We start from the raw sequence: 102,685 nt of genomic DNA on the forward strand, positions 1-102,685 counted from the left end.
AAACGCCCCGAATGGAATCAACTCCTGATGATGATTATGATGGTAATCTTCGCGCGGTGCGTTTGGGCTGCGCTGTGAACTTCAGGAAGCATTCTAATGTGTCCAAAAGAGGAGAGGAGTACCGCAACAACGTTTAGAACATTTCTATTCTTTACTTTACCATTCGTGACAAAGTGTACGTTTGGGACGACCCTCTGGACGTCGTGGGAACGTCCAACGATTTGAACGAACGTTCGGGTCTCGTCTCGTCGAGTTCCCAACTCTTGAGCGGAGTTGAAAAATAAAGCGCTTGTCACGGCTGTCTCGCGGCTATCGTGCGGTGATGCTGCGGGCAAAGCAATCAGTCCCCGGGGGGGTAGCAAAAGCAAACCTCGGTCCCGTAACGTTTATTTGTAATTCAAAACTGTCAAATTTTGGCAAAAAACTTCATCTTCCCGTTGCCGTTTCTTCTGGCGTTGCGGATGCTTCGGCAGCTTTTCCATCGCTTCATCGCGGACGGGCCGAAGCCATGCAAACGCTCCCGTGTGATGTGATGGAAAAGGTTACCCTTTGCCAGACCTGTTGGCTCCAGACCGAAAGATCCGCGCCACTGGGTGTGGCGCGGATGACGCTCATGGTCCCCCCACCACACAACACAAGCCTCAAAATTAAAACCCCCTCCGAGTTGGCCGTTCAGCTCAGACGTATCATCAACGCCGGTCACCTTACGGAGAGGAATGGTGTCGGATAACAGAAGTTTGCATTTCGCCCATTCCGCGTATTATTCGCAACCTTCAGAAAGTATCTTCCCCTGTTTGCGGGCAGGGTTGAGGGATATTAAATCTCCCGGTTTCGCTGGGTCGAGTGATTGGCACGAACCTCGGCAATATTATAGCCCCGCGAGCGCACGGTTTTGTTGATGGTTTTGAGATGCAAATTTTGTAAATCGAAAACACCGAAACTCCTGGCCGATGGCCTACATCGGAGCGGTGGCGGTTCATTTCGGTGAAGATACCGAGACGTACAGAGTAAAACCCCATCTTCTGCAGGGTCTTTCATGCGCAGCGTCGTAGCGGTTTTATTACGGTACAACCTCTGACCCCGATGGCCATCCATTCGGACAGCAGGACCGTCGCAACGCGTAATGGCGTCAATATTCCGCATGGAGACGACGCTTTAATCGGCACATGGTTCACCTCGCGTGGCGTTAATTATTGGATATTAATATGACGTTCTTGTGCTACATGCTGCACGCACATCGGTTAAAAGTGTTACGTTTATGGAAGTGTGTACAGTTATGTAACTTAAAATGAAATGGAACTCTCTTTTAAGAACTCCACGAGGAAGACAATCATGCTGGTGCATTTAGTCATTAATTTGTGAACCTTACTACCAAATCGCATTTATTAAAACCTTGATCGGAGAGCATCTTCAACAACGAAGGACTTGGGCACGTAAAAGCGACGAACGCACCTTTCATGAACTCACTATCGATAAAAGATATTTCATAATCTCGAAAACCTTCGTTTCCATCCAGCCAATAGTAATCGCTAACGATTCATTAGTTTCATGCTTCATTGACCGTTTCCTGGTCGGTGGAATCCGTCCGTCCAGCGTGAAATAATAAAACAACCATCAATGACCATTAATTAACCTCGGCTCTCTACCATCGCTACTGCTCCGTTCTGATGCGATATTGTTATTGTTTTCATTTTCGTTGCCACTGCTACCAGGGAAACTGTCGTTCATGTTTTACTAATAAGTATTTACTTAACCTGCTCTGGCTACCGTTCCACTGGTTCGTAACGCAGGCCGACAATTCCATCGAAAAATGCTAGGTAAATTCCGAACATAACGATTTGCCACATTTTTACTGCGTGAGGTAATATCGGATTGACTCACGGTCTGTCCAAGAATCGCTGTCACCGCTGCGGGTGAATGAGTAACAAATGAGAAGCTATTTGCTATGCCAAACCAGCAGCTCGAAGCCTGCTGTGTGGAATTTGCTTGTAAAAACCAAATGTAACACGTGCATCTCGCAACAGAGAAGATGTAATTAAAGTTCCGTGTTTTCTTCGGCACCAACAACCGATCGCGGCCCCCGGGTTGCATTCCTTGCCTTTGATACATCGGCCCCCCGGTTTCCGTACCGGTGATTTAAGCGCGTGGTTAAGCGGGAAACGCGCACATACAACAACCATGGCAAAAACAAATGCAGAGCAACCGGTAAATTAGGTACGCGACCCAACCGAGCGAATCAGTCACTTTCGGTTTTTAATTCCAAATTATATATTACACATCATAACACACAAACACATACACGTGTAGCAAACACAACCACAGACACACGGTAAAAATCCCCCTGTGTACGGTGTGCTGCTCCCCGATCGGAAGGGTGGAGGCTTCGGTCGCGTTTCGCTTCGCTGATGGTTTGTCCCTTCTGCGTTACATTACGTAATGATGCCATGGGTTTTGACCAGCAGGCGCCATTTACGGACAGTCGCCGAACACAGCCGCCAACCGATCGCATGTTTGTTTCCCCGCACGCACGCGAAGTCGGAAACGCGGCAACAGATTCCGCCGCAACACGTCGCTGGAATGGAACGTTTAGATCATGCAGACGCACAACCACAATTTCAACCTGTAGCTGCTACCATTACCACTGCAGCGCCGTGTTCGAACGACACCGAAGATGTTGGCCGAGAAACGCGCGCCACTTCAACCGATCGTACACTTTTCGAATGCTCGCGTCAGAACTGTCAAATGTTGCTACTTCAGTAAAAGAAAAAAAAAACGGTTGACCTTCTACCGCGTGCAAGCAGAATGATTTTATTGCCGTCGATTTTGGTTCAGTTTTCTTTTTCGCGACCTCCAAGCGTTTATGCACTCGAACCCATCTTTGAAACCCCCCTTGGTATTCCCTCTCTCTCGCTTCATTCGGAACACACTCCCGGAACACAGCACACCAACTCCGTCCGTAAAGCCATCTCGCGTAGAAAACGGAACAACAACTCCGCTTCCAGCATCACCGTCGCTCTGTTCACCGTGGCTCTCGAAGCAAACGGCACGATTCGCTCGCGGGAAAAAGTTGTTCACTCACTGACACTGTTTTGCTTTTCACTTGAACACGATGACGGGCACTGGTATTTCCACCCCAGCTACGATGATACGCGGAAATCAGCGAGAAAGGCTTAGATTTCTTCTGTTTAAATGTAGTTTTCCATTCTAATTTTACATTTTTCACGTTTAATTTATTGATGGTAAAACATCACAACACTTGGAACACTACCAGGCACGATCGCTTTTAGACGAAACTTACCGAGTGCTACGTAGCACGTACGATGTCTCAAATGCCCACAAAAGTCGGTCGTAAGCGCGTTTTCGACGATCGCGACCTATTCACGCGACTTGTTCACAACAAATGAAAAAAATCCCATCGTTGGGCTCCAACGTTAACGATGGGGAAGGGCTGTTCGCTTGCACAGTGTGCTCGTTCGTTGGAGTTTATTGGTCATTATTGTTTAGTGCCTGTCTCTTGCCAAAGCGAAGATATATTAGTGCTCCTCACATACAAGTTTTCATTAAAAATAAGTCTTATTTATTGGTTTTATGGTTTAACTCTGTACTATACAATTATTTCAAACAGTTATGTAAATAACATTTTAATGAATTTTGTTTAGTTTTGCTTATGTAAAAATTTAAACTTTAAATTATTAAAATTATGAATAAATGTACTAAAACATGTGTAAAAAAAACAATAATAAAATGTAAATGTTGTTTAAATGTCCTATAGTGCGTAGCGCTTGACGTTGTATTGGTATGAATTCGTATGTTGATCGCGCACGCATACACACTAAAGCTGTACTGGAGAACGCATACATTCACCATCAGACTGGTATTTTCTGATGTTTTACGTGCACAATAGCATACAAGACAACAGCTTATTTAAAAAAAACTTTAAAAAATAGCTTATTAAAAAAAAATAAAAAAAACCTTGAATAAATAACATAAAAAAGAGGCTGATACAAATAAATAGTAAAACGGCAAAGAAGAATGGCACATAATATGCAGCATGGAGCACGATATAATTGTTTTGTCTTGTTGACTCACAATGATTTGACTGATAAAATACTTTCAAACTAAATTATCTCCTTTTTCGACCATCTGATATCATTTACTATTGCACCTCGACTAAATGTTAATGGCAAAAACAAATATTGTGTTTAAACAGACTTTTTCTGTGAAGTTAAAATGAACTATCCATTGCTCACTTTCAAACAAGTTGCCGAGCCCTGCACGCGGGAATCATTTATAGCAAAATTTTGTTTTCATCGACTGGCGCTCAATTTTATAGTTTAGATTCAAAAATTAATAACCGTGTTCAGTTGTGTTTAATTTTTCAATACAATGTTTCTTGTTAAATAATTTCATAATTATGTACAATGCATAAAAATGTATATAATATTAGTTATCTAATAATTATTATATTGTTTTTGGTTTTTGGTATAGTTTATTAGTGTTGTTTTTCACAAACTTCAATTTCATTCGACAAAAAGACATTCTTGTGGTTTAAATAATTATTTCCTTGTTAGTTCTACTATTGAACATCGAAGGCCGCTGACTACAAAAACAGCTAAATCATTTGTTTCATGTTTTCTAAAATTCAATTTCTAATCGCATTCTTCAAACTATCGTCGACATTCGACGAGAAACGCTTACATTGGGGTGTGTTAATTTCCTATCAACCTGTGTGTATTGGACGCCCCTTCCAACAATCGATAAAATTCCCTTCCAGTTGTTGGAGCGCACAGGCGCACTAGCACGGTCGGCGATATTCTGGACGTCAAATCGGTACCGCAACCTGTAGGGAAGAAGCTTCCACAACTTCGGCCGATTCACTGGTGCATGTCGATCAGAACCTCTTTGCGTCTCGTAGAAACAAGTTGTGCGTGAAGGTCCGTCTACTAGCGTTACTACTGCCCGTGAGTAATAGTTCCATACTAAGGTGGTGCTCCATAGCGAAGGTAGCAAAAAGCAGATATAGTAACAGTCCCGATACGGTCAGTGTCCCAGTGTGCACGGAATGCAAGAAGCTTCCACTAGAAAAAGCTATCAGCTCATTCTGCATCACATCCCATAAAGCGTACGCGTGAAGGGCTGGCAGCTTTCTCTCCCATTTTGTTTTTCGCTCGTGCGATTTCGTACTCCCCTTGCGAGCGCCGCCATAGTAGGTGTCGAGAGCACGTGTGTATATGTGTGCGTGGTAGTATTTCTCGTGCCGTACTGTGTTTGCGGGTGTGTATGTAGTAAAAACCGACGACGGCTACTACGACGAACGTACGACGTGTGCCCCGCCACCTCCGGTTCCGGAAAGGATAGCTGACAGGAGCGCGCTGTACAGAAGATTTTCATTCTCGTACCGTACAGTGTCGGAGAAAAACGTCCACCCCGTGTGTTCGGTCGGTGTGTGCGCGCACTACAATCCTAATCAGTGAAAATCTTTCCCATCTTTGCTTGTGCGCTTTCGTTGCAGGTGTGAAAAAGTTTTTGGTCGTGAAAAGTGGTGAAAAGTGAAAAGTTGTTCCCAACTCGCGTTGGTTTGTGGCACGGTGGAAAACAGAGAAATAAAGGGGTTGTTTTATTTTTTGGTTGGAAATCGATCCCTCCGTAAACCCTAGGCCCTAGGCACTACCAGCACCAAACCGTTCGTCGTTTTTGAACTGGCGGGTTGAAAAGCAACTGGGAAAGAAAAATAACTTCAATTCCAACCACAAACGCAGGTAGGTGCATCTGTATGTGTATTAGTGTGTGTGTGATTGTGTGAGTGTGTGTACTTCTTCGACCAACAACCCCGATTGATAGAACCATGTGACCCATGTGAAAAGTTCGTTAATACTCCAATTCAATGAACGAAGGCTCTCCCATAAAGGAAACCCTTGGCCATTTTTCCGCTAGCCGTGGACAAATTATGTTACCCTGCACCTTTTCGCACGAGATATTCAACAACGGAAAAAGAAAACACGCGTGCTACTGGCGTAACAGGAAGTGGAGTGAATTTTCATTCAAATTTCCATTGAAAAGCTCCCCCATTCAGTAGCAACTCCAGACCATCGCGAGGCTTTACACGCACGCACGCTTGGCTGTTCCCGCATGTATGGTTCCCCATGTTTTGGTCCCTTTTTCGCAGCCCCCGTTAGTCGCGGTGGGTCGCCCCGTTCGGCTGTTAGTTCCACGCTGTGTGTGGGAGAAAAGTTTGTACTCGCGTGCCGGAAATGCTGACCCGTTGATGACCTGATTTTTTTTTCTTCTGTGCTGTTTGTCTCATCATTGAAACGGACAAGTTCCTTTATTTAATTTCTAATGGGTGTCCTGAAGCGGGAATGCCTTCAGGAGGTGACCCATGCGTTTAGTTATAATGGGACAAGGCTACTTACTGCTGGCTTCTTTCTTTTACGCCGTGTAAATGCTACTAAAAGACAAATTTCTTTCTTCTCCTTCCAACAATTTTCCATGTTTCATTTATTTGGATTTATTGATTTTCCTTGATTTACAGGACAAAAAAACTTACCTTGCCATAACGAGATAATTCCCACAGGTTGAGCCTGGATTATGAAGAACGAAAAAAAAAGAACAAGTCTTCCAAAGTTCTAAGTACCAAATTATCCCGACCCACCCACAAACCCCTTGAACTGTCTCTTTCTCTCTTCGTTCTTTTCTTTTTCTCTCTTTCTCACCCACTGTTCGAATTCTCTCCAGCGCCCGAGATGGAACCGCATCTCAGTTTCTCTCGATGTTTGCATTGGGGAAAATGGGATTATAGCTTATGAGCCGCTGCTTCTTGCTATCCGTTGGGAAGCACACGATGGCTAGAGCATCTCTCTTCTATCCGATTCGATCCGGTTTGATTTGAATACTTCCAAAGCGCAATCCCAAGTTTGCCGGGAAGTCCGGATGGGAGATGTGCAATCCAAACACACATACCACCGAAAATAAAGAATAGAACAATCTGGAGCGCACCGGTGGGTGTAAAACGGCGGCGACAAGTGAGCTAACTGGATCAAGTATATCCTGCCCCGAAGCGAACCACCTGCACTGTCTCTGACTTCACTCCAACATCCACACGCTCACACTCTCTTACAGTCTAACGCAATGGGGAAAAGCCTCACGTGTACCGGAAAATGCCGACACTTACGTAACACCTTACGACCTGCGTTGGCAGGGAAGCTTCTGGCAAAAGGACGAGCCCGTTCGATTCATTCTTGTTCTTTTGGAGGGTGGTGTGAGAGACGAGACTCCGTGTGTCTGGAGGAATGGAATGTTGCAGTGTGGGGGGGGGGGGGGGGGGGATCTTGGGGTAAACGACGTGGTTAGCCATTTTCTTCTCGATAGAAAGTTGTTGAAATTGGAGTTGAAGAACACTCGGATGGAGTAGTTGGTTGAAGTTGCAAAAGCGATGCGTTATATTTCAGTGTGCAATGATTTGCTTGAATCTGGCTCTGGATGATAGATAAGGCAAGTGCAAACAATAAATCAAGCTTAATTTCGTGGATTTCTCTCATATTTCATCAATCAGCTATAAACCTTTGTTAGTTTTTTATATGGTTTACGTAAAGCAATCGAATTCACGAAAAACTGGCAATTTTTATTAGCTTGGGATATGAGTATTACTCCGGGGATTTGGTGTATTACATCTAGGATTTTGACATTTACAAGAAATATAGCTCAGACACATGAGGTTCCATTCAACCTGCATCGGTTGTGAGACATTTCCTTCTCCAAAACTGTAAAAGGGCTTTCTCGGCCGCCACAAACAGAATTTCATAACCTCAAATATTTGATTATACAACTTTATTTTCCTAAACATTATCATTGTGCTTCAATTTCGCAGCATTTGTAACAAACGGAATTTCCAAGGAAGACAAACAAAAAGGGTATGGAAAGATGGATCAAACGGGGCATATCTGAGAAAAGCGCCGGAAAGTATGCAAGCACTTAACGGGGAGCAATTATTCATGAGCCCGTTGTACCTTTTAATTGCCGAACAAATATTTTCCTTGGCAAGCGATAATACACGGGGAGAGAAAAATGTGTTCCACGTGACGCCAATTACACGAATACATTGCTCTATTGTGTAAAGGGCCTTTGTGCAAGAAAGGTTGAAAAACGACCCCAGCAAGCACAAGAAAAAATGTGAAATGATCGTCTATTTACACCAAACTCTCCTGCTACATTCAATCAACCAGGCTTTTCTATCAATCAGTACTTTTTGCCACATTTCATATCACTTTTATTCATTAATCATCGTGACGGGATAAATATTGTGGGTGAGCAAACAAGCGAAAACAAATTTACCGATGACAAAGTGAAGATCGTATTGGAATGATTCGATTTTGACGCGCTGTCACAAAGTCAACAGTCGGTGTCGGCTATTGTTCTGAGAAATAATCATAAATACACTGTAAGAAATCAATTCCAACACCCTTAATGCATCATCCAAGTTTTTCCTGAACAAACATTTCCCAATAAAATTCAACTCTTTAAAAAAAACCCTTTTTGCATAAAACACTTACCAGGGAGGAAGAAAAAAACACCACTCACACGCATCAACCGCAATAAAATGGCAATTTATGGTTCGCATTTTGAAACAGAAACCAAAACCCGCAAACCATAAACCAATCTTGCCTTGAAAGTTGGACAAAAGCGCAAACAAAACAACGGCGAAACACAACGGCATGCTCGGGCTCTATCCTTTAGCGGAAACTTTGCGTTCTACAGACAACAGAACGAGTTGAATAAACACACAAACACACCGAGAGAGAGAGAGAGAGAGAGGGATAGCAAACGAATACATTCAATGGCGCGAGTTGTTGTTTTGTGCAGAAAAGGAATTCTACTTTCCCCAGGTGGACCGAAGGAACCGAAAGAACAAGCGTTGCAGTTGGAGGTGCCGGTGGCGGTGAGCACTCACATCGGTTTCAGAAACAAAAGCATCTTAAGCCGTCGCTCACATACACATACGCTGCGGGCTGCACGAAGAAATGTAACGTATCCTTTCATACGTGTCTGCCAAACGATTTCGGCCCTTCGTTTGCGCTCCACGCTTTAAAACGTTGATCTCTTTGAGCGTGTATGAATGTGTTCTTTATCGCGCATTTAATGCTGTTAAATTTGTGCACTGATTGCCAATACAAGACCGATCGGGTGGGGGGGAAATTGGCTTTTGTGGAGGTAATAAAATATAATCACATGTTCGGCAAACAAACAACCATCAGTAAGATAAATGATGACCCGTTCTGTCTGGCCGCAATGGCTACAATGGCCGCCTTTATTGATTCATCTGGCCATTATATCACATTGCAAAGAGGAGCCATTACAGCGAGCTATTCGCCTCTCGACGTACTCGACGCAGGCTCGCGGTAGAACGAACGGATCGATTTGTGAAACATCCATTATGGGACACTAGAACCCATCGATGCTCGTTGGCTTATGGGAACAGCACACGGCAGGAGACAGATTCTTCTTGTTTGTCAATCAAACACGATGAAAGATTATCGGAAATTTATCAAACTTGTGCCATCTGACACCAAATGGCACTAAATCGGGTCCTTTCGCATCGAATATCCTCCTTCGTGTGTCAGTGACAAACCCAGAAACGCAAAAAAAGTTTAGCAAAACTTTAAGAAATCGTTCACAGCACATTGTGGGGAATCGTTTCAAACCTCCCCCTAGAAGGAGTTTGATTGTGTCAAGTGCGCCTTAACACGGTGTGTTGTCCTGCCTTTTGTACTTTACCCCCAAGCTACCTTCACACCACGCAAACAGTTGGGAGTTACAATTGCTCTGTTCCTTTTCCCAACCGTACCGTGGGGGTGGGTCGTGTAAATGGTGTCACTTATGTCGTGCTTGGTTTGTTGCTGTGGCTCGCAGCGATAGCCCATTTTGTGTCGATGCGAACCAGTGCCCTCGAAACATCGAAGACGTTTTCGGTTCGTGGTGCCAACGGCATAGACTTTGAGGCGCCCGCTGATGGTGTGGGCGCCACTCGGGTTGTGTGGCCACCCGGATGGAACGGAAATGGAGAGCAAATGTGATTATGGTGCAAGAAAAATCGATAAAGAAAATTCCTGTTGGATGTGCTATTTTGATATGACATTAGACGGAATTTATTTGGAACTTGCAATATGCCTGTATGCAAGCATTTTGCTTTCAAAGTTCAAAAACAAAATGTTCAAAGAAATGGAAGGCCTCTAGACCTCTTGAGGTTGTTGTGCCGATAAAGAAGGAGAAAAAGACTCGTTGGTATTTAATTGTGTTAATATTCCAAATACTTCAACGTTACAACTTCCAAAGTACTTTAAAGTCTTGAAGTGACTTCAATGGAATCGGTCCTCTTTTGAATTCGCAAAGCAGACCACCTATCGTGCCAAAGCGTTAAGCCATATTTTCCCGTTGCCGCGTTACAGATAACGAAACAAAACGCCTTTTTCCACCAACGCAATTCGTTGGCGCACAGCGAAACTTTGCCCAAATCCGTGCACGGGAAAGGCTTCCAGCTGTGTGCGTTCAAATCGTCCACTGGGAAATAAGTGAGCGAAATTGAATGGTTTGCTACTACCGCTGTACCGCTCGGTAGCATTAACCTACGCCACCACACCACAAATCATGTACGGCTCTGAGGTTTATCTGCCTCAAGAGTCAACGCTTCTGGAATCCTAATTGAAAGTGACGATCGTTCACCGGGAATGAATGTCACGGCGTTCAGTCGTATCACGTGACAGCTTGCTTGGGAAAAGCTTCGGCAAAACAAACTCTCTTCCCTGCGGATGGGTGGGGGGTGGGCAATAATGAAGATACCTGTAGGATCTGTTTCATCTTCAATCCTAGCTCACTCGCTTTGAATAGCGCGAAGGAGAGCTTAACAAGAAATGAAATGTTGAGCTCATTTACTGATGAGCTTCCACGGCGCCATTTTTTCGCCATTCCGTCTAATATGGCAGCATGTTTTTAGATAAACCTTAGTTTTACAGAGTGTAATAAAACGTAAGCGCCAAGAAAGATAGATTGCGCTTTACGAGACCTTAAGCGAGCCCAGCCCAATAAGGGTATTATCGACGTCTATCTTTCACGACGCTGGGCTTTGTTGGACTGTTCCGTTTGGTGTCCGTTCCTCGATTGATTGGATGTTTTATTGGTACTTTATCGATTTTATACTGCAGCAAATGTGTGCGAAGACGTGTGAGACTGCCCTCAGTTCGCCCGGTTAAACAAATAGTAATAAAATATTGAGCTTCATCGGAACTTCATCTTCATGTATAAAATGCAATTTAAAGGATTACTTTTCCTTACACATTCTCTTGATTATTTAGTGCCATCAAAGCTTGGGATTGATATTTCGCTTACGATAAACGCCAATTAAAAGGGCGTGGGGGTTTATCACTTTTATTTCACCCTTGTACTATTTAAGCTATTTCACAACGTATTTAATTAGAAATGCATAAACCCATTCGTACATGCACCAATTCCTGCACATCTCCACCCAACAGCGGAGCCTTTCACTCGCCCACAAACTGCAGGCCGAATGCGTGGCAATAAATAGAATCACTCACCATCCCGCTGTGTCCTAGATTGAGTCACCAGGGCTTCCATCATCCTTTGCCGCACGAATACGGTTAGCTCACCGTGGGTGACCTTACTGGCCCGTGTCCGGTAAGGGAATCCGAAGCGAAGGGTGCTAGCGGCATGGGGGAGGGTTTTTGTGTTGCCTTTTTTCCGTACCACACTACTGTCTGGCTAGAGCAACGATGTTTTCGTTCCGAATGAATCCAATCGCAGTTGAAATTGAATTATCGTCACGTGTTATGGGACACGGGCGGAAATGTTTGAGAATGGATGAAAGATTACCTGCTGAAATGAAGATGGCGTTAATTGGAAGTCCATGTGTATGGGATTGATTTCTTCCTTTAAAGCTGTAAGCCGATCGTAAATTACTAATCAGACCACGACACAGAAATGGATGAAAAGTCGTGTGACTACGCTTTAAAGCCCTTCCCCTTGCAACGTTTGCCATCGTGCCATTTGACTGCTTTAAAGCATACGCGACGAGGGCACTTCAGGAAACATTCTTCTTTCTCAGGTGTCGACACTCATGTGCGGCATCTGAAGAAGCCCTGTTGTGAAGGGGATTCACCTGAAGCACGTCTAAGGATGGCTTTTATGATGCTGCGCGTATACTGATCGTGTACTTGGTCGTGCTTCTCAGGCGCTTTTATACATGTTTACGGAAATATAGACGCTAGAGTTCTCAATACAATAGCGGTTACAGTTTAGATTTCGTAGAAGGGTTTTTTGTGATACTTTTTAATAAAAACCCGGTTTCTTCTTTCAGCTGAATAACTTTATCGATCAAACAATCCCTTCGTTCGGCCAATGATTACCGGATAATTATCCCTATTTCGATCAACCTTCATGTCACATGCCACACGCTTTTGTTTTCGCACAGCCAACCAAAGGTCAGTTCCGCCATTGTAAATGTGCAACAACAAAAAAAAAACGAGGAAAACCCGACAGGATTTCTGTGCCCTAATGGCTCCCCCCCGTAGCGTTGGCTAGCGCACACTTCCGATGACAACCGGGCACAACATCCGGACGGCGGCTCATCGTAAACCCGGGACAGTGGGCTAACATCGGAAAAGCCATGCCTTCGGGACATTAGATGCTGAAGCTAATGAATTTTTCATTACCTTCTCGCACGCCGGTTGCCGCCGGTTATTGCCATTCGCTTGTCAGATTTCAAACAACATTAGACCCGGTTTGACGGTTGACGGTGGCCCGGTGGAAGTGGAGGGGCAAAGCGAGCGAAATTGTGGTGAAATGTGACAACGGCGAAGAACGGTGGCGGTAGCGCCGGTGGGTGTTGGTTTACCCGGAAATGAAGAATCTCGTAACGGCACAGGAAAACAAAGCACAAACATGGAGCGGAGTTTCGCCATAGAATTCGGTCTCCGTTCTTTCGGCAGAGTAGAGTCATTCGCGTTCGCAATTGTTTGGAATAGTTCGCGTTTCCATTCTAGCAAGGCGAAGGAAAAGCAAACGATTAATCGTGCATAAAGTACGCCAACATTTCACTGTTTAGGAAGAGATCGTTTGAAGTTCCGCATTCTAAAGTTGACTCTTTTGTTTTAGTTTCAGATTGGAGGAAGTATACGAGCGGCATCTTAAACATCTGCTTCAATTCTAAAAGGTAGCTAATCCGACGGAAAGGTAAGACCCGATTGTCACTGATGCATAAAGCTGCCCCAATTCGTTGTACATCTTCCAGCATCTCTACAGCATCATAACCGTAATGCGCTATGTAGTAATGTGACATTTTCTCTCTCTCTTTCCCTCACTGACTTTTCCACCATCCAACTCATCGGTTGACACTTATTCGGTCCCCTCGCACACTCCGGTGCTCCGATTGTGCACCCGGGAATAGTGCTTCCGGGGCCACCAATCGTACCATCTTGGCTGTAGTGACCATCATACTCCCGCGCAAAGCGACTCAGTAGACCATTCATCAGCTCCCGGCACACAAAGTACCATAAAGTGCTCGGTGCTTAGCTAATCATCAACCGTACGGCAAAGTGTCAACGAGCCATCCCCCATCCAGGCCATCAGCATCCATTCGGCGCGCCAATAACTCAGACACACACAAACCAAGACACCAAGAAATACTCATCACCGCATCACCGTCACACACGTCCAACACCCACACGCGCCCCAGCAGTCAACTAAGCCGCCACTCGGGTGCGTAGCGTAGTTGTCTTCACTTTCGTTCCGTTCCGTTCAATATTAGCGCCATATCTGACGCTGGGTGCGGGCGAATCTGCGCCCCGCCAAAGGTAATAATTGTTTGCATCGAAAACTATCAACGCTTCTCTCTCGCTCTTTCTGTCCTCTTCAATCCTGGTGTTCCTTTTTTTTCGCTTGCTCTGATTGCAATTTCCCCCAAATCGTGTCTGTTGAGTTTGGTGAGTTTGAGTCTCACAAATGACGTTTCTGGGAGCTATTATTTCGCTTCTGGCATCGTAATATACTATCCTCTTTTACGCTTGAAAAAGCATGCTCGTATGGTTTATCGTCCCACATGACACGATTTGATCAGATGCCTGAAGCGTCTAACTTTGTCGAAAAACATCATCAACACCGAGAAGCACCGGGCGTCTCCATTGAGGGAATTTTTTTGGAAATTAGGGTTTTTTTTTTGTACTGCTTTTATATGATGCTCTTCTTTCTTACTTCTTTCGGCATTAGTAGGTAACTAACAATTAGGATTTTTTTGTTGATGATGATAATAGCTTTCTGCTAGAGCGCAATTATTTCGTGTCCACAACCGCACCATGATTATCCTACAAAACATGGCGTCGTTTCAATCTTTATTATTTACTCTTTCACTGATAGTTGAACGAAAGAGATAAACTTTTGCGTGCTAGAAAAAACGACAACTCCTTTTCTTGTCTTTCGTACATCCTTCCGGACAAACCGGATCGGTTTCCGTACGTACAAAATCGTAACATCAACTGTTTCCTTTTGCTTATTTATCTCCTTCCTTGCTCGGTTTTCTCTCTCTCTCCCATTGTTGTTGCCAACTTTGACAGAACCGGCAAACTGCCAGCCAACAGACAGCCATACAAACACACACACGCGCGCGTTTGCAAATACTTGTGATGATTCAATCATGAAACTTCCCACCGGTACGGCAACACGATACGGCAAAGTTTTGGCCGTATTTTTCTTCACCCCGGTCGGTGCTTCGGATGAAATCAACCACGGCACGGCTACAACCATGAACGCCAATGGCACGAAACCAGAGTGCGGAATGAATCTGTGCGCAAAAGCTGCCATTCGTTATGCATTTCACATGCGTGGGGGAGTTATGTTTGGTGTGGTGGTTTGGGAAAAGTTTGCTGTGCTCACTGTAAATATGCCTTTTACTCGCTATTTATGCTGTTTTCTATGGTCGGGTTTCGGTTTCTGATATCAGCAGTTGCGATGTGATTAAATATAGATGAGTGAAAATTATGTGAAACGAAGTTCTGCCGTTGTGGCACTTGGGAAGCACCATGAATGGCACTTGGCAGAAGCTGTTACAGAGCTTCTCCACATCCTTTTTTTAGGAAATATTGATTTAATATCAGTTGCTAGATACGAGACCGAAAACTCCCCTTCGACCAAATACTTTCATACATCTGTGTCACTCATTGTGCGCTTAATTGTGTTCATTGTTGTGTCCTTCAAGCTTCATGCATCAATCGTAATGATGGCAGCTTACACGCAGTTGAGAATATCTTAAATGGAGACATTATTCATTTGGCTTCAACTCACAAATCACATGACGCCCAAGACATTGAGGCTTTGTCTAAAGTTGATAAAACCGCTGACGAAAGTTGGTAACTTCGTGCTACTTAAGCTTGGCGTGTGTGATGTGTGAAAGTGCAATGACCCGAAGTTTGTGTCGCGAATTAGACACGCCCGACAGCGATGGGGTAGTAACGTCGCAAGTCAGCGCGTGATGTGCTGTGCAGAAGACGTTGTTGCGGTCAAATTAAGACGGAGTGATGGTGTTTTAATTCAGCCAACAGCAAGCCCGGTATCAGCAGATATCTCATGACGGCTCTTGATGGATAGAATGAACTGATTTGAACGATTTTTCATACGAATTCCAAGTAACCTATTGACGAATCCAGCCGTGTGTTGTCTTCTGTTATTGTACACTGATAAAATTTGACAGCGTTATCCGCTGATTTGTAAAAGATTCTACGAAAAAAGAGTGTGTTCACCTGCAATCGATGACCTGTTCGAACAAAGACGCAAAGACGATTTATTTTGCATCAGAGCAAAGACGATTTATTTTGCGAGGCACTTATTATATCCGCTGGTTAGATCCAACATGGCATTAACAATATTTTCCACCTTCTGGAGCATAGGGCCAGAACAGCGAACAGACAGCTTATTTGTGGTCATACCACGGCACACCTGACACAAAAATGCCGGCGAGATTAAGCAGGAAGATTGAGTGCAAAGTGACTTCGTCGCTCCTCCGCGTGGTCGGAGCAAACGCTCAAACGATGATGAAATACTCGGACAAGGTGGTTCTTAGTCGAGGCCATTCGATCAGTAGGCAATCACTAAGAAAAAGCCGCTCAAGAAAAAACAGTTTGACATCAGAATCTTGATGGATTATGGGTCCGACTTGGACCTGATTGACAACAACTTGCGTGGGGGCCGTGTACTTTACAGCCTTCATCAAGCATTGACCACTCCAACATCATGTAGTTAAGTATTAGCGAAAAACGAGATTGTTTCTGAACTTTGTGGTGATTTGGTCTCAATGATGTTGTTTTCATCAGAAGGTTCTGTCGTCCTGCACGCTGGAAACAATGGACTGTTCAGGAAAAATAAAACATTTCACTAAACAACTCCAATGTTGCGAATGGTCTTAAGATGCCAAAGCTTAAACAGAAGATCTCATCTAATAAATTAGAAGGAACCAAAATGAAGGAACTGTTGGCCGTCAAAGCCTCGAAAAAGCTCAACTGAAAGCTACCAAATTGAATTTGGAATTAAATTCCAATCAGCTGGTGAATGACAGTCCTGTAAGATGTCAAGACATTGACAACACTTGAAGTATATTAGTTAGTGAAAAACAAAAATTAATTTCTTATTATTGATAGAACACTTCAACCATTTTATACCTCTACTGTACAGTAGAATGAAGGATGAAACTTTCATTTTCAATTAATTTTATGAACTTTATAATTTTTTCACAATGAACTTTACACAATCTGGTAACGACTTTTGCAATCCATCAAAGCTTGTAGCTCTTTGCTTTCGGTCCGGGCTTCCTTTTCAATAGAAAGTTTTCTCCTGTACCTCGCCTTCTCGTGTTTTAATACTTTCCCGTCATGCGCTTACATTTGAAACTTCCCCCATAATGTGACCCATCCGTCATTGGAAGAAAAGCGGGCAAAACTTTCTTTCGAGCTAAAACACCGATACAACGTGTTTAAAGTTTAGTTGGCCCTATTTAGCATAGCCATCCCTTGGCGTTGTCCCCGGTGCGTCCCCGGTGGCTTGTTTTTTCCGTTCGTTTCCCTTCAGTCGTCTAGGTGTAGCTGCGAGTCTGCACCGCCAACAGCTTCCCACTCACAGAACACTCGCTTTACCTCTTCGCCATTCGTCGTCGGTTGCATCGGTCGGTTTTAATCCAACTTCTATCTCTTCTAACCCCCATTTCTTACCGTTTCATTCACGCTCGACGCGCGGCCGTGGTGCGGTGGGGGTGGGATTTTAGCAGGATCCACAAGCCGGCACACTGTCTTTCGCAAGTTTCAAGAGTAGCTTTACCAGCAATGTTAATTTCCTGAAGCGCCGGTAAGTACCCGTTCGCCAGAGCGATTCCATTACGATTTGCTTTCCCTTCACGCTGTTGCAACTCGACGACTTGCATTTACATATCCCTTCCGCCATTTTAGTTTCCACGCAAAGGTTCAGTTCCTCCTTACTGCATCGTTTTCCTTATTTAAATGCGTCTTAGTGCGTCCCTTACCATCATTTATTCAACTCGCATCGAAATTGTATTCGTTCCCATTCGGATCATTCACACACACACACCTCCCGATGGCATTGCTTTACGATTTATGTTCGCTACTCTTAATACAATCATTCTACCCGAATATCGACGTTTGTCCAGATTCCGGACATTAGTAATCGAAAGATCGACAAAATTTGTTACAAAATTATCTCGCTCTCTCTCGCTCTGCCTCTCTGGACAAGCTTACGGTTCGGTTTTTCATCCCAAGAAACATTTCTCGAATCATGCTTCTAGGATATCCTCCCTTTGATCATACATCCCCCCGCCCTTTTTTCCTTCCTTTTTACACATTTCGTTCCCACATGCGTTCTGTGTAACATGTGCAAATATATAACTGGGAAAACGAACAAACACTTACAAACACACAGAATTAATGTTCACTTTAGCCACGCTTCAACCACAGGCCCACTACTTTACAACTCTAATGGAATGGAGTGAACAAAAGTAGTTGTAAAGTGACAATACACTCCCAACCTTCTGTTTCCCAGTGGAGCGAGTGTGATCCATCGTACTAATTGTTGTAAACCTCTTTCTTTCTCTCCCTCTCTCTCTCTCTCTTTTTCATTCTTTCTCTTTTCTCTCTCTCTCTCTCTCTACATCTTTGCTTTGATGATGGTTTTTTTCTGTTTTTCTTTTCTACCACGAAAACTCCGTACTCCCGTCGTGCGCACCATGTTTTAATGCGAACGAAACCATAAACACCCGACACCTATGGTATGCTTATGTCCAAACACATTTGTACTTTTGCTCTTCTACCCTGTTTACTACGCTCATGCCATTCAAATTTTGCTATAAAACTCTATCTCTCTCGCTCTCTCTCTCTCGTTTCGATCTTCTTCTTTCGATCGCGTAACGCAATTTCGCTACTTTTCGACTACATTTTCGATGCCACCCTCCATTTTTGTTATTTCCATTTGTATATAAATATTACTATGTGTGTGTGTTTTCAATCAATGTTCATTTTATCTTTCTTTGTTTTGTCTTTATTCTGCGTGTTTCTCTTGTTACGATTTGATTTACTCTTTCTTGCTTTGAATCCTTTTCTTTTTGTTAAATATTTCTTATGTTTTATTTTTCGAAATGTTTTTCTAACTACCATCTTCTTGTTGCCATTGTTTGTTTGCTAATCAAACAAACCGACTTGGCTGTCAATCCATCCCATTCATTTCGATGTTTCCTTCGCACATTTCCGCCGAACCGTTTTGCGCTGTTTTGTGTTTCGCTCCTGCATGATCTGTCGCTGTGCTGATTTAGTGATTTCATTGGCAGATTCAGCTCGGGAGACCTGTCTTCCGAGTGCGAGGATGTCGATCCGAAAGACCTGCCACCCGCAGCTCGTCCACAGCCACCGCTCTCGCAGCAACCGATGCCCGGCGGTCCGCCGAACATTCCGCCACCGCCGGCCCCCGGTACGGCCGGATCCGTCTCGCCGGGCGGTCCCGTCCCGCCCGGTTCCGCCCCGCCGACCGGTGGCCCGGAGCTATCGCTAAGCTTCGGCAAGGGGCCTGCCCAGCGCGGCACGAGCGCCCCCTCCAGCCCGGCCAAATCTCGCGAAAGCTTGCTGCAGCGCGTCCAAAGCCTAACCGGTGCGGCCCGTGATCAGGGTGCCTCCATTATCGGTAAGGTGGCCCAACGCCCCCAATCAGTCGCGTACGAATGCTTACGGCACTCGCTTGTTTCGCTTGTTCACCATTTCAGGAGCGGCCGTTTCGACCGCCAGTCGCGTCCAGCCGTTCAATCGGGACAAATGCTTCACGCTGCTGGTGGTCGACGATCAGAACACGGACTGGTCGAAGTACTTCCGCGGCAAGCGGCTGCACAGCGACTACGACATACGCGTGGAGCAGGCCGAGTTCCGTGAGATCATGCTGACGGCCAGTGCGGACTCGGGACCGATGGTTGGCTGCAATCGGGGCGGTTCCAAGCAGACGAAGCCGTTCCGCCCGGACTTTATTCTGGTGCGTCAGCCACCGCGCGACGGCTCGAAGGACTACCGTTCGACGCTGCTCGGGCTGAAGTATGGCGGCGTGCCGAGCATCAATTCCCTGCACTCGCTGTACCAGTTCCAGGTAAGGGCTGCAGGGTTGTTGTAGCTTCCAAGGGTTAGATATGTTGTGCTTTCGTAATTCTTTGCCGGTGTAATTGACCACGTAGAGCTATTTGTTGCGAGATGTTAAATTCTGTCTTATTGTAGAAAATCCAACACATTCAATGTTCAATGTCATTTTTTACAATTAGTTCTATGTAAAAAAATCAAGGATTTCTAATTTGTTTTAGGTTTTTTTTGGTTAAAAGCGATAGCAAACGCTACCTAAGGTTTAAACTTAGTCCAGTGCCTCAAGCGATTATTCCCGTCCCCAGATATGACACAATTATTCGTCTTTGTTAGAATTCCTGTGGATTCCATCTCAGTGAAGGTTATTTTAATCATCTCGCATGTCCAGATTCTTAATTTTCAATTCTAGTATTTCATGCATGTGTTCCAAGACATTCTTCTTTAACATTTTTTACCCATTCCCTCATTCTCCTGCATTTGATAGTAATGCAAGTAGTTGAATAGTAACTTTCATTATGAAGAATAGAATTTCTCCAAATGTGTTTCCATTCTAAAATGACTGAGCTTTTGGAAATCTGTGAAGCAGAAGTTCGTGCAACTAACTCCTCAATACGCTCCTAGAGTAACTAGATAAAACCTACTCCAATTTTTCAGTTACAATCAAACATCTTCCTCAGAATGCTTTGGGTCATCTACTCCAATAATCCACAACCGATGTGAATTCAAAATTTTTAGATTTCTTGTAAGATACATCCCTGTTTTAAGAAATTGTTAACTTATTCTTTGAGTTCCTTTTACCTTTTACTGTTGTATTAGACCTTGTCCATCCCATTGGACTATGCTTGAACGAAAAAAAACCCCCAAAAGCGAGAATGTACACAAATTCCTAGGTGTCAGGGTATTTACGCTTAGGGCACCGCATTATCTTTTGATATTCCCTGCCTCTCCTACAAATTTGGCTTTCGCTTAGTATTGTTCCTTCGCCGCACTCATACAAGCGCGCCTTACAGCACACATTTTCCGCTGTAGATCCACACACACCAAACAAACAACAAAACGACACCCACGCCACCACCACGCCTAGTTTAAAATTCTAAAGCAACCGAACAATTGTCCAAGTGCTATATAACGATTGGCTTTTGCTTGGTAGCCTCAGGCTTTTAAATAACCATCAGCACCAGTTTCGCCCTTGCCATTGCAACGTTCTCACCGACACACCAACTTACCTTCGGCTTGTAATTCGCTTCACCGAACGTGCCCCCTGCTGCTAGTAGAACCAGGCGCCATTACACTCGGTTGTTTGATAACATTCCCACAGCTTCACATAATTCTAATACATTTTGGAATGTTTTTTTCTTCCACCGCTTGGGTGTCTCAATGCGCCCGCAGGACAAACCGTGGGTATTCGCTCACCTGCTGCAACTTCAGCGTCGTCTCGGTCGCGATGCGTTCCCGCTGGTCGAGCAGACGTTCTTCCCGAACCCGAAGGACATGGTAAGTGAAGCACGTAGTAACCAGCGTAGTACCATTTCTTTACACTAATTATATTCCAATAATTTATTCATGAAAATATCATCACCTCTCGGTTCCACGTGTACACCAACAAACTCCAATTATGCGCATTCCTGGCCCTAACGCTCTCCTCCGCTCGCTTCGTTGCTTCGTGTCCGTGTACACAGTGGCTAATCGTAATTTGTACTTAACGAAAGTATGATTTGACATCCACTCGCCGCTCCTCGCAATCGGGTGTTTGTGTGTATGTATGTGTGCGTGCAGGAAATAATGTACACAATCTGAGACCCTGCACTTCCTTCCTGTCCGTGGGCGTGGGAGAAGATGGAGCGCATTTCTTCCCCACCGTGTTAACGTGTTTGATAAATAAAGGAAATCGTCATCGGGTGTTTGAACCGTTCTCTCCTGAAACGTTCGGTACGAAACAGCGTATATATATATATAAATGGTTTATAACAACAATCTAACCACCTCCTCCGACAGACAAATATTGCCACCCTTGCGCCAAAGCGTTCCTTGTTTTGTATCTTGACTTTCGCGCGTGTTGTGTGGCCTATTTGCCACCATTCTTTGCCATGCACTGCCCAAACCGTGGCGACCGACGCCAATGGCACTTGATCGGTGTTCCGTCCTCCTGGACCACGCCGGCCGGTACGCACGAACCGAAGCTCGTTTCGCAGATGCCCTTCGGTGCGAACGGTGTCCAGTTGCAGGATCCGACCCGCTGGTTGCACTTCTGGTTCCAGCACTGGTTGATCTTGCACTTGCAACCCTTGCGGTAGATGCCGGCCAGGCCACGCTTTTCCACGATCGACAAATCGGAGTACGGGCGGACGAAGTCGCACAGCCCGACCTGCTCGCTGTTGGCCGCGATCGCGTACAGCTTGTTCGGTTCCAGCGTGATGCCGCACAGCGAGCTCTGCGACGGTGTGAAGAGTTTTCCGTGGCGCAGCAATTTCCGGGCCTCCTCGCTCATCTGTGGGGAAAAGGTGGAAAACGAATCAGCAAATGGCAGTTCGAACCCGACCGCCCGATCGCTTGCATGCAGGATCTCACACTTGCACGCAATGCTGCATGCCAGCTCACCTTGTACTCTTTCTTGATGGCAATCTTGTACGCATCCATGTGCGGACGGTCCTTCGACGCCGTGCGACGTAGCACTTGTGCAACGATCACTGAAATATGCAACAAAAATATTAAATCGTTAGTTTTGCCGTTGCTTGAGTCATGACCGAACAATCGTTAATGGTGCATTGTGTCTGTTTATAGCTTGACGTTAGCTTTATCGTAAATTAAAAAGCTAACACGACGCGATTACTCAAGGGAGTCTGTGGAATAAACCGCAATTTATTACACAGTCTTTTCTGTATTTTTATGAACTTTATCGATGTACAAAAAAAAAAAAAACATCAAACAAACAGGTTCAGAAAGTCAAGTAAGATTGGTTGGTTTACCCGCCCCACGAGCGGTAATAAAATCGTATCCATTTTATGAGCAACAGACCAACCAACGTAAGGGCATCATGGCGTTCTGCAGAGAAATTCGCCAACAGCACCGACCGCGTGACGGATTACATTCCGGCCTTCCGAGGGGATGAGCTTTCCCGGCCAGCCCCGTAATCACACCCGCGCTTTCACCTTCCCCGTCCATAACTTACCGTAGTCCGAGTCGCAGAAGGCCGTCTGGGGATGCTGTGGGAGACAGCTGCAGGATTCGGCCGTCGGGAGCAACACCGCCAACAGGCCCAGTAGTGCCACCAACCGCAACAGTAACGAACGATTAGCCTTCATGTTTGGCTGATTTTAACTGCAAAAAGAAGCAAGAAAAAGGATGGTTTAACATAAAAGGCGAACGTCAGTATTGCGTTGATACGGGGTAAAAAGGAAAAAAATGGAGAATGGGGAGGATTCTTTCTTCGGATGAAATTAAAATCTCATAATCCTAACGCGCCGATGACAGTGTGTGGAAAAGGTCACCCTTACCCACATATTCTGAGCGCGCACGCATACATTTCCGAACGGAAACCATTTTTTAAACAACGTTCCCGTACTGTTCTGGCCAGGGGGGAGGTTTTTATTTTCTGGTGGTCTGATTTCTTTGAAGTATTTCCAGGGACCGGAGGCACTGAATTAAAAAAAAAAAAAACACGTCAGCCGCCCGGATTATACCGGTGTTTATTTGTGCGGCATTTAGTATTCATCACGGCGCGCGGCCGTTAATCTTCACAACGATCCCGATCACATCACGCGGCCCACCAATCATTCCAGCTACGGTAAAACATTCACAACGAACGGAAAACAATCGTCCAGTTAATCACCGATATGATGGCTGGGTTGTTCGTTGAAGGATGTCACGATGGATGTCTTTATTTTTCGTACGTCCATATGATTGTTGTTTTTTGCTACTTCTCGATGAGAGTCCGCAGAGATGCGAAGATGTGAGACAGCAATTACCCACTTGCTTTATGTCCCAAGAACCTCAAAACACCCCAGAAGACCTCAAAAGGCCTCAAAAGAGCTGCATAATTGATGCAGCAAGCGAGGAGACACAAAATGGCTGCACGATAAACTTCCTTATTTATTATACATACAGCCAGGTGTCGCATGCCTTCATCTCCTCCTGTGGACCACCATTGCAGCAGTACCGCAATAAAAACAAGCGCGCACGTAAAATAAACAAAACGCCCCTTTTCCAGCTATTGATACGCTGCAGATTTCAGTTGGAGAGTTTGGAGAGTAAATCATATCGACGCTAGGCGAAGATGTCGCATCCCTGAAGAGAAGGGTGGGGCCCAAACAGGATGGGGAATGAATAAAATTCCGGCTAAACATGTCTTTGCATCCCCAACACCATTCCCCCTCCCAACCACCCGAACCGGATATCTGCCCGAATCGCCAACACCTTTCCTGCCATCTCGTCCGATGTCATCGGCTAAAAATACAAACCCCTTTGCAACTCGTTCAATGTTGCCGGCCTTCAGAAGTGGATGATGGTGCGAGAGAGAGAGAGAGAGAGTAACGGTTGGCCGAATGGGTAAGAGTTGCAAAGAAACGGTACCGAATTCTTGGAACCAACCCCTTTTTCTTAGTGGCCGACAGTTACTGGTCCGCTTCGGTGAATGATCTCCTTTCGCGCAAACCTTTGGCGGTGCCAAAACGGAACCAACCTTGACAAAACGTTCCGCGAATATTCGTTCGCAAACACGTTAACCGGTTCATCTCTTTCATCACGCTTTCGACCACAGTTCGACCGGCCGAGTAAATGTCTGCTACACGCCATGCTGTCAGTCCGCACCCGCATAATCAATCACTGAAAAGCTTTAATCGGTGTAAGATCGATTGTGCAGATCGGCCCCCCTCAGTTTCACACCTGTTTGTCACTGTTTGACATGCAACATGGGTTACGTGGCCCCGTATGCACTCACTTATCGTGCCACTAATTGAAATCACTGATCAGCGTTACAGCGTTAAGAGCACACGGTTACGGGGACACCATATTTGGAGGCGCTAACGGAACCCTACAAAGGCGGTGGTTGTCGCGCGGAACGAAAACTTCGGCCGAACAAGCGAACCATTGGCTCAATTACCATTTCGTTCCATTATGAAGTGGATTGGAATGTCTGGAGGATGTACGGGGGCAACTCAACTCAACTACGCAACTCCCGACAGGTGCGGGGTAATTAATAATAATTGGCAAATGTCTTGAATAGCAGGGGGGGGGGGGGGGGGGGGGAGTACAGTCGCGTCATGTCAGTGCCATGTACGATACCTTCTGATGATGTTGTGTCCGGAGCGTTATCCGAACCCAGCCACAGTAGGCAAACGAGGAGAAAATTGAAAACTTATGTCTTTTTGTGGTGGTTTCATCAGCAAAACCAAGGTTCTGGGAAACATTTTGCATGTTGCAAAGTGCCATAAAAGGTCATGTTATGTGGGGCCTGTGGGACGCTAACGCCCCGCTATCGACCGCTGGTGACCACAAAATTGCTCTAATGACCAGGCTCGTGTAAACACTGGACCAACCGACGCAAGAAGCTAATACGTTAACCAACCAACCACTCTCCGGGTGCTGTGGGGCGCACTAAACCCCATGAAACATTCACACAATGGCGCCAGGGAGTTATATTGTGAGAGTTCTGATGGGTGCGTTTTTCTCTGGATGTCAAATGTCTAAGCACACGAAAAAAGGTCCGTAATGTTGCAAGTTACTCGACCTATGCAGGAATTCTGAGTTCTCCTTGTCGCTTTTTTCTACAAACATGTGTATTAAGGCGTGCGTGACACATTACCAATCGGTACCGATTAGCTCCAAACCATACAGGAGCGAGTTCCTTCCCGCAAGTGGATGCAGTGGAGTGAACGCTTCGGGTTCACTTTCATAATCGCTACAGTTCCAGCACGGGAGCTTCAGAACCTCAAGCCGGTAGAGCACTCGTGCCATAAATCACCCACCAGCCGTGATTCATTCGGCCCCGTCTGGTCTGGTTGCATACACCCTCTCGGTAGCCGGCCCTCTTCAAGGTAGCAGCTAGCAGAAGAGAAGCAGCGACACACTTGCTCAGCGGCTTCTTCTGCTGAGCCCAGCACTAAATATCCCACCCCGGAAGATTAACGGCCACCGTGTTTGATGCATTTCATCTTGCGTCAACATTCTCTCGCCGCTTAGGAAGTCGCTTACAACCCGCGACCTTCGTGTGTGCGGGCCATGTGACAAAACGAAGGGGGAAAAAATGTACCTCGCCACCGTTTAGCACCGGAACGGAACCGACGAAGGGAACGTGCGTTCGGCCACCCGACTGCCCATGAGTGTGAGTGTGGGAAGGAAAAATGTGCCTCTATTAGCGGAGAAGACAACCGTTCCGGGCCGGCAGTGTGTATTTGTCAGTTTAGGGCAGCTGTCAACGTGCGACAAAACACGTCTAAACATCCACAACCCCTTGCCTTGTAGCTGACGAAGGTGTTGGAAATGTATTCGCAATGCGGGTGCAACGCACCGGACATATCAACATCAGCGCCCAGCGATCTGTGTGCCCGGCTGTCGTGTCGGTGTTTGCAGCTGATCGGATGTGTGTTGGAGTTTTCGCTTTTCAAAAACAAACGCGAGATCGTGCGCTCGCCCTGTGTGTGTGTGTGACCAATATTGCAGGCCAAAGCGCATCACATCGTCATCATTATTTAGCTGAGAAGCTGTAAACGGCAAAGGCAGAAGAATAGAATAGAAGGATACACAAAGGAGAGCGAGAGAGAGGGGACGAGAAGGTGTGAAAGTGGCAGCTGACACTGCAAACGCACACGTAGTTTATGATGGCGTGGCGTTCATGTGGCTGTGTAACGCTCTCGCTTTGCTTTCCCGGTGTGTCCTAGAATGTGTCAAACAAACCGCGCTTCTATCGCGACGGTATCGGTTAAAAATAGCTTAATTGAGTCATATTTCTCGGTGGTTTTGTTTTGACACCGGGTACGAACGGTGCGGGTGCACACGCACACGCGGCCACCAGCACTATCAGGCACGAGTGGACTTAGTAGACGTGTCACACGCAGCGCGATTCCACGCAAACGTACACAGGCAGGGCTGGTATTTGGAGTATGCGAAACTGAGAAGTGCACGGTATGTACGCGCGTCCATTTTACTGCAGCCTTGATCTTCGCTGGATTCGCTACATCGCACACAACGCGCCAGTTTAAGGAGAGTGTGTGCCATTCCATCGCAAGCGCGAAGTGCGTCGGAGAAGGCTGAAGATGTGCCGCACCATTGCGCGACACTGACGGGTGCTAATGGTTTGTTTATCTTTGTCCCATCGCCCAGAAGCCTTTCCCTCGTCCGCGGGGATCCGATGACGCAACGGCGGTGCATGGTTTGTAGCGCACTCTTTCTCGCCGTATCGTCCTTCAACGTCTTCGGAGCCGGTTTGTAGGTCAACTGGGACGTGAACCGGATTGCTCCTGCATTAAACATCCACTCCTTGCTGCACTCATTTTCGTTCGATATCAGTCACACGACATGGTCCATGGTGGATAGAGGCACACATTAGCATGAACTACCGAGGGGCAATAAATTCTACCTTCACGATGGGGCCATGCACCCTGTGCGAAGCAGCTCCATTTTGCTTCAGCGTACATTGTGCATTGTGTCAATCATGGCAAAATCGTCCCCGATCGCATCGTCCACCAAGAAGTTGTAAACTGTCCCATAAATTCCACCATTTAAAAGTATGTAGCCGCGCTACCGCCAGCTGTTGATTGACCCTCCGATAACAAAACCGTCCTCAACACCGGCGACTTGTAATTGATTCCAATAATTACCGCCGGGGGGCAGGGCTTTTAGCTCTGCGGACGTTAAGAGGAAAGAGCCTCATTTGCAAATAACAGGTTTCCATTGATATACCCCGTCCGGCATGCGGGGATATCTCCTCCTAGGCTCCGTCCCTAAACCGCGGAGACATTGTTTGTTGGGTCGTAAATCAGTCGGAGTAATAACCGCTGCGGATGGAGGAGGGCTCCAGCGGTACCGGTGGTGCGGTACAACTTAAACGGGTCCGAAAGGATAATTTAATTATAGTGAAGCTTATAAAATCAAACAACGCGAGTGAAGTAGCGTACCTAATTACTTCTTTACCGCGCCGATAAATTGCCCAATGTGTTGCCAACTTCGCCAGCAAAAGCGGAACGGGTGGAACCAAACAAACTGAGCGCTACGAAGTTAATCGTGAGCGAACACATTAAGGATCGGCAGCTCCACTGCAGTACTTTGATGGGGTCTAGTAATTAAGGGTCTAGTTTAACGTAGCAACTAGAGGTTCCTCAGTAATTCGCGGTCATTCCTCAGCAAATTTTAAACTTCAACCACTGAAACTGAAGCACTGAAATACTCAGAACAGGTTGATGTGCAACTTTGGTTGAGGAATTTAATTCTCTGTAAAGTTGCCTCCACTATTTTCTTGATCTTTAGATTTGGCTCTTCTATTTGACTCAGGAGTTCTGAGGCTACCATTAAATACGCTACCTCAGTGCTAGAGAGTTCAAATGCAATGGATTTATTTAGACGAGATTAAACGGCAAGAACTCCACCGTCTACAACTCTCTTTCGATCGACTTTTCCGGCTCGTGCATCTCCGCTAAAGTATTACCTTAATAGCTTATAAGAAATCTTGGTCAACTTCATCCCAAAGAGCAAGACATTGATCAATCTTACATGTCAGGTTAAGATGGATGGAATACTCTCCAGGGAAGGACCTTGAGAACGAACCCCTTGCAAGATACTGCACCGCAAAACAATCTGTGCAAAACTTCCACATTTGTTCAGCTAAAAAGTTCCAAGGACATCCGCCCAGATCGAGCCCAGCAATGACTGTTTCTTGTTTGCCCAGTTGGGGAGACACTTAAGTGTTTAATTAAGCGAAACAGACATCGAACTTTCAGCTGCATTTTGGCCATTTGTCCTCATCAAAACAATTCCCCCCCAAAACTCGCAACATTACATTACACGCTCTCTCTCGCATAATACCTGTAATCATCACGGATCATGAAAACTCCATTCACGTTGAAATTACTTTTTCGCCCCTTTTTAAATCCCGATCAACCCGGTTTCGAGGTGGTATTCCTTTTTCTTTTTCTTGTTCGCTCCAACGGCGGTGCGATGGGGATGTGCCATTAGCGGCACAGCATGAAATCGAAAGTCTCACGCCCGCGGTGGAGTCGCTACACAGTGCTCCACATGATACTCTACCGGTCCGGCATCGGGGGCCGGCTGTGGCGGCACTGTTTGTCGGTGTGTCGGGCCTGTTGGAGTTGCCCGCACACAGCAACTTACCGATCGATCTTTCCCTCCAGGAGCCAAGATGTGGCAGATTAAATGCTATGTTCCCGTTTAGACATTCTTCCACACCGTCCGGTAAGGGTTCGCATCAAACCTTTCGAATCCGATCGGTAGCTATTGTTGCACGATCGACCATCGTAGCGACTCATCAAACAGTAGTAAATCTTTACTTCAACTACAACCGTTAAAAGGCCCTCTTAGAGTGGGAACGATCCGATTCGACCGCGCAAGATGACTTTGCTCCCACTGCTGTTCGTGACACGAGTTGCAGGTTTTTGAGGCTGCCGTAACGGGAGAACGGAGAGGGAGGCCACGTGGTATGCGGCTTCCAAACCCGACGACAGACACGTAAGCGAACACTAACTTTTACGACTAATTTATGCTAATTGACACCGGCCAAAGATGCGCTTGCTGTCGCTGCTGTTGCAGCGGCCAAGATGTAACGATACTACAACAAATGCAGCAAAAAAACCCCATATCTTGTCATGTACCGGGCCGTAAAGCACGTCGGGTGGGAAATTTTTCCTCGCAAGCTAAAATTATCAAACACACACACACACACACACACCGCTTCACGCTTCAAAGGGCCGCATTGTGAACGGCGCCAAACGGAGCCAAAGGCATCATCGGTAACAACAAAAAATGCGTCACCCTCGCCACAAGTTTTGCCACCGCTAAGCAGCGTCACGGCTGAACGGCGATCGATTGCCGTTCCGTTCCGGGCTTCACTCAACACCGTCCCGGAGCGCGCTGCGCAGCCGATGCATTAATGATCTGATTCGATCATCCCTGCCTCAGTACGGTTGATGGCATTTCCATACACTTTTTTGCAGCGTTTTGTTCCCTCCAAGCCCTCAGCGTCTTAATCAGCTTCGCCCGATCATCGCGGCACTGCCGAGGCGGAACATACCGATACCGAGTATGAGGATGATTTGTGGACGTGCTCATTGTGGCTCGAATTTGCGATCATTTACCCTTAAGCGGACGGGGCGGTATAAGCCCCGTGCCCGAAACGATGCGATAAGATAGCGTAAATGGCACACGATCGGCAAAATCCGGTCCCGGTGCGTTTTTGCACACATAAATCAGCTGCAATCCGTTGCGATCGCGTTAGTTGTGCGAGTAGGGAGGACAAAAAAATCCGTTGCTGTCATGGTTGATCGTTCTGTTTTGAGGCGAACCGGTAATCGGTACCGTAATGCAGTCTCGTTAGCCGCGTTATCCGCGTCATCCCAAAATGCATCAACGCCCTCCAGTTTTTTTTTCTGTTTTGCTGTCATCGTTGATTCAAGCGAACTCGTGCCCTTATAACGGGGAACAGATAAGACAACACTCGCACACCAAAAGCAAACCCCAAGAAAAGCAAAAGTGATTTAAAGTTCTTCGTTCTATAACACCCGATCGAACAATGATGGACCAACTTTTCGCATCAAGATTTCGTTGGTTTGTTTAAAAAGTTTTAACTCCACTCCCAGAAGGACTTGTGTGAAGTTTATCTGATGCTGGGCACCTACATTGACCGGAGTCCCACACATCCAATCGGCAACCCACACACCGTACGCTGTCACATCATTTATAGTTCAACGCAACAACAGCGACCAATAAAACCGGACCACTTGAGCGGCAATTCCCTGGGTACTCGTTACGCAAAGCACCGTGTGTTTACCGTGCCGATCGTGTGCGATAAATCATTTCGTGTATCGTCCGGGGGATGGTGGGGGGAAGGGGGGGTTGGGGTGGAAATGGACACCCTCTATCAGGTGTGCATCGATGCTGCAACCATCCTGCAGGTCATTCATCTGCTACTTCCGGGGAAACCTGACCCGGTCGGTTAGGTCGCTTTTCCGCGATGCGATGCACTTCGAATGCAGCTTGTGCAATTTGGGAAATGTAACTCCCTCCAAGTCGATAGGGAGGATGATGGTTATACATTATCATTACCGAGTAGTACATCCACCACACCTGGCTGGATGAAGCACGAAACGAAGGTTCACTTGGTCGTCTTACACACACACAATGTTGTGCCGCTATCATGTACCCAAAACTTTCCCCATTCGAAACACGTTCGGCCTGCCGGGACACAGGAAGCCCTGGTGCCAAAGGGTTTTGCAAGCGAGTTTTCGCGCGTGACATCGCGCCGCGGTACATAAAGTGGCACACTGATTCCATTCCCGTAATGGATAGAAAAACCCTTTTACCCAAACCACCGGATGGTTGGACCTCCCGAGGGGGTGGGAAAGGGTGAGATATTGCACGGCATGGTTCTCGAAAGCCCTCCCTCTGCTAAACAAAAACGCAACCCTCCGTGGGGAGTACATGTACTTTCGCTTGCCCACTGTTTGTACCAGGGGGAGGGGAGAGGGGTGGTTTGAAAGACACACGAGAGATAGAGAAGGTGATAACAAGCTAAACGAACTGAAATGAACAACACTCCCCTGCCCCCTCCCCTCCTCCCCTCTTCCACCCTTCTTACTCGCGTGTAACACTGAAACCACCCTCTCTTTTGCTTTGCAAATTGTTTTGACCCACCCACCCAACACGCAGAAGGTGACAAGCGAAAACAATTTTGCGACATGTTGGTTTTTTTTGCCATGCCACGATCATGTGCCCACAACCATAAGTGCATGCATGCGCGCCCCATATTCCTGTCGATCGGCCAAACGGCACTGGAATCGATCAACGGACGTTGAGAGCTACGAAACCAACCCTCAAGCTTGTTTACTTTCCCTCGCAAATGCATATCACCGCAGCGCACGAAGCGACCGGCGGAGTGCAATCTGCAAACGTCCCGAAGGCACAACTCCCGATTCTCACCACCCAACGAAACAACAAACTGTCGCCGTAGCTCGTCAAAGCGCAAACACGCCGACGCCCGTCAGCGCGAGCAACCAAAAACATATGGTGCCAAACTACCCTTGTTCGTTCGTCTTCCAAACGGTCCCCCAAAAAAACGCTACTGATTTATTGGGTCGACGTACATGAAGAAATGCAAGAAATGCAGCAAAATAAACAAGACAACAAATAATCGGATCGGGCTAACTGTCCTGTCAACAGAAGCGAAAAAGAGATTGCACCCCGTCTTAGAATTCGATTCGCGTCCTGTTCGTCCTCGCCGCGACCAAGAAGTTGTTCCGTTTGATCTACTTCGCGGTCCCTCTGTGTCGCACGCACGCAAAGAAAAATAAGCCAAGATAAGTAAACAGAACAAACAGATCACCGCCAGATGGTGCTGTGCTGCTTATGCTGCTTTTTCAAACCCCCGAAAAACCTTTCGCCAGGAAGTTTATCTTTTCTTTATTCTGCACCCCGAAACTGTCCCGATGACGCAAAAGCAAAACAGGGGAAGGAATTTAAAAAATGCTCAACATTGGTGGCAGAGTTTTGGGTGGCGTCAAGACATACGGGAGGGCGCATCTGTGTGTGTGTGTGTCTCGATCGATGGTTGCGCTGATTTTTCGGAACAAAATGCATTGAAACGGTTTTCGGTTTCGTTCGGGGACAGCTCGGTGAAGCGTAAGCTATTCTAAACATAAGACGAATGGGTTGGTTCTACGTGAAAGTGAGACGCTTGTTTTGAATTCTCTTAAGGGAGATGAGGCGGACTGGTGCCCCCAACTTTATGTCCAATATTGAACGTTAAATAAACGTGCCGAAACCATTCCGCCCCGGGGAGAAAACTAGCACGCTTGACAATCGAAGAGGCAAGACTAAGGCTTTGTGCGAGTGCCCCCCCGCTGCACAAAACTGTGCCCTCGACACGCAAATTTTGCAACTAATTATCACGCAACCACCCTGTGCTCACGGTGTGGTTTCTGTCCCGCTGTTGTTTCTTTTTGCCTTCCTTAAATGTTTGCCACACTTTGTACGGCTGAAAAATCAAACACATCATTTAGCAATCAATGCACGGAACACGGAACGAACATCCATAAAGTGCTGCCGGTATTTATTTTCTCTCGGAAAAACCCCGTCCTCCCATCGCATGGGTGGTGGGCCCTTCTGGAATTTGGTACAAACATTTATTTTACTCGCGTGTACAGGCGTGCGCTTGTGTAACAATATGTAACACGGGACCACTTTGGAGTGTATTATTCGAACAGTTCGAACGGGAGTGCTCCAGGACCTGCACTTCTTGGTGGTCCGGCGACTTTCAACGAGTTGGAGGAATTTTATTCGGTAAACACTCGAAAATTGCATCGCAAGCAGTTGATCTGCTGGCTCTTGCCAAGCGATTGCCCAGCGCTCGTGATTGCGATCGAGACATGCAGAGAGCTAAATCAATACTGCCCCGCTGGGGGTTTTCCAGGCTGCTCTGTTTATGGTCTTGGTCTAGGATCATAAAAAAACATTGGAGCACCTGTTGATGGACATGGGCAACTCAAGCAACTGGATGGACCGTTGGAACGATGGATCGCTCCAGAGCGATCTCCATTTTGCATGCATGCAAAACACATCAAAAAGGTAAAACATTATCAAACGAATCTGGTTGCTGGTTCCCTGTTTTCCAGCACCTTAAGGCGAGCAGGATAGAAAGGGGTGTGCGGGGGGTGGGGGGAGAAAACAAAAAGGAGTTATGAGCAAAATAAACAACATCAACCGGAGCCCTGTTGTCGATCGAACGAATGAGGCTAATAACACACCGTGCCGCTTTTGTGTGCGCAAAAACCTCCCTCCCAGCAAACGGCCGTCGTCCAAATCATCCCCCTTTAGCGGGGTGATCTGTCTGTCGGTTAGTGCGCAACATTAACCAGATCACGTTCAGGGCCATGACAGCACTTCACCAAACCCAGCGGTGAGAGAGCAGTACCGAGAAAAAGACATCCACTGTCTATGATCGATCTCCGGGGTGACCTCCTGCGGGCATGGGCATGGGCAATGGTTTGCATACGTGATCAACCATTTTCGTACGGGTTAATCCGTTCGATTTGCTTCCCATCAGTAACATCAGGCGATCATTGTTGAAGTTGAAGAAGGGTACGGCACGTCATACACGACCATATCTCACCAGCATCTATGAATGTCGCTCGGGCCCGGGCATATCACAACATATCCGCCCCAGGGCCGGATCTGCTGGTCTGGACTTGGGTGAAGAGTTACGACTCCCTCGCCGGGCGCCAACTCTTCGGTGCAATGGTCGGTTTATGTGACTCGACCGCCCATCCAAGGCCGCTGCTGGATGCAGTTTGGGGGAGAGTTCTGTGCGGTGAAGACGTTGCCACCACAATGGTTTGCCCTTGTCATCCTGACCTTACCCAATGGTTATCGATCGCACCGTTAACCTCATACTTCAAAAAAACCCTCCCCGATATCTACCACAAACCACAGTTCGGTTGGACTGGCCATGTCCACGGCACGGCATTATTCATCAGGTATTTCGCTTTTAATATCTCGCACCGTGCCGAGCGTGCGTCGAGGGTGACATCACAATAATACAGCCGATAACATTGTGGTGCCGATGTGCTTCATTTTGTTCGGCCAGCCGAGTGGAGTGTTGCTAATACTTGCGAAACCTCATCCTGATCATCTACAAAACCGTCCAAGGTCGTTTGGTCTGGGCCCAGAAGGAGGATGGCGAACTGCGTTCCGGGATTCCGGGTGTGCGTTCCAATTTCACGCAGTACGCAAATGTTGCAACGCATCGAGTGGTTGGTGCGGTGTTTCTTCCCGCTCAAGTGGATTACTCACAGCCTTCTAACGTTTTTTTTGTCTTCGGAATGTTTGACAAGAAGTGCGTGCGTGCGTGCGTCCGTTGCCGGTTGGTTCAAGATGAGATTGCTTCACGCACAGGCTGAGCCGCGATCGGGAACGATTATGCAAATTTTCCTACCACCATTTGCCCGTCGATCGGTGCTTTAGAACAGCGGTTCGGACACCGTGTGCCAACGGGGCGAGCTGGAGCACTTGTTCTGGAACGGCGCTAAAGAACAGTGAGGCGGCTTTTATACACTCGAACAGCCATCGGATGAACCATAAACTCTGCAACTAATAACTAAAACCGTTTCGCACCGTTTCCATTAGCGCCGTTCGCAGATAGCACTGTCTTCTTGGTGTGTGTGTTTTTTTTGTGTATGTAGAATCTGGAAGCACAGTTTACCCCTGTTTGTTGGCGTTATCTGTTGGGCGAAACTTATCTTTATGTACACCAAATGCGGGGGAAAGGAACACATTGCGCTATGGTTAAAGTAGTGCGGTAGGTACTGGCTGGATGTATAAACAGTACACCGAACGCTATTACATCGTGTCTCTTATGGTTGGACATTATTGGTGCGGATTCTATGTCTAATTCCATCGTTAATAATGGCAAACAGCCAACCAAAGATGGCGTCAGGGAATTCTGAGATTCGATAAAACTCTGCCACTCTCTGTCTTCATGTGTGAAATATATTTGTTTTTCGTAATGTAATCCGTTGTGCAATGGAGTTATATATTCAACCAGACCCTTGGATACCCCTGTTTGTTTGAGAAATTCCGCCCGAATGCAGATAGCGACAGAAGCCCGACTGTCGATAAACTGTATCTTGACAGGTGCGGATGACTAACCGCAGGGGAAAAAGTGTACTCACGCCAGACAAACCTCTTGACAAACCGGAGAATGACCAAAAAAAATGGGATAACACAAACGTTTAACGCAACATCTCACTTTGCCAGTGCCACGGGCGAAAGATGATACGCTTTAGCGTGTGTATAAGCGTGCGCGGGCGCGATCACCACCAACAACCTCATCAGCGATAATCGGGCAGGAGGCATGGCAAGTGTATACACCGCACACAAACCTCTGCTGGGTGATTGTTTTGCGTTATTTTGTTTCTTTGCTACCTTCTTATATTGGTCGGTGCTTCGACGCGGCATGCCCATTTGTACACCTTCCATTCACAACGAAAGCTGGCCAGCGTTGGCGTCGCCAGTCGGTTGTGGTGTCCCAGGAGGGATTTATCCGCAGATTCTGCCGCTCCTAGCGGCAAACGGCCGAAATGCACAAAGCCAACGGTCATTAATAAAACCAAAATGTAAGCAACCGAACCACCCTCCCGTACAGCGCCAACCCGAGCTGCGCTGGTGTGGGGGTGAGCAGCGAAATGGACGAAACATTTCACCGCACAGCGCGGTCGGCAATGGGCAACAGGGGACATGTGGTCCGTTAATTTTCACCCATAAATTGGCGCACACTGGAGGGTCGCACTTGTCGCCCGCACTCAACAGCGCACAAGGGATGATCGTGAAAAGTGCGCTAAGAGCAATGGATTTGGAAGCGAATAAACATACCATGACAGCACCCTTGAGCCGACCGTACTGCACGAGCTCGGTGCAGGGATTGTGTGGAACCCGATTGGTTTGTGTATGATTAGCAGCACATTAACCATTATGATTCATCGCGCTCGAATTCTAACAGATTGCCGCCCTATGCTGTGCTCTATTTATAAACCGCCCTTCTGCTGGGGAATTACACTGAAATATTTAATGCTCTGTTTGTTTAAACACTTACAAAATGTTTCGCTAAACACCAGGACACGTGCGCTGATCTGTTCGCTGCCACCAACTCGTCCTTGATCTTTAGTTTTGGCGAATTTATCCCGCTCGGCACACCTTTCCACCGCCTACTGTGACTGCCCGTGTCAAAACCGAAAAGAAAAACCGCTCACTCCCGCTGCAAGCCACTTGTTCCCAGCAACTTGGCTGCTTGGATTAAAGCAACAATTGCTTTTTCAGCAAAAAAAAAATCTTCACTGCGTCGTAGTTTTCGCTCGCCGTCGGCCTCTATAGCTGGGGTTGAAGATGTTACTTCAATCCAACACACACAATTCACACACTGAAACACTTGAGGGTGGTTTTTATTCGCATACGCGCGCACGCACACACACACCCACACGCGGGATATTGGCAAAATATTCGCTTTCCTTTCGGTACACACAGCGATTACACACACGGGGTTTGTACGTGCACGGGTCACGTCCTGCTCGCACGCTGGTTCGCTTGTTTCTGGCCGTGTTCTGAGATCGCGAACGGCACGGCACGGTCTTTTAAGAAATGCGCGCGTGCTCGCCTTACTCGCGAGCGAATCTCTCCCGTGCGTGTGCGTTTCGCTCTCGCGCACTCACTGTGCTCACCACATCGACTAGGCGTGTGCGCTTATTCTGCACTTATCGGTACGTTCGCACGAACGTTGAACGACGGCTAGTGTGTTGGGAAATGTTGCTACCGAGGACAAAAGTCTTACTAAACCGAAATATTGCTTCAAAAAATTCTATTATGAAAAGATGATTGGCAATTATTGATTATCTACGTTAAACTCGCACTTAGTGTATTGTTAAAAAGTCCGCAACTAATTCGAATACTAAGTCTTCAATAATAATTCACCTTGCGATTAAGTTCGTCTTGTGTCGCTGTCACATCATCTCTTCTTCTGGTTTGTGTTTTTTGGCGCATTTGCCAATAAAATCTTTCATTTTATTTCTCAACTTTGTTGTAGTCTTTCTTTCTTTGGAAAAATGTAACTCTACAAACAACAAGCCACAAGAATTTCATGATAAAGTCTGATTTGGGCCTTGATTGCCCTTGTGCATCAACTAACGAGGCTATACGGGTTGGGTTGTCCGGTGTCATTCTCATGACATAACCCTGTCACCGAAGCCTGACGAGTCTAATTCGCTGTACGACAGTGAGTTTGCCGTAAAGATCAAAGAGTTTGTCATTGTAACGGCTCCTCCAGTGGCCTTCCACACACACTTAGCCAAAATTCCTTCTCTGAAATAATGAACACCAAAAACTGATCTGCAGTATTTAACCATTCGAAACTATTGCAAATATTTTACGATAGGTACAGAATAAACCCTCATTGACTGGCGGTATTCTTGAAGAAGAGAGATAGTTGCGTTGTAAGTAATTGGACTCAGATGATAGAAGGAGAATTTACTTGTCTTTGCTCTCTACGAAATCCAAAAATTATGGTGTTCAATAAAAAAAACGAGCGTATTATTCAATATTAAAATTACATGTCAGAACCATGAAACTTACATGAAGGCTGATAGATGGTATGGTTTAAGCTTGTTTGGATTAACTTTCTGGAACAATACTCGACGACAGACATATCAATTGATTTGTTTTATATCTCAATTTTCAATTTGAAAAACACAATTCTGCATCATGGAACGGACTCAAAATGATGCATCTCCATTGATTAACACTGTCAATATTGAGTCACTGCTGATGGTGAAACAACCCACAACAAATTGGTCCATTTCGGTGCGATGCAAATGTTTGCTCGTAATAAAACAGCATCTTGAGTGCTTTGTGTATCACCAAAAACCTCCCCATTTATACGCCATTTGTTTCGAGTGAAGCCGTGAACAAACGCCGCGGGACTCTCAACCGCATGAATAATTGGAACGTTTCGGGCAGGCGGGCTAACATCACGCCTTGCTCATCGACCCGGATCTACGCTCTTTATCCCTTTGGGTTTAAAAATAAAGGAAATTTCCTGTTATCGCCCGGCGGCTAACACAAGTATCGGTGTACAAGTCGATCGGTTAGAATCCGGAACCGCGCGATCAACCATGGCACCGTCCGGATTTCCTACTTGGCCCAGTGCCAGCTTCACCGTTGCACGTCCAGTGGTCGATCAACCCGGACGACCCGGACGCATGGAGTGATGCACTTGGCCGCAATGGCCGGTCGGTACCGGCGCATCAGACGGCGTATCTCGCTAGGCGTAATTAATTTCTACCAGACGACGGCGTCGACGACAACGATGGTGATGAGACGGATGACGGCGACCACGAATGCCTTGCGGTTAGACTGTGGTTAGATGTACAGTGAATTATCCCGCACGTTCGGCACCAGGGAGTGCAATGTGACACGTGCACCAAACTCTTACATTTAGAAGATGATGCATGATGATGGGGATGATCGAAGCATTTATTACTCATTTTCTTGGGAAAATTATCTACCCCAAGGAAATTGTGAAGAAACAAATGGAAGAAGTTCCATTACATGAACATCAGGTCACACACATCTGTAGAGTTTCGTCTAAATCTTCAGGACCTTGATTCCTGGAATTCTTTTAGTTTAGACAGCTATATTTCGCTTTAATGTCTTAATATCTGATCCAATGTCTGACGACATCGATGCTCCTAAATGTCATCCTCCCTAAAGCCATTGTGTGTAGCCAGTAACAGGGATTGGGTTAAACTCTCGTCTGCATTGTGTCTTCGTACGCCATATCCGAACATTCAATTATGGGCAGAACATGTCCAGTTAGGCAGGTCAAGACACCAAGCAACGATTTCAACCACACCATTCCACACATCCATTCATCATTTTCGTAACGTTTCGCTTACGTTTTTGTTTTTCTTCACGCCACTCTCCTCTTGCAGTTCACCTGGACACGGTTCCCGTGCGTTCTGAAGGCAGGCCACTGTCACGGTGGCAAAGCTACCGCCAAGCTCGACAACCCCGGGGCGCTCCAGGATGCAGCCGGTCTACTGTGCGGTACGGGACTTTCGGACAACGGCTCCTACTGCAGCCTGGAGCCGTACATCGACGCCAAGTTTGACGTTCACATCCAGAAGATCGGTGCCAGCTACAAGGCGTTCATGTAAGTCCAGATTCGGCCACGACGCGTTGCCGCAATAACAACTTTCCCTCTTCCTTTCCCGCCGCTCTATTATATCCCGCAGGAGAAAATCCATTTCCGGCAACTGGAAGACGAACCAGGGCTCGGCCATGCTCGAGCAAATCCCAATGACGGAGAAGTACAAAACCTGGGTCGATGAGGTGAGCACGCACGGTGTGATACACAACACCGCGGATTGAGACGATCGTTTGCTTCAAACACACTCGGTGCCAGTGCACCTTGCGGCACGATCACGACCATTTGGAAGTGGCATGCAGTTTCCTCCGCAGAGTCCCCAGAGATACCCGGTCGGATTGCGGTCTGCTTTGAACCGAAGACCGAAGGATTATTTATTGCGCCCAATCTTGACGGCATTAAACGTTGCGTTTGTCGCCGATCGTCTGAAATGATTTATCGACATCATCATCCACGGGGCCGGCCGCTGGCGAAACATGTGCGGCACTCATGTCGCATGTGTGATACTGCCGTACGACCTCGGAATCGGTGTAGGGTTTCCTTTTTTTTTCGACGGCAAAAGACAACTCCACCGATAATCGCACGATCAATCCGGGCGGGACCGGTGCAAAAGATGTCCTTTTAGGGCAATATCGGGCGCGAGATATACAAAGCACACACGCGACCCCAGGGCGAAGAACACGAAAAATACATTTCCATTACGTGTTGGCACACGCATTTCGCATTCCAATGCGTGTCTGGTGGCGTTCCAGAACCGAAAACCGAACGCCAGTCAGTGCTGGGTGGTAAAGTTGGGTGCCCTTGTTGATGTTGGTACTTGGGCGCGAATTTAAACCACTGCAAGATTTTGGCTGTGGGTCAATTAATGCAGCCAGCTTTACATTAGTCATCGCCTATCACGGAACAGTCAAGTGCTAACGGCCACAGTTCCGAAATTGCATTGCATCATTCATTCATTTTTTTCATTGCAAAAAAAAACAACAGACCATACGGACGATCTTACTCTACCCGCAAACCAATTAGCAGTGGACATTCCATCGTGCAGAAGTCGCTTCGTACCAGACGATACGATACATCTCCAGACTACTTCAGCGGCCCTCTAGCAAGAATTCGTCACCGTGTGGGCGCCTTCGCACGCGCTCTTGCGCCAGATGGTGGGGACCTGTTAGCAAGCGCTACAGTTTCCTGCATCGATCACAATCTGACTCCGCGCTTTGCGACGGATCCCCGAGCGCGATGAGTACAATACGCTATAATTAAATCAACTCGTCAATCGCGAACCGCAACCGCCGCGGTCACCACGCCTGAAGGGCGATCGGGTTCGAGCGGCGCTACACACATTATTGTGTGGAATTGCGAGGCGATGATCTCAACCTCCACCGGCCACAGATGTCAAGCGCCAAAGGCACGTGCGTGCACAAACTCTTAATGCGGTTTGGGTATTTTGTGACCCGTTCGGGCGGCCGATAGGGAACCTAAATGACTCAATCCGTGACGTTTGGTGTGGCTGTGATGATGTGCTCATGTAAACAAAAAACACGGCACGAACTGGAACACGAGAGCACCGAATCGAGTGGGTTGGATTAAAAATCACTTCCATTGAAGAACCGGATGTTAATCGTATGACTAAGGAATGTCTCGGCATTCTAGAGCGGTGCGAGCATTCTAAGACCTCCGCACGCGCGAATCGCTGACTAATTCGAGTGTCTGTTTTGTTGCTGCTTTCATAATAATGATTACGTTGCGCATCAATTAATTGTGCCCCCCCCCGTTTTCTTGGGAACTGCAAGCCCTCCTCCGGTGGCGTTGTGTTGCCTCGGCGATGTATGCAAATTTTGACACCGACGCACACTGATTAATCGCTTCCGGTTTGTGCCCGTTTCGTTGCGTTGTTGCAGGTGTCCGAGCTGTTCGGTGGTATGGAGGTGTGCGGTGTGGCAGTGATCGTCTCGAAGGAGGGCAAAGAGTTTATCATCAGTGCGGCCGACTCGACGTTCCCGCTGATGGGCGACACCCAGGAAGAGGACCGTCGTCAGATTGCGGATCTTGTCGTCGGACGCATGCAGGTACGGTGCAGGAAGCGCATCTTATCTCCATCCACTGTCGGCTAAACTATCCTTCCCCGTTTCGCGGTTTATCTTTCCGTAGAATGTCTGCCGTCCCTCGATGATGACAAAGGCCGTGTCGCGCAGTTCGATCTCTTCGCGCGGCACTAGCCCCACGGATGATGCACCGCCGGTGCCGATTGGTACGCGCCCGGTACCGGTTGGTGGTGGTCCACCACCGATCCCGGAACGCACCACACCGGGCGTTGGTTCGATCGGTCGCCACGGTAGCTTCAGCAGCCAGTCGGGTGAACTGCCGGAGCAACCGTCCGAACGGGCACCCACTCTGAACTCTGTGGGACGACGTGATTCGCAAGGTATGTAAGAGCAGTCTGCTTGAATGTTTGATTTCTTTTCAAGAAAAGCGCCTAAAGGTATGCAATACATCTCACAAAACGTATCAAATTTTTCCAACACATCAGTTTCTTAAGATTAAAAACAGACTTTTGAGCTACCAATTGCTCTTTATTGGTCTATCTATAAAAAAAATCTATTTCTTCACTCTTACCCGTTCCATTGCAGCATCACAATCGAGCAGCGTGTCGGGCATATCGTCCGCTTCGGCCGCCCGGTCGGGTGCAGGAAAAGCTCCACCAGCCAACGCCGCCGGTGGTCCGTCGGTGGTCGAGGATGCGGAGGATACGATGAAAAATCTCCGCAAAACATTCGCCGGCATCTTCGGTGATATGTAGGATTTGGCTAAGAAGAAGAAACAAACCCGCGGAGGAACTGACATCAGCAGCACTGCCGGCAGCGCCACCGGTAGCGTGTTGAGCACGCGCGAAAGCTCCATCGACAGCGTAATCGTCCGGCCGACCGAACCGACCGAGAAGCCACCCGGTGGGCCACCGAATGAGCGGCCCGTCCTGTGCAACGGTGTAGTACCCGGCCAGTCGTACAGCAGTGCGACCGGTGCGGTCGGTACGGTCAGCGGCACCACAACCACCACCGGCCAAACCAGCACCGTCGCCGGCAGCAGTGTACATAAAACGAATGTTTCTTCTTTGGATGGTACCATCGCATCCAGCAGCAGTGGCCAAAGTTCCAGCAGCAGCTCCGCGGAACCGAAGCGCCCGGCGTACGATCCGACGCTGAGCGAGCGCATCAATCCCTTCGACAAGGACAGGATCGCTGGCACCGTCCGGGGCACCAGCAGCGGCAGCGACAGCAGCATTACCAGCAGCGTTGGCAGCAACGCAACTAGCAGTAAGATCACAACCAACGACGACACCGATCGTTACACTATACAGCAAGGTATCAGGGAACAACCATCGCTAACCGGGCGCTTCCAGGCACCGGCAGCCGGTGGGGGTCTCGGTGCAGCCGCCGTCCCATCGCCGGTCACCCTGCCCGCCACCTTCAGCACCACAGCAGCAACGACCGCTTCCGTTACTTCCGCCTTCCCGTCCTCCTCCGTTTCGTCCTTCTCCGTGTCCGGTTCGTCCGGTTACTCGAGTGCCACCAGCACCGGCTTCTCCACACCGTCCGCACCGTCGGTGAGCAGCGAGCAGAAGAAGCAAGAGTTCGGCCGTACCAAGCGCGCCTCGTCCGATGCCGAGATCATCTTCGGCGATCGTGGGGCCGATTTCTACAAGCGCTTCGATCGCACCGGTAGCCGTGGCGAGTTCCGGCAGCGCACCGAATCACTCACGGATGCGGAGCTCATCTTCGGTACCAGTGCCGTTACCGGGCCGGCCACACCACCGAACAGTGCGACTCCATTCTCGCCGGCGGCCACCACCAGCAGTTCGACCGCAGCACGGTACGGTTCGTACGGAAGTCGGGACAGTGCCAGCTTCAGCAGTACTACGTCCGATTCGGACTTCGTTTACGGCAGGAAGGATCCGAGCGTGCTGACAAAGAGCATGTCCGTCGCATCCGATCGGACGGCCAGTGCCGGTAAACCCTGGGCAAGGGCTGCTCCACGGGATGACGAGGAGGAGTTCGACTTAAAGTAAACTAGCTTGACTTCTTAACCCTTACCCTCATCACCTCTTTCTTCTTCTACTTCTTCGCTATTTCCACATTTCCTTCCCCACACCCCCTAACCCCTCTACAGGACAGCTGACCTTTGACATAATGGCGGCTTCCAACAAATGTCTGTATAGGGTCACCATTCACATGCCCGTTCGTTCGTTGTCTCGATTGCTTGCTAGGCGGTAATGTTATCTGATAAGCTTTTAAATGTAATACTACGGACACACACACATAAAACACTCACCCACACACACACACACACACACAAAAGACATTCACACGAAACATGCAGATGCGATTTCTCGAGGTGCACGAAAGGAGGGAGAGATCACTAAATTTGCCTCTGACGTTTCCTGGTTTCAAACAAGCCGATGAAGAATGCAAAAGATGGTCACCATCTCGCAAACCAAAAAAAAAAAAACAAGGGCAAAGGATATGAAGATATCAAACATCGGTTGAAGAATGAACAGGGCAGGGGAAGGAAAGCTTCGGTGGAAGTTGGCAGTGCGGCAGAACAGAACGGACAGTAAAAGGCAGTACAGTTTAAACTCTATAAGCGATATTCACTAAGATTCTAAGATGCTCTAAAATCGGAAGGATAGGGAAGGTAACGTTCAAGTTCCGAAGAAAAACACAAACCCTCCCTATCACATGCTATCAATATTGATTAATGTCGCACAAAAAGATGAGAACCGGAAGGAATCAGAATCAAGATCCAGCTTTATTCGCCGATGTGTTAATGGTGTTACGCATGTATCACACTGTATCCATCTATCAACCACCGACGCATTACCCAGATCGACAGGAAGAGGCCGAGAACGAGAGACAGAGAGAGGGCTAGAGCTAGAGTGTAAGCAATCAATTAACGACCGCAAAAGTATTACGCTACAGTTTTCCTGCTATCATTGCCCATACATATGCATATCATACTTCTGCTTATCCTCTCTTTGCGTCGCACCACAGCTAGCAACATTAGCCGCTAGAGTGCGCTTTCTCGAACTTTCCGTTCCGTTGCGCGCTTGCTCCTTCTGTAACGCACTACTACGACTGATTAGACCGGTATTAGTTTTGTAGCCGGCAAATGAGCAATAATAGAGAGCACACCACACGCCTAGTAGGCATTTGCGGTGGATGTATGCACACACGCTCATCAGTTGCACCCCAGCAGATTTGATTAGACGTTCGAATTGGCATTATCGCTAGTAGCCGGCACACTCGCGCACACGGTAGAGAGAGGCTCATTTCCGGTTCACAACACTTTCGCTTCTGTTTGTTAGTTTGCATTTAAAAAAAAAAACAAACAGTGACTCACAGGGCAGCATTTAAATTTACCCTAATCAGGCTCCATTGCTATTGGGCTAGTGTGTGTGTGTTACCATGACAACAACAAAAGAAAAACTCTTCTCAAAAGTTCTATTGCAATACGGTGTAAACACAACTCACGCAAGCAGATGAAAGCGAAAAAAAAGACGTAAAATAGTACATGAAATATCAAACAAGAAATGGATAATAACCCCTGGCAAACATGTATTGGAAAAGCCCAAACCATCTATACTCCTAATATCCCGCGTTTGAATGAAATGAATGTTGTTAGATTAATAATAATTACTATTTAAATGCTCTCCCCGTTTAAAACCCCCCCCCTGCTTGCAGCAGACGAAAAGAGCCCCCTTTTCTCTCGTGAACACATGAACAGTGGCTCCCCCTAGCGGCACAATCCATGCGAAGGGACAAAATGGCGGAGTGCGGGGTTACCGATCGGCAGCAGATGATCACCAGTACATTACATATATCATATGAAGACAATATATTATTAAGATATGACTAGTTGATATTTACAGAATTCTACAATAGAGAGATAATAGAGAGAGCGAGCGAGGGGAGAAAGAGAAAGTGAGATGGACAAATGGCCAGTGACTCCCCAGCGAGGACTGATCGAATGCGAATGACAACACACACACACATATACGGACAAGGTAAAAAGGAAAAGATAAAGTGCTATTTAATCATTACGCGCATTAATCTACAAACGTAATCGTTCAAACAAACAATATGATTGCTGCCCAATTGATAATTAATCCAAAACAATGTAAGAATTATTCAACTTTCCCATACGTGCAAGATGATGTTTGTATGTTTCCGTTGCGACTTTAATCATTGTTAATTGTAAGAGATTTCGCGTCCTCAAATCAACGAGAAGAGCTTGATCGATTCCTGAAAGTATTAAATTCAGTTTAGAATTATATATGCTAAAGCAAATAAGATAATAGTTAGTTTGTTACGTTTACACAAGCTAATTTAAACCTCCCGTCAACAACAACCAAACACAACATGCATTTACGTAAACATATAAACTTATCCAAGTTGAAACGCGGAACAGAACACGGGACAGAGTATGAACAGTTTCGACGATATTATCGTATTAGGTACAGTAGGGTAAGCGAAGTCATGTCAAATGAAATATCAATGTAATAGTGTTGTTGTTTCAATCGTTAAACCAGTAAATCATCACCCCTTGACCTCTCGACGCTCTCGGACCGGCAGAGAAAATGCAACCGCAACCCAAGCGCGCCGAAGGAGCAGCCGTGCGTGTGTTAGAATTATTGCAAATAGACAACGAAATGAAATGAAAACAAGAAAGCAAATATGAGCAGGTGTTACAATTTGTTGGTATTAACGAATCGACGCGCTATTCGTGTCGTGTGTACTATCATCTTACTCTATGGATGTGTGTGTATGTGTGCGTGTTTGCAGCTACTACGCAGCTATGGTGACAAAACAATGCATTGTGTTTTCCGTGCTGATCGCACAATTCGTATCGCCATATTGATCATTTCGCCGAGTCTACTGAGTTGCTTCACTTCACCAGTGTCTCTGTGTTACCCGCAACAAACTGGTTGGGCGAATGTACTTAAATGAAAATGTTACTGTTGAGCACGATACAAACATATTTAACCCGGGGCAGCATGGTCGACGTGTGCTCGTACTAACCAAACCAACAAACCAGCTAATCTGTGCGTGTATAAGCAAACATTTCCTTTTTAACTTAACGCGATCAAGCAAAAAGGGACGAATTCGGGGTCGAACATAAACTTATTATTCTATACAACAATATACAGTGGAGTGAGGGAAAGCACACAAACATAAACAAACCGACACATCCGACAGCACCGCGCCACCAACCAACCAACCAAATGGCAAACAAAAAAATATGAGACTTATGTAGATGCAAATGTTTCTAGTGCAGATATGACTTACTATTAGCTACAGAATCAATGTTAATTACGTTATTAGTGATACCACCACCGTACTGGGGAGAAAAAATATATTAAAAACCACTCACACACAAACCACAATAGCATAATTCACTGTTCATTCAACGCAACACAAACCACCCGCCCCTCCGTAAACCCTATAACTCCCCTCTGCATCGAAAAGGGGTGACACGATGCATAGTCGTTTAGGCAAGGATTAACCGTAACAACAATGAAAGTAAATTAATTATTAATAGCTAAAACACACAAAAAAACCAAGCAAATACCGAAATGGAAGTTACGAAAATAAAGGAAACAAAACATGTGCAAACTGTTCGGTGTGTTTGATTGGTACGTACGTTCACGATGACCAACACATTCACGTCTGAAATGTGTTTCATTGTGTTGCTGTTTTTTGTCTATGAAATGTAACTTTAATTTTATTGTTTTTTAAGTAATTTAAATTCAGGTTTGAGCGCATGCAAGCTTGCAAGCAGAGACAGAAAGAAGCTTTCGCAGCTGACATATAGATGGCGCTTATTGCGTATGTTTCAAACTTTGGTACAGAGGCTTCAAATTGTTTAATTTAAACGGGATTTTTGGATACATTTTCTGTGGAATTCATCCATTCAATACTTAAATGCTTTCAATCTCTATCTTTTATTTTACATTAGTGTCTAAGATAAGGATTAGAACAATGGTAGCGATTTTCAAGGAGTTAGTTGAGTTTATCTCAGTCTCAGTCCCAGTATGTGTAGGACACTCAATTCAGGAGAAATAATCTTCGTCAATGATGGTTATTGAAGATGTGTTATTTAACTTAAGATGAATGGATGGCGGCTTAAACCAACACAAGCCTTCAACAAACAATTCCGGTTTCCAAGGTACAGATAAGAGAAATAAAGGACCCTGCTCTGAGTTATGCTAAATTTTGTTGGAAGAACCGCTTGACTCCACCTTCAAGTATTACGGAAATCTTCACAATATCCACTGGTTAGCTAGTTCTCCCATTGCTAATTACCTAAGCAGTACTTAACAGGAATTCTCGCAAATCAAAGTATTGAATGCATCGCGAAAAGCCCTCTGTTTTCAAACAAAAAACTGGAAAATCTAGAGTTGCATTGTCCGATATCCACTCGTAACAGAATAGGATGGTATACACCGATAGATTTTCGGATGATTGTCCGAGCAAAGCCTAACACATAGAAATTATTCTCGTGAAACGGTGACAAATTTATTAACGTGCCCAATTCTTTAGCCTTCAACACATTGGTCCAATATTTTCGAAGCGTAATTAAAGACGGAATCAGTTGAAGTTGAATTTTCCGAACCTAATTTCCACACATTCTATGCTCGTGGAACTTGAAATGGGTAAATTTTACAAAAAGTGATAATAAGCAAAATGTATTTAACTTTAGCGAATAGCGATAGAGATTATTCGTTAAATTTGCAATACGGACGATCCACGGCGGTATTGAGCGAGTAGTTTCGAAACATGCCACACTGGTAGAGATGGCCCGTGAATTTGTGTGATTTTGGGAAGTATCTTAAAGAAAAACGTATTTGATACACTCTAGCTTGCTTTAAACGATAGGGTGTTTGCTTACTTGTGCGGCACGGTATGAGGGCATGGTGGATAGTAGCCGTAGTCAGCGTTTGAGGTACGATATATGGGATTCCGTCCTTCCTGTTGCGACCCATATCCAGTGAATTGATCTGCAACTCGAAAAAAAACAAATCAGATGCATTATTCCTACAGCAATTAAACGCTTAAACGGAAGCTATTTCTGTTGCAACTTACAAGGACTATCGATACGTTTCGGCAGGGAAAGTCCCTTGTAGATATCCGCCGTATTGAGCGCCTGCTCGCTAATCTTTTGGTTTTCACCGTCCATTTCCCACCACATTCAGCACCACTTTCAGGCGAACCTCACCGTTGTACAACACCGAAAATGAGTAATTAACTAAACCGGGACAACGGGCAGCAGCGTTCGCTTTTTATACGCGTTGCGGGCATGAAGTTGTTGACAAAACTACACACTGGTGCCGCTTCGTATCCGTACAACCGCCCTATGTTTACTGAGGTTTGATAAAACAATAACAAGTGGGGCTGCCGTTGCAATGGCAACGGCATTATTACGTGCCGATATTCGTGAAAGTTTCCGTGCGCGATGGGGTAGTAGGAGGGGGATAGGAGAATGGGGTTTGGCAACTTCGTGAATCTTCTAGAAACGTTTTGTAATTAAAAATGATGATAAAAAAATCTGAAGGAAAATATGTCAAAATCATAATTTTTGCTCTAGATTTTTCAGTAAAATCAAACAAAACTTTATTAAAAACAACTCAAAATATTGAGTCTTCTTCACATGTTGATGGACTCTGCAATTAAATTACATTGAGGCGACTACTATTAAGGACCGTTCATATTTCTTAATACAATATATCCGAGACACCCTGTTCGAATTAGCCTTTTTCTCCCTTTGTGTCGTAAGGGCAAACCTCACACCTTTTTTCAATCTCTTCGTGACACATTTTCCACGCTTTGCAGGTGAAACAAGGCCGGACAAACGATTTACGGGGTCCCTTTCTGTCCTGACCCGTTGATGGATACTATACGGCAACCATATGACAAGCTGTCAAATTGCGCTCTCACCAACACACCGCCACGAGTATGAAACTTATCACGGCAACCCACACATCTGCACGTCCAACGCTTATCAATTCCCGTACAAACTATTGCTCACCGAGCGGGACAGTGCGCATGATCCTGTCACATGCATGCCGAGCCGAGTTGGTCGGGTTTACCGTAGGCAACAAAAAACCCCCAAACCCGATTCCCTCCATGGGCACACGAGCGCAAACATATGATACCGAGCGGCGCGTGTCACGTTGGTGTGTTCCAATGGACAGCACTGTGGGTGAGACAAATTGCTCATCACTCACCCACTCGCACAAGGCGTGAGAAGACCACGCACACAACGACACAGGGCCTACTTGCTCGGGCCTACCAGTACCTTTTCAGTGTCTTTTCTTTAGTCGCGCAGATGCATCGAGTGTGTTGCTTAATGATTCGTTTGTTGAAAGTGTATCCCCAGCCCCGAAAAAGGTGTTCCGTTTCGGAGGAATTGTGAGAAAAAAGCGTGTAGCAAACTGTGTTCAATTAGACGAAGAGCAGCCCTGGCCAGCCATGGTTGAAAGCAGTTTCGTCACGTACCACGGACGGAAACTGGGAAGAGAACATTTTGCCGTCGTTCCACTGCTACATAACTAGCCCCAACACTGTGTGGTTCCTCTCTGACTTCGTTTGTGAAGTTTGCCAGCAAACTAAGAACGGAATTGAACGTAGTAAAGCGTGTTGTACAATTGCCAAACCGAACGAAACAATTTAGTGTTGGTGAATTGCTTAAATCGAACATTAACTTTACAAGCAATCGTTTTATCGATCGATTCGCCTCGCAGATAGCACAACTCCAGGTGTACGGTGTGGGAACTCCTGCCTTAAAGTTCCAACCCACTATTACAACAACTACGAACGCGTTGTGCACCGTGACTACGAATTTCCTTCCACAGCCGCGTCAGATACGGAAAATTTGTGCCAGGAAAATAAAAAAAAACATCCCCACCCATCATCCACCCACTGTGGGAACATTTGACGGTGGGAGAAAAGTGCTGTCCTACCACGAAGTACGTGTTTCCGAAGGGGTTTTAGGACGCCGTGGGCCACAACTCCACAAAAACCATCGCGTACCACCCGACGGGCGTCTCCATTAGCGAGCAACGTGGTCACTTTCAGCCCGTCGTAGTATCGTAGCAGGCCACTGCTGTGCATTCTGCCGTACGCAAACGGCAAGCATTGTTCGCTGCGCTCGTGGCTGTGTTGGTGATAAACAGAACACTTTCGCTCTTTGGCTCGCTCGTTCTCTCGGCCAAAAGCGCTTCCCGAACGGCTAGAAAAAAAACGCGTTCTACCACCAGCGCGGTGTGTTGTCAAATGTGCTGTTTGGGTGTATGTGTGGTCGTCAGCCTTTTTCCATTCACTGCCTCCGTGCAATTCGGTGCGATAATACTGCGGAATAGTAGATTTTAAGTACGGCGCACACCACGGGAACGAAGCTGAAGTTGGCTTAAAATACGCTGCCTTTGTCTGTGATGAGCCCATTGCCATAGGGATGTGTGAAGGCAGCTGGCCCAAACGCGGTGGTTCGAAAAAAAGAAAATGAACCGATGTAGTGTGCGAAAAAGGAAAGCGCCCTCACAAAATGGGTTGATAGCGTAGTGCATCCCACAGCAGACGCATACCTCCGTCCAGTTCGCAGTGGGTTAGCTTGGCCCCCGGTGTTGGCAGTGCAGTGCAACTCCGAAAGAATGGTGCCATCGTGTGCGTGCGTGGCTCTGCCAGCCCGTGATGCATGGTGGTAACCGCCACCTACTATGATTTGGTGGACGGTGCATAAGAACGGATGTCATGCGAGAGAGCGAGAAAGAAAGAAAAGGTGTTCTTGTGTACGTATGTGTGTGAGTGTGTGTGTGTGTGATTCTAAAGTGTTTCCGGTACAACGAAAGGCGACCTCTTGCATCGGTCTCCCCCTCCGCCCTTTCGGCCGACCGTCACCGTGCAAAAAACGCGAAGAACCTACCTTTTACGAGGTGTTTCTTTATCGGCGATAAGTTGGTTGGCGACGATGAGCCATTCTGGTGTGTTACGTGTCCGTTCCATCTGTCACCGATAAGCAGCGCGAAGCCGGAGGTTCACATCCGATTGTTGCATTGCACCGCACATTCGCGTCGCGTGCCGACCATTCATCTTCATCGGCTGCGGATAAGCTCATCATTTCCATCAAGCATCATCATCGTCCTCATCGGTCGCATTTTGGGGGAAAGATCGTGGACGTGGCGCGACAAAACAAAAACCGTTTGCAAGCAGTAAATACGTAACGAAGCGAAGGCGACCCAGCAACGATTATGAATGGTAGTAGTATTTTGTCACCCGCTGGAATATCATTTTGCAAACCTCGCACGCACCATTTCCATGCACATTTTCACTGTCTTCACTGTCTTCGAGAGGTGCTTTGTCGTCTGTATTGCACTACACTTTATTTCGGAACATTCGTTTTTTTTTTATGTAAGGTTTCTCTTTTCAATGTCTTATGTCAAAGGCCGAATTTCCTTGCAATGGAGCTTGTGCTTATTCGTTTTGGAATAAGAATTTGATTGCTTCCATTGGGAAGTGAATCCATATCTGTAAATCTAAAAGCCATTCAAGATCCTTCTTCGTAAGATGGCGCTTAAAACCCCCAAACTCCTCTCGTATGATGTCCCTAAAAATAGTGCACCGTGTGATATCACAAGAGCAACATAGTATGTCAATTGCTTATCGATTTCTTCTGTGATCCACGGTATCCAATTTGCATGCTCTGTAATTTTGTGATCTATTTTTTTCTAATTAAGGTATGACTATTCTAACATTCTACAATTTTTCCTACCTAATCGACCTCTTTTTAAGTTAAAACCCATAAAGTTAAGCTAAACTGAAGGACTTGTGATCTCTAGTTGAAGATCACTTTCAGAATAGCTTTTTAGACTCTCTTGGAGTCTTAACGTCGTCGATGCACTGAACTCACGGTCGACGTTAGTAAAGAGTTCAATAATTATTTTATTTAAAACAATCGAGATATACTCGTCTCTTTGCTAGACAACATGTTTTGAATATCATTTAAAAGACCTCCTGGTCAAAGAGGAGTTCCTTTACTTCATCGCAACTCAGGTATTCGTTATTTGTCAGGAATTCAGTGAATGGTGCTTTCGTCTGTACGATATCTGAATTTTTATTGAATAATGTTACCATGAATGCGTCACCTTGACGTTCTGAAATTCCAAAGAATAAGACAACACTTGGGAGTGTTAATAGCTTGTCCTAGATGTCTATCATTTCCACACATTTTTGTCAACTCTACCGTGACATTCATCTCTTGAGGTCAATGCATGGTCATTCTCAACCATATCTGATTCTCCTATCGTGAAAGCCTGTTTCCTCAAACCTTTTTGTGTCCAAGAAGTCAGCGATGAGAATGCCTAGTCGGTAAAAGTTAAAACATTATTATCCATCAATGGTACAATCTCTAAATTTTATTTCATATACATTCATAGACTAAAGTACATAGCATGTGATGAAGTTAATTTCATCCTATTCAAACCTGTATAAGCGTAAGACGAGAGAATTTTCATCATCTCTTAATGGTTTGTATCGGTTCCCTGATAACGACTACATCCATTAGTCATATGGGAAAAAATATATGATAAGGTCTCGACTATCAAGGGGGTGCCTTTCAGGTATCATGAAGAATCCTCTCCTAAGCGATATTAGCAAGCGAGATCTCACGTCTCTCGATGCAATACTTAGTTTGGGTAAGGGACTTTAATCTGGCGGAATCTCATACAAAACAACACAACATGTTACAATACACTTTTGGAAAATTTACGCCTCAATTTTAGTTCCTACTCCGAAGGAACCCTCTCGCATGTTCCTCTCTTATGCATCGGATTTTAGGTGTCCAGTTTCTTGGGTATCTTTCACGTTAAAATTGAAACACAACACCACTCGCCGTCAGCAGCTCATTATTCTGGATGTTCACCGTAACGGTCCACACCTGTGAATTTTCCATGCGAGCTTTTCCAGCAAGAAGGATAATCGTGTAGCACACGGCAATTAATAACAGTGGCGCCCTTCCTAAAGAGGAGCACATTTTGCGACAAACGAACCATTCCGGCAACAATGTCCACTTCAGTGAATCGTTCTGCTGCCGCCATTATCTTACCTGTAAACGAGCCGAGCAAAGCATTTTTCAATCTAATAGCCGCTGGGTATAATGTACAGCCTCGGATAACTTGTGCCGCATCTTGAGAGCAGTCGAAAGGCTGCTTTCCGTTCCGGACGCCAAGCGAGCACGAGACGTGCGACATCACCAAGGAGGAACAAAAAAATCAATACTCTCTACAGTAGCACTGCAAAACGGGGAGCTTCCGCCACCGTGAGCCTGCGGCCAGCAGCCCAGACAACATGGCATACCATGTGTCTGCCTCATTGTCTACCATTGGCGTTTCGAAACGACGACCCAGATGATTCACCGGATTGTCCCCTACCATCGCTTCGGGGCCGGACACCGGAACACTGTCGCTCGCCGCTTGTTCTGCCTGCAATTATTTTCCGCCCCATGCTCACACACCGACCGCACACACGGTCCAGACGGATGCCATCCGAAGTCAAAAGCGGAAGCGTCAAAGCGCGCACACCAGCGTGATAGCACAAAAAGAGAAAACGGAAAGCCTGCGAAACTGCACGCTGGTGCAGTGGATTAGGTGTTCTGTTTGGGTCGGGTGAGTGTGCGGCACCTTTTTGATGTCGAGCGCGAGCCTGACCCTCATGACCCGGGCCTGATTTCGATCGGCCCGCAAAACGGGGTCCATTCGCTTTTATTGACATCGTCGGTAAAATTGAGAACGTGTCCGGTTGCATCATTTCCGCACTGACCCACAGCGGTACGCGAATTGTCGACCATTGGTCTGTTTCTGCCGGCAAATGGGCTGGGCACGGGTTGACACGTACTGCAGTGCGCCTTATGGTCCGTTAACCAGGTGAGGTTGGGCAAGTGAGATTTACTTAATTTTTGATTCAAACTTTTATTGTGTAGGTCTTTGTTTGTTTTGTCGTTTAATAAAATATTTCTGAGGTCTTATCTGGGATTTTTTTTTGGATTTATGTGAGGTGACATCTTCATATTGTTCACTTTCAACTTCAAACATATTGGTCTTCATAGCAGAAGGATTTAATCCTTTTAAATTAATCATAATCTTGCGATTTATTTTTCATGTTTAGCGTTGAATTGAAGACCCGAGATCGTGTATTTATCCTCTCATAAATTGGGATCCTGGATGAATTAGGTTGTCTAGAAAGTTGATTTTGTTACACTACTCTTTACAACTCTACAATTCTAAGCACTACAAATAAACAAACCCATCTCCATAAGTGATAGCAACGGCATCGTTACATGCAATTCTGCACCTTTCCAGTGCATTGCCGCAGCATCGCACTTGCCTTGCATTCTAATTTCCAATGCAATATCCTTTATGCCACTCTACCAGGTGTCCCATTTTCCATCGCTGCACCAACGATTTCCGCTCAATTTCAATCACCGTGAGGCAGCTGCACCTGTATGAGTGTGGTATCGGTTTTAATTGAATGCACCGCATCGATTACAGATAGCGAGAGGAATTTTCTCGCCAGAAATAGAATTTCAATACGGGAGAGCGGCAAATCCACACCGGAAACCGGAACCGGCGACAAAGCTCGATAAAGCATTGAATCGTCCGAGATGGAAAGTGGCCACGATCGCTTTGCTATTTCTAAGCTTCATTTCCACTGCTCTCTCTCTCTCTCTCTCTCTCTCTCTCTCTTTCTCTCTCTCTATCTCTTTGTCTCTTTCCCGTTCATTCCCCTGATTCAGTTGGTTACCGACACCAAGAGCAGTAGGACGGTGGCATTAACATAGCTACGGTCTGTCGCTACACCGACCTGCCGGAAGTTTCCTGGCGAAACAGGCGAATGCAATGCTCGATAAGCCATTGGCATGACGCGCTTGTCGTCAAGAAGGATGTTTAATTACCACTTTTTTTGTCGGTCACATTTTCCAATCGACTGTGCTCTCTCGGGCGGAATGAAGCGACAGCTTTTTTTTTACCGACCCCCCCAACCCCGTACCTCACTCTGGATGAAGCTGTTGATATTCCGTTCAAACCATCCAGTCAAGCACGGTTTCGCTCTCGAACGTGACCTTTTCACTCGTTAAATATTCATCCACATGAAAATACCTCACCCTGCTCGCTTCCACGTTAATTTGCTTGACTTCTTGCGCTTTGCCGTGCGGGGAGCATGGTTGTGATGGTTGCTGCATGGGTAATACAAACATACGCGATAAACTTACGGGCACATTAATTTTAACGCCCTTCATATTCTTTCGCCCGAAATGTGTCTAATGGAGCGCATTCGATGATTAAGCGATCCATTAGAAAGCTAAATTGAAACCACCTACGATAATCGAAAACAAATTATTGATTCTTTGGGTGAACACCGACACAAAGTAGGGGTAGATAACAAGTGTCCAGGCTGTCTGCCATCTCGGTGCAGGAAGGTTAATGGTCGTTCGAATCGCAACCGGACCGGCCTGTCGCAGTTTCTTAAGCATTTGTTTTGGGAGACTTGACCTACCATGGAGAACGCTGGAAGGATTAAAACACATTCACCATGAAAAACGCTTAGGAAAAACGATTTTCCTTCGAACTGGAGAGACACACCTCTCACCCAATTGCAGGCAATTTACAATCAACTGTTTCAATGTATTCATTTATTCCCAAGTTGGCTCCGCAGCTCAGTTTCAGAGGCTCACTTCGAAGCAATTGGGGAGAAACAGATTTGTGGAATCTCTTCGTCGCGAGTTTATTTAAATTTAAGTCTGAGATTTTCGATTGGAATTCGTGATCAAAGCACAAGCAGGCGCACAGTAATTGCTATATTTGGCAAGTGTAATTTTCCACCATCCCTCCTAACCTCTCGGTAACCGTTTAAGAAACCGTTTGACGAGAAATAGCGTTGATAGGGTCTCCAGCAGCCGTTAGGAAGTCGCGTGGCGGAGTTGGAGAGGAGCTGCGAATCATTAATCAAGCGTTATGATATCAGATCAGTAACAACTCATTTAATTTACAGTCCTCTTGGAATAAGTTTCTGGAAAATGAATGTTCACACAACCTACGGCAATTCTCTTCGCTCCGATCCGCTTTCTTGCGGGAGTCCTATCTTCACATTCATTTTACACGTTTTTGTTATTTTGTCAACTTGTCATTCCCTCGAAAAAACCTTCGCACCGCTGATGTTGCTTTCCACAAGAAGCAACCTTCACATAATCGTATTTTCCCCCAAAAATATCCATTCGTTTCGCTTCAAGATGTCCTTCGTAACATAACATTTCGCTATGACGTCTGTTTCGGATCTCGAGTTCAAGCACAGATTGGTTAATTGCCGGATGCGTGGGCTGGTCGTCTGAAATCTGATACGAAGAAATACCATTAATTTGTACATACTTCTGGTACAGCTATTTATGTATTAAATGATTCGCTACTGTGAACGCCATGTAAATGGGCAAAAATATAGTTGACCATTCGGACGATTGGTTGTAAATGTAATAATAACCACAACAACTATACTTCAAGCATTTATAATGAAAGATGAAGATGCCAACGACGTCTCATTGGCAAACAAGAATAAGTAATTTCCTGCTGATATAAATTTTGATCGAAACTCAACCATTGAGTTGCCTTACTGGTGCACCTCGATACATGGCTGTATAGTTTATATACCTCGATATATATGATCACGGCTGTATAATTAAAATTAATATATTGTTGTACTTTATACACTTGGTAGTGCATCTTTGCTTCCCACCAACTTGAGTCAGCCTCTTTTAGTAGTTGAATATAGTCAACTACCAGGCGCCTCCATCAGTGATTAGTGAATATTACAGGGTTTAACAAGCCACTTTGCCATGAGCATGGCATACTTTGCCGGTCTTTTTCACTGGGATTTTCGGGAATTTGAGAGAACCCTGCATGTGGAATGGTCGCGGAAATTCTACGAGTTAAGGGACCAGGTATGGGAATTCTTCGAAAATTCCACTTTCATTTTAATAATCCATAAAAATAAGCATCGAAGATAAAACTTTTCTATTCATATCGAACGAAATAACCATATTGATCAAAGATAAGATCTTCTTTGAGAAGTGAGAAAGAATTTTCCTAAAATTTGCATGCTAAGTGATGGTTTCAAGTTCAACATTTTGTTGAATCTGTTTCCCTGTTATTCCATAAACAAATCGGATGAAAAATAAACGAAGATGCAAAGCTTCACATTATCAATTGCATAAAAAATCCATCATGTTATCATGTTATCATGTTTTGCTATTGGGGTGCAATGTTACTTTCACCGCAAATGCTGTTTCATAACAATCCCGTAAAAGACGCTGGTTTAAATACACCGAAAAATTAAAATTCCTCACATACAGCACAAGATTTCACCGTACCGTTTGTCCCCTTCGCCGCTCGAACGTACGTGTTCTGCGTCCAAGAAACAATCAAATGTGAGTCGCCGCATTTTGCATTTGTACTTCTTCGCAAACCAATACGCCCACCACGGGTTTCTTGTATCGGATTGCCGAGAAGCGTGTAAACGCCACTTGCAGAAACAAGCGAAAATATCAAACTACAATGAACCCATGCTGATGCGGCACAAACATACCGGCGTGGAAGCGTGCCATCAATCGTGTGGGTTTGGAATTTTAACATTGCACGTAACGAGCTGAAAACCAATGTCTAGCGCACTCGTCACCAGTGCGGCTCTGTTCGGTTATGGTATAAATATGAAAATATACCAACTCTCACCTATCTAGCAGCGAAGGAGAGACGAAGAAAGCAGAGCAGGGAAGGCGGGAAATGGGTCCTTGGAGGGAAATTATGTTTTCCATCATGATCAAAATGGCCTTTCGGAAGCCACACACCACCACGCCGCACACGTACATTGCACTCGCGGCTATGCCAGTGTGGGTGTGAATGCGACGCATCCCACCGGATGGTGTAACTATGATAAAGAAAGGCAAAGTAACGACGGAACCACGGGCACACGCCGATGCCTACGCAAACAGTGCGTCGGAAGGATGTCTTTTGCAGTCGCTGGTGGGTACTGGCCATCATAAGACCGTCGTCGTCCGGCATCTTTTGCGTTCGTAGCAATGTAAAGGGCAGCTCCACTGCTACGCTACTGTTGTCGCTAACGCACTCCTCCGACGGACGAACTTTTCCTCCACATCGGACACAGTGCCGTGGCATTATGTGACGGAAACACACCGCTCCAAACACTAACCAACTGAAATAACATGTTTGCGATTCGGTGGATTTTTTTTTTCTCCAAAACTTACAAAGTACAACACACGAGCGTAGGAGTGAGCCAGTGAAAGGAAGCACTAGAAATGATGCCGGCTCGGGACAGAAACTCTACCCCATGGAGTTCCTCAACCTTCGAAAAAGACCAATCGGAAAAAGGGACATTTTTGGTGAAATGTAATATTTCAAAAGGTGAAAGGTTACCTTCACTGGTTTCCCTTTGATCATATCGAAAGGGAAAGGAAGCGTTCGTTAAACGCGTTGGGCTAGCAGCTTAATTTTTAATACTCTTTCCCCCCGCAAAAGGGTGCGATATTTAAATGACCTTACTGTAATTAAGTAAACATTAATTCGAAAATTAATACTTGCTAATACAGTGCCATGTGATCGCTTCCTTTTCGGAACGCCATTTTTGATGTCATTTTGCTAGAAATCGTTCCGTTTTCGTTTCTGATGCGCATTCATGTAAATTACCCCAATTTTTGCCCATTTTTTGCGATTTTTACGGGATCTTTTATAGATGGACGAAAGTTTTTCTGTGTGTCGGTGTACAGTATCGGTCTTGTAATCGCCCGTCAGGCATTTCAGAAGCTTAAGGTCCTTTTAAGGCTGCTCTTGAAGATATATCAGTTCCTATCCCTGCTGACAACTTGAGAGAGTTCCAGCAAGACTTCTATTCAAAATTTTCGCCTTATTCTCACCTTAATCTAACCTTATCAATAAATCCTCACTGCAATCTGACGCCAACCAGCAAGGTGAGAAAGCCAACACTCGAAGAGGTCTGCAGCTGGGTTATCTAGCCATGGACTAGTTGAACAGACAGAGGTTCTCATCAAATCTTTCAAAAAGTGTGGCATCTCAAATGTCATGCATGGCACAGAGGACAATGCCATTTTTGAGCAGAATAATTCCAGTGACGATGATAAAGAGCTGCCTGAGTATGTCTAATGAGATTGATGAACAGTTTCATAGTTTATACAATGTATAAAATTTTATAAAGCTACGAATTTCTTTTCCAAAATTATGAAATAAAAGTACAAGGATACGGATACGATGACATAATTTAACAAGCAGAAACATACACAACATAATTTTAATGTTTTTAAATAAAAACCGCAGTTAGTATCAAATGTTGTATAACATATTATCAAATAATACTCTCAAAAGAATGTTTATCTAATTCTCAAGCTTTTAAGTCTTCCTTAAACGCCACTAAACTTGTATGAATGATTGATGAATGATTAGAAAATGATTAGAGGTTTTTAACATTGAACGATGTCAGATTGAAGTGTGCATAAAAAAATTCGTCTCGAAGCTTTTGTTTCAGACACACTTTACTTATTTGGTTGTTTACTTTATTTTCATCCCGGAATGACTAAAATTTTATTTTGGTTTTCATGTTAGGATATTTTAAGTTTCGATATAAACCGAAACCCCATCCTTCTTTGACACCTTCAATTTGTTTTACTTAGGCGATTTTTTAAAGTTTTCCAATCCACTTAGCATTGCTGGAGGCGCCCAGTACTTCATGTATTGACGTCTTCTAACCCGGCAAAGAATGAAATGTGCACAAACAGCGAGGATAGCTGTTATCTCAACAAAAAGCTTCCTAACAACTGATTTATAACCACCTTTAAGCGTAACACTTATTGAACAAAACTGTAATTGTGTTCCGGTTTCTGGGTTTTAAACTTCTCCATCATTCAATTGATGTTTCGCATTAACAATTTACACGAACAAATACGTACGTAACGCACTGATAGGTAACTATCTCCACGGAAGGATACTTACACATTCCTCCAAACCAATAACTACCCAACCCAAAACGGAAAACACTTTATCGTGAGTAACACCGGTTTTTATGAGAGCTGCCTCCCACAGCTTACCCTAGCAGGCGCAAGATAGTCCTAGATTTATCGCGTCATATTGTGGCATCGATTGCTCATAAACGAAAATTAAATTACCGTTTTACCGAATACCCATTTCAATCGTGCACCCACCATTGCACATCCACCCCTCACCCACGAATGTCGCTCGTCTTCATCATCATCGCCATCATCAGCAGCATCATCCTTCCGCCGGAAAAGCGATCCAGCGCGCGCGCGTCTGTGTGTGCCGCTATGCGTTTTACGACAAATCGATCCTGCTGCCCCGTGCGCTTAATGCCAACGGCTCAAAATTACTTCTGATAAAGCCAGCTCAAATTTGGAGATGACTTAACTGGGGCGGGCCCCCCTCCATCGTATCATCCTGTCTGCTGCGGCTTAACCGTCCCCTCATACTCATCCTCGTTCCTTTTAATACGAACTTTAGCTACCGCTGCGAGTGGCACGTACGGGAGTGTCTAGTGGTCTAGTGGTCGGCAACACGGCGTCCGAGAAACCATCGGCTGACCTAGACGACGTGTATATACATTTGTGCGTGTGTGTGTGTGTGTGTTTGATTTTAGCGCAAATTCCACTGCCCGTGGCCGCCACCTCCGACTGGATGGTGTAGCATGGAATTTACGAGCGTCATGATTTATGATGGTGCTCCACAGCTAAGGACCAATCGTCTTTCCCACGCAACAACCGCACGGAGTCACACCACCACCACCACCACCCCAAACCACCAGTGCCAAGTGCTCGTCCCGCACCGAGGTCTTCCAAACCGACTGCGGATCGCCCCAGTACGTCCGGCAACCTCTTGACATGAGTTTTCTCTTCAGCTCGATTAAGAACCTCACCGTCGGCGGTACGGTGCTCGGCGGTTCCGCCTCAGCAGCCGGCAGCGCCACCAACACCCACACCGCGACCACCACCCCAACCGCTTCCGGCACTGGCCCGATCGTCAGCTGCTATCAAGGTACATTCCAAAAACGGGGCCAACCAAACCGGATGTGTCGAAGGACTGCCACGTTCAACCGTGCCCCAACGGGCTCCCGGTGTCCCCGGCCCCGGCCTTGCGACCTTCATCGTTGGCCCCGGACACCGTTCGCTTGTTACTACCACTACCCGCTTAGCGCTTTCCCGGTTTACCCAGCGCCTCGGTCGGTGCTTTATTGCATGAGTCGGTTTTTATGAATCAATAGCACACGGTGACCATTGGCCAGATGATGGATGGAACGCGGCAACGCAGTGGGGCGGAATTCGTGACGGAAGTCGACGTGTTCATTGATTCATAAGCGGGTTCAAAACAAAAAAAACGTTCCATTGTTTCGGTAGCATGTGTTCTTTTATTGACGGTGCGTTTTATGATCGGCAGGTGATCGTTACTCGTACATAAATGCATTTCAATTATGTATGATAAAAGCATCGATCAGGCAAAATTCATTAAACCGTCGCTTATTGGTTCGTGAGAAGGAGAGGATTCTCCGATAAAGTTGACCCCAGTTGACAATAGCCCGTTACGAGTTAATGCTTCTTTTATGAAAAGTAGTTTTATGCATTGTTTGTTTTAAACACTTTATAGATAAATAGTAAACTTTTTAATGCTTTTGCTTCACTAACCAAAAATTTACACTACTTTGAATATTAGTATTATGTAAATATATATATTTGCGTTATATTCATGACTTTATAAAACATCTTATAGATTATTCATCTGATTGAAATATGCATCCTTATATTAAATCATTTATTGTCATTTTAAAGGTAACTTCATGATGTTTATGTTTAGAAATTTTTGAATTTGAATTTGAAAACAAAAAACTCTATCACAATTGGCGAAATCGATTTTGAATATCTTCAATCTTATACTTCTCAAAATTCTCAATGAACCTGAGAACCTTAAACCTGCAAGAAACCGGTGGCAATTGCTTGGTAAAAGGTCCGGATTAAACGATGGAAGCATTAAAACTACGCCGTGATTTACCTGCATTAACACAACACGGCTTCTGTTGATCAATTCTATTCATTTCTGGTCAAATACTAGCTTAAAACGGTCTAATGGACACTAGTTTAACCTAAAGTTAATATCCGTCCATACCAAAGCGACTCATAATGAATGATTTTCTTCAAGTCCCACCAAATGCACAGTTCAACCTTCTTGGTTTAGGCACCTTTCCGCTTATAATTTTGAACTTTCAAGGTTTTAGACTTACAAGGCAAAGTAAGAACCACTTCTGAATTGTGTTCAAGTTGAACTAGAATGTGGCGGGATGGTACCATTCCTACTTCTACAAACTGACCCATCAATTCAGTACGAAGATTTCTTGAACGACACAACGAAGGGTTTGAAAATGTATAAACCAAATGGCAAGGGTACTAGCAAGTGGGGAGAAGAAGAATTTAAACAGAATCCAGCAATGGACCCATATTTGCTACCAGAACTCAAAGAACCTCTATAAGAAGGTTATCTAGGAAAAACCAAGCGTTACGCTCAAAGTATTCCAGGGAAACTTAGTGAATGGTTTAAGGTCATTTATTCATCGTGCTTTTCCTGCTCATATCCCTGATCGAACTAGAATTTTAACACCATTTTTAAGCATGTAATGAAACATAAAATCCGCCCCTATGCGATGTACATCATTCGTTTCGTAGAAAGCCTACAACCAAGCCAATAAAAAACAGATGTTGTGCAGCTTTTTATCCCTTCCATTCGCGAAGGATTTTCATCCCACAATTCACACCCCCAGGCGCTCCATCGGATGCTTTTATAGAACCTTTTTTTGTGGTGTTTTTTTTCTTAGTTTTTGCTTCACAATAAAAGCATCCCCTGTTTTGCTGACAAACGGAAGTGCAACCGACCCCCATACAATCTAGCCTTTTAACAATACGCTTTTTGCGCAGTTTACGAAACAAAAAAAATAAATAAAACATCATCCCGCCGGATGGACGATGCCCCTCCGTACAACGCAAACGTACATGAAGTTTCTATGTTTGATCCGCATGTGAAAAAGAAAAATCCACCCACCCCGACAAGGTTATTTTCCTTTACCCACTGCCGGGGCTGGATTGCTTTCATGAACTGAAGGCGAGTAAATTAGAAAACATGTGGATGGATGGCTGGGCGGAGTGGGAAGGCGTAACGTTACGGCACAATGTATACGGCGCTGCTTGACCGGGTCGGAACCAGAGACCCGGAAAAGTAGCTTGTCGGTTTTCCAGTGGTTCCTGTCTTTCTCTCTGTGTGTGTGTGGGTTTTTTATTGTTTGGTTCCTCTGGCCATAGTAGCAGGAATAACGTGCAACAAATGAACCAGTTGCTTCCTACAGCGCCACCTTTCGAGTGGAGACGTGGCCGAGCGCGTGCTTCCATGTTCGGTGTGCCAGATCTTCGCTAACGTCACCATAAGCTGGGCTCTTTATCAGTTCAACTTTCGTCGAGATACGTATCGTATCGAACGCATCCTTTTGCCTCCCGAATGCCCCAAACTCGAATGCGTCAATTCCCTTATCTCGAGCACCGGTGTGCCAGAGTCTATTTTCGTTCGTTCGCCATTATTGACAGGCCACAGGATGGTCTACCCCCGGAAAAGGGGTAGCCCCGAAAATGAATAGTTAATCGGATGGAAATGAATATTTTCGGGGCCTGTCAAAACTACACCCTGAGTAGGTGATGGGGTTAGTATGCTGGCGTTGGTCTTCCATTCAAGGTCTTCCAGTTCGGTAGACAAAACACAAAACAGTGGAGGGGGGGAAAATTCAATTTGCACCCTCCCTCCCCCCGCAACCGGGTGGTAACGGTCTGAAAAATCAAGTTCAGAACCGATAATGCAAAAAAAAAGGAAATACATAACAAATTGTCCATCGTTTTACTATAACCTCACCCGCTAATCGGGTAAGCGATGCAAGTGTACAGCGTAATTATCCGTCTGGCGTCCAGCTGACGGCGTGGGCCACTTTTAGACGCCCGGCCATGATATCGCTATTTTTATGATGGTCCATTTTCGAACCTTATCATCCTCCCCCCCCCCCCCCCTGTGACCTTCCGCTGTGGCACGAAAAGCTAATGAGTTTGTCCTTTCCAGCGGAAGCTTAACGGGCCAAGCATTAATCTCAATTTGTAGCTTGACTTTTGCTGCTCCGAGATTTTCCACGCTATTTGCTATTTACTTTGCCGTCGTTATTTTCGCTTTCCTTCAGTTGCTGTACACTAATTCCCTTCGGTTTTTTTTTTTTTGTTATTTGAAGGAAATTTTATTTCTTCATCATTCGCGCATAAAATCACCCGCCGACTCAGCTGGTTGAAAGGCGCACACCGGCAACAGGTGAAGGCATATTTGGAAAATGTGTGCGAAAAAATCGCGAAAAGCTTCCAGCCGTTTGGGCCATGGCCCGTCGATAAACCGTATTTTTGTTTACTCTCTTGTGCCGCGCTGCGATTCCGGCCGGATTTCCGACTAAAACGATCCGATTATCATCCATCGTCGAGCAATCGAGACGTCGTGTGCCGTTATTTGCCTGGAAGCTCTTAATCCGGCGGCGTATTTTTGTTTGTTTGTTTCGTCCATTTGCTGAAGGGAAAATTGTTTATCGCACCAATAGTTTTATCTAAAATATGAAGTTATCGTAAGCTTGTGGCTTTTTCCTTGCCCCTTTTTAACTTGATCGTTACAGAACCGATTATAGTTTCCGAGCGTCGTTATGAAAACACGGATAAGCACGGATTAAAGCAGCTGTGCAATAACGAAGCAGCAAGGTTAGGGCCAGCAACACGGGAAAAATAATTCCCGCATCTTGCAGCGGATACTTCAAAGCCGGCAAGAGCAAAGTAATCTTCGCGTGGAAACTAATTTTCCCACAGAGCAAGACAAGATAAACCAAACCCGACCACGACGGGAGACGCGCGCTGACGATCAATTTACGTTCGCCCGACGGCTGAAAAATTAGGTGCTTATGGTTGTTGAGAGGCAAACGGTTTGATACATCCGCCCAGAAGACCTAACCTAACGAGGGGCAGGGCAGGCAAAGAGAGAAAGAAGTTTGTTCCTTTTTACTTTCCCATTCTTTGCTTCACCATTCCGTGGGGAGTGCGAAATGGTACAGCCGTAGAGTAGTACGTAGCTAAAGGTGGTCCATTCGTTTTATGCTGCTTATGACATGAATGTTATCATGCTTTTTGTTTCGTCGTTTTGTAGAAAAGTTTCCCATATTGATCGGCTTTCCATAGATGAAATATTTATCGCGAAATTAATTTTAGATTAATCCTAAACTACTTTTTTCTTGCACGTCTGTTTGAAATATTTTTTATGCAATTCTACACAATATTAATTCAATATTTTACTGCCTAATTCCTACAAGCACATTATGCACGAAGGTTCAAATATGTCCTTCCGATTTAAGTTCGTTACAACACACGATGGTTCGCCGTTTGGGTTCACGCGCCTGATGGTATGCAATGAATTCTTGAACCTTCAGTCAACCGGTGACAGCTCGGGGAGTTTGGGAGTTGTTGACCGACCCGGACAAAAACAACAACCAGAGCAAAACTCTGTCTACCAACAATTCGTAAGCTGTCCCCAAGTGCTTTGAAAATTGTGATTGCATAAATTCAGGCGCTCGACCCTAGACACAACCTCAGTGGAATTGGGGATCTAGACGGCTTGTCTGAGAAGAAATACCCATCTACTAGCTAGCTTTAACGCCCTGTTTGAACCCGTTACAGAATCGGAAGAAATGCGGTTCAATGCTTTATCACCGCCACCACCTCCTCCACCACCACCCCCGTCCGCCTCCAGCTCCGACTACAACATCAGCAAAAAGATGGGCGTCCCGGATACGCAGTCCGACTTCAACCAGTGGCTGCACGCGATGAAGATGGTGGCCCGCCTACCAGGCGGGATGCCTTCGGAATTTCGGCGAAAGGTAAGTCACCCTTTCCAACTCTCCGTTACACACCCTCGACACTTACGCTGATGCATTTTCCAACACACGCTTTTGCAGCTCTGGATGGCACTGGCCGATCGCTACCTAAAGACGAGATCGCTCAACTGGGAGGAAGAGTCGGCCAAATGTCTCAGCGAACAGTCGGACGAAGATGACGAGGAGCTGGGCATACAGATCGTGAAGGATCTTCACCGGACTGGGTCGAGCCTTTGCTCCGGTCCGTCCGGGACGATCAATCAGGGCAAGCTGAAGCGTGTACTGCTCGGCTACTCGCGCTTTAACCCGGAGGTGGGCTACTGTCAGGGTTTCAACATGCTCGGTGCCCTCATCCTGCAGGTCATGGACAAGAGTGAATCGGACTCGATCAAGGTGATGATACTACTGATCGAGGGTTTGCTACCGGCCGGTTACTTCTGCGGATCGCTCGGTGGCTTACAGGCCGATATGGCCGTGTTTCGCGATCTGCTCGGCACACGGCTCCCGAAGCTGGCGCGCCACCTCCAGAAGCTGCAGGGCCCGGAGGGAGCCTTCGAGCCACCGCTGACGAATGTGTTCACGATGCAATGGTTTCTGACGCTGTTCTGCACCTGTCTGCCGATACCGCTGGTTCTGCGCGTTTGGGATCTCATACTGATCGAGGGAAGCGATGTGCTGCTCCGGACCGCACTGGCTATTTGGGGAATTTTGGAAAGGTACGTATAAACAGCATGTCGCCGAACCATGCGCCGGCTCTGCTAACGATCACTCATGTATTGCAGTAAAATTCTCGCCACCAAGACGGCCGATGACTTCTACTGCAAAATGGGAGCCCTCTCGTCGGAGCTTGTCAACGGAAGTCTGGTGGACTCGAACGCACTGATACAGCGCGTGGTTGATATTGGACCAATAGCAGACCTGCCGAAGCTGCGGGAAAAACACCTCAACAGTATTACACAGCTAAAGGACACGTCCAACCTGAAGTATATTGTTATCTCGGTACGGCGTCGATCGAAAGTACTCATTTGACTTCTTTGCAGGATTTTCTACTCGGACGACGAGGGCGAATCGGACGAAGACTCACGGTTAGCCGTAACAGCGACCGCGTGGGGTCTACGGTCCGGCCGGCGAGCATCCTTGGGCATCCCGCCCAACTTTGCCCGAGCCGAGGGCAAGGAAAAGATGAACCTGGATATCTCCCTGCTGAAGAAGCAGTACGACAAGCTGCGCGAACGACAGCGACAGGCACATATCATCCTAACGGCGGCCGTCGCCCGTCAACCCGCCAACCCGTCCCCCAACAGTGGCACGCTGCAGGTGAACCAGCTGCTCGTCGGCAAAAATGCGCTGCTCAGTGCCAAAGGCAAACGGCTCGGACCACCGCAGGGTGCCGTACCGCCGGTCCGGTCCGGGAAATCCTCCAAACAATCCGGCAAACAGTCCGGCGGTCCCAAGTCACCCAAACCGGTCGAAACCCTGCACTGGAAGGATATGGACGAGACGAAGCAACGCCGCAACAGTCTCAAGTGGAAGGACCTCCCGAAGGAGGCGGTAAAAAAGCCACAATCGCAACAGCGGGACGACGCTGCCAAGACGGATGGTTCTCCAAAGCTTAAAAAATCCGCTAGCGCATCGTCGGCCATCAGCAACCTTTCGGAGACGGGGAGCAGCGGTGGCGATGGTTCGTCCGGTGCACGCCCCGGTGCGTTGAAACGGCGCAGCGAATCATCGTCTTACAGTGAGGAGTCGGACGCAGAATCCAGCACAAGCACGTCCCTGTGCGATGACGACAATCAGCCGCTTAGCGCTTCCTCGCTGGAAGCGTCACCGATGAAGCGACGAATCACGCCCGAGTCCATCATCCGGGAAGTGCCTGACGAAGAAAAACTGGTTGTGATCGTACCGAGCGACAGCGAGCTGACCGACATCAAGGAGGAACCGTCGTCGTACGGAGACGACGAAGATGGTGAGCTCAGCAAAACGTCCGAGGTGGACCTGCAGATAGTTAGCGACCTGCTGAGTCCGGTTTCGGATGGAGCGCTGGAGCCGCCCCAGCGACTGTCACCCATCGCTCCGCTTCATCCTGAACTAGAGGATAAGTCGCTCTCGATCGCCATCACCAGCACTAGCCAACTGTCACCCATACCGGACATCAGCAAGTACGTCAGCATGTCCACGATCAGCCCACTCAAGACGCCCTCTTCGCTGATGGATTACTCGGACTATCTGGCAAACATTCCAACCGACAATACCGTCACGGTGGATGCAACCAAAAGCTCCACGCCCATGGTGGAGGTGGCGCGCATCGAACCCGAACCGGAACCGTTCAAAGTGAGCGACGAGGGCGTCACGAACGAGCTGTTCGAGCGTATCAATGCAGCCGAACGGCCCAGCAAGCTCGATCTCAACGTGATCAAGGAGCGGCGGGTAAGCGAATCGCTCGTAACCACCGCCGAGAGTGGTCTGGACAGGAGTGATGCCACCTCGAAGCTGGACAACTATAGCTTTACCAACGTCTCGAACCGTTCGTCGATGTCATCGTCGTTTGTGCTGGAGCTGCCGATGAAGAGCACCCTGCAACACGACAGCCCGCTGCTGCCACCCAGCGTAGACCTAGCCTCGCTAGCTGACCGGGAACCAACGAAACAGCCAAAGTATCAAATTGCCGACGCACTCAGCACTCCCACGCCGCAGGAAGAAGCGCACGAAAGTCCCGAGGACATCGAACGGTATCTAGCCAACCGGGTTAAGTTCCTGAAGGAGAAATCATTCTCGATGGACGATCCGATCAAGGGGGAGGATCTGCCACCGGAGGACATCTCGAAACGATCCGCATCGGAGGGACTGGTGACGGTCGATACGAACCCACTGAAGAGCGATAAAATGCTGGAGATCATCAAGGAAAATTCGCTCATTCTCGGTAGAATAGTGCGCAAAACGCGCGAACAGGATGAACAGCGGACGGATCAGCTGATCAAACAGGACGAAACGGAAATGCTCATCAAAACAATCGAACAGCTGCCGAGCCTGCATCTGGACGAAGAATCTCTCGATCTTAAAATTTCCCACACCGTAAATGAGCTGCTGGAAACGTCCGAAGTGGACAAACCGCTGCTCTCTCCCTATCGGTTGAAGTTTGACAGTGATCTTACGGTGCCCGAGGCGGTTCCGCCCGGTGGCGAAAGCATCAAATCCAAAACGGACCTGCTGATACAACGCACCGAAGAACAGCTGGCACGATTTGCACCTCCAGAGCCAACGTACTACGTTCGGAAGGACAACTTCCGGGAGATCATAACGCCGGAAGAGGAGAAAGTTATCGAAACCGCTCGGGATCCGGTGAAGGAACCTTCACCGACGGTTCCACCGCAACCCGCAGTAACGAACGTGAAGGACCCAGAACCCGAATGTCCTGTGCCGCCACCAATAAACTTAAGCTTTAACGCCATCGATACGAGGGCGGTATCATCCAAAACGGAGGAATTGATCAAGAAAACGGAGGAACAACTAGCGCGCTTCCGTACGCACGACAAAAAGATGATAGACAAGCTGGAGAAGCGCCTGTCGCTGATCGATATGAAGCTGGGCGAAACCACAACGTTAAGCCCCGCCCCACTGTCCACGGTCGCGTCAAGCAAAACGGAGGAGGTGTTGAAGAAGTCGGAGGAGCAAATTTCCCGCCTGTTGGCACGCAAATCACCGACGCGCTTTAAGCTCGACACCGAGCACACCGACCTGAAACCGCTCAGCCTGAAGACGGAGGAGCTGATCAAGAAGACGGACGAGCAGCTGGCACGGTTTAAAGCGTCCGCCGAAAGTACGGCGGAAAAGCGCAAAAGCCGTCACGAAATCGACGAGCTGCTCAGGCCGGAAAACAGCACCGAGCGGATGCTCAGCCGATCGTGCGAATCGATCCGGAGCGAGGACTTCTCGGGGCGCGATCCTGAGGAGGCGGTAATTATACGGCACGTAAAGGAGGAAATCCTGCGCACGATCAAGATACCGGACGAGGTGAAAAGCTCCAAGACGGACGAAATCATCAAGAGCATTGAGGATGGTAAGATCAAGCTGGGCGATGACTACATCACGACCATCAAGACAATCGACTACTTGAAGCGCTCGAACGCGAACATGCTGGCCACGCTTTCGTCGATCGAGAATTCGATCAAAACGATCGATGGGTACTGCGACTACGAGTCGGACATTCAGTCGGACCGGATTAACGATACGATCGACAATCTGGAGAAGTCGCTCAAGCAGTTCGACAACCATGCGGACGGCACGAGCATCGGCGGTGGCACGAGTCCTACCAGACAGTCGGGTAACTGTACGGCGGAACCACCGCTCGTGATGGTACACGATTACTCCACCACCCATCACGAATCGCGCTGCCGCCCGACGTCGTGCAACAGGCCGAGTCGGCCCCGGAAACGCAAAGAGTACTCACCCCGCCGGCGGAAGGACAAAGAGCGCGAAGGGGACAAGAGCGCGAGCAACCGGTCCCGCAAAGACCACAGCAGCGACTACTCTTCCGACAATCAGTCGCTCGACCGCGAGTCACCCAAAACGTACACGTACGCTTCGTACTACAGCCACTCGCCTCCGATAACGCCGCGGCTAGCGTCACCATCGCGCAAGCTGCCGGAACCGAACGTACGGCCGACGACGCTCAAAAGCACATCGCACGATCGGTACACGCTGCACCTGCAACGGGACACCGGACCGCTGGTCAAGTTCGACAAATCGCCCTCCTCACCGATCATCACCAAAGCCTACCTGGAGTCGCTAAAACCCGCCACACCCGTTGCGTCCGGCCGGACCACGCGGTCGGCCGAGAACTCGCCACCGTACCATCCGAACCAACCGCCCGCACTGTCGCCGACGACCTCGGTGCAGATTGGCCGGTACACGGGTACGCTGCGCAGTTCCACCTACCACGACACGGAACACTCGCACATCAAGAGCTGCGAAAACATTATGATGCGCTTTGACTACGAGAAGATATCCGCCATCGCGGCCAGCTTCCCGATCAGCAGTGCGCTCTCGCCATCGCCCACCAACAAGTACAGCAGTTTGGACTTTCAGCAGGACGGTGCGCTCAACCTGGGCCTTGCGACGTCACCCAACAAAAAGTCGCTACACTAACGCTAAGCCTCGGTTTCGTTGGTCCTATCATATGCGCAGTCAGCCTCCACTCTGTTACGCGCATCACCCGGCATCTCGCACATGGCCCTCACCAACCCCTCCCCCGTATTATCCACGACTCTCATGTATGACCCACGATTTCTGTGATAACTCATTGTATAGCAACGACGGTACGATTTCCATTCCGCAGCGCGCTCGAACTTAGAAACCCGTATTTGAATAACGCTAGCAATAGAACCGTTCATTTCCTGCCCCAAAAATGCACCTTGCGTACCGGGGGAGCAACGAAAGCAACTTAACTGTGTACTGCTGCTAGTGATAATCCCGCTATGTCGATAGGGCCTTTGCTACATCCTTACTACATCCTCTCGATATTGTGGACGCGAAGATGACAGCTAGTGCTCTAGTGCTTCTCCTAGTCATTTGGAGCCTCCCAATCTAAACCTACTACCAGCTTAGTGAGGATCATGACCAACATTATGACAAACCATCAAATTCCAGCTACAGCAACTCTACTACTTTCGACTATCTACATTAGATAAGAATGGTTGTTGTTGTAGGGTGAACGGCACAGACTCACCGTACTGCCGGGCTGTCAAACGGGAGTACGCGTTCAGGAGTGGAAAGTGTCGCGTTGACTGTGCTGAGTGATACATACAGGTACTACTTAGGGACAATGATCGATTCCTGTGAGCGCAGCAGCAGATGTTGTTAGTAACAAAAAAAAAGTAGAAAACGACATAACCAAACCACACCTGAGGTGGCTGAGTGGGTGTAGAAGACGGTTTTTAGTAGCTCTACTTACTGTAAAAAGAAATAAGTAATCAAAACGAAGTTAAAAGAGATGCGTCAGGCATGCGTTACACACTTTCATTTTCTCCTTCTATAAGCGTTCGTTGGTTGTTACTCATACGCGTTCACTAAACAGCCCGTTACAATTAAACCTCCCAAACCCTCCTGCCTACTATCCTGACCCCTTTTCGCTCGCTCTCTATATCTTAGCGCATCATGTTCGATTATAGCAAGACAAAAGACAAAAAAAAGACAGGTCCAACAAACGCATTATTGTTACCGATCGTTCGAACGCTCCGACGAGGGGGAAACGTTTCATTATCCCGAATCCCGGTTATTTAGGCTCAAAGTGTTGCCACCGCCGCCGTCACCGCCGTTAAATTGTATTATATTCGATTTATTGTAAAGTTAATGGGGGTCGAATTTGATATTACCCTAAAAGAGAGAGAGAGAGAGAAAAAAAGCGTATGTGTTACGGGCGCAAACGAATGAACGAAAAAAAGCAACAACACTTACAGCACAGGTTAACGCGAACCGAATATAACGTAGGATTGATAATAAACGTACACCACGTTCTGCTGGTGGCGTTCGGGTGTCACTGTACCACGCTGGAAGTGCTGATGAGCAGGAGGGCCACCACAACATACCATTCATTGACGGGAAACGTACCACTAGAAGAAAATATACACAAAATGACGAAGTAGCTGTTGTGCGTGTTCCGTTTGATCTGTCTCGCCTTTTTGCAACCCACCTACCTTCACCCCACGTTACGCTACGTTATCAAGGGTTGACCACATCCGAAGCACTTCTTTTTTTCTTTCTTCAGCCGTAACTTCATCCCCGGATCTCATATAACGCATACCAAACATGACGACCCAAAAACACAGTTCAGTTTCTGAGGCAGCAACTCATACGCTATGAAGGACTCTCCACTGTCCGGACTCCGACAGTTGGCTAGGTGTCTAGGTTGTCGGCATCAAGTCACGTGATCTCACTGCTACGTCACCTATCATCCGGCCAGGGGATGATTGAACTTATCAACTTCGGTGTGATTGCCGAAAATGTTTGTCCAATGTTGTTCCAAAAACTTCTGCAGCATCCTACACGAACATCGGCCGGAATCATCATTCGGAGATGATCGTGCAGGGTGATCGTGACGCTCGCTAGGAATGTCCGTTGATAAGACGATCGTCAGTATATAAACAACGGCTCAGGCCGGCTACGTGCTCAGTTCGTTCGTTTGCGGTTCTTCTGCTCCTCTACCGGGAGTGTGTGTCCTCTGGCCTGGTTTTAGTGGAGCGACTGGTTCGTGTGTCTGTGCCTGTGATGAGAAGTCATCGAAAATAGTTGAACAAAACCGAGCCTACCGCCGTGCACAGTGATACGACTTACCCCAATTTCCAACTCCGTGATCTTCGTTGTGCGATGCAGCAGTGATCCGTCGGAAGGCATCATTACAAACCACGTCTTTAAGCTGCCCAAAAGCTTCACACCAATTCCATCCACGATGCAACGTACGATGATGCTGAGCAAGCGGCAACTGCAGGCCCTCTGCCGCACAGGTCTAACGCGCCACGATGCTGGCCTTGCGCCCCGGCAGTTGGCAGCCGCGCTGCACAGCAATCTACAGTTCCAGCGCTATCTGGCAACGGTGGAGGAGCTGTTTCCCAACAAACCGGACTTTGCCTCGCGGCACATCGGTCCGCGCAAGACTGACGTCGTTACCATGCTGAACTCGATCGGATTCAAGGTGATTATCGGCTGGTGCACCGCTTTCACAATTTCACTACACCCTGAAGCTGATAGCGTGCGACTGTTAGAATGCCGTGTGCACTGAGGTTTTCATGTCTATTTTGCTACTCCTCCCCAGTCGCTGGATGAACTATCCGAGAAAGCCGTGCCGGATGCGATCAAATTCAAGCGCATACTCAACATCGAGGATCCTATGAGTGAGTATTGCCGGTGAATATGGGGAGTACCGCCGAGGAGGCCCCCGGGGCGCACAATTTCACAACTTCAAACGGACATGTCAACATGTTGAAACCGCGCCTCCACTGAGCCTTTTACAACGTACGGTCTCACGCGATAACCCCGCCGCACGAAAGATCATCGGCAACACGGTTGTGGCGGTCCCCGATTCCCGAGTTGCTGACTCGAAGTTTTGCGCTCAAGGCCCTCCGTGCCGTTTCTACTCCGTTCGGAAAAAAAGGGAAAGCGAACGAATGCTGCGTAGATCGGGTAGTGGGCACTGGTAGCAAATGATGACGTGGTGTCGTAGAATCCTTTCGCTGTACGGCGACCCACGGCGAGACGCGTAACAACTAGAGCGATAACAACACGCTAACCGATTGACCTGTTCCCGGTCCGGTCCCGGTGAATTGCTGTACGCATGCCTGGGTCATCCTCGGCGATAAGTGCTTATCAGTGTGAATACGCCTTGTACGATTGCCCATTGCCGTTGGTTTGGGTGTGTTTTGATTATTTGTTTGTAATCTTCTGTTTCTTTTCTCTCTCTCTCTCCCTCTCTCTCTCTCTCACCCCTTAATGTTTGCTGTCACCTCACACCATACACCAGACGAACACGAACTGATCGAACGAATCCAGCAAATTAGTGACAAGAATGAAGTTTGGCGCTCGTACATCGGCATGGGCTACCACAACTGTCTGGTGCCGCATCCAATATTGCGCAACGTCTTCGAAAATCCGGGCTGGACGACCCAGTACACACCGTACCAGCCCGAGATTAGCCAGGGCCGGTTGGAGTCGTTGCTCAACTTCCAGACGCTCGTGACCGATCTGACCGGGCTGGAGATCGCCAACGCGTCCCTGCTGGACGAAGGTACGGCCGCTGCCGAAGCGATGAGTCTCTGCTTCCGGCACAACAAACGGCGCAAGGTGTTCCTGTCGCGCAAGCTGCACCCCCAAACGGTGGCGGTGGTAAAGACCCGGCTGGAGGCGTTCGGCATCGAGGTGGTGTTCGGTTCGGTGAAGGAGATCGACTTCGGTGATCACGAGATCTCGGGCGTGCTGATGCAGTACCCGGACACATTCGGTGACGTGCAGGACTTCGAGCAGGTGTCGAAGGACTGCAAGAAGAACGGCACGCTCGTGGTGGTGGCAACGGATCTGCTCGCGCTCACGCTACTACGCCCACCGGCCGAGTTCGGAGCTGACATTGCGATCGGGTCGGCACAGCGGTTGGGCGTCCCGCTAGGGTACGGCGGTCCCCACGCGGCGTTCTTTGCCTGCCGGCAGAAGCTGACGCGTTTGATACCGGGCCGTATGATCGGTGTGACGCGCGACATGGACGGTGAGGATGCGTACCGGCTGGCGCTGCAAACGCGCGAGCAGCACATTCGCCGCGACAAGGCGACGAGCAACATCTGCACGGCACAGGCCCTGCTCGCCAACATGGCCGCAATGTACGCGATCTATCACGGTCCGGAAGGGTTGAAGAACATTGCCAATCGGGTGCACAACTGTGCGCTTGCGCTAAACGCCGGCATTGAGAAGGCTGGCCATCAGCAGCTGAACAAAGCGTTCTTCGATACGCTGCACGTCGTCCCGAACGGAACGACGACGGCGGAGATAAAGTCGCGCGCGGAGCAGAAGAAGATCAATCTGCGCTACTTCGAGGACGGTTCGATCGGCGTGTCGATGGACGAGACGGTCAAGACGTCGGACATTGCCGATCTGCTGTGGGTGTTTGGCTGCCCGGACATTGACAGCTCGGTGGCAGATCCACAGGCCACCGGTCGTACGATTCACAACACACAGTTCCGCCGCACTTCGCCCTTCCTGACGCATCCGATCTTCAACAAGCATCACAGCGAGTCCCGTATGGTGCGGTACATGAAGCAGCTGGAGAACAAGGACATCTCGCTCGTGCACTCCATGATTCCGCTCGGGTCGTGCACGATGAAGCTCAACTCGACGACGGAAATGATTCCGTGCTCCTTCCCGAAGTTCACCGAAATACATCCGTTCGCGCCGCGCGAACAGGCCCAGGGATACATGCAGATGTTTGCCGAGCTGGAGAAGGATCTGTGCGAGATCACCGGGTACGATAAGATCTCGTTCCAGCCGAACAGTGGCGCGCAGGGTGAGTACGCTGGGTTGCGCGCCATCCGCAGCTATCACATGTCGCGCGGCGAACAGCGGCGCACGATCTGTCTGATCCCGATCAGTGCGCACGGCACCAACCCCGCCTCGGCCCAGATGGCCGGCATGAAGGTGGAAGCGATCCGCGTGAACAGTGCGACCGGTGTGATCGATATGGAGCATCTGAAGGAGAAGGTGGAACAGCATTCGGAGAACCTGTCCTGTCTGATGCTCACCTACCCGTCCACGAACGGAATCTTCGAGGACAATGTGGTGGAGGTGTGCGAGCTGGTGCACAAGCACGGTGGCCAGGTGTATCTGGACGGTGCGAACATGAACGCTCAGGTGGGGCTGTGTCGACCGGGTGACTTCGGCAGCGACGTGTCCCATCTGAACCTGCACAAGACGTTCTGCATTCCGCACGGCGGTGGCGGTCCGGGCATGGGTCCGATCGGTGTGAAATCCCATCTGGCACCATTCCTTCCCACACATCCCGTGATCGATCCGCATCCGGAGAGCGATGGCAAAAGCTTCGGTGTGGTCAGTGCCGCACCGTACGGTTCGTCTGCCATCCTGCCAATCTCCTGGTCGTACATCAAGCTGATGGGCGGTCGGGGGTTACGCCGAGCGACCCAGGTTGCCATCCTGAACGCAAACTACATGTCCAAACGGCTCGAGAATCACTACAAAACGCTCTACACCGATCCGACGACGGGACTGGTGGCGCACGAGTTCATCATAGATGTGCGAGACTTCAAAAAGACCGCCAACGTGGAGGCCGTGGACATTGCGAAACGGCTCATGGATTATGGGTTCCATGCACCGACCATGTCCTGGCCCGTTGCCGGCACGCTCATGGTAGAACCGACGGAATCCGAGGACAAGGAAGAGCTGGACCGGTTCTGTGAGGCGATGATCACGATTCGCAAAGAAATTCAAGACATCGAGGAAGGCCGGTTAGACATCCGGGTGAACCCGCTCAAGATGGCACCCCACACACAGAAGCAAACCATCTCGTCCGAATGGAACCGACCGTATCCACGTGAACTGGGAGCGTTCCCGGCGGTAAGTAAACCCCCCTCCACCCAAACGCGCTCTCTCAGCCACGATTCTAATGATCTCGATCCTCTCCTTCCAGCCTTTCGTAAAACCGGAAACGAAAATTTGGCCCACGGTCGGACGCATTGATGATCTGTACGGTGATAAGCATCTGGTCTGCACCTGTCCCCCAATGGTGCCGGATTATGAGTAACAACCTGCAACTGGAATCCGTTCTTCCCTAACAAACGCAAGCATTAAACTTATTTTACTTTGTACGGAACATGGAGTTTGTTTTATTTACGCTTTACATTAGTGATCTGAATGTCAAAGAGAGTTTTCACGCCTTCGTCCAGAGTCTGCTGCTTACAACATGTATTTCGTGTTTTCCTCCTGCAAAAATTTGGCCGATCGCTTCGCATCCAAAAACAGGGAATGTACGTCCATAATGTCGTCTTTGGTGATCTGCGTACGCCCATTAACCTTGCTCGTCTGGTTGGCCGGAGTCAGCAGCTGCACCGCGTACCGGAGCGTCGTATTCGAACCGATTTCACTGAGCGCCTGTATGGCAGTGTCCTCCACATTCAAACCCTCGGTTTGTGCCCGCAGACGTATAATTTGTTCCATCTCGCCAATATTGTATGGTTTCGTGCGCACGATCAGCAAGCGATCCAACAAATCCAGCGGAATGCCGTGCGGAGAAACGATGTCGTCCGTACCGCGTATCACGCAACGGCCCCGGTTCGTGGCAAAGATGACGATCGGAGCGATGGCCGATTCGAGAGATTTGTGCAAGTACGTGAAACACTCCAGATCGAGCATGTGTACCTCGTCGATGAACAGCACACCCGGAACGAGTTCCGCTATGCCCTGGTCGATGTATTTGTTCACGATCTTGTTGATCTCCGTGCGCAGCTTGTCCGTGATTTCCGTCTTCTTCGGTTTCATCATTTGACCCACGATCGAAAGCACATCCTGGCCGCCCTGGGGCCGTGCATTGGCCGCATCCAGATCGTGCAGCGTCACGTCTTGCACCACTTCCTTCTTCTTGTGCACCTCACCTTTCGGCAGCGGCACATACTCCTCCGTTTCCAGATCGAACTCGGTGGCGAAGTTGTCGCTGCGACCCTGACGCTTCACTGCGCCACTGTTTGCTTCGATGTAAATCACATCGCCAACTTCGACCTTCTCCCGCTGCAACGTTTCGTAGATGCTCGGGTCGAGCTTTAGCTGTTTGGTGCCTTTGGCCGTCTTCAGTCCAATCACCACGTTGCTAATCGTCTTGCCATACCCTCCCATTGGATTTTCCGTCTCGACCGGTGTCAGCTCCGTAACTTCCCCTTCGTAAACTTCCTTCGTTTCGCGAATACGCAACCCAATCGAGCGGCGGAAGTTTTCCATCAACACTTCCGTCTTTTTGATCTCGCTGCTAAACACTTCCGAACCGACCATCGGACAGAACGGTACCTTGTTGCCGAGCTCCTGTGCAATAGCAAGGGCAATAGCCGTTTTGCCGGTACCCGGTGGCCCTGCGAGCAGCAGCGCTCGACCGGACATTTTCTTTGACTTTATCAAATCCACCACAACGCCGGCTGCTTCACGGGCATCCTTTTGTCCGACCAAACCGGATGCCATCTGCAGAGGGACTCCTGCCTCATCCAGTCCCAGCCCCTTCACGTGACTGTGAGCAGCAATTCGCTGGGTTTTCACCGTACTTTTCACTTCTTCAATCTTCATTTTGCAGATACTGTGGGATGTGTTGATTCTACAAAGAGCAAGACTACTCTGATTCCGTTTGCGTTTTGTGGCTGTGTTTACTGCCGGTAAACACACAACCGCAGTATCCTTGGAGCTTTTGCGTGCGCGTGCTGCAAGAAGATACGTTTACAATCAAGAGTTGAAAATGGGGTGTTCAAAATTGAGCAATAAAACGGACAAAATCTACTTACATGCAACAAGTTTTTGAACCAATACCAAAGAACTAGTGTTTCTACAGCTATCCACAATACGTGCACCACAAAAATAATGATTTTGCACTTAATTCCCAAGGAAATCCACTGCACTTCATCAAACCGCGCGGCAAACTGTACACAAACAATTTTGACATTCGCCTGTTTGACGTTTCATTTCGACCGCGAGCATCGATGGCTTGATTGAAAAGTGCTTACAACAACATTTTCTTTTTACAGGTACATTTTATTACACCAAACCACAATTATTTACTTTTAAGCCTTTAGCCTTTATCCCACCCAGTGAGATAAAATGTTGTCCCATTTTTAAATGCCTACATTGCAAAACGAACCCTTAAGCCTGGTACATTAAATGTTCACAATTTGGCCGTCGACAGCACTTCAAATGCGAATCCATTCTGGCAAAGTTCGTTGATCAGATTCGTCTTTGCAAATGCTGCCCCCGGAGTTAGGTAACCGCCTCTGGAAATACGAGAATTATTACACTCAAAGCAATTGTAAGCAATTGTGAGCAATCACCCTTACCTTCCCGGCATTTTGTCGCCTTCCTGTAGGATTGTACGGGCACAAAGTACTAGCGCAACACACGTGGCCCCATATCCCGGATTAGTTCCGGCGACCTTCGTACGAATGACCTTATTCGGAGGTGTGGTATACTTATCCTCCGGACTGGCTAGCTTTTCTTCCCATCCTCTGCCCTCAAAGTAAAGCGCAAATTGGGTGTTGTTCATCGCTTCGTCGCTGGGGCCCTGATGAGAAACCAATCCCAAGGAGAACAGTTTGGGATGATTAAGCAACATCTGTCTGCCGAAATTGGTCTTCACCATCAACCAAAAGATAGCTCCCACAAACGATACAGCCAATACTTCTGCAAATCCGCTGTAACATCCAAACAAACAATTGAATATTTGATATTCATCATTGATGTAAATGTCTCCTACCCAAACGATATGTACGCCCTCATCTGCAGGGGACGTTTGTTTTCCGTCTCATAGAAAAACCGCTGCGTACGGGCGACGCACGAACGATCAGCTCCTTGGAACGGTAGCGACCACTTGTTCCCGTTTTCCGACCGGTGCAGAACTGGCCGCTCCGCAAGCTTTGGTTTGACATCGGGCATTTTCTTTGCGAACAGTTTCCGACGAATTTCACCCACCTCGTGCATATTAGCGATGGCATGCACCGCTGATGCCCACGTACCATAATGGATGGCACCCAGTTCGCGCCGACCCTTCTGCTTGGAAACAATGTAGCTCTCCACAGAATTAACGACACCATCGAACTGTTGCTCCAAAAACACCGTCCCCATGTCGGCCGGAATGCTATCGAATCCACAGGCCGAGATAAGGTAGATGCCTTTCTCCTTAGCCGCTTCGTGATACTTTAGCTGCATACCTTCAAGAAATTGTGGTTCACCGCTCACATCGACATGATGCGTACGCTCAGCAAGGCATGCCTTTAGCACCGGTTCACCGTACAGCCGGTACGGGCCGCAGCAGTTGACCACTACACGGCAGTCTCGCGCCATATTGTGCAGCGAGTCCTGGTTGTCCACATCGGCCAGCACAATCGGTACGTGTGATAGATCCGTCTTGGCCTTATCGCCTATTTCCTTCAGTATGTCCTGTAGCTTATTTTGGCTTCGACCAGCGATGCCCCATTTCATATTGGCCAACAGTTTGATACTCTCGAGCACGGCATACTTTCCAGTAAATCCACTCGCACCGAATATAATAACATCGAGTCTGCGTGCCATATTCATTTCTAAAAAGAAAAAAGAAAAAACTTGTACCATTATTCAATGAATCTATAGAGCAACGACTATGGATGGTTTGTGCTGTCCAACGTTGCTCACTAGCACCAGCTACGAACATTTACCACAGCAACTCAGATAAAAAACAAAGCACTACTTTGATCTTTTTAAACACTTCTACCAAACCTCCAAGTCCTCCTTTGAATTCGCATCGCTACACTTCAAATCTTGTCTAGGCGAGTGAATTGAAGAATTTAAACTTCAATAAAGTCAAATTGTATTAAAACTTGAAAAGCTTACACTGTATCACGACCTTCACAGCTGATGTAATTCGACAACTAAACTGTACGGCTACGGCCCAAAACCTCCTACTGTCAGCTTGCCGTTCTACGCCGCTTCGTAATCTCCCGTGAACGTAAGCGAGATAAACAAACGTTGCGAAGAGTCCAAAGTTAATTGACCCACAGGGTGGTTACAATTGTACGACGAAAATCTGGCAAAATCGTACTAAAATTGAATTGATATAGAATTCATTTTCAGAGTAGCAATTCTCAACAAGTACCCACAATCACACAAACAAAAACATAAACAATTTAATGTATTCCATAACCGGATCGAACCCGGCTGCCAGGACAACGCTGCCGAACACGTGTGTTGAGCAACGTGAACCGTTCAGCAACAGCACGAACAATACAGAGTAAAAAAAACACGGTTATGTATCACAATGTTTCCCGCTACACAACCTTCCCAAACATTCCACAACGCGAGACATGCGCAACTTGATCTTTCCAACCGGAAGGACCTCGAGGGCACCTGAGCTGGCCCACCACACTTCAGTTGTCCAAGGCACGTTGGAGCGGGTATACAGTTTCCGGCAGGTGCCGGCATCTCGGCCTCTTCATTATTGCGCGAATTAATGAACCCGAAAGTGCGTATATAGCGTCGTGTGAAAGTTCATCCACGCCAACTGTTGATCGGTTAATGGTTCAACGAACCAGCGAAACTAGTGGCAAGCTTCCAGCCTGCTTAGTTTAGGAGATGCTTTCCCTCTCAAGGAATGAAGCATTCACAAAGTGTGTGGTTTCAAGCGAGAAAATGTGCTTTTTGCCCCAGGATTGAAAACTATCCCTTTTCTCCATTGTGACTGTGAAGCATTGTCGCGTTGGTGACGAGGACACCATAACAAACCGGAGGTCGACAATGTGTTCGTTATACGGCCGTTAGGATAGCAGGAAATAATAATGACTGATGATCATCGCGGCTGATTTATAATTTACCGCCCCATAACAATTGCCGCATGCATATTATCAGTCCACTAGCATCTGCATTCGAACGTTCTGGAGACTAGGTGGGAAAGTATGGACAAAAAACTGGAGAATTCCAACACGTAGCACCGGGTTCCGATGTTTAGCTGTCCATTTTGCAAACTTGAATCCGCTTTTGCAAATGGTCGTCCGACGAGAGTTTTTGCGTTCCAAACATGTTCATAGTGTACTTTACGTTGGTTCAAGGTCAATGGCAAGTCCGCTACTTAGTCATCGGAAAAGTCCACGGTTTGCTCGTCTAAAATCGCGTGACCGCGGTCAGATGGATTGAGTTTTAATGATTGATATCCTTCTTTTCCACTACCGCGTGGAACGGAGTGTTAGTAAAAGCTTACGAGGAGCTTTTCTACATGCAAACCAATACGAAATGTATGATAATCGCTACTAATACCTTTCGTTTTTTATAAACATGTGCATATCCCTATCTAAAACCATGTTTTATCCATTCTGTGTAGAAACATTGCGTTCAACCTTGACCTATATCTATAATGGATGCCTACCGTCCATCAAGCAGCAGCAAAGGGCATTGTTTATTTGAGCAAACGGCATTCAAGCAAATATTTGATCACAACATAACCGGTAAACAATTACGCTGCCGAGCTGCACGACAAGCGCAATAAAACAAAGCTAGGTGATAAAGTGTACAATTCAACAAGAAGTATCAAATCGACGAGCGAATTACCCTGTGCCGTGTGTTGGGTATGAGTTTAAATTTAAATCTAACGACTCAGTAGAAACCATTTGCTTGCACGCAACACGATAAAGCGTTGCAGTTTGTCCACACACACGCTGGACAGCAAAACACGGCTTTACAAAAAAAGAAGCATTCATCTACACACAGGACACGCAGCACGGAACAAACATTGGAAATGGCGTGCTCTACTGGACAATTGAACGGTTTGCCACTAACGACCGTGTGTGAACTCTGTGCTGTGTAACCGCTCCGTGTACCCTGTTTGGTCAAACGGAGCCAAATATGATGCTGCCTGCTTAATAATTCACCAACACAGCAAAGACTGGTCTATCTATTCTACCAACCATGGCGGAAAACGTGAAAGTGGTCGTACGGTGCCGACCGATGAGCAAACGCGAACAGCAATCAAACTGCAAGGTAGCCGGTGGAACATGGAACTGTTCCGGGCGGGCAATTATAATCGGTTTGTTTTCTTTGCTTGCAGAACGTTATACAGATCGATAACGCACTGGTAAATCTGGACAATCCGAATGACGCGAATGCACCGCAAAAATCGTTTCAGTTTGATAACGCCTACGGATATGCGGCGACGACGGAGAATATCTACAGCGACATTTGTTACTCTTTGGTGGAGGTAAGTTTTAATGGAACAAGAAAGGCCTTTACTATTTATCGGTTTGAACAACTGTTCCTTAATATTCGTAACATCTATTCCACCGATGCTTCAGAGTGTTCTTGAGGGTTACAATGCGACAATCTTTGCCTACGGTCAAACGGGTTGCGGTAAATCGCACACAATGCAGGGGACCACCTACAATCTGTCGGCGGCCGATCCAAACAATGCCAACAACATTGGCATTATACCACGTTCGTTCGAGCACATCTTCGAGGCGATCTCATTGGCCAACGAGCTGCGGTATCTGGTGCTGGTTAGCTATCTGGAGATCTACAACGAAACGATACGCGATCTGCTGCAGCCGCAAACCCAACCGGCGGGTAGTTTGCAGATCAAGGAAATACCCGGCGAAGGGGTCACGGTTCAAAACCTTTCCCTGCACACCGTGCACGGGATGAAGGAATGCATCGAACTGTTGGAGCTAGGCGCCAAGAATCGTATGGTCGGTGCAACGCTTATGAACATCGAAAGTTCCCGATCGCACTCGATCTTCAGCATAAGTTTGGAGCAAATGTCTACCAGCGTGGACGGTGACGGAGCGGCGATCAAACGTGGCAAGCTGAACCTGGTAGATTTGGCCGGTTCCGAGCGACAAAGTAAAACCGGAGCTACGGGCGAAAGGCTAAAGGAGGCAACGAAAATTAATCTCTCGCTGTCCGCGCTCGGCAATGTCATATCCGCGCTCGTGGACGGCAAAACCCGACACATTCCGTACCGCGATTCGAAGCTCACCAGACTGCTGCAGGACTCGTTGGGCGGCAACACTAAAACACTGATGATTGCATGCATTTCACCGGCGGGTTACAATTACGATGAAACGCTTTCCACGCTACGGTACGCTAGCAGGGCGAAAAACATTGCCAACAAACCGCGCGTCAACGAGGATCCGAAGGATACGATGTTGCGCGAATATCAGCAGGAAATTCTTCGTCTTAAGGAACTGTTGAAAGGAGGCGAAACTCCTTTGCAACTCGCCCACACTAACGGGCACGATCGCGAGACGAGCAGTCTGGATGTGGAAAAGCAAGCTCTTAAAACACAGTACGATCAGGAGGTGATGCACCTTCGCCGGGAGTACGAACAGCAGAAGATCGCCAAACAGGAGCTCGTTAAGGATATTGAAAAGATAAAAGCGTACTACGAACAGCAAATGCAACTGCTCGCGGCGAAAAAGCTTTCCGACGGCGAAAAGGATCTCCCAAACACGAGTCTGGCCGGTCGGGATCGCAAAGAAATTTACGATCGCATCAAACAGATCAAGGACGCACTGATCGGTGGCGAGCGTGCGAACGACATCCAGCTGAAGGAGAAACGCTACCGAAATAAGCTCGCGTCGGAGAAACGGATCAACGCCCTTGCGCAAGCGCTTGGCCGAATCGAGCAGCCAGCGGACAGGGATTTACTACAGGGACACTACTCGGACATACAGCAGGATTTGAAAGTACGCTACGAACAGATTCGGGCACTTCGAAAGCGTAACAAATTCTTCGAGCAAGAAGTGTCCGACATTCAGGGCGAGTTTCAACGCGAACGGGACGACTACCTTGCGACGATAAGACTGCTGGAGAAGAAGATTCTATTCTACGAAACGGTGTTCCAGAAGGCGATGCCCGTCCTGCGCAAAGATGGACGGTACTGGAATTTGGAGTGTCTGGAAAAGGAGTCGGAATGGAATGATGATTTGCGCAAGTGGCGCTTACCGGACGATACGCTTTTAAGGTTGCGCTTACCACCGGCCGAAACATCACCACCGCCACCACCGGAGGTGACTTCACCCGGGAAACTTAACGGGCGTGAAAGTCAAACGTCCCTAACCGCACCGGGACGACTAGAGCGCAGCTCCACGATGATACTTGCCAAATTGCCCGAGTTCCAGCGAGACGCCAACGCACTGGCAGCGGACGAGCAGAACCAGCGTAAAGGTGATTTCCTGAGCAAAAGCACCAACAGTAATCCCTTTCCGAAGATCGAAGACGTTGCGATGACATACTTCAGACCACGACGGGCCGCGGAACTGGTGTACAAAAGCGGTTGGCGATCATTTCAAAAGTGAACAGTGTTGGGAGGAGTTCTGACAGATTTTAGAACATGTTGATTGATATTTTATTTACCGGAGTTTTAAATACAAGCCATTCACCTTTCGATTATAACGACTTGTTGTTTAACTTAACCGAACGAAAAGATCCCGTCCCTTGTACTGGGGCAAACTCATCGAGTATTTTTCCTCCAGCTTTTTAGGAACAAAGCGTCCGCCAAGGTAGTGCTTTGCATTTGCCAAATGTTTCGCACATAGTTTCGGTGCAGTTAGTGAAATAAGACAGTCCGGTTTAATATCACAGTCCGATTGTGGTCCCAGTTCTACATCCCATCCGCTCGGTATGTCTACACTCACGATGGGCAGCGTTGTCTTCTGCAATACCTCCATTATTGGACGGAATGCTTCCCGTACGGGTACTTTAAAGCTAAACCCAAACAGAGCATCCACTATCAGTCCAAACTCCGAGTCTACCGCTGATGCGGAGACAGGACAGTCTACTGTTACGGCAATTCCCATGCACTCTGCTTGATGCTGAAGGTTTTTGAACAGATCCTTGTCAGTTCGCTTCGGATAGTAAACGTACGGTTCGTAGTTCATCAACGAGAGATGTCGGGCCACCACCAATCCATCACCTCCATTATTGCCTGGCCCACAACAGATTAGCACTTTGTTCGTCCTCAGACTGCAATGCAAGCAACCCGGCATGTTTAGAAGCAAAACATTACTTGCAAAATAGTTCTCGTTTTATACCTATCGGGAGTGTATGCATCGGCGATGGCGTGCGCACAGCTAAGGCCCGCCAATTCCATCAGCTGATCAACACTAAACTTGTATTCGTTGAACAGCTCCTCATCAACGCTTATCGCTTCTTGCTGGTTAAGATATTTCATTTCGCGAAAATGTACCTTGGTTACGGGTCGGAAACTGCAGCTAGATGCGTGCTAAAATATGAGAAAATAGATTGTATAACTGAACTTTCTAGAAAACTGCATAACAACTTACAATCCTCGCAAAAAGAGCCAACTTCTGCTTTATCACTCGCAACAACATACTGCGGCAATGTTTACGCGTTTGACAGTTCTTTTCCCATACGCTAGCAAAGCCGAACGATAACAGCAAGCTCTGAAATTTCAAACGAGAGATTATACCGACGGTTAGCTGAAAATACAGGATTTTGCCTTTTTAACAACAATTTACAGCTTTTTAATTTATTATACACCAACTAAGCAAATTAAATACGATTAATTGTCTAATTTCTAATTTAGCTACAATATTCAAAATCGTTTTAAAAATACTAAATTACCAGAGTAAAGTTTATTTTTATGCACAGCTTCAATTGCATAAATGTTTTAAACTTTTAAAAATTCTCCAAAAAGCGCAAGATATGCTTCCCCGTGAAATCGCAACGTGTATGCACCATGCGCTTTGTGTTTGTTATCTTGAGTTGCAAATATTTTCGCTAATCTCTCGCGATAACCCACACTCGACCGAAACCGTGCAAAACGCATCAAACCGGTTTGGCACAAACGGGGTTCTGCAAAAAAGTACGATAAGAAGCCAATTAAGATAACACCAATTAATTAAAATAAACATTCGCAATACAATAATCCCTGCCGTACCAATAGTAGAACACCGCCTTAATATGTCCCTCTATCGCACCAAATCAAAACTATTCCACTGTCAAACGAGGGCCTACTTGACGTACAGATTTTTTTATCGCCATCAGAAGTTCCATTTTTCCCAGCGAGTGTGTGTCGGACATACATTTCTGCGAACGCTTTTTTTGCTACAAAGGACACGAAAAGCTAAATTCTACCAAGATGCAGGGACTGACGATGGCTAGTTTGAAGAAAAACCCAGCGGTACGTATGAAAAAGCGTGTGATGAGCAAATTCCGGACCCATTTGTCAATTTCTGCGTGGTTACGTCACAGTGTTGTTGGACAGGAGCCATCGGCTTGGGGATGAAAAATCGACCCATTGTCGCCAGTTTGTGCTTGGTAACATTGTAATTGGAGTTTCACATTTTGCCTTATCATTCGCAGCTGATCCCGCTGTACGTCTGTATTGCGCTGGGTTCGGCTGGAGCCGTCTTTTACACCCTCCGTCTGGCGCTGCGCAGCCCCGAAGTCACCTGGAGCCGCAAGAACAACCCGGAGCCATGGGAGGAGTTCAGAAACAAGCAGCATAAGGTGACCGATTCTGCATTATATAAAATGTGGTGCATTCGAACGTTCGACCGACCCTGACCGAAGGGGCGGCTATTTTTGTTGGAAAAACCACTTATAATTAGATCGAACCCGTATTGTTGCACGATTGTAAACAAACGTACTGATTCACCGACCCGTTTCCCTCCACAGTTCTACTCGCCGGTCAGGGACTATTCCAACATCAGCAGCCCGGCCCCGAAGTACACCGACTAAAGTCAGCATTGTCAGCATTAGAGAGGCCACCGGCTAGAATATGGGGACGGAGAACATATTACTCCCTTAGCATCAACTAATAAAATACTGGCCACAGACGACCGGGTCCCCCTTTATAGTAGTGCAGATGTATTATTAAGCCAGTTTGAGCAGCCGCTGGAAAGTCTCAAAGCATAATGATTCGACCGATTATTTATTGGCACTTGTAGATGGCACGTAGTAAATGCGTCATTGGAAGGAACATTCTGCCACGAAAGGACATTGGTGCTTATTCTAGTTTGGTTGGCATTAGAACTTCTTGTTTGTAAATATGGTCCAATCTCTGTGTGGTAACCGGAACAAATTGCGCGGCAAATAAAATCTGCTGATTTTGAAAACCAACCATCCCTCATGTGGCCGTTTTCTATCTATTTCCGGACATAGGGTAAGGTTCGTCGTTGATTTGTGTAATTCGCAAGATGCCGATCAGGGCAATCAATCATTCTAACCATCAATGAGGATGAGGATAAGAATCTTCTATATTGAAGTTTCCATAGATCACGCTAATCTTTCAATTGGACACATGTTCAGATATGTCAAGTAGGAATATTACGCTTATGGGTGGACAATCTGACGGTATGCTGGAACTGTTTAAGACTATTGTTATACCCCTGGATCTACTATGGGCTGACATATACAGAGATAGGTGTAGTGGTTATTGTTGTATCCAATGTCCATATATACACTAGAAGGAGACGGTTAAATGATCATCAATTTGACCGACTATTCTGCTGTGTGCAAATCAAGTCTCGAAAGGTAAGACAGACCAAATCCGACAACGATAGTAAGAAGAGTTCAAGTGGCACTTGAAAGATTTGCGACATTAGATTTGATTTCTTCATTTATAAGCTTATCTGACTTTCACTTTCACTTTCACTAAGCTTAGTCAGTAATTCACTTCACAGGCTGGTAGGGTGTGCCCGTGACCCCGTGAAACCGCTCAAACTGGACTTGTCTGAACCGTGACTTATCACAGCTCAATTTTGCCAGTAATTGTACGAAGTCTTTTTTTTTACATGCCCTCCAGATTCAAAGTCCGGAACCATAAATGAATGAGTCCTTATGATAGTAACATTTTGTAATGGGTGGTTGCAATACAACGTTACAGCTGCATGCACAAATGTAAAAGAACAGATGGGGTTTCGTTTTCCCTGCACTTTCTTCATTAAAAAACAGGTTTGAAAAATATTTTTAATTCTTCTTTTGATTCCGGTGCTGCAACATGGTCTTGTCCTGCTATAGAAGTCCTTTAAGAAGTATCGGTCGAGCGTCGTCGTTATTTCCCGGCCTTTTCGACAAACGCACCTCGGGCGCCTAAGGACTTTACGCACCAGGTCGTCCGGCGCCATTCTTATGACATGACCAGCCTACCGGACACTGTACGCTAGTAAATTCGTCATACGGGAACAAAAATCCTTCTCTCTCGACCGTGGTTAAGAGAGTTGTTTCGTCTGATTTGCAGCCCATGTCTCAAAGGGGTACGCCTGAAAAGCATTACATCTGATACAATTTCTTCGACGTCTTATTTCTGGCCAAAGAAAACTTTTTCATTTCAACAATGTTGCCCAATAGATAAAAAATGAAAAACAAAATATTCTACAAGAAATTGCAACGACCACTGCCTAAGCTCACTCTCTTCTCTCACAGCCCGCAAACGCTCTCCAGCCAACCGAACACGCGAGAGCATTGCTTAAGCACCCTTTACACCACAGCACGCTACAGATCGCATGCGAAACGGTGAACGACGTCGGTGACGTTTGCATCTGCTCACCACTTCTCACCGCGTTTCCGTACGCGCTTGCGCTGTCTGCGCCAAGCGATCTGCGTTCGGGTACAGGGAGCATATTTTTCTCTTCTCTGTTTGTGTTTTCTGTGACCGTTCGAAGCGTGCGGACGTGCGTGTCCGTTGTTCCGGCAACGTTCTTTCAACCGCACACGCTTGCCTCTGCTGCAGCCTCAATATCGAGATTGTTAAGCACACTAAACGCTCACGTTACTATCCGTTTGTGTTTAACTGTTACAGCGTTCGTAAAAGGTTTTGTTTTTAGTAAATCAAATCAAAGAAAGAGTGCTATCACCCTTGCAAACCGACCAACCAAAGATAGTGAACAATAAGTGCAACAGCAGTTGGAAAAACAGGGTAACAAAAAAAAAAATCCGCCGCACCCCGGTGGAACGTAGAACAAGGATGAGCTGCGCTACGCCCGCGTATTCCACCCATCGCAGGTGACATTCTTCGCAGACAAGTTTGTCGTATTGTCTTTTTCCGTTTTTGGCGTTCGCATATTTACACTTCATTCTTCGAGGGGGAAACGGGTTCGCGGTACTGCACGGGCAGCGTGCGAATACAACAACCAAAGAAGAGAAACCATCCAGCGAACGGGAAGCGTTGCGACGGCGGAAGCGTACCATTTGATAAGGAAATCGAAGAAAAATATCGTAACAACCGAGCGGAAGAAGCGACTTCCTACGGCTCCGTTCGTTTCGTAGCAACGGGTCCGTGTGTTTCCAGTAATAACGCCTATATTTTCCAACCAAATCCCCCTTCCGTTTGCGTGAAAAGTGTGAAAAAGGATAGTTAGAATCGCGCCCGCGTGTGTGTAAGTGTGTGACTGTGTGCGTGTGCATATTTTCTTCGTTTATCGCCCCCGGGAGCAACAGTGCAATAGAAAAAGAAAGTAAATGCTATTCCATGGTGTGCTAGTATCAAAATAAATGCAGTTGACGTATGTTTGAATGAGTTGAAGCTGTGAGGTTCAAATCCTTCCAATCGGGTATCGCGGTGGCTTGGCGTTTTCTGCGTCAAAAGTAGGGCTTGGTCCGGTGCCATTAATTTGTGTCCTTCGCGGAGGGTGTGCTGCTGCTGCTACCAAAATGTGTGTTTGTGTGTGTGCGCGTACGTGTGCAGATTCGTGCGTGCGTACACGATAGCGCCGAGGGTGTGTGCAATTGTGTGAGTAAGCAGGCGCACACTAGCGGGAGTGCACATAGGCGGCATACCTGCTGGTGCTGGTCGTCCAGCAGGAGGATAGTCGTCACCCATCGCCCCCCAAAACGCGCCCTGCGTGTATATCGGTAGACAAAACGGGAGAGGCAGCTCACCAACACCAGCACACACGGGACACACTGGGTTATGTTTTTCGGGACACAATCCTTGGTGTCCATCGAAAGAAAGAAAAACAATAGTGCATTTTGACGTCGACGGGCGTAGAGCTCTTCCCACCAGGAGGGTTAAACTTCCACTTTCCTGCTCCACAATACACGTCCCATAATTACCAAACATGGCCGTTCCAGTGTTTCTCGAAGGTACGTTCCTTTTTTTTTGCTTTGCAATGCCTTAGTTGCTCGCTTTATTGAAGTGCAAAAAATCGTGGAAAACGAACCGAATAAAATGAGTAATTAAACTAATGTCTAGGGCCGAAAGGCGGCGCATCGCTATCGGTTTCGAATGATAAATATTACACAAGCAAACAGGAAAAAGGACATAAAACTAAATATGCAAGCTAAACCAAAATAAAATACACACCCAACGTTCGTGTGCCCACACACACACACACACGCATACACCGAAAAGGTATGAGTTTCGTGTACCTTTTTTTCGAAGGACACTTCATCTCCTTTGCACCAACGCCAGGTGTTATCTCGTTCCCGCACGGTTGACCCCACCCCCCTTCCTACGTAACACCTCACGTGGGGACCTCGCGTATGACACCCTCCGCCACGAGGTGCCTCGAAAGGACGCACAAAACGGGCTGGGTCGACGAATTTTGTTGGTCCGTTTTTTTTTTGGGGGGGCTTTCCACCGATCGTTGTCGGAACCGCAATTTTCGCGAGTGTTGTTGTCCGTTGCCCCGTTCGCACACACGACCAAGAGCGGTCACGGTTGGGTTGGTGTCCGTTCTGGAGGTGCTACCGACCGTATCCAGGCGTATATCATCGCGATTTGATTAAATTGACCTTGCGGGGGTATGGGGGGGAGTGTTCGTGGGGGAGCCTTGTTATTGTTGGACGGGAACTGTTTACTGATTTATTTATTTGCCTAACGCCCTGTGTGCCTGCCCAAGCCCCAGTGTGAGTGTGTAGGTTTATAGAAAGGCTTGAAAATGTGGCAACCTCTTAAGAATGGCGGCAGACTTCGCGCAAACCGTGAAGAGGAGAATCGAGAATATAAAAGTACAAATCATTTGCTACGTTTTCTTCCGTTGCGGAACGTTAGAAAGAGCTATCGCTAAAAAAAAAACAGAAAAACGGGGGCAACAAATAATCATCAATTAATTTCCACCACAGTTTTCGGGGGCCTAACCTCCGGGTTCGGCAACGGAACCATAAAAGTGACGCTAGCGCAAGAAGTAGAGTAGCGAGAACGAACTGGTGATGAGTGTCTTCATTGTGAAGTTGGTATTTTTCGTAAAGTTTCGACATGTTTTGAGGTTGTGTTATCTTAATAGAAGCAAATAGCATTTGATGCTTGCTTCATCATAAATATTTTGATCAGTGGATTTGCTTCAAGATATCTCCGACATTGCGCCTTGTCTCTTTTATTGGAGCTACACTCAGTCACTCAGTACACGGTCTCGCCAAAAAAAAATGTCGCCTTTAGAAACTATGATACCTTTAAACAGTATTTCTTTAAGTATGTTGAAGTTCTGTAGACTCATCCGATGATAATTCTTCAAGAATTTACACCAATACGCGTCGTTTAACATAGCAGTAGATCAGAAGCTCCTTCATTCGCATGATACAATGCAAAGGACGTATCGATTCAATTGTATCTATTGTCCGCTCGATGTTTGCTCGATTGCTGGACAGATATCGTCCGTAGATGTAGACCTTCTAACTGATGTTATCCCGGGGCGTCCCGGTGGTGTATTGGTAGCGGCGCTGGTCTGTCACACGACCGGACCGTTCCAAAATCCCATCTGGACCCAACCCCCTGTACTCTCAAGACTGTCTTTCAGCCAAAAAAGGAAAGCATGTGACTTTAGCAGGGGTCGTCACGCCCCAATCACCCCCGTTGATAATTCAAGGCTTTTCAACTATCCGGTACAACAATCATTCTGCAATTCCTTTCTAAGGCCAGGGCATGATCGGGAGCGGTAAATTGTGATGTAACAGAAAAGAAAAGTGGTGGTGACACACTCATGTGGGGGGAGCCCTGTAACGCATCAAAAATTAAATTAAACACATCCTTTTTCAGCCACATCCGGCACTAAACCCCCCGAACAATGCCTCGACCCTCAAGGGAAATTGTACACGGTTTGCCCTAAACAAAGGGAAAGTAGGGACCGTAAAGGTGTAATGTATGCATTTAAATGGTTCGGTAGCGCTTCTTCACTTCCGGGCTCCTGTGGACAAACGACAGCGCAATGTAAAACATTCATCCATCCGTTCGATCTCTAGAACCGATTTTTTTTTTCCTTCAGCGTTCATTGGGACGTTGGCGAAACAACCTTTACCAAGCCAGTTGTAACCTTTTTTTGGTCGGATGCACCCCGCGGTATGCATCGTTCTGCTGCACTTCAACCGCGGGAAGACTGCTCGCAATAAAAACAAACACGTACTGCACTTCTTCTGTGCACTCGCCGCCACTGGCCGGGCCGATGTTTTGAAGTCTCGGACTGACCGAAAGGCTCGGGTGGGCTGCATCAACACGCAACCGGAAATAATAAATTTGCGTGCAAAGTGCAACGATGTGCAGCAATGTTTGATTGCTCCACTTCATCGTTTTTTATTTGTTCTTTCCACCAAACCCAATCAAAACTCTCTTGTTCTTGCTAATGTGGTGGGGGAGGAGGAAGGCGGCCAAGAGGGGAAACTCCCCATAAACGCGGACGGTATTAAATTAAGCGCAACGAGAGTACAAACAAGCAAACAGACATCATCAGACGAGGCAGCTGAAAGGATTTCTTAAATCCGTTCCCATATTACACCATATGCACCCTCGCACAGAACATGGTGACGCGGCGGTGTCTGCTTGGTGGCCGTGCATTTCATCTGCAGCAGCAGCAGCAGCAGCAGCTGGTTTCCACTGCTGAGTGATTGGAAAACTTCTTTTCATCCACCCAACAACACACGCACACCAGTAAGGCGGTGGCGAGGATTTAGTCCTTGCTGTGGCAGTGTTTCAGCACACACACACACACATCGTCACACGCGCACCCATACAAACAAGTGCCCGTTGCAACGGTATGGGCGCACGTGCGCATGCACGCGATTGCGAGCCATGGCAGCTGTCAAACGGATCTCGAAAAAAAAAAACAGCAGAACACAACAAAGCAACCACTGTCCTATGCAGATATATGTGTGTGTGTGTGTGTAGCTATCAATACAAATAAACATTGAACCGTCACCAAACCAACACTACCAAGAGCATGTGTTTGAACAGAAAAAAAGCAAGGAAGTACCATGCGGGTGGATTAAAACCTTCGTCTTTGGCTCGAATTTGGCTTAATCATCCCTTTTTTTGTTGTTGTTGCTGTTGGACTATGTCTCACCGGAAGACAGAATGTAAACAATAATGTGTCATGGCTTACATTCGATATCATCTCCCCGTCCCTGTCTCATTGTCTATTGATTTTTGAAATTCCTGATGAGTAAGCAGGAATCAAATACAACCATTTATTGCTTCTTAATCTGGGCAGGGTGTGATGTTAAATGAAATTATAAGCACAGATAATAACGAGTAAGGGATGGATGGAGTGAAAAAACAAGGCAGATGGTAGACGGTGTGGCAGCAGGACTGCACGGTGCATGCGTGTGCATCCCCAGACGGTGGCTTTATCGTGTGGGTCGTTTTGTTCTTTCTTGCAGGTCATCTATTCGTAGGGCTGTGCCCGAAAAGACAGCGAGAAGGATGGAACTGCCAGGAGTGATTATAAGCTTTTAGCTCTTACATTTTTACATTAAGATTAATTTGTAAATTGTATAAAGTTTCATTTGAATACCTTTGTTTGTTTTATGGGCAAAATCTTTCAAATTTATTTAATTTGTTTAAATTATTTGGTTAATCAAAATCCGCCTTGACCATTTTGGATATTTTAATGAATATTAAATATAATATAAAATAAATGAAAATTATTTGACTATTTCGGATAGTTTACACCTTCTCCAGCACCTTTAACGAAAGGTCTACAGCAACGTCAATTAATGTGCTTTTCACTCAACTCTTTTGGGATACTTTTGAATCAATATACTTGCAAAAGGACGGACTTCCCATCCAATATTGAAGATCTTCCTTGAGAAGATTCCAAACAAGACTAGCTCTTAAGCTTCTAAGTGAATATGCCTCTTTAAGTATATTTTGTGGTAATTCCCACAATAATTCATATAAATTAGGAGCAAAACATTAAGAAATAATAAAAATGTCGTAAGCTTCCTATATCAAAAGAACAACATTTATCAGACCAAGGTTATGTACCAAAATAAAAGATAAATTAGTGACGATACGCGTATTGCCCGGCGTTCGGATTTCCCATGCGGCTTACTCACGCACTCCAGCACTCTTTTGATCCAGTAGATTATGTGAAGTATTTAAACAAGCTTCGCGTTACTATCAGCAGACAGCTTTCCAACCTAACAGCACAAGTAGTTGCAAACGTTGCTGCACATGATAAGAGAAACGCAACAGCCGCATTGAAAGACTCTTCAATCGACGGACAACTAACGCTGGTGCTTTGACCCTTAAACCCCCGTCGTGAATGAACGTACACTCCGTTGGGCAAGGACACGTTTAAGCGTTATCACTTGCTACATAAGCGGCAATAACAATACTAATGCTCCTGTGCCATAACTCATTCTGTGCCGCAGCACGCGACCCAATCGGGAAGATAGCAAACGTCGCAACAGCTCTAACGATTATGGCAATTGTTGCTGTACTACCGACGTCGATCGTTCAGGTTAATTGGCATATATTTTGTCGGCCGTGTTTTCGCTTTACCTTTTTTTTTGCACCCGTGTAAGAATTTATATGCTGTGTGCCAATAGGTTGCCCGCTTTTATTGGCTGGACCACCGGGGGGGCTATGCTGTGCTACAATGTGACATGTTCGGGGGTTTTGTAAAAGTTAAGGGCCGCTATCATATCGTGGATGGCGACGGTGAACTGGATTCCATCGCAACTGGAAAACAATTGTTCAGCCATGATTTATAGGATTGACAGACGGCGTATGGCCCGAGCAAGTGGTCGCACTGTTGAAAATTCGCCTCTCAGATCGAGTGCCAACATCTCGCGTATGGAGTTTACCTGCCTTTTTTACCCTACCCGATCCCAAGTTGGCCGTGTACCCGTGTGCGGGGTGAGGGTTTGACTGCATTTATGGTGCATTTCCTAACAAATGTACATTCTTATGTTCACCATCACCAGCTGGGTGCTGCCCGTGTGTGTTTCTGCTGCTGCTGTGACCTCTGCGTGCTGCGCTACAATGTTGCACCGCCGTGTCTGCGTGTTTTTTTTTTTTCTTCCTCCCCTGCTAAAGGGTGTTGTTTTCACCCAGTTTCACCCAGCATCCACGACCAATGCTGAACAGCGCTGTCAGCACTAACGATATTGTGCCACCCGAAAGGTAAACAGAGCCCGCCACATGTGGCTGATGAGGCCGAATCGTGATCGAACCATTTCTCCGCCCAACGAGAACTTCCGGAGACCGGTGCCGCGCGGAGGGACCGCAAACCGACAGACCAGCTGTCGGCAGTTGGGCAGCCACGTGATGGGGGCAAATTTATGGCATAATTAATTGGCGCTCAGTTAAAGGTTCTGGCGAGGTGCGAGCCCCAAACGAGGGGCTGCTTTAAGGAGCACTCCGTTTAGACGACAAAACTCCCCCACACACCACCATAACAATACAGCGTGGGGGTGGTGAGTGGGGTGAGATTTAACCGGACTGTCAAGGCGACAAGTGTCGATACCTGTTCAATAATAAAGCCGTAAATTATAGCAACCCCGGCAAGCCTCTGTCTCTGGTTATCATTGGGAGCAGGGTTAATAATTGAAATATTAAACTGTTCTCTTCTCAGACGCACTGCACTCTGGAACTCTCCGAATTCCCAAGCACACTTTAAGCGACAGCGTTGCTTCTGACTGTGAGCCGAACCGAAAGCCGGTTAAACACGATTTACCGATAAACTGTGGCGTTAATTAACCGGCCGGACAAAACCATTCTGCCCAATTCCCGCCGGCTCCCTGACATCCCGCAATCAACCCGCAGCGACCGGTTCGACTCTCCCACACAACGCGAACGGGCCCGCCGTTCTAGCGGGCCGGCTTGTGGGAGTTGTAACCAGATAAGAAGTTGTCAGATTTCTCAGCTTTGCAGCTCCCATTTGGCCGCGGTTCTTCGCCAACCGATGCATTCTGCGGGACTGGTGCAGCGCTTTATCAGCAGCACACTGTACACCGTCCCTGCCCGTGCGAAGGTGTCCCGGTGTGTTGGGCAAGGGCTGAAAGGCAGCTGGAACTAAAGCAACGAACTTGGGAGTCGTAGGACGCGGTGCGCTAAACCCAACCACACGCTCCGAGACGAGACACAGTTTTAATTACTTTCGAGTCGAGTCAAAATTTTGTGCTCGGCACCCTTCACCCGGTTCGATTCTTTCGCGTTCTCTGTAGACCACGCCCGGTACGGTGGCACTCCGCGTGGCCAACTACTGTTGTCCCCGGATCGGTGGTGTTTTTTTTTTTGTTGCCGTGGTGTGGCGATCGTTAAGGCGCGCGCACACCGTCGCGCAGTGATTTATGAAGTATGCTAAAATTTGTCCCTAATTGGAAGGGGGGAACGTGTCGGCGTTACAGATTGCTGTGCTGTTTGTCCAATGTTTTATTGATATTCAGCCCGTTTCTTCGAATGCACGCTATGGCAGCGTAAGGTTCCTTTTGTAGAGAAAGGATACGGGATCTAAATTAAAATACGAAAGGATTTATTTCAATACACTTTAACGTTGGGCTACGAAGATACAAAAGTACTTCAATGGAAAGTACATTCAACCAGCTATTAGACAAGGCCCAACGCCAACAATCATCTGACAGTCATATAAAACAGATAAGATACGCCGGATACAAACAGAGTGGTTTTACTTCAAATAAATACAGCACTCTTTCACACTTCCAGGAATGCCTATGAGGTCACTCTCAGTTTCGATCATTCTACGTTGCCCAGCAAGAAGTCTTATTCATAAAGTACATATGCAAGTGATGTCTAAAAACCGAATATAGGAGTTACACACCTTGGGGTGATGTGCAGAGGCTCATCAATTGAGGCTCTTTGAGATCTGAGATATCTATCCTGGTGAGTTCTGAGATATCTATCCTGTTGGAGGATACTGTTGAGCAATCTCAGCTGCACAATACGTTACAAACTTAAGATTTATAACCTTCAAACCCGTCTTGATTAACTCTAAGTAAAAGAACAAGGCTTGACAATACTAAAGAGTGAAAGTTTCATGTCGTTAGCATGTCTATAGCTTTGAGTGCCTTTAAAAACCGGTACCGAAATTAAAACGCTGGTCGTTCTAGAACTCCACCAGCCAACTCCAACTCCCCTTTCGTTGGGGGTTCGTTTAGCGATGATGAGATGAGTCCACGGTTTTAAAGTTTCACATTTCCACTATCTAATCAGCAGCAGCTAGTACGCCGCTAAGTGCTGTTTCCTCCCGCATTACACACTCTGCAATCAATTAGCGTTGCATTCCATGTCGGTACAGTGATTCACCCGTTGGGTGCTAATTAACGTACCGGACCGGACCGATGGGACGGAGCCGACGAAAGGTAAAAATTGCTTAATTTAAAAATCAACGCCTCATCGAAACAATTCATCAAGCGTTTCGTGACTTCGCCACGCTTGCTTCGGGTGGCCTAAATATCGGACACCTTCCGCACCAGGCGTTGGTGTTTGTGGCTTGGCCAAAACCCGCATGCATACCATGAAGCCTAAACGGACCTCTGTGAATGTCAAACACCTTGCCTCTCCCCGAATAGACCACCATGGGGGAAAACCATGTCGCGGAACTACACGGCGACATATGCAGGACAAATCTTTCTTACGTAAATTATGTGTGACACCTTGCCTTACCACCAGTAGTCGCGTAATAGTCTGGAAAGGCACAAACCGAAGGTACATCGCATGCTGACTCATCGCATTCGCGGCAAAGCGTGCTGAGTAAACATGGGAACGGGCCCGTTCGTTCGTTCGCTTGCTCAAAATGTGCGGAACCAGAAGTCGGTGCCCATCTTCGTGCCAGTTGCCGTGTATGTGTGGCTTGGAGAGGGTGAAGTAGATGGTACAAATAAGATCACACAAAATTGACTTTCCAGTTGGTTTGTAGTTTGTGCGAATGAAGCGATTTCGATTGGTGCCGTCATAGTGTGAACAACCGCGTGGACAATCGCTTCCATGTGGTTGTGGCTAATGGTGTCATACACACAGGGGGAGGGCTGCAAATATCATTTTCTCCATATGGTAAACATATTCTCTCGACGGAACTGGACGTTATGATCGGGGTTTGTTTCGCATAACCAACTTGGAACATCCAATTATGAGATTGTTTATAAAATTCTTGGTTTTTGATGGGCAACTCCAACTGTTTCAGATTTAATGGACTTCAGTTTCTAAGGGAATTTTAAATCAAACCCTTACGACGCTTGTTAATTCTCCCGTCATTGTTGTGAAACTGGTATAAAAAGACTTTTCCTACCTTTACTCTATTAATCCCGCGGTGAAAGGATAACTGGAAAAGGGGCTTGCCAGCACTCTGTGGCTTTGGAGTCGATTAGTCATCGAACGCCTGAACACGAAGGGATAGACTAAAGGAATGTAGCCCCCGTTTTAAGGCACAGCCGGAAGTAGACAACATTGTATGGGAACCATTCAATAGATGCTTACAACATTTAGGATTGCATGGAAAGCTTTCTACACCACACAAATCATTGTACTTGTGGAAGTCCCGGCACCGTATATTGGTTGGTGCCAAACCAAGGTCACGATGGACGTTCGGGCTGGAAGCGGTGATCCACGTACCACTAGTCGAACAAACAGGTTCATCAAGTTGCTAAACGGCTGCGGGTAAAGGTCTTTTCGATCAGCAACACAACACAATCGACCCTCGGGCCTTATTCTCTTCCGTCATTCCATCAGAGGGATTTTGAATATTTTGTATCCGAAACGCGCTGCTACTGATCGGTGTTTGTCCGGCCACAGGAAACACGCGCCCGCCGAGCGACGCATAATCGCGGCGAGACACCATCTGCCCGAACCGGTTGTCAGCTGGTAGAACCGTCGAAGGCAGTAAGCACAACAACACAAGGTTGTACGATAACAACCGATCGCATACACAATCGCCATTCTAAGACTGCCGTCGCGTGATGCGGAACTGGCGCGCGCGCGTGTAGCCGTTTTTTGTTTGGTGATTCTGAAATTATGCAGCCAATACGGGGCGAATGATGCAGTTGGATGTAATTTATTCTGCTTTGCTGTTGAAGAAATGTGCGATGAACGTTCTGCCTCTTTAGCGCCCCGGCAGCGGGAGTGCATGATGTGCACTACAATGTATTAACACTCATTGCTCCCCCGAGCTCTGTGGAGCTGAGGAAAAGCAGCATACAGACATGCAAACGCTAATCGACTGTTGTGGGATTGCGGCATAGATAATAATTACCACCATCGTCGGACGCGGACAGTTTGATCAGATTCCTTATTTATGACTTCGATAAGCGTAGTACGATTGCGATACGGCAGCACCAGGGGTTGGCAAACTCGCAAAAGAAATATGGAAAATATCTTATCAATTATTATAAATTACCAATTATTGGTTGAATTTGATTATTTACGAATGGATTATGGATCTACTCATATAATGGAATTGAAAGATTACTGCAGTAGTGGAAGAATATTGTAATAAACCAAACCATAACTCAAAAAGACCAGTTCTACATCAGCATTCTTAGCTAGTGGGTTGGTTGAATCAGATTCAGATTCATTAATCGGAATGAATCTTTGCACTGAATGAATGAATCTAAATCTCTATTTCAAAGAGTTATGAACCATCCAAGATTTATGTGCTTCAAAGAGTTTGTCCGTCATGTCTCCTCCTTGCCAAACATGATCGTACCAAGGGGGCTAGTCCCGCCGCTGCTCTGAGGATTTATGATTCTTTTGGGAGTCGACTCCTGATTTGACTCATGACTCCTGACTTCTTACTAAAGGTTTATATGAATGACTCTTTTTAAAAGATTCATTAAATACAACACTACTCTTCTGATCGTGGTGATCGAACAGAGTAGAAGATATCCGGCAGTAGTTGGAAATGACTCATGAGGGTATTGTGGTCTATTGTAGTAATACCAGTGAATATAGACTTGTAATCTGGAGCTTTTAACAGTTACCTCTTTTGATGAAGGCTTAAAATCTTGAAGTCTTGGAAAGCCTTAAAAAGATCTCTGATAATCAGTTGATCATCTGCAAGCTAAAGATATCCACTGTGGGGAGCCTTTCCGTAGCCTGCCGACCACTGGCTCCGAACCATATCTTTACAATCTCTACGTGGGGTATGCTAGACAACGTTTGTGATGTACGAGATTCGATGGAGCGCATCTAATATTCGTTGAAAGCACGTTGAAACGGAGATCGATCTCGTTCGTTGACGTTACATCGAAGGGAAAATATCTGTCTTCAATGAGCAGTGCCCTTCAACGATTATTATTACGATGGCGCTGATTGTTTGATTGATTGCAATTCAATGTTAAACGAACCATCGAACGGCGGTTAGCAACGCTATCGCGTCCAGCATCGCTTTCAATCACATTTAGTTGGCGGGCGGTTGTACTAAAGTTTGCAATAAATGTAACGTTTCGCATCGCGAGCGCGTGGTACGTTCACGTTTGCTTGCGTTCCCTTCATAAAGCAACCCACCGTGTGTACCGGCATCGGCTGACCGGACCGAGCGACTATTTTACGTTCTAAATTATGCTTCTCGACCCCGGGCGTGTGTCGCTCCAGGTGTCAGCACCTTTCGCCAGAACGGTCACAT

The 102,685-nt window shown here is 47.0% G+C and overlaps 10 protein-coding genes across 10 annotated transcripts; 5 read left to right on the forward strand and 5 right to left on the reverse strand.

Annotated features, from left to right (window-relative positions):
• Positions 1 to 17,338: 17,338 nt before the first annotated feature.
• Positions 17,339 to 42,373, forward strand: LOC128709933 (synapsin). Its single transcript, XM_053804968.1, has 9 exons — positions 17,339 to 17,391; positions 18,881 to 19,230; positions 19,310 to 19,680; positions 21,057 to 21,161; positions 39,362 to 39,582; positions 39,665 to 39,761; positions 41,475 to 41,642; positions 41,725 to 41,998; positions 42,204 to 42,373. The coding sequence occupies exons 2-9, from the start codon at positions 18,978 to 18,980 to the stop codon at positions 42,371 to 42,373; spliced, it is 1,659 nt and encodes a 552-aa protein (XP_053660943.1). The 5' UTR covers positions 17,339 to 17,391; positions 18,881 to 18,977.
• Positions 21,733 to 22,969, reverse strand: LOC128709935 (tissue inhibitor of metalloproteinase). The gene is made up of 3 exons (XM_053804969.1): positions 22,837 to 22,969; positions 22,266 to 22,354; positions 21,733 to 22,155 (listed from the first exon to the last, which is right to left on the reverse strand). The coding sequence occupies exons 1-3, from the start codon at positions 22,967 to 22,969 to the stop codon at positions 21,733 to 21,735; spliced, it is 645 nt and encodes a 214-aa protein (XP_053660944.1).
• A 5,973-nt stretch (positions 42,374 to 48,346) lies between the features above and the next one.
• On the reverse strand, positions 48,347 to 48,819 carry LOC128708219 (piercer of microtubule wall 1 protein). Its single transcript, XM_053803178.1, has 3 exons — positions 48,714 to 48,819; positions 48,520 to 48,628; positions 48,347 to 48,458 (listed from the first exon to the last, which is right to left on the reverse strand). The coding sequence occupies exons 1-3, from the start codon at positions 48,817 to 48,819 to the stop codon at positions 48,347 to 48,349; spliced, it is 327 nt and encodes a 108-aa protein (XP_053659153.1).
• A 12,765-nt stretch (positions 48,820 to 61,584) lies between these two features.
• LOC128708583 (uncharacterized) lies at positions 61,585 to 71,822 on the forward strand. The gene is made up of 5 exons (XM_053803561.1): positions 61,585 to 61,738; positions 66,481 to 66,680; positions 66,759 to 67,393; positions 67,460 to 67,660; positions 67,718 to 71,822. The coding sequence occupies exons 1-5, from the start codon at positions 61,585 to 61,587 to the stop codon at positions 71,820 to 71,822; spliced, it is 5,295 nt and encodes a 1,764-aa protein (XP_053659536.1).
• A 2,311-nt stretch (positions 71,823 to 74,133) lies between these two features.
• LOC128709865 (glycine dehydrogenase (decarboxylating), mitochondrial) lies at positions 74,134 to 77,967 on the forward strand. Its single transcript, XM_053804890.1, has 4 exons — positions 74,134 to 74,364; positions 74,485 to 74,563; positions 75,190 to 77,780; positions 77,854 to 77,967. The coding sequence occupies exons 1-4, from the start codon at positions 74,134 to 74,136 to the stop codon at positions 77,965 to 77,967; spliced, it is 3,015 nt and encodes a 1,004-aa protein (XP_053660865.1).
• Positions 77,968 to 78,119: 152 nt separating this feature from the next.
• LOC128707256 (ruvB-like helicase 1) lies at positions 78,120 to 79,490 on the reverse strand. The gene has a single exon (XM_053802208.1). The coding sequence runs from the start codon at positions 79,488 to 79,490 to the stop codon at positions 78,120 to 78,122; it is 1,371 nt and encodes a 456-aa protein (XP_053658183.1).
• Positions 79,491 to 80,079: 589 nt separating this feature from the next.
• LOC128707547 (saccharopine dehydrogenase-like oxidoreductase) lies at positions 80,080 to 81,485 on the reverse strand. Its single transcript, XM_053802504.1, has 3 exons — positions 80,665 to 81,485; positions 80,249 to 80,602; positions 80,080 to 80,185 (listed from the first exon to the last, which is right to left on the reverse strand). The coding sequence occupies exons 1-3, from the start codon at positions 81,483 to 81,485 to the stop codon at positions 80,080 to 80,082; spliced, it is 1,281 nt and encodes a 426-aa protein (XP_053658479.1).
• Positions 81,486 to 83,840: 2,355 nt separating this feature from the next.
• LOC128707125 (osmotic avoidance abnormal protein 3) lies at positions 83,841 to 86,224 on the forward strand. The gene is made up of 3 exons (XM_053802072.1): positions 83,841 to 83,912; positions 83,980 to 84,129; positions 84,224 to 86,224. The coding sequence occupies exons 1-3, from the start codon at positions 83,841 to 83,843 to the stop codon at positions 86,222 to 86,224; spliced, it is 2,223 nt and encodes a 740-aa protein (XP_053658047.1).
• A 108-nt stretch (positions 86,225 to 86,332) lies between these two features.
• On the reverse strand, positions 86,333 to 87,120 carry LOC128719854 (NAD(P)H-hydrate epimerase). The gene is made up of 2 exons (XM_053813492.1): positions 86,960 to 87,120; positions 86,333 to 86,885 (listed from the first exon to the last, which is right to left on the reverse strand). Exons 1-2 carry the CDS (start codon positions 87,097 to 87,099, stop codon positions 86,333 to 86,335), a joined length of 693 nt encoding a protein of 230 aa, XP_053669467.1. The 5' UTR covers positions 87,100 to 87,120.
• A 909-nt stretch (positions 87,121 to 88,029) lies between these two features.
• Positions 88,030 to 88,631, forward strand: LOC128719963 (cytochrome c oxidase subunit NDUFA4). Its single transcript, XM_053813605.1, has 3 exons — positions 88,030 to 88,071; positions 88,254 to 88,400; positions 88,569 to 88,631. The coding sequence occupies exons 1-3, from the start codon at positions 88,030 to 88,032 to the stop codon at positions 88,629 to 88,631; spliced, it is 252 nt and encodes an 83-aa protein (XP_053669580.1).
• Positions 88,632 to 102,685: the final 14,054 nt, after the last annotated feature.

Source organism: Anopheles marshallii, chromosome 2, assembly GCF_943734725.1.
Source record: "Anopheles marshallii chromosome 2, idAnoMarsDA_429_01, whole genome shotgun sequence".
NCBI lineage: Eukaryota > Metazoa > Arthropoda > Insecta > Diptera > Culicidae > Anopheles > Anopheles marshallii.

What these genes read in the sequence shown, in the direction of transcription:
- LOC128709933 (XM_053804968.1), top strand. Translation starts at nt 18,978, where the DNA reads ATGCCCGGCGGTCCGCCGAACATTCCGCCACCGCCGGCCCCCGGTACG. An exon ending in ACAAAACCTGGGTCGATGAG is followed by an intron (nt 39,762 to 41,474) that starts GTGAGCACGCAC and finishes GCGTTGTTGCAG; the next exon opens with GTGTCCGAGCTGTTCGGTGG. An exon ending in GGGACGACGTGATTCGCAAG is followed by an intron (nt 41,999 to 42,203) that starts GTATGTAAGAGC and finishes GTTCCATTGCAG; the next exon opens with CATCACAATCGAGCAGCGTG.
- LOC128709935 (XM_053804969.1), bottom strand. Translation starts at nt 22,969, where the DNA reads ATGAAGGCTAATCGTTCGTTACTGTTGCGGTTGGTGGCACTACTGGGC. An exon ending in CTTCTGCGACTCGGACTACG is followed by an intron (nt 22,355 to 22,836) that starts GTAAGTTATGGA and finishes TGCATATTTCAG; the next exon opens with TGATCGTTGCACAAGTGCTA. An exon ending in CCATCAAGAAAGAGTACAAG is followed by an intron (nt 22,156 to 22,265) that starts GTGAGCTGGCAT and finishes TTTTCCCCACAG; the next exon opens with ATGAGCGAGGAGGCCCGGAA.
- LOC128708219 (XM_053803178.1), bottom strand. Translation starts at nt 48,819, where the DNA reads ATGTGGTGGGAAATGGACGGTGAAAACCAAAAGATTAGCGAGCAGGCG. An exon ending in GAAACGTATCGATAGTCCTT is followed by an intron (nt 48,629 to 48,713) that starts GTAAGTTGCAAC and finishes TTCGAGTTGCAG; the next exon opens with ATCAATTCACTGGATATGGG. An exon ending in CCTCATACCGTGCCGCACAA is followed by an intron (nt 48,459 to 48,519) that starts GTAAGCAAACAC and finishes TTTTTCTTTAAG; the next exon opens with ATACTTCCCAAAATCACACA.
- LOC128708583 (XM_053803561.1), top strand. Translation starts at nt 61,585, where the DNA reads ATGAGTTTTCTCTTCAGCTCGATTAAGAACCTCACCGTCGGCGGTACG. An exon ending in GATCGTCAGCTGCTATCAAG is followed by an intron (nt 61,739 to 66,480) that starts GTACATTCCAAA and finishes AACCCGTTACAG; the next exon opens with AATCGGAAGAAATGCGGTTC. An exon ending in AAGGACACGTCCAACCTGAA is followed by an intron (nt 67,661 to 67,717) that starts GTATATTGTTAT and finishes ACTTCTTTGCAG; the next exon opens with GATTTTCTACTCGGACGACG.
- LOC128709865 (XM_053804890.1), top strand. Translation starts at nt 74,134, where the DNA reads ATGATGCTGAGCAAGCGGCAACTGCAGGCCCTCTGCCGCACAGGTCTA. An exon ending in CAACATCGAGGATCCTATGA is followed by an intron (nt 74,564 to 75,189) that starts GTGAGTATTGCC and finishes ACCATACACCAG; the next exon opens with ACGAACACGAACTGATCGAA. An exon ending in AACTGGGAGCGTTCCCGGCG is followed by an intron (nt 77,781 to 77,853) that starts GTAAGTAAACCC and finishes CTCTCCTTCCAG; the next exon opens with CCTTTCGTAAAACCGGAAAC.
- LOC128707256 (XM_053802208.1), bottom strand. Translation starts at nt 79,490, where the DNA reads ATGAAGATTGAAGAAGTGAAAAGTACGGTGAAAACCCAGCGAATTGCT.
- LOC128707547 (XM_053802504.1), bottom strand. Translation starts at nt 81,485, where the DNA reads ATGAATATGGCACGCAGACTCGATGTTATTATATTCGGTGCGAGTGGA. An exon ending in AGGGCGTACATATCGTTTGG is followed by an intron (nt 80,603 to 80,664) that starts GTAGGAGACATT and finishes TGGATGTTACAG; the next exon opens with CGGATTTGCAGAAGTATTGG. An exon ending in GGCGACAAAATGCCGGGAAG is followed by an intron (nt 80,186 to 80,248) that starts GTAAGGGTGATT and finishes TCGTATTTCCAG; the next exon opens with AGGCGGTTACCTAACTCCGG.
- LOC128707125 (XM_053802072.1), top strand. Translation starts at nt 83,841, where the DNA reads ATGGCGGAAAACGTGAAAGTGGTCGTACGGTGCCGACCGATGAGCAAA. An exon ending in AACAGCAATCAAACTGCAAG is followed by an intron (nt 83,913 to 83,979) that starts GTAGCCGGTGGA and finishes CTTTGCTTGCAG; the next exon opens with AACGTTATACAGATCGATAA. An exon ending in TTTGTTACTCTTTGGTGGAG is followed by an intron (nt 84,130 to 84,223) that starts GTAAGTTTTAAT and finishes CCGATGCTTCAG; the next exon opens with AGTGTTCTTGAGGGTTACAA.
- LOC128719854 (XM_053813492.1), bottom strand. Translation starts at nt 87,099, where the DNA reads ATGAAATATCTTAACCAGCAAGAAGCGATAAGCGTTGATGAGGAGCTG. An exon ending in GATGCATACACTCCCGATAG is followed by an intron (nt 86,886 to 86,959) that starts GTATAAAACGAG and finishes TTGCAGTCTGAG; the next exon opens with GACGAACAAAGTGCTAATCT.
- LOC128719963 (XM_053813605.1), top strand. Translation starts at nt 88,030, where the DNA reads ATGCAGGGACTGACGATGGCTAGTTTGAAGAAAAACCCAGCG. An exon ending in GTTTGAAGAAAAACCCAGCG is followed by an intron (nt 88,072 to 88,253) that starts GTACGTATGAAA and finishes TATCATTCGCAG; the next exon opens with CTGATCCCGCTGTACGTCTG. An exon ending in TCAGAAACAAGCAGCATAAG is followed by an intron (nt 88,401 to 88,568) that starts GTGACCGATTCT and finishes TTCCCTCCACAG; the next exon opens with TTCTACTCGCCGGTCAGGGA.